The sequence below is a fragment of the Carcharodon carcharias genome, chromosome 22 (genome assembly GCF_017639515.1).
Source record: "Carcharodon carcharias isolate sCarCar2 chromosome 22, sCarCar2.pri, whole genome shotgun sequence".
In the NCBI taxonomy this organism is placed as follows: Eukaryota; Metazoa; Chordata; class Chondrichthyes; order Lamniformes; family Lamnidae; genus Carcharodon; species Carcharodon carcharias.
Window position 1 is genome coordinate 39,672,116 of NC_054488.1, and position 144,179 is coordinate 39,816,294.

Sequence of the window (144,179 nt, forward strand, 5' to 3'; positions counted from 1 at the left end):
GTTAATCAGGACTCGAAGATATCACCAGTCTCCAATTTAAAGTTGGACCCAGCTGACATTGGGTGTGGGCTGTCCAGGAGCCTGTGTAAAAATCTCCGTCAAAGGACTCTTCAGTCAAAAGCATCAGTGCAATATTATATTGCATATAATGTAGTGAGTTACTACTGGACAATAGGACATAGGCGACAGTAATGTTTCAGCACAGAATATCTACATTGGAACAGAAGCACAACTGAGAATGAGTCTCCTTATATAAGAAAGGATATAAATGCATTCGAAGCAGTTCAGAGAAGGTTCACTCGACTGATTTCTGGGATGGGGGCGGTGTTACTTTATGAGGAAATGGTTGGACAGATTCCCAGGCTGGGACTGCATCCATTGGAGTTTAACAGATTGACAGTAACCTGATTGAAACATGTGAGATCCTGCGGGGACTTGACAGGGTGGATGCTGAGAAGATATTTCCCCTTGTTGGAAAGACTAGAACCAGGGCACCCCATTTAAGAATAAGGGGTCTCCCATTTAAGACTGGGATGAGAAGAATTTTTTTCTCAGAGGTTTATGAATCTTTGGAACTCTCTTCCCCTGACAGAATGGAGGCAGGGTCATTGAATAATTTTAAGGCAGGTAAATAGATTGACTAACAAGGGAGTCAAAGGTTATCAGGGATAGGCAGAATGTGGGGTTGAAGTTACATTCAGATCAGCCATGATCTTATTGAATGGTGGAGCAGGCTCAAGGGGCTGAATGGCCTACTCCTGCTCATCATTTGTATGTTCGTATGTAGGTTAAGAGAAGAAACTCCAGGGCCAAATTCCAATGCACACTGAGACAATAAATTTATCACATAGTCTACTGCATCAATAGTATTTCCCACTATTCCTTCCATTCATCACTAATAATGGAGTTGAAGATTTTTCCAGTGCTAATTTGTAATCAAAAGTAGCAAATGACACTTCATAAAAGAAAAAATGAAAATAGTGCAGTCATATCTCACAATCCACTGAAAGTGATTTGTGTATCATTTGCTAGATATCTGTATTGTTGCAGTGTCCACATACTTCATACTACTGCAGATGTAGATCTGCTTTGCTTTATACAAAACCAGTACAGACTCTCTTTCTATTTCAGATCTCAAGAGACAGCTCTAAAGATTCTTATTCAAATAAATATTCAATCTGGTGTCCAGCAGCTAACGGTGTGAAACATGACAATATAGTTAGGAGTCTCTCAGTATTCATTGACTCTTAAGGTATCTTCCTATAACTACTTCAAAAACCCAATACATTTCTCAGTGTATTCATTGCAAAGAGGAGACCCATAAGCTCATGACTGCGGAGAGCTGGGTTGGTATAAAGCAGAAGGCCTGGAGGTGTGCTGTAGGGCCCAGGACATGCCAGTGGCATCAGCTGTATGTGAAGTGGTGTATGACTTAACCCTTTCTTTTTGCAGGTAGGGATGGCTGTGCAGATTGAGTTAGGAAATGCTCAGAGCAGCTGAAAAAGTGTTTTTCTTCCTACTTTATGAAAGTGTAAGTAATCAGGAAACTCATGCAATCAGCTACTACAGATGCAAACAATATTATATAGATGCATGAATTTTCACTTATTTACCAGATATCAGACGATTGCTATAATGTGGCATCTGCAGCAGGAGCAGTTTCCACATCAGCAAGTGTCTCAGCCTCTGCGGTAACACAGCAGGTCCAATCTTATTCTTGTCCAGCACTGCTTGACTTCAATTTGTATTCCTTCAGACCAATGTTCCCTTTAAAACTTAGCTATTGTGTGTGGCCAAATTTTTCAGTACACATCCCTTTAAATTCTTTTGCATGTTTGAACTTGGTGTGGAAATTACCATTAAGTCATTGACTATGTCAAAATGAGCAAAGGCAAACTCCACAACAAGAGAGAGTCTAACCACCTCCCTTTGAAATTAGAAATTCATTGTTGAAGCCCCCACCATCAACATCCTGGGCAGCACCACTGACCAGAAACTGAACTGGACCAGCCATATAAATAAAAGCAAAATACTGTGGATGCTGGAGGTCTGAAATAAAAACAGAAAGTGCTGGAATAACTCAACAGATCTGGCAGCATCTGTGGAGAGATAGACAGGGAGTTAATGTTTCGAGTCTAATATGACTTTTCTTCGGAACTGAAGAGAGGTAGAAATGTGAGAGGTTTTATGCTGTTGAAAAAGTGGGGGGTAGGGGAGGTCAGGTGTGACAACAGAGAAAGCAAGGGGTAGGTTAGAGGGCGGGAGAGATTAAATATCAAAGATTCATGGAACAAAAGGCAAAAGGAGAGGTAATGGCACATGGGGAATGGGCTCAACATTGAGTTCAACAACTTCAGACCGTGAACTCTCTCCTCCATTTTGAATTTTTGTCCCCAAGTGCCAGTTTGCATCTTGTTTTCATGCTTTTGCTTTCAGAGAGCTAACCTTTATTCTGCTATTAACACCTACTCTGGATGAATGCTTTGTTTCTTTACTAATACCATTACCTCCCCCTTTGCCTTTAGTTCCATGACATCTTAGATATTTAATCTCCCCATCTTCTAACCTATCCTTGACCTTCCCTTTTGTTCCACATGGCCCCCGCTCCCCCTTTTTCATCACATCTCTGCCTCTCTTCAGTTCCAAAGAAGAGTCACATTGGACTTAAAACGTTAACTCTGTTTCTCTCTCCACAGATGCTGCCAGACCTGCTGAGTCTATGCATCACTTTGTTTTTTTTTATTTCAGCCATATAGATATTGTGGTTACAAGAGCAGCTCAGAGGCTGGGAATTCTGCGGCAAGTAATTCACCTGACTCCACAGAGGCTTTCCATCATTTAGGCACAAGTCAGGAGTGCGATGGAATACTCTCCACTTGTCTGGATGAATGCAGCTCCAACAGCACTTGAGCAGTCTGCTTGATTGGCACCCCATCCACCACCTTAAACATTCACTCCCTCCACCAGTGACACACAGTGGCAGCAGTGTGTACCATCTACAAGATGCACTGCAGCAACTCACTAAGAATGCTCTGTCACCTCACCCAACCCCATGACTTCTAGAAGAACTAGGACAGCAGATGCATGGAAACACGTGGAACTAAAGGCTCCAAGTTCCCTTCTATGTCACAGACCATTCTGACTTGGAAATATATCACTGTTTTTTTTTATCATTACTGGCTCAAAAGCCTGAAGCTCCCTTCCAAATATCACTATAGCTGTACCTTTACTATTCGGACTGCAGCAGTTCAAGGTGGTAGTTGCCAGGACAATTTAGGAATGGGCACTAAATTCTGAACTTGCCAGTGACACCTACATCCTTTGAGCAAATAAAAAGAAAACAGGTTGCAGCACAGCACTGAAAACCAAACAAAATTAAAATGACTTTTCTCCTTTCTGACTTTATTAGCACTATAGACAGGTAAGTCTAAATTAATATTGCAATTACAGAGTTATCCAGCAGAGGGGGCCATTTCACAGAGGAAAACTACACATTCTGTTCCTGGGGCAGTCATATATTTGCCAGCGTTAACAAAAATAAATGCATAAAGGAAAGACTGGATTCTAAAAGTTTCTAAAATTTTAAATGGATCTTAAGACTGCTACATCTGCAGCCTTATAAAGTTAACTGACCCAGAATAGAATAAAACTACCTCCACAAATCGCATAAATCCTTTTTTAGAAAAACAATCACACTGCAGCTATTTCAAGGCTGTTATTTCACCTTAGGGTTTGTATAACAATTAAAAAGCTGCTCGAGTTTTGCATCGTTATTTATAAGTCATGTGAACAACTCACTGAGATTATTGACTTGTAACCACTGTGGAGTAGTACTTATTTTAAAATAATAAAAAACACTGCACACCACAGGCACTTTTATTAAACCCTTCTGTGAATCATGTGATGTTATTCTTTCTGGAAGTCAGATTCAGTTTCAAGTACTTTTATAATTATTGACAACGCTGCCAATTACCACTCACAGTGTGTTCCCAGTCCGCAGCTTCCTCAGTGGCACAGATACTAAATTTAACATTTGCTCTATTTAAGGGCATTATTAGGATTTATTACTGAACATGCTAGGGTAAACGTTCATCACTCTTGGAGTTCTGCAGAAATTTAAACAATCACATTGTTTAGATCAGAATCCTTTGAACCAGATGTACAAGAAAGGGCCAACAAGTCACAGCCCCGTTGGTTGATTTCAGGACCATACTCCCTCGTATATCTCTACCTTAGTGTTCCCAACCCTCCAGGATTGTCCTGCAACCTTCCCTGGACACAGCTGCAGGGGATATGATATGAAAAAGCATCCTGTGCTTTTGTCCCCCTCCATTTTCTTTGAACCCTCTCATTTACTAATTATAAAAATATAATGTCTAACGTTAGATGTGATTCCGCAATTGGACAACACTTGCTGAACAATCCTGAGTGTGCTAATTGCTACATTAACAACCAATTTAAGATTATCAGTTGGACTCCAAATGTAAAAACTTCTATAAGTATGTCGAAAGAAAAAGATTAGTGAAGCCAAGTGTAGGTCCCTTACAGTCCACATAGGGAGAATTTACAATGGAGAATAAAATGCCAGAGCAATTAAACAACTACTTTAGTTCTGTCTTCACGGAGGAAGACACAAATAACTTCCCAGAAATACTAGGGAACCAAGGGTCTAGTGAGAAGGAGGAATTGAAGGAAATCAGTATTAGTAAAAAAAATAGTGCTGGAGAAATGAATTTGACTGAAAGCCGATAGATTATCAGACCCTGGGGATTTATGTCCCAGGGTTCCAAAGGAGGTGGCCATGGAAATAGTGGATGTGTTAGTTGTCATCTTCCAAAATTCTACAGATTCTGGAATAATCCCGGCAGATTGGAGGGTGGCAAATATAACCCAACTATTTAAAAAAGGAGAGAGAAAACAGGGAATTACAAACTGGTTAGGCTAACATCAGGACAGTCATAGGGAAAATGCTAATGTCTATTATGAAGGATGTGATAACAGGACACTGAGAAAATATCAATGGGATTAGACAAAGTCAACATGGATTTATGAAAGGGAAATCATGTTTGACAAACCTACTGGAGTTTTTTGACGTGACAGGCAGAATAGATAAGGGAGAACCAGTGGATGTGGTGCATTTGGATTTTCAGAAAGTTTTTGGTAAAGTCCCACATAAAAGGTTAATATGCAAATTAAAGCACATGGGATTGGAGGTAATATATCGGCATGGATTGAGAATTGGTTAGCAGACAGGAAATAATGGAGGAATGGCAGGTGGTGACTAGTGGGGTACCGCAGGGATGAGTGTTTGGGCCCCAGCTATTCACGATATATAGCAATGATTTGGATGAGGGAACCAAATGTAATATTTCCAAGTTTGCTGATGGCACAAAACTAGGTGGGAATGTGAGTGGTGAGGAGGATGTAGAGAGGCTTCAAGATAATTTAGATAAGTTGAGTGAGTGGGCAAATACATGGCAGATGCAGTATAATGTCAATATGTATGAAGTTATCCACTTCTGTAGGAGAAAGTGAATGGCAGAGTATTATTTAAATGGTGATAGATTGGGAAATGTTGATATACAAAGGGACCTGGGTGGTCTTGTACACCAGTCACTGAAAGCAAGCATGCGGTTGCAGCAAGCAGTTAGGAAGGCCTTCATTGCAAGAGGATGTGAGTGTAGGAGCAAGGATGTCTTACTGCGGCTGTACAGGGCCTTGGTGAGACCATGGCTGAAGAATTGGGTGCAGTTTTGGTCTCCTTACCTAAGGAAGGATATACTTGGCATAGAGGGAGTGCAGCGAAGGTTCACCAGACTGATTTCTGGGTTGGCAGGATTGTTATATGAGGAGAGATTGGGTTGGCTAGGCCTGTATTCACTGGAGTTTAGAAGAATGAGAGGGGATCTCATTTTAACATATAAAACTCTGACAAGGGCTGGACGGACTGGATGCAGGGAGGATGTTTCCTCTGGCTGGAGGGGCATCTAGAACAAGGGATCACAATCTCAGGATATGGGGTAGGCCATTTAGGACTGAGATGAGGAGAAACTTCTTCACTCAGAGGGTGGTGAACCTGTGGAATTCTCTACCACAGAAGGCCAAGTCACTGAATATATTTAAGAAAGAAACAGTTAGATTTCTAGGCACTAAAGGACTCAAGGGTATGGGGGGAGAGCAGGAGTATGGCATTGAGATAGAGGATCAGCAATGATCATATTGAATAGCAGAGGAGGCTTGAAGCTAATCCTGCTCCTATTTTCTATGTAGCTCACTTACGCTTGCTAAAAGTTACATAAATTCATCTGCAGGGACCTGTCCTCTGCAAAAAAAAGGAACATGTTCAGTTATTGCACCATTTTTTGAACTCAAAAAGGGAATGGGGGACAATAGTTCCCTGGTGCATTCTCCAAGGCAACACTTCAATCAGATATGACTTGCCAACCAGTTGGCACTCTTTTCTCATGCAGTATAAATTGTTGGTCCCTTTGAAATTTGGCATTCTTGGATCTGTCGCAATAAATGCAAGATGAGAAACTTCAACAACATGTTCCTCTTCAGCCATCGTAAAAAAGATTGTGGATGAGGGAAAAAAGCTTTCGACCGACTGGGCAGGGCAATTGGAGGTGAGAGATGTCGTGAAATCCCCAGGAGTTGATCAAGACAACACTGGTGGCCTTGCCCTTTCTCCAGTAGACACCTAATTATTTTCTAAACTAATTCTTTTTAATATGTTCATTCATGGGATGTGGGCTTTGCTGGCTGGGCCAGCATTTATCGCCCATCCCTAATTGCCCTTGAGGTGGTGGTGGTGAGCTGCCTTCTTGAACTGCTGCAGTCCATGTAGTGTAGGTACACCCACAGTGCTGTTGGGGAGGGAGTTCCAGGAATTTGACCCACCAACGGTGGAGGAACGGCGATATATTTCCAAGTCAGGATGGTGAGTGGCTTGGAGGGGAACGTCCAGGTGGTGGTGTTCCCCTGTGTCTGCTGTCCTTGTCCTTCTAGATGGTAGCGGTCATGGGTTTGGAAAGTGCTGCCTAAGGAGGCTTGATGAGTTCCTGCAGTGCTTCAGTTGCTTCAATGTAATAGTTTTTCCACAATATATTCAGGCATCTGTTTTATATTTCTATCCTGAAAGGAAAGTGTTTTACAGTGTTATATTGTTTCCCATGAAGAACTCGGCCAGTGAGTCCACCCGACTGACTGAACAAGACTTGCTGGGTTTACCAGCTGTCTTGCACCAGGCCCATCAGTTGACGACAGCCTATTCAAGCGGAACTGATATAACAGCTTGAAAATTGCAGATTGAATACACATGCATAGCCTCCATTCTTATTTAGAGCAGAACTCAACTGTATAGAATAGGGAAGCCCCAGGCTCAAGCCTTTGTGATGTGCTGAGTCAGCTGACCTCAGCCAATCCCAGAGTCCGAGTGCTACAATTGGTCACTGATGAGGAGGCGAGGAGGTGGCATTTAAATCTGCTGAGGCACTCACTCTGGCTTATGTTGCGGTGACCTCCTGTGCAGCAGATGTGGAATTGGTTTATGTCTGGGACAGTAATGTACTGTCCACTGCTTGGCAATGCACAATATTCAGGTTGACGCAATAGTTAGGCGAAGGAACAGAAGGCTGTCAGTACTCACAGAAACTGGGGAACAAAATAAAAATGCAGCAATGAAATGACGGCCCCAGTAGCCTGAAGAAGCGTGCAACTGTACAAAAAACTCAATCAGCAGCAGCTATTACTGCAAGTGGGCATCAGTGAGGAGGGTCAAATCTCTCATCAATTAACAAACACAGAAAAGGCACTTTCGCTTCCATCCCGTACCTCAACAGGGGTGAATCTCAGGCTGGGTGAAACTTCTGACAATTCCTGAAAGCCCATCTCTATTTCTGCTCATGACGAGTGTGGCACAAGGAGTCATTTCAGCCTCGGCTGGGGTAGAAAATTGCTGTGGTTCTATTTCAGAAAGACAGTTGGTGATGGATAATACTGGAGCCATTCTTTACTCAGTCTTATGTTTATTTACAGAATTAAACTTTACAAGCATACACCTCCTAACTCACCCCCACCACAGTTTCAGTAAGCGTCTCTTCACATGTACTCAAGTGAAATGCCAATAAATGCCCTCTTGTTACAATCCCTAGAGACTGATAACTTTTTTAAAAGGAGATTTGAATCCTAGTGACCAATTTAAAGGAATCTCCCAAGATTTCATGTTTTAACTCTAATTGTGGCAAACTAACAAAGCTAAAATCAAAATTAAGCAACTAATACTCTAAACTACAGAAAAGATAACCCTATTAGATTCTTAATCCGGCCAATAACGTTACACTGTTTATAGGTTACAGCATGCTCTCCACAGAAACATCCAGTGATTGAAGGTCTTCTCCCTCAGTCTTGTGAGAAATCACGAATTGACTACCAGCAGCATTGCCTACTCCAGTAATTCCTTCCACTGATCATGCCAGTACAAATCTTCCATTGGCCTCAAATCTGTACAGGCTCCATCTCCGTGACCAGAGGACAGGTTCCCACCAGTATTCTGCCTTGTATTTAAGAGAGAACAGCCTTTTCTCCTTATGCTTACAGCAGCTGCTGGTTCCCTCAGTCTCCCTCCAATGCACACCCGCTCTCTCTCTGCAAAGTCTCTAAGACAGTAAGTCTGCCACGTCCAGGCAGTAGATGGCCTGACCTTTGTTTTCAGGTGTTAAACCTGATATGTGGATTTCAATAGCACTTAACCTGGGCCCCTGGTCTCCATGGTAACCAAGTCACACAAGCCTGTTATTGGGCAGAACTAGCAACAGGTCACATAATCCTCTTCCGTGCCCATTTTATCTTGAAGTAAAGAAACAGTTTAAAACACAGCCATCTTATAAAACATTACATTCATAACTATTATTAAATACAATTGATATGCAATTAACAACTGTGGCCAGCCTCCAAAGTGGTAGCCAAAGGTAATCGGCATGTGATCTGTTTAAAAACAGCATCTTTTCCTCCTCCTGGAAAATCTGTTGTCTCGTTAATGAACACAATGTCAGCCAGGAAAGTTGCAATGGGTCTGACTAGCCAGTCCTATATAGTTGTGACAGCTTACGCAGCAGGTTAGGAGGCTCTTTAAAGCCTGGGTATCATGTCATTACCTGGGAGAAGCCAACAAAGTCAAAAACTCAAGGCCGATCATGGGGGAGCAATAACCTGGAAAGTTTTTCTCTGATCCCTCAAGGCAGTCAAAACTGGGCCAGGAGACTCCATTGATCACGGAATGTTATTTGTTACCCTCCACTCGTACAACACTGTCTCTGGCCCAAGCATGAAGCAGCCCAGCTCCCTCAAAATATACAGAGTGAATCAGCATTCACTTCACAAACTGCCAACTCCTTCCAAAGAGCTTCTATACTCTGGCAAAGGAATGAAACATTTAGCCTATTTCCTCCCCTGCATTTTTTATAGGTAAACGAGCAAAAGGAGAGAAGGCCATTCAAGTCTGCTCCGCCGTTCAATAAGATCATGGCTGAGCTTCTAAACCAACTGCACTTACCCACCCTATTCTCTGTACCCCCGATTCCCCTATGCCCAACAATCCACCAATCTTAGCCTTGAATATATTCAATCTCTGAGCATCCTTGGCTTTCAGCAGCCAAGAATTCCAGAGGCCCCCCCCCCCCCATCCTCGGAGTGAGGAATTCTTTTCTCATCTCAGTCCTAAACGGCCCTTATCCTGAGGCAATGGTTCGGACCATCCGAGTTGAGACACGCCGGGGGTGGGAGAGGGGGATGCGGTGGCCCAGCTATAAGTCCATTGACTTTCGGCAGGACTGGGCGATCACAGTAAGGGGCAGGGACGCAAAATCCCGCCCTATGCCTCTAGAGGTCTAGAGTCTCCAGCCAGAGAAAAGGGTCTTGCAGCACCCACCCCAACAAGCCAACCCGAAACTTTACATGTTTCAATGAGATCACCTCTCATTCTTCTAATCCCTGAAGAATTGAGGCCCATTCTACGCAATCTCGCTTCATAAGACAACCCTCTCATTCCCAGGCATCAATCTATTGAGTCTTCGGTGCATTTCCTTTAAGGCAAGCATGTCCCTCCTTAGGTATAGAGATAAAAAATTGCATACAATACCCCAGGGGCAGAATTCTTCCCTTGTCAGGGGGGCTCGGTGGGAGCAGCCAGGAAGTTGACTGCCATCCGCGGTCATGGCCGGACCGCAATTTCATGCCAGCGGGTCTTCCAACGTGAAACATGAACGGCAGCGCTGCCTGTGCGGGTGGCGGAGAAGGGCGAGCCCAGAGGGCAGGGGGGTGGGGAGCTTCGTGCACACGCAGGAGCGAGCGCTTGAAAATCTCCGAGGCACAGAGCTGCCTCAGGGAGGTGAAGAGCTTTAAAAATTACAAATAAAGATTCTTAATATGCTATAAAACACGCCCCTGCCTGTGACTCTGTCACACATGAAATTTAAAAGTTTGTGCTTTATTTTTATTTGATGTTGGAAACCTCAGCCCACCCGTGTTTGAGGTTTCCTGGTTGGACAGGCAGCAAAAAATTTAGGTTAATTATCTTTTTAATGGCCTTAACAGGCCTTTTAATTGTTGGCGGACTTGCTGCCAATTCCCATGCGCATCTGCCTATTGAAATATCGCGCAACTGCGCGTTGACATCGGGACATTCGCCAACGTTTACGCTGGAGCGGGTCAGGCGCAAGCCTGCCCGCCAAGGTAAAAATTCTACTCCAGATGGGGTCTCACAGAAGCCCTGTACAATTGCAGCAAGACTGCCTTATACTCCAACCCCATCACACTAAAGACTAATATACCGCCTGCCTTCCTAATTACTTGCTGGACCTGCACTATCACGTTGCTGTTTGTGGGAACTTGCTGTGCACAAATTGGCTGTTGCTTTCCTGCATTAGTGCCTAAACTTTCAGAGTATTTCATTGGCTGGATAGTGAGAGCCCTGAGGTGGGGAAAGGTTCGATATAAATTCACATCTTTCTTAAAATGTTTCTTTTTCCAACTCCCACCCCACCACTTTGCTGAACAGTCAAGGGGCGGGGGAGATGGGGAAGGTGTGGGGAATGGGTGTTGGAAACCTAAGCCAAAGACCTTACTCCAGGGTCTAGTACTCCAGTATTACTGCATAAGAACTCCGTGGCTGTGATGACAATAACTTTCCAAATTCCTCCCCAAGCTTCTTTTTAAAAAAATTCCAGTCTTTCCAATCCAAGGAATTTCATTTTCCGTCGAGGATTAATTTACGAACATTGTTGCTCTTCCAAAAGCTACTTTCTATTAAAACAAATCTCTCACTTGTGTTTCTGTAGGGTCAATTATTGCGCTTGTTGATTGGCTCATAATGTGTTATTTCCCCTTAACCAATGAGATGGGAGATGCCACAAAGGAGTAAGGGGTGGGGGGGATGGAGGGGAGAAAGCTGCCAAGAAAACATTTTCAACACAACCATTTTATAGCCCTGACTCCACTGCAAGAGTCCACGGCACTAGTGGCTAACAGATTTCAGCTGAGATATTAAACTTGAAGGATTTATGGACTCAAAAAACTCTTACTGAAGTCAGTGAGATCTTAAATTACTGCTGGAGTGTAGTTAGGATTGTTTTTCCACATTAATGGTGCTATATAAATGCAAATTGTTGGTGTGGTTTGAGGGGCCTGGTTTTAAAGAAGCCTGGGATTGGATATATAATCAATCCTATGAAGGTGTGTGATGCAGTCAGTTACAGGAATTGTGTGCTTTTCTCTTTAATGTTTTCTGTGGGTGCTGGGATGGAAGGATCAATGGTATTTAGGTTTACTTTAGGAGTTTTGATGTGCTGCTGCTAGGGGCGTTCAAAAAGACTTGCATTCCAAAGCTGCTTTATTTAACATGTCACCCACCTCCCCAGGACAGGATTTGAAAAATAAAAACCTTTAACGGAGGAAAGTGATTCAAAAAGAGGAAGCTGTTGCAAACCAGGAGCTAGTCGCTGAAGTAAGGAATATCTGCAACAACGCACAGGGCCTTTGATTTACAAGGGCAGCAAAAGATTTGGAGGCTTGTGGGATTCAAGGTGGCAAAGTCTCTAGCCTCAGAAAAACAAAGTTACCCAACCCAATGGCAGCTGGTAGCTTCCAGCCATGAACATACAAATACAAACTAACAGAACTCTGAATTTATTATCTTCGCAAACAGCAATACTCCTGTACATTAATGATTCTGTGGAGGGGTGGTGTAATTTAGAGTTAACCTTCCACATACTGACTGGGGTAATGCAAAACCTGCCTGAGTCACCGGCTGAATTAGAAACTCCACTTGATGGGACTTGCCTACTGGAGCACTGTGAAGTACTAAATCCACCACACGGTACAGGTTCGCATTTGTTCTGCCAACATGAATCAACTCAGGGTCTGCGACCTTTTGGTTTTTGTTGTAGTTTAGTTCTCGACAGTATATCTTGAAACAACTTGCTGTGTTTGGAGGATAGGCCCACTGCAATGTAGCGCTCAGGTGCAGCTGGTCTGTTGCTTCAGGGGCCTTTCTCCATGAAATATTGAAGACGGTAAGTTTTTCAACTGGTTTCTGTTCCACACTCAGTCTCGCTATATCCAGAATCTTAAAGAAAGCACATCATTCATTTACCCACTCGGGAATTACTGAATACTTCGTACAACTACAAAATAGGCATTTTTATTATTATAAACAGCTGCTAACAGAGTGTGAATCACCCTCAATCTATTTTTTTTTCTGCCCTTCTCCACTTACAATTTAAACTTTTATAAATCACTGGTCAGGTCCCAGCTGGAGTCGTGTGTACCATTTTGGGCATCACAATTTAAGAAGGATGTTAAGGCCTTGGAGAGGCTGCAGAGGAATGCGAGACTTCGGTTATGTGGGGAGATTTCAGAAGCCAGAATTGGTCTCCTTGAGGCAGATAAGGTTAAGGGACCAAATAGAGGTATTCAAAATTACGAGGGATGTTGACAGAGCAAGTTGAGAGAAACAATTTCCTCTGAAAATGGGTCAGTAACCAGAGGTCACAGACTTAAAATAATTGGCCAAAAAACTAGAGTGAAAATGAGTGAAGGATGTGCCTACTGTTTATTTCTGGTTCTTCTTGTTTAAATTTCAGATTGATAGTACATATGGTTTTCATTTCACCACCGCCCTCTACAAGCAGTGTATTTTTTTTTGAGAAGGATGCAATTGTTTGCACAATTTTAAAAGTTAAGTGCATATTTGAAACCAGTGCACTGATTTTGCAAATTGTATGAGAGTTGTGCAGACAGAGCAGAACAAGTTGGAAATAAATGATTTGCTGGGAGCTGATTCCCACAGAAACCTGTTTAAATGGAGTTAAATTGCCTGGTTGTCATATGATGATGTAATCAAATGATCCGCTCCATATACCTTCCCAAAAGTGTCACATTTGATCAATAGAATGTTTAACATTTTCAATCTTCCTCAGCGTTTGCAAAGTACCTTCCTTCCCTCAAGCACTGCAAGAATCAGACAGTATGAAATTACACTCTGACGCATATGCCTAGTTGTACTGCACGGACGAAAACAAATGAGGACTTAAATCAGACCACTGACAGGACCATAATTTGAAACCTTTTGATTTTGTAGATGGTCTATATAAACAGTCATGAGGAAATGGAACTGTTATTCTATCATATTTATAAGGTGCACTTTAATTGACAATAGCCGCAAAGATCAAACACCCATAGCTGCTGTGTAAACAGGATCTGCAAAGTCAAATGATTCCCATTTAAAAGTATACTTGCGGCGAACTGAACAACATCGTACAGCACCTCGAAATCTATATTCAAAGACATAATCACTGCAATTGTTCACGAGAATTTAATTGTGATTTTCTGGAATTTCTTTTAACCTCCAGCAAAAGTCGGGAGTTTACCTTGATTTCTCCAATTAGGCACTGAAACTGTACATCCTGCTCATCCTTTAGTAGGTGAGTAATGCAGACAGAGATATCCTGAAGAATGCAATCTGTCAGCTCTAAGAGATAGAAGCTGAAAAATACAATAAATTGTTACTAACTGCAACAAAGGATAGCTTCTACTGGTTTGAAGTTATAAGAGCAAAGCGATCAAACAAAAATTAGTGCAGTTAACCAATCTCAGCAAAGACAAGGTTGGCTGTGGGGAGGGACACTCTCTCAACTTGTGAACTCAAACTGGAAGACAAGAGGATCGGGCACAGCTGCAACACACTCTCCACAAATTAAGTACAGCTACTCGGGTACAATGCCTGAAATGACAGAGCTAAGAAAAAGCCCTTGTGTTTATATAGTAAGTGTCAGCAGTGGCTCAGCAGTAGCACTTCCACCTCCGAATGAGAAAACCATTGGGGTTCAAACCCCAAGACTTGAATGCATTATCTCAACTGAGAGTCTAAGGCAGAACTAAGAGAGTGCTGCACTGTCAAGAGCTATACTCATAGACCTTCACAGCATAGAAGGAGGCCATTCAGCCTATCGTGTTTGTGCCAGTCAACAAAGATCTGACGACACTAATCCCATTTTCCAGCACTTGGCCCATAGCCCTGGAGGCTATGGCAATGCAAGTGAATATCTAAATACTTCTCAAATGTTACGAGAGTTTCTGACTCAACCACCATTTAAGGCAGTGAGTTCCGGACTCCCACCACCCTCTGAGTGAGAAAATTTATCCTCCACTCTCCTCTTAGACTCCCACCTCTTACCTTAAATGCCCCCTGGTTATTGACCCCTCTACTAATAGAAAAAGTGCCTTCCTATCCACCCTATCTATGTTCCTCATAATCTTCTACACCTCTATTAGGTCCCCTCTCAACCTTCGCTGCTCCAAGAAAAACAGCCCTTTCAATCTTTCCTCATAGCTCAGACTCTCCAGCCCAGGCAGCATCCTGGTAAATCTCCTCTGCAATCTCTCCAGTGCAATCACATCCTTCCTATAATGTGGTGACCAGAGCTGCAGGCAGTACTCCTGTTGTGGCCTAAGCAGCGTTTTATACAATTCCAGCATAACCTCCCTGCTCTTGTAATCTATGCCTCGGCTAATAAAGGCTTGCTGTTTTAACCTCCCTTCCAATGTCTCGCTGTTTTAACCCCTCTCTCCCGATGTCTCGCTGTTTTAATCTCTCTACCGATGTCTCACTGTTTTAACCTCTTACTCCCGATGTCTCGCTGTTTTAAACTCTCCGGATGTCTCGCTGTTTTAACCCCTCTCTCCCGATGTCTCGCTGTTTTAACCTCTCTCTCCCGATGTCTCGCTGTTTTAACCTCTCCCGATGTCTCGCTGCTTTAAACTCTCTCTCCAGATGTCTCGCTGCTTTAAACTCTCTCTCCCGATGTCTCGCTGTTTTAAACTCTCTCTCCCGATGTCTCGCTGCTTTAAACACTCTCTCCCGATGTCTCACTGCTTTAAACACTCTCTCCATGTGTCTCGCTGTTTTAACCGCTCTCCCGATGCCTCGCTGTTTTAACCTCTCTCTCCCGATGCCTCGCTGTTTTAACCTCTCTCCCGAAGTCTCGCTGTTTTAACCTCTCTCCCGAAGTCTCGCTGTTTTAACCTCTCTCCTGAAGTCTCGCTGTTTTAACCTCTCTCCCGATGCCTCGCTGTTTTAACCTCTCTCTCCCGATGCCTCGCTGTTTTAACCTCTCTCCCAATGTCTCGCTGTTTTAACCTCTCTCCCGATGTCTCGCTGTTTTAACCTCTCTATCCCGATGTCTCGCTGTTTTAACACCTCTCTCCCGATGTCTCGCTGCTTTAAACACTCTCTCCCGATGTCTCGCTGTTTTAACCTCTCTCCCGATGCCTCGCTGTTTTAACCTCTCTCTCCCGATGCCTCGCTGTTTTAACTTCCCTCTCGATGTCTCGCTGCTTTAACCTCCCTCCCAATGCCTCGCTGCTTTAAACTCTCTCTCCCGATGTCTCGCTGCTTTAAACTCTCTCTCCAGATGTCTCGCTGCTTTAAACACACTCTCCCGATGTCTCGCTGCTTTAATCTCTCTCTCCCGATGTCTCGCTGCTTTAAACACTCTCTCCCGATATCTCGCTGTTTTAACATCTCTGCCGATGTCTCACTGTTTTAACCTCTCTCCCGATGTCTCGCTGTTTTAACCTCTCTATCCCGATGTCTCGCTGTTTTAACACCTCTCTCCCGATGTCTCGCTGCTTTAAACACTCTCTCCCGATGTGTCACTGTTTTAACCTCTCTCCCGATGCCTCGCTGTTTTAACCTCTCTCTCCTGATGCCTCGCTGTTTTAACCTCTCTCCCGATGTCTCGCTGTTTTAACCTCTCTATCCTGATGTCTCGCTGTTTTAACACCTCTCTCCCGATGTCTCGCTGTTTTAACACCCCTCTCCCGATGTTTCGCTGTTTTAACCACTCTCCCGATGTCTCGCTGTTTTAACCTCTCTCCCGATGTCTCGCTGTTTTAAACTCTCTCCCGATGTCTTGCAGTTTTAAGCTCTCTCTTCCGATGTCTCGCTGTTTTAACCTCTCTCCCGATGCCTCGCTGTTTTAACCTCTCTCCCGATGTCTCGCTGTTTTAACTTCCCTCTCGATGTCTTGCTGCTTTAACCTCCCTCCCAATGCCTCGCTGCTTTAAACTCTCTCTCCCGATGTCTCGCTGCTTTAAACTCTCTCTCCAGATGTCTCGCTGCTTTAAACACACTCTCCCGATGTCTCGCTGCTTTAATCTCTCTCTCCCGATGTCTCGCTGCTTTAAACACTCTCTCCCGATGTCTCGCTGTTTTAACATCTCTGCCGATGTCTCACTGTTTTAACCTCTCTTCCGATGTCTCGCTGTTTTAACCTCTCTCCCGATTCCTCGCTGTTTTAACCTCTCTCTCCCGATGCCTCGCTGTTTTAACTTCCCTCTCGATGTCTCGCTGCTTTAACCTCCCTCCCAATGCCTCGCTGCTTTAAACTCTCTCTCCCGATGTCTCGCTGCTTTAAACTCTCTCTCCAGATGTCTCGCTGCTTTAAACACACTCTCCTGATGTCTCGCTGCTTTAATCTCTCTCTCCCGATGTCTCGCTGTTTTAAACACTCTCTCCCGATACCTCGCTGTTTTAACATCTCTGCCGATGTCTCACTGTTTTAACCTCTCTCCCGATGTCTCGCTGTTTTAACCTCTCTATCCCGATGTCTCGCTGTTTTAACACCTCTCTCCCGATGCCTCGCTGCTTTAAACACTCTCTCCCGATGTCTCGCTGTTTTAACCTCTCTCCCGATGCCTCGCTGTTTTAACCTCTCTCCCGATGCCTCGCTGTTTTAACCTCTCTCCCGATGTCTCGCTGTTTTAACCTCTCTCCCGATGTCTCGCAGTTTTAAACTCTCTCCCGATGTCTTGCAGTTTTAAGCTCTCTCTTCCGATGTCTCGCTGTTTTAACCTCTCTCCCGATGTCTCGCAGTTTTAAACTCTCTCCCGATGTCTTGCAGTTTTAAGCTCTCTCTTCCGATGTCTCGCTGTTTTAACCTCTCTCCCGATGTCTCACTGTTTTAACCTCTCTCCCGATGTCTCGCTGTTTTAACACCTCTCTCCAGATGTCTCGCTTTTTTAACACCTCTCTCCCGATGACTCACTGTTTTAACACCTCTCTCCCGATGTCTCGCTGTTTTAACCTCTCTCCCGATGTCTCGCAGTTTTGACCTCTCTCTCCCGATGTCTCGCTGTTTTAACCTCTCTCTCCCGATGTTTCGCTGTTTTAACCTCTCTCCCGATGTCTCGCTGTTTTAACCTCTCTCCCGATGTTTCGCTGCTTTAACCTCTCTCCCGATGTCTCGCTGCTTTAACCTCTCTCCCGATGTCTCGCTGTTTTAACCTCTCTCTCCCGATGTCTCACTGTTTTAGCCTCTCTCCCGATGTCTCGCTGTTTTAACCTCTCTCCCGATATCTCGCTGTTTTAGCCTCTCTCCTGATGTCTCGCTGTTTTAACCTCTCTCCCGATGTCTCGCTGTTTTAAACTCTCTCCCGATGCCTCGCTGTTTTAACCTCTCTCCCGATGTCTCGCTGTTTTAACCTCTCCCCCGATGTCTCGCTGATTTAACCTCTCTCTCCCGATGTCTCGCTGTTTTAACCTCTCTCTCGCGATGTATCGCTGTTTTAACCCCCTTCTCCCGACGTCTCGCTGTTTTAACCCCGCTCTCCCGACGTCTCGCTGTTTTTACCTCTCTCCCGACGTCTTGCTGTTTTAACCTCTCTCTCCCGATGTCTCGCTGTTTTAACCTCTCTCTCCCGATGTCTCGCTGTTTTAACCCCTCTCTGCCGATGTCTCGCTGTTTTAACCTCTCTTTCCCGATATCTTGCTGTTTTAACCTCTCTCTCCCGATGCCTCGCTGTTTTAACCTCTCTCCCGATGTCTCGCTGTTTTAACCTCTCTCCCGATGTCTCGCTGTTTTAACCTCTCTATCCCGATGTCTCGCTGTTTTAACACCTCTCTCCCGATGTCACGCTGCTTTCAACACTCTCTCCCGAAGTCTCGCTGCTTTAAACACTCTCTCCAGATGTCTCGCTGCTTTAAACACTCTCTCCCGATGTCTCGCTGTTTTAACCTCTCTCCCGATGCCTCGCTGTTTTAACCTCTCTCTCCCGATGCCTTGCTGTTTTAACCTCTCTGCCGATGTCTCGCTGTTTTAACCTCTCTCCCGATGTCTCGCAGTTTTAAACTCTCTCCCGATGTCTTGCAGTTTTAAGTTCTCTTTTCCGATGTCTCGCTGTTTTAACCTCTCTCCCGATGCCTCGCTGCTTTAACCTCTCTCCCGATGTCTCGCTGTTTTAACCTCTCTCACGATGCCTCGCTGTTTTAACCTCTCTCTCCCAATGCCTCGCTGTTTTAACCTCTCTCCTGATATCTCGCTGCATTAACCTCTCTCCCGATGTCTCGCTGCTTTAAACACTCTCTCCCGATGTCTCGCTGCTTTAAACACTCTCCCCGATGTTTCGCTGTTTTAACCTCTCTCCCGATGTCTCGCTGTTTTAACCTCTCTCTCCCGAAGTCTCGCTGTTTTAACCCGTCTCCCGATGTCTCGCTGTTTTAAACCCTCTCTCCCGATGTCACGCTGCTTTCAACACTCTCTCCCGAAGTCTCGCTGCTTTAAACACTCTCTCCAGATGTCTCGCTGCTTTAAACACTCTCTCCCGATGTCTCGCTGTTTTAACCTCTCTCCCGATGCCTCGCTGTTTTAACCTCTCTCTCCCGATGCCTTGCTGTTTTAACCTCTCTGCCGATGTCTCGCTGTTTTAACCTCTCTCCCGATGTCTCGCAGTTTTAAACTCTCTCCCGATGTCTTGCAGTTTTAAGTTCTCTTTTCCGATGTCTCGCTGTTTTAACCTCTCTCCCGATGCCTCGCTGCTTTAACCTCTCTCCCGATGTCTCGCTGTTTTAACCTCTCTCACGATGCCTCGCTGTTTTAACCTCTCTCTCCCAATGCCTCGCTGTTTTAACCTCTCTCCTGATATCTCGCTGCATTAACCTCTCTCCCGATGTCTCGCTGCTTTAAACACTCTCTCCCGATGTCTCGCTGCTTTAAACACTCTCCCCGATGTTTCGCTGTTTTAACCTCTCTCCCGATGTCTCGCTGTTTTAACCTCTCTCTCCCGAAGTCTCGCTGTTTTAACCCGTCTCCCGATGTCTCGCTGTTTTAAACCCTCTCTCCCGATGTCTCGCTGTTTTCACCTCTCTCCCGATGCCTCACTGTTTTAACCTCTCTCTCCCGATGCCTCGCTGTTTTAACCTCTCTCCCGATGTCTCGCTGTTTTAACCTCTCTCTCGATGTCTTGCTGTTTTAAACTCTCTCCCGATGTCTCGCAGTTTTCAACTCTCTCCCGATGTCTCACAGTTTTAAGCTCTCTCTCCCGATGTCTCGCTGTTTTAACCTCTCTCTCGATGTCTCGCTGTTTGAACCTCCCTCCCAATGCCTCGCTGCTTTAAACTCTCTCTCCAGATGTCTCGCTGTTTTAACCTCTCTCTCGCAATGTCTCACTGTTTTAACCTCTCTCCCGATGTCTCGCTGTTTTAAACTCTCTCCCGATGTCTCGCTGTTTTAAACTCTCTCCCGATGTCTCGCTGTTTTAACCTCTCTCTCCCGATGTCTCGCTGTTTTAACCTCTCTCTCCCGATGTCTCGCTGTTTTAACCTCTCTCTCCCGATGTCTCGCTGTTTTAACCTCTCTCTCCCGATGTCTCGCTGTTTTAACCTCTCTCTCCCGATGTCTCGCTGTTTTAACCTCTCTCTCCCGACGTCTCGCTGTTTTAACCCCGCTCTCCCGACGTCTCGCTGTTTTTACCTCTCTCTCCCGACGTCTTGCTGATTTAACCTCTCTCTCCCGATGTCTCGCTGTTTTAACCTCTCTCTCAATGTCTCGCTGTTTTAACCTCTCTCTCCCGATGTCTCGCTGTTTTAACCTCTCTCTCCCGATGTCTCGCTGTTTTAACCCCTCTCTCCCGATGTCTCGCTGTCTTAACCTCTCTCTCCCGATATCTTGCTGTTTTAACCTCTCTCTCCCGATGCCTCGCTGTTTTAACCTCTCTCCCGATGTCTCGCTGTTTTAACCTCTCTCCCGATGTCTCGCTGTTTTAACCTCTCTATCCCGATGTCTCGCTGTTTTAACACCTCTCTCCCGATGTCACGCTGCTTTCAACACTCTCTCCCGATGTCTCGCTGCTTTAAACACTCTCTCCCGATGTCTCGCTGTTTTAACCTCTCTCCCGATGCCTCGCTGTTTTAACCTCTCTCTCTCGATGCCTCGCTGTTTTAACCTCTCTCCCGATGTCTCGCTGTTTTAACCTCTCTCCTGATGTCTCGCAGTTTTAAACTCTCTCCCGATGTCTTGCAGTTTTAAGCTCTCTTTTCCGATGTCTCGCTGTTTTAACCTCTCTCCCGATGTCTCACTGTTTTAACCTCTCTCCCGATATCTCGCTGTTTTAACCTCTCTCCCAATGCCTCGCTGTTTTAACATCTCTCCCGATGTCTCGCTGTTTTAACCTCTCTCTCCCGATGTCTCGCTGTTTTAAACTCTCCCTCCCGATGCCTCGCTGTTTTAACCTCTTTCTCCCGATGTCTCGCTGCTTCAAACTCTCTCTCCCGATGTCCCACTGCTTTAAACACTCTCTCCCGATGTCTCGCTGTTTTAAACTCTTTCCCAATGTCTCACTGCTTTAAACTCTCTCTCCCGATGTCTTGCTGCTTTAAACACTCTCTCCCGATGTCTCGCTGCTTTAGACACTCTCTCCCGATGCCTCGCTGTTTTAACCCCTCTCTCCCGATGTCTCGCTGTTTTAACCCCTCTCTCCCGATGTCTCGCTGTTTTAACCTCTCTCTCCCGATGTCTCGCTGTTTTAACCTCTCTCTCCTGATGTCTCGCTGTTTTAACCTCTCTCTCCCGATGTCTCGCTGTTTTAACCTCTCTCTCCCGATGTCTCGCTGTTTTAACCCCTCTCTCCCGATGTCTCGCTGTTTTAGCCTCTCTCCCGATGTCTCGCTGTTTTAGCCTCTCTCCCGATGTCTCGCTGTTTTAACCTCTCTCCAGATGTCTCGCTGTTTCAACCTCTCTCTCCCGATGTCTCGCTGTTTTAACCTCTCTCTCGCGATGTCTCGCTGTTTTAACCCCTCTCTCCCGACGTCTCGCTGTTTTAACCCCTCTCTCCCGATGTCTCGCTGTTTTAACCTCTCTCTCCCGATGTCTCGCTGTTTTAACCTCTCTCTCCCGATGTCTCGCTGTTTTAACCTCTCTCTCCCGATGTCTCGCTGTTTTAACCTCTCTCTCCCGATGTCTCGCTGTTTTAACCTCTCTCCCGATGTCTCGCTGTTTTAACCCCTCTCTCCCGATGTCTCGCTGTTTTAACCCCTCTCTCCCGATGTCTCGCTTTTTAACCCCTCTCTCCCGATGTCTCGCTGTTTTAACCTCTCTCTCCCGATGTCTCGCTGTTTTAATCTCTCTCTCCCGATGTCTCGCTGTTTTAACCTCTCTCCCGATGTCTCGCTGCTTTAACCTCTGTCCCGATGTCTCGCTGCTTTAACCTCTCTCCCGATATCTCGCTGTTTTAGCCTCTCTCCTGATGTCTCGCTGTTTTAACCTCTCTCCCGATGTCTCGCTGTTTTAAACTCTCTCCCGATGTCTCGCTGTTTTAACCTCTCTCCCGATGTCTCGCTGTTTTAACCTCTCCCCCGATGTCTCGCTGATTTAACCTCTCTCTCCCGATGTCTCGCTGTTTTAACCTCTCTCTCGCGATGTATCGCTGTTTTAACCCCCTTCTCCCGACGTCTCGCTGTTTTAACCCCGCTCTCCCGACGTCTCGCTGTTTTTACCTCTCTCTCCCGACGTCTTGCTGATTTAACCTCTCTCTCCCGATGTCTCGCTGTTTTAACCTCTCTCTCGATGTCTCGCTGTTTTAACCTCTCTCTCCCGATGTCTCGCTGTTTTAACCTCTCTCTCCCGATGTCTCGCTGTTTTAACCCCTCTCTCCCGATGACTCGCTGTTTTAACCTCTCTCTCCCGATGTCTCGCTGTTTTAAGCCCTCTCTCCCGATGTCTCGCTGTTTTAACCTCTCTCTCCCGATGTCTTGCTGTTTTAACCTCTCTCTCCCGATGCCTCGCTGTTTTAACCTCTCTCCCGATGTCTCGCTGTTTTAACCTCTCTCCCGATGTGTCGCAGTTTTAAACTCTCTCCCGATGTCTTGCAGTTTTAAGCTCTCTCTTCCGATGTCTCGCTGTTTTAACCGCTCTGGCGATGTCTCACTGTTTTAACCTCTCTCCCGATGTCTCGCTGCTTTAACCTCTCTCCCGATGCCTCGCTGTTTTAACCTCTCTCCCGATTTCTCGCTGTTTTAACCTCTCTCACGATGCCTCACTGTTTTAACCTCTCTCTCCCAATGCCTCGCTGTTTTAACCTCTCTCCTGATATCTCGCTGCATTAACCTCTCTCCCGATGTCTCGCTGCTTTAAACACTCTCTCCCGATGTCTCGCTGTTTTAAACACTCTCTCCCGATGTTTCGCTGTTTTAACCTCTCTCCCGATGTCTCGCTGTTTTAACCTCTCTCTCCCGATGTCTCGCTGTTTTAAACCCTCTCTCCCGATGTCTCACTGTTTTCATCACTCTCCCGATGCCTCACTGTTTTAACCTCTCTCTCCCGATGCCTCGCTGTTTTAACCTCTCTCCCGATGTCTCGCTGTTTTAACCTCTCTCTCGATGTCTTGCTGTTTTAAACTCTCTCCCGATGTCTCGCAGTTTTCAACTCTCTCCCGATGTCTCGCAGTTTTAAGCTCTCTCTCCCGATGTCTCGCTGTTTTAACCTCTCTCCCGATGTCTCGCTGTTTTAACCTGTCTCCCGATGTCTCGCTGTTTTAACCTCTCTCCCGATGTCTCGCTGTTTTAACCTCTCTCCCGATGTCTCGCTGTTTTAACTTCTCTCTCGATGTCTCGCTGTTTTAACCTCCCTCCCAATGCCTCACTGTTTTAAACACACTCTCCCGATGTCTCGCTGCTTTAATCTCTCTCTCCCGATATCTCGCTGCTTTAAACACTCTCTCCCGATGTCTCGCTGTTTTAACATCTCTGCCGATGTCTCGCTGTTTTAACATCTCTGCCGATGTCTCACTGTTTTAACCTCTCCCCCGATGTCTCGCTGTTTTAACCTCTCTCCCGATTCCTCGCTGTTTTAACCTCCCTCCCGATGTTTCACTGTTTTAACCTCTCTCCCGATGCCTCGCTGTTTTAACTTCTCTCTCCCGATGTCTCGCTGTTTTAACCTCTCTCCCGATGTCTCGCTGTTTTAACCTCTCTCCCGATGTCTCGCTGTTTTAACCTCTCTATCCTGATGTCTCGCTGTTTTAACACCTCTCTCCCGATGTCTCGCTGTTTTAACACCCCTCTCCCGATGTTTCGCTGTTTTAACCTCTCTCCCGATGTCTCGCTGTTTTAACCCCCTCTCCCGATGTCTCACTGTTTTAAACTCTCTCTCCAGATGTCTCGCTGTTTTAACCTCTCTCCCGATGTCTCGCTGTTTTAAACTCTCTCCAGACGCCTCGCTGTTTTAACCTCTCTCCCAATGTCTCGCTGTTTTAACCGCTCTCTCCCGATGTCTCGCTGTTTTAACCTCTCTCCCGATGTCTCGCTGTTTTAACCTCTCTCCCGATGTCTCGCTGTTTTAACCTCTCTATCCCGATGTCTCGCTGTTTTAACACCTCTCTCCCGATGTCTCGCTGTTTTAACACCTCTCTCCCGATGTTTCGCTGTTTTAACCTCTCTCCCGATGTCTCGCTGTTTTAACCCCCTCTCCCGATGTCTCGCTGTTTTAAACTCTCTCACCAGATGTCTCGCTGTTTTAACCTCTCTCCCGATGTCTCGCTGTTTTAACCTCTCTCTCGATGTCTCGCTGTTTTAACCTCTCTCTCCCGATGTCTCGCTGTTTTAACCTCTCTCTCCCGATGTCTCGCTGTTTTAACCCCTCTCTCCCGATGACTCGCTGTTTTAACCTCTCTCTCCCGATGTCTCGCTGTTTTAAGCCCTCTCTCCCGATGTCTCGCTGTTTTAACCTCTCTCTCCCGATGTCTTGCTGTTTTAACCTCTCTCTCCCGATGCCTCGCTGTTTTAACCTCTCTCCCGATGTCTCGCTGTTTTAACCTCTCTCCCGATGTGTCGCAGTTTTAAACTCTCTCCCGATGTCTTGCAGTTTTAAGCTCTCTCTTCCGATGTCTCGCTGTTTTAACCGCTCTGGCGATGTCTCACTGTTTTAACCTCTCTCCCGATGTCTCGCTGCTTTAACCTCTCTCCCGATGCCTCGCTGTTTTAACCTCTCTCCCGATTTCTCGCTGTTTTAACCTCTCTCACGATGCCTCACTGTTTTAACCTCTCTCTCCCAATGCCTCGCTGTTTTAACCTCTCTCCTGATATCTCGCTGCATTAACCTCTCTCCCGATGTCTCGCTGCTTTAAACACTCTCTCCCGATGTCTCGCTGTTTTAAACAATCTCTCCCGATGTTTCGCTGTTTTAACCTCTCTCCCGATGTCTCGCTGTTTTAACCTCTCTCTCCCGATGTCTCGCTGTTTTAAACCCTCTCTCCCGATGTCTCACTGTTTTCATCACTCTCCCGATGCCTCACTGTTTTAACACCTCTCTCCCGATGTTTCGCTGTTTTAACCTCTCTCCCGATGTCTCGCTGTTTTAACCCCCTCTCCCGATGTCTCGCTGTTTTAAACTCTCTCACCAGATGTCTCGCTGTTTTAACCTCTCTCCCGATGTCTCGCTGTTTTAACCTCTCTCTCGATGTCTCGCTGTTTTAACCTCTCTCTCCCGATGTCTCGCTGTTTTAACCTCTCTCTCCCGATGTCTCGCTGTTTTAACCCCTCTCTCCCGATGACTCGCTGTTTTAACCTCTCTCTCCCGATGTCTCGCTGTTTTAAGCCCTCTCTCCCGATGTCTCGCTGTTTTAACCTCTCTCTCCCGATGTCTTGCTGTTTTAACCTCTCTCTCCCGATGCCTCGCTGTTTTAACCTCTCTCCCGATGTCTCGCTGTTTTAACCTCTCTCCCGATGTGTCGCAGTTTTAAACTCTCTCCCGATGTCTTGCAGTTTTAAGCTCTCTCTTCCGATGTCTCGCTGTTTTAACCGCTCTGGCGATGTCTCACTGTTTTAACCTCTCTCCCGATGTCTCGCTGCTTTAACCTCTCTCCCGATGCCTCGCTGTTTTAACCTCTCTCCCGATTTCTCGCTGTTTTAACCTCTCTCACGATGCCTCACTGTTTTAACCTCTCTCTCCCAATGCCTCGCTGTTTTAACCTCTCTCCTGATATCTCGCTGCATTAACCTCTCTCCCGATGTCTCGCTGCTTTAAACACTCCCTCCCGATGTCTCGCTGTTTTAAACAATCTCTCCCGATGTTTCGCTGTTTTAACCTCTCTCCCGATGTCTCGCTGTTTTAACCTCTCTCTCCCGATGTCTCGCTGTTTTAAACCCTCTCTCCCGATGTCTCACTGTTTTCATCACTCTCCCGATGCCTCACTGTTTTAACCTCTCTCTCCCGATGCCTCGCTGTTTTAACCTCTCTCCCGATGTCTCGCTGTTTTAACCTCTCTCTCGATGTCTTGCTGTTTTAAACTCTCTCCCGATGTCTCGCAGTTTTCAACTCTCTCCCGATGTCTCGCAGTTTTAAGCTCTCTCTCCCGATGTCTCGCTGTTTTAACCTCTCTCCCGATGTCTCGCTGTTTTAACCTGTCTCCCGATGTCTCGCTGTTTTAAACTCTCTCCCGATGTCTCGCTGTTTTAACCTCTCTCCCGATGTCTCGCTGTTTTAACTTCTCTCTCGATGTCTCGCTGTTTTAACCTCCCTCCCAATGCCTCACTGTTTTAAACACACTCTCCCGATGTCTCGCTGCTTTAATCTCTCTCTCCCGATATCTCGCTGCTTTAAACACTCTCTCCCGATGTCTCGCTGTTTTAACATCTCTGCCGATGTCTCGCTGTTTTAACATCTCTGCCGATGTCTCACTGTTTTAACCTCTCCCCCGATGTCTCGCTGTTTTAACCTCTCTCCCGATTCCTCGCTGTTTTAACCTCCCTCCCGATGTTTCACTGTTTTAACCTCTCTCCCGATGCCTCGCTGTTTTAACCTCTCTCTCCCGATGTCTCGCTGTTTTAACCTCTCTCCCGATGTCTCGCTGTTTTAACCTCTCTCCCGATGTCTCGCTGTTTTAACCTCTCTATCCTGATGTCTCGCTGTTTTAACACCTCTCTCCCGATGTCTCGCTGTTTTAACACCCCTCTCCCGATGTTTCGCTGTTTTAACCTCTCTCCCGATGTCTCGCTGTTTTAACCCCCTCTCCCGATGTCTCACTGTTTTAAACTCTCTCTCCAGATGTCTCGCTGTTTTAACCTCTCTCCCGATGTCTCGCTGTTTTAAACTCTCTCCAGACGCCTCGCTGTTTTAACCTCTCTCCCAATGTCTCGCTGTTTTAACCGCTCTCTCCCGATGTCTCGCTGTTTTAACCTCTCTCCCGATGTCTCGCTGTTTTAACCTCTCTCCCGATGTCTCGCTGTTTTAACCTCTCTATCCCGATGTCTCGCTGTTTTAACACCTCTCTCCCGATGTCTCGCTGTTTTAACACCTCTCTCCCGATGTTTCGCTGTTTTAACCTCTCTCCCGATGTCTCGCTGTTTTAACCCCCTCTCCCGATGTCTCGCTGTTTTAAACTCTCTCACCAGATGTCTCGCTGTTTTAACCTCTCTCCCGATGTCTCGCTGTTTTAACCTCTCTCCAGACGCCTCGCTGTTTTAACCTCTCTCCCAATGTCTCGCTGTTTTAACCTCTCTCCCGATGCCTCGCTGTTTTAACCTCTCTTCCGATGTCTCGCTGTTTTAACCTCTCTCTCCCGATGTCTCGCTGTTTTAACCTCTCTCTCCCGATGTCTCTCTGTTTTAACCTCTCTCTCCCGATGTCTCGCTGTTTTAACCTCTCTCTCCCGATGTCTCGCTGTTTTAACCTCTCTCTCCCGATGTCACGCTGTTTTAACCTCTCTCGCGATGTCACGCTGTTTTAACCTCTCTCTCCCGATGTCTCGCTGCTTTAACACCTCTCTCCCGATGTCTCGCTGTTTTAAACTCTCTCTCCCGATGTCTCACTGCTTTAAACACTCTCTCCCGATATCTCACTGTTTTAACCTCTCTCCTGATGCCTCGCTGTTTTAAACTCGCTCTCCCGATGCCTCGCTGTTTCAACCTCTCTCCCGATGTCTCGCTGTTTTAACCTCTCTCCCGATGTCTCGCTGTTTTAACCTCTCTCCCGATGTCTCGCTGTTTTAACCTCCCTCCCGATGTCTCACTGTTTTAACCTCTCTCTCCCGATGTCTCGCTGTTTTAACCTCTCTCCATATGTTTCGATGTTTTAACCTCTCTCCCGATGTCTCACTGTTTTAACCTCTCTTCCTATGTCTCGCTGTTTTAACCTCTCTCTCGATGTCTCGCTGTTTGAACCTCCCTCCCAATGCCTCGCTGCTTTAAACTCTCTCTCCAGATGTCTCGCTGTTTTAACCTCTCTCTCGCAATGTCTCACTGTTTTAACCTCTCTCCCGATGTCTCGTTGTTTTAAACTCTCTCCCGATGTCTCGCTGTTTTAAACTCTCTCCCGATGTCTCGCTGTTTTAACCTCTCTCTCCCAATGTCTCGCTGTTTTAACCTCTCTCTCCCGATGTCTCGCTGTTTTAACCTCTCTCTCCCGATGTCTCGCTGTTTTAACCTCTCTCTCCCGATGTCTCGCTGTTTTAACCTCTCTCTCCCGATGTCTCGCTGTTTTAACCCCTCTCTCCCGATGTCTCGCTGTTTTAACCCCTCTCTCCCGATGTCTCGCTGTTTTAACCTCTCTCTCGCAATGTCTCACTGTTTTAACCCCTCTCTCCCGACGTCTCGCTGTTTTAACCTCTCTCCCGAAGTCTCGCTGTTTTAACCTCTGTCCCGATGTTTCGCTGTTTTAACTTCTCTCCCGATGTCTCGCTGTTTTAACCTCTCTCTCGCGACGTCTCGCTGTTTTAACCCCTCTCTCCCGATGTCTCGCTGTTTTAACCCCTCTCTCCCGATGTCTCGCTGTTTTAACCTCTCTCTCCCGATGTCTCGCTGTTTTAACCGCTCTCTCCCGATGTCTCGCTGTATTAACCTCTCTCTCCCGATGTCTCGCTGTTTTAACCTCTCTCTCTCGATGATCGCTGTTTTAACCTCTCTCTCCCAATGTCTCACTGTTTGGGTCAAGATGTTAAACCGAGGTTCTGTCCCCGCTCTAAGATAGCAGTAAATGATCATACGACACTCTTTTGAAGAAGAGCAAGAGAGTTATTTCAGTGTGCTGGACAAAATTTATCCCTCAACCAACATCACTAAAAACGGTTCAGTCTGTCATTTATCTCATTGTTGTTTGTGGAATCTCGTGTGCAAATTACTGCTGTGTTCCCTGCTCTTCAAAAAGCAATTAACTGTTAAATATATTAGGACATCCCAAGGTTGTGAAAGGTACTGAAACTGCAATTATGGCTTATCTACAAGTAGTTTTCCTTGGTGGATGCTATTTTTAACCCAGGGCTACAATGGAGTCTGAAGACATGATGGCTGAATAGCTGTTTGTGCTGTATGGTGGGGTCATAGAGTATCCTCCAAGTACCTAAAGTGGGAATTAACGTCCAGTTGATTTTAATTGTAAGTATGTTGACATTTGTTCAAGAAAAGAACAATAAGGCATATACGACTAGCAGCTATTAAGAAGGTGTAAAACATACCCAATAAGCTCTGTAGCACTATGATAAATCGCACCAACATAAGTTCATCCAAAGTCTACTGAAACAATCTACCAGCTATGTTTAATCTTCAGTGACTTTGATTGTGTACTGTATTTCTGCAACCTTTAAGGTCTTATTACCGAAGCTTCACTGGCATCAAAAGAGAGCATATAAACAACGAAAGAGGTTTTAATAAGCTACAAAATCAGAAGGTTTAACCAACTCCACACCATGAGCTTTGGGGGAAATGCTTCCAGGCCGATCCAGCTTTATCCCACAAATGCTGACATAGTTCTACTCCAAGGTGGGCCAACAAAAGCAATCTAGGGAAACATTTCAATCTTATGTTGCGTGGAATAATCCAGATTATTTATTAAAAAAGGATCTTTGTAAAGTTGTCTTTATGCTGAAACTGCACTCCTGGAAAAACCTGGCTGCATGGGTTAAATCCCAGGATCATTTTCAATGGTTGCAAAAACGAAATGGCCCAAATGCAGTCAGAAGCTTCCGGACATAATAATGAACAAACTTGCATTTATATAGCATCTTTCATATCCAAGACATCCCAAAGCACTTCGCAGCTAATCAACTACTTTAAAAATGCGATCGCTGTTGGTTTGGACGAAAGCACTGAAGTCAATTTGCAAACAGGAAGATCCCACAAAAGCAATGAGATAAATTCTCATGGGTTTGGTAACAAGGTGGTTTTGTTACTGGACCAGTAATCCAAAAGACTGGACTAGTAATAGGGACATTGAATTCCAAACCCACGATGGAAGTTTGTGAATTTAAATTCAGTTAATTTAATGAAAATCTGGAATTAAATGGTGACTGCGAAGCAATCAGATTGTCATAAATATCGATCAGATTCACAAACCTGCCATCCTTACCCAGCCTTGGCCTAAAGGTGACTCCAAACCCTCTCTAATATGATTGACTCTTAATTGCCCTCTGAGACGGGCCAGCAAGCCACTATTAAACCACTATAAAGAGCAATAAATAATACCAGACAGACAACCCAACATCTAGCCAGGCATGGAATTGGACACTACATCCAGCCCTGTCAACTCTAGAAAGATTTCCTCCTCAGCCGAGGGACTTGTGTAAAAACTGGGAGAGTTATCCCACACACCAGTCCAGCAAAATCCTGACATAGACATATTCGTAAAACCATACCTTTCAGTCAACGTCCCAGACTCCTTCATCACAATCCCTGGACATGTCCTCTCCAACAGGTGGCAGCACAGTGATATAGTCAGGCAGGAATGACCCTGGGAGTCCGCAATACTGACTCCGGACCCCAATAAAGTCTCATGGACAAGGAAACCTCTTACTGATTACCAGCTACCGCCATCCCTTAGCTGATTAATCAGTACTCTTTCATGCTGAACACCACTTGGCAGAAGCACTGAAGGTCCAGAATGTACTCTAGTTGGGGAACCTCAATATCCATCACTAAGAGTGACTTGGTAGCAGCACTATTGATCAAGCTGACCAAGTGCCAAAGACAAGGGAAAAATCTATTTGACTACATCCTCACCTTAATCCATCTGTCCATGACAGTGACCATCTGTCCCGTATTCACAATGAGGACACCCTCCACTGTGTTGTGTGACATTACAACCGTGCTAAATGGGATAGATTCAGAACAGGCCTAGCAGCTAAAAACTGGGCATCCATGAGGCACAGCAGACCATCAGCAGCAGCAGAATTGTATTCCACCACAATCTGTAACCTCACTGCCAAGTATATTCCTCACTCTACTATTACCATCAAGGCAGAGAACCAACTCTGGCTAAATGAGTACAAGAGAGCATGCCAGGGGGCACACCTAAAATCAAGGGGCAAGCCTGCGCCACAACACAGGACTACATGCATGCTAAACAACACAAGTAGCATTCTATAGACAGAGCTAAACTATCCTAAAACCTACAGATTAGATCAAAGATACGCTGTCCTGCCACATGCAGTCATTAATGGTGGTGGATAGTTTAACTAACAGGAGGAGATAGCTCCATGAACATGTTGTTGAATGAAGGGCAGCATGATTACAAAAGACAAAACCACTTGCAACTATCCTCAGCCAGAAGTGCCAAGTGCATGATTCATCTCAGCCTCCTCCAGAGGTCCCCAGTATCACAGATGCCAGTCTTCAGCTAATTCATTTCACTCCCCATGATGTCAAGAATGCTGAGTACTGTGGATACTGCAAAGGCTATGGGCCAAGACAACATCCTGGCAGTACTACTGATGGCTGCTGCTCCAGAACTAGCCAGGTACCTACCCAATCTGATCCAGTAAAGCTACTGCTCCAGAACTAGCACACAGGCACCAAACTGCTTCATTATCTGAAGAATTGTAAATGAAATGGAACACTGTACGATCATCATAAAACACCCCTACCTCTGACCACTAGCCTCTATCCGACAATGTAGAAAATTGCCCCTGCATGTCTATCCAAAAAAAAACAGGACAAATCCAATGTGGTTAATTATCGCCTCTTCGATCTACCCTCAATCAGCATCAAAGGAGTGGAAGATGCCATTGACAGAACTATCAAGTGGCACTTACTCGCCAGTGACCTGCTCAATGATGCTCAGTTTGAGTTCCAAGAGCGCTTGGCTCCAGATCGCATTACAAACTTGGTCTAAAGATGTGAGGCGAGAGCGACTGTCTTTGACATCAAGGCAGCATTTCATCGAGTGTGATCAAGGAGCTCTAGCAAAACTGAAAGTCAACGGGAATCAAGGGATAATTCTCCACTGGCTGGCGTCATACCCTGCACCAAGGAAGATGATTGGGGTTGTTTGAGGCCTGTACAGCTCTGTCTGAGTTCCTTGGAGCAGTTTCCCAGGACCAACCATCTTCAGCTGCTTCACCAATGTCTTTCCCTCTATCAAAAGTTCAGAGGTGGGGATGTTTTCTGATGATTGCATAATGTTCAGTTCCATTAACAATTCTTCAGATAATGAAGCAGTTTGGTGCCCGCAAGAATTAAGACCTGGACAATATCCAGTCTTGGGCTGACAAGTGGCAAGTTACATTCGTGCCACGTAAGTGCCAGGCAACGAACATTTCCAATAAGAGAGAATCTAACCATCTCCCTTTGACATTCAATGGCATTACTATTGCTGAATCCCCCACCAGCAACATCCTGGGGGTTACCACTGACCAGAAGCTGAACTGAACCAGCTACTGTGGCTACAAGAGAGGGTCAGAGGCTTGAAATCCTGCGATGAGTAACTCACCTCCTGACTCCCCAGAGCCTATTCACCATCTACCAGGCACCAGTCAAGCGTGTGATGGAAGACTCTCCACTTCCCTGGATGAGTGCAGCTCCAAAAACACTCAAGAATCTTGGCATCATCCAGAACAGAGCAGTCCACTTGATCTATACCCTGTCCAGCATCTTAACCTTTCACTCCCTCTACCAACTGGTGCAACATGGCTGCAATGTTTACAATGAACCAAATTTACTGTTTATCACATAGGAGTCTTACCAATTCAGAACCAATTGTATGATTCCATTGATTTTTCTGTGTAAATAAAACCAGTTGCCTTGATACAAATAAAATCAACTGCACCAGAACTCAGTTTCTGGAATATCTGAAGCACAGCTCCACCCAAATAATCAAGCTTTGACAACTTTGCATCGGAATAACTGATGCTAAAACTTCTTTTCGCTGACACCATTACTCTTCGGTCAATCAGGATTAATGTTTCACCCCAAGGGGGATGCATATAAGAAATAATGTAATGAATAAATTACAGGGGAAGTCACAGGTTATGGTCATTACAATTAGACATTACTATGCTCCCTCTCAATCCACAAATACATTGCTGGCACTTAGACTCACCAAGCTGTCCATCCCTCAGTGCTCCATGGATCACAGTTCTGAATAAACTTTTGGACAAGGGCATTATCCTCTGGAAGTGGTAGTGGTTTTAGTACTGTATGAGTGCAGAACATGAAAAACAATTGATGAAGCACCCATTGGACAAACCTCTGACTGATAAGACTGTTTAAAGAATAATTTGAAGTAAGTCTGGTCAACCGACTACCATGGACAATCGTCTTACACCACAATATAGGGTCGCCTTATAACAGTGACAGGACAAGCTACCATACCTATACTGTTGTGGAATAGATGGCAGATGGTGCAGGAGTACTCAAGCATATTTATGAAGCACAAGCAATCTGACATTTAAACAACAAAGAATCTTGAATGGCTACAGTCAGCCATTTCATCCGTCATGTTCCTGTTGGCTCTCTGACTGTCAGGACTTTAAACTGTAGACCGGCACAAATTTGCTCTACAGCAATATCAAACATGTACTATAGTTGTAGTGTTTAACCTTATTGCTGTAACAAGATCCAATTTATTCTAAAATCTGGTATCCATTTTGGACATAAAATGACCTGAACCTTTTAGTTCTGAATCACTCTGACTTACCAAAGTCCAACCCTCAGTAGATTTCAATATTTTTAATTTCAGAAACCTTCCAGCCATCTACCCAATATAAGCTTAGCCATGTTAGATCTCAATTACTTGCAAGCAACCTCTTTGGCACTGAAAAAAATACTTTTACAAATGTAGAGTCTCATTCCTTCAAATTTTAATTACTGTTGGATATTTAAAAAAGGTGTTTTTGTCCTGCTTACACAGATTCCCTGTACAGAATGCCGTGCTGGTTTGGCTTTCCACCACAATTACAGTAAAAAGGCCTGCAGAACGTCTGTGGACAATTGGGCATGTAACATATGGTGAGTGGTGCTCATTCATCCCTGACTCCAAAATCTGTGCCAGTATCCTTTTTCTTGGACATCTAATACCCAACCTCAATCAACATCTACCAGAATTATTTTTTTAAATAAGAAGCATTTAGTAATCGATCAGAAAATTTGTCATTTGGGAATTGGACCTTGTCAAGCTGCTGAAGCTAATGGGAATAAGACAAAGTGGAGTCACCTATCCAAGAAACTGTGTGCTGGATCAAGCCTTCTGTACAGGGGATGAATAGAATCACTAAATAAGATCTTTAGGCTTGAATCAAATGTGTGTTTATCCAGATTGCTGCACATTTAAATTATAAAACATTAGAACTGCCAATTGGTGTGGCAACAAAAAAACTGGCCAACAAGTTTGTATGTTTTGGAGCCATCTCTGTAGAGTAAACAGAACAACTCACCATACTGCATATTATATCATGATTATATCTATGGTCTCCACAATATACTAATGAAGCTTAGCCTGATATTTCAAATAGGCCAAATACAGCAGATGTTAATTGGTGATGAATTAAGAAATGATACTGAGGTCATATAGTTGGAAACACATTTTATTGAATTCTGTTTTCTTTCCTCCGATCAAGGATAAATAAATCAATTTAGATGTTGAAAAATAGAGCCAAATGAGCAGCAGTGGCAGCAGCTACAGAGCATTCTGTGTTCAACCAATGGAGGGGTCAGGGGGAAAAAAAAACACATGCACATTGGTGCTGAATTTCCATGCAATGAACTCTGAAACTAGTTTCAATTATGTATATATAAAAGCTGCAGATTTCCAGAAATGAATCCATTGCTAGCATTTAGTACATTTTTTACAGTATAGTGTTTTACACAGACAGACACACTCAGAGCCATTCCCATTTGACTTACCATCAACCATAGAAGCCTTCGCCGAATTGCACTGTGAGAGTGGACAAGTTGTCAGCTCCGGACTCACAACAACTTTGGCACCATCTTCTAACTTATAAACAAAGGCAACAAAAACTTTGGGAGGACTCTGGACCTTCAAACGAAATAACCTGTGGAGATAAAATTGTCTAAATGTAACACATAATTAGAAAGGGCATTTAAACAAAGATGGTGATAGAGATGGGAAGCAGTATCACAAAAACAATTCCTCAAAATATGATTTTTTTTTAACCTTGTGGGCATTACTCTATTAAAATGGATCTCAGTTTGATCATTCAGAGAATGCATTAATCAAACTTACTAATATTATTTCAGGAATTTCTAGCAACCATCTTTTGCACTGATTTAGAATGACAGGGAAAAAAGTGCCTTATGATAAATTAAAGTATTTGCTATAGGGGCTGCTGTCATGGTTTACACATTTCAATCCATATCAGTGTATTCATCAGTAATACCGTACCATTTAACCCAATTAACATCTGCTTGCTTTCAGCATTAAAACAAGCACGTGAATTCTAGGGTGGTATTACAATTTAACATCTCCGCAAGATGTTCTCAACAAGTTCAGCCTCACCAGTTTCTCCTGAAAGCGGACTTCACATACCTTATGATCAGTTTTCCTCCATTGCCCAATAACTTGTCATATGACAGCATGACCCAGAGCTAAGGTTATCAAAAATGAAATTCCAGTGAACGTACGGGAACCAGATACTGTTCCTAATGTGGTTTCTCCTACCTTCCAAAGGTGGATTGATGAACATTTCAGTGAAGCTATTGATAAACCAACGGGCTGATTTTTTTTTTTACAAATAATGTGAATGATCAGAGTAGCATATGGAATAAACTATAACTTATTTCCTAACACCACTTGTGACATAGGGAATGATGAAACATGTCATGCTATCTCTCTTAGCAAGCTAAACACATTTTTTGAACATTAAGCTTAGTCCTGACCAATTTCAGAGAAGTTAAGGAGGAAGCTGAACTCTGGCTAACTTCTTCTCTGGGTCTAACAGGGGTTCTTGTGGCCTGAATTTTCACTAAGACTGGGAGGGTCCCCGGCTTATCCAAAATGGCGCTAGTGGCCCGATTCCAGAAGTCTCACTCCTGAATCCGGCACCCGCCATTTTTGTCAGGGGATAGGGTTCAAAACAGGGGCAGGTTGTACTTTGCACATCACTAGTGGGATGTCCAAAACATGACTTGTGCACTTTAAACCTATCAGGAGAAAGTCTAAAGTTGGCAAAGTTCTTTGAAGAAGTAGGGTACTCTTCTGGATAGGTCCAGGAACACCTTTGGGAGAGGTAAGGTTTCCCCTTGGGATTGCTAAAAGTAGAAATAAGGATCGCGGATTGGCATGGGGCCAGCTGCCGGGTTGTCTTCCTCTCTCCTATCCAGGCCAACCCGTAGCTTGTTGCATGCAGGTGGGAAATTTTCTGCCTTCAATAATTGGTAAGCTGCAGCAGAGTGCCGGTTTAGCACCATAGCTCGCTGGTTACATTTAATTGATGTCTGAACCTGAACATGGTTATCTATGTGAACACATAAATTAGGAGCATGAGTAGGCCACTCGGCCCTTCGAGCCTGCTCTGCCATTTGATAAGTTCATGGCTGATCTGGTTGTGGTCTCAACACCACTTTCCTGACTGCTCCCCATAACCAACTCAGCCTTAAAAATATTCAATGATCCTGCCTCCACTTCTGTCTGGTGAAGAAAATTCCACAGTCAATAACCACTCAAAGAAAAAAATTCTCCTCATCTCAGTCTTAAATGGGAGACCCTTTATTTTTAAAAAGGGGCCCCCCTAGTTCTAGATTCTCTCATGAGAGGAAACATCCTCTCAGCATCTACCCTGTCAAGTACCCTCAGGATCTCATGGGTTTCAATAGATCACCTCTCGTTCTTCTAAACTTCAACGGATACAGTCACAACCTGTCCAACCTTTCCTCATAAAATAACCCCTTCATCCCAGGAATCAGCCAGTGAACCTTCACTGAATTGCCTCTAATGCAATTATATTCTTTCTTAAGTAAGGAGACCGAAGCTCTACACAGTACCGTGGATGTGGTCTCACCAACATATAACTGTTGCAAAACTTCCCTACTTTTATTTCCCATTCCCCTTGCAATAAACGACAACATCCCATTTGCCTTCCTAATCACTTGCTGTTCCTACATACTAACTTCTTGTGATTCATGTACCAGGATACCCAGATCCCTCTGTACCAGAGAGTTTGACAATCTCTCGCGGTCTAAATAATGTGCTGTTTTTCTATTCTTCCTGCCAAAGTGGACAAGTTCACAGTTTCCCACATTATACTCCATCTGCCAAATTTTTTGCCCATTCACTTAACCTATCTTTATCCCTTTGCAGACTCCTTATTTCCTCTTCACAACTTATTCTCTTACTGATTGTTGTGTCATCAGCAAATGTAGCAACCAAATCATCCAAGTCATTGATGTAGATTGTAGATGTTTGAGGCCCCAGCATTCCCTGTGGCACCCCACTAGTTACAGCTTGCCAACCCAAAAATGACCCATTTATCCCAACACTGTGCATCCTGTTAGCTAGCCAATCCTCTATCCATGCTAATATGTTACCTCCTACACTATGAGCCCTTATTTTGTGTAATAACCTTTGATGTGGCATCTTATCAAATACCTTTTGGAAATCCAAGTACACCACATATACAGGTTCCCCCTTATCCACGTTGTTTGGTACTTCCTGAAAGAACTTTAAGAAATTAGTCATATGTGATTTCCCTTTCACAAAACCATGTTGACTCTGCTCGATTCCATTAAGATTTTCGAAGTGCCCAGCTATAACCTCCTTAATTATAAGTTCCAGCATGTTCCCAAGCACATGTTTGTTCAGTTTCCCAACAGCAGCTTTGAGTGGGCAAGGAAAATGTATTCAGGGTGACCAACTCTCGCAGAGAAGATTAAAGGGCACTCTGGCATGGGGTGGGGCTGCCAGGGCTAAGAGATCCAGAATGGAGGGTTCTGACAGGGCTGATTGGTCAGTGTCCTCAGATACGGGACAATCCTATAAAATAAGGGATTAGTTGGTCACGCTGGATGTACCGGTGACTTCATACTATTGTTAAGCTGGATAAAAATGACTCCCATAAAATCTGTTTAGTCTCTGAATTTTTAAAAAAAATTCCAATACATTTTTTCTTAAAAGATAAAAGTACACATATTTACAATTTGCGCAATCCTAATGTTTGCAGAATCACTGACGTTCCTTTCTGTCCCATTGAACAGAGGAAAAGACTGAAGTTTAGCTTCAATTGAATCTTCAACACAGGTTCAGTTGTTGAGAACTCAAGCCATTCTTTTCACTGGAGGAAGGAGCTGCAGGAGCTCCCTAATCCCCTGCAACTCGATAGCACTTTCTTCAAGATGCTATAACCTCAGATGTCTTAACAGCTGGAGATGTTTAAGCATCCACTCTAGATCACTGAGCTCAATCATTTAACTGAAATTCCAGGAAGTTGGCATCCTTACAAATAGCACCACAAAGTCCATAACATTACTTTAGAAGATATGACTGGAATTTTTTTTTTGTTTTGGTAAGTCAGATTGAAATATATCAGTAAAAGTGGTCTGCATTTAATAAAATGACCATGGAGGAGAAGTTAACATATAAAGGCAACTGTAGTCATATAAAGGCCATAAAAACCTGCCTCTGACCATCAGTAACAGATTAGTCTTCCTTACTTGGAAGAAAAGGCTGTGGCCAATGTATATCCAATTTGATGTTATTTCCTTTCAGATATGAAGTCTGAGAAACATCACTTCCTATGGAGTCTGAAGTGAGGGAGATTATATGTCCAATATGAATAGAAACACACAGCACTGCTTAGAGCAATACGATAATTGATGATGTTGACAAGAGCGAATCCAGCTCACAAAATATGAGAAAATGGCGATCTCGTCTACTGAACATGGATTGATACACTGGCAATGGTTTTCTGAGTTACATGATTTGTTGACAAATCACAGCATGACAGCCAGTTTTAAAATTTCACAGCATTGGACGTAAATACAAATTGAAAATATAATGTGTACAATTTGGAATTGGTCAATATATTATGAAGCAAATCGAAGAGAATAACCTACCCTCAGTTACCACACCATTTTATTCACTGAGCAGCTACAATCAAAATAGATGATACCTGTTCTTTCATGATATGTATTGTGGGACAGGCCAGTCTTGTGCAGGCAAGTGGTCATCAGTTCAAAGTAATTTGGAGAAACTTGTTCTAACTTAAGCTTTCTCATACCCGACACAATAGGCTTCTACCACAGCAAGCCCTCATTCCTTATAAACTAAAACATGACTTTACATACAAACTATTCCAGGTTGGCAGGGTGAATACTGAACTCTTTTTACTATTAAGGTATGTGCTAGAAGAGGATCACAATGCACACTCTGGAACCCTCACAACTAAAGGGCAAATAATAGTCACAGGCCCTGCAACTTTGGTTAAGAAGCTACCAATCAAGATTACTAAAAAAATAAGATTATCACAAACCAAGGAAAATAGCAAATACATGTCAAAATGATTATCATCTGAAAACTTCCAGTTTTTAATAATAACCAAATTACTTTGGACTGCAGGCATCCATGAGGACAAATTTTGTGTGAGAACTGAACTTTCATTGAACCCTGAATCCAGTGGTACAGTGAGAAATGGGCAAGTAAATGAACAACATCAAATCATACTCGTACCTGGTTTCAGGTAGCTGCTGGCGACAAAATTGTCAAATCAAAATCAAAATCCAAACCAAAACCCCATCCAGGTGGCCCCTTGTCCTCTCAAAGGCCTGTCTTCAGCCATTCCCTTATTTCCAAGACAAACCAGAGCTGAGAGTCTGGTAAATAAGATCCCATAATGAGACTGATAACACAGCTTCAAAACAACAACTTGTATTTATATATTAATATTTATATATTTAATGTTAATAAAATGTTCCATGGCATTATAAAACAAAGCATGATACTGATCCACAGAATGAGATATTAGAGCAGATGGTCCAAGTTTGGTAAAAGAGGTACGTCTTAAGGGGCTTCTTAAAGGAGGAAAGCAAGGTAGAGAGGTGGAGAGGTTCAGATAGGGAATTCCAGAGCTTAGGCAGCTGAAGATACAGCCACCAATGGTGGTGCGTTTAAAATCGGGGAGGTTCAAAAGGCAGGACTTAGAGGAGCACAGATATCTCAGAGGGTTGCAAGGCTGGTGGAGATTACAGAGGGGCCTGGCCATGGACAGATTTGAAAACTAGAATGAGAATTTTAAAATTGAGGTTTTTATAAAAAATTCATTTACAGGATGTGGGTGTCGCTGGCTAGGCCAGCATTTACTGCCCATCCCTAACTGCCCTTGAGAGGATGGTGGTGAGCTGCCTTCTTGAACCACTCTGGTCCATGTGGTATAGGTACACCCACAGAGCTGTTAGGGAGGGAGTTCCAGGATTTTGACTCAGTGACAGTGAAGCAACAGCGATATATTTCCAAGTCAGGTTGGTGAGTGGCTTGGAGGGTAACTTCCAGGTGGTGGTGTTCCCATGTTTCTGCTGCCATTGCCCCTCTAGATGGTCGTGGTCATGGGTTTGGAAGGTGCTGCCTAAGGAGCCTTGGTGAATTCCTGCAGTGCACCTTGTAGATGGTACACACTGCTGCTCCTGTGCGTCAGTGGTGGAGGGAGTGAAAGTTTATGGATGTGGTGTCAATCAAGTGGGCTGTTTTGTTCTGGATGGTGTGAAGCTTTTTGTGTTGTGGGAGTTGCACTCATCCAGGCAAGCTGAGAATATACCATCACACTCCTGACTTGTGCCTTGTAGATGGTGGACAGGCTTTGGGGAGTCAGGAGGTGAGTTACTTGTCGCACGATTCCTAGCCTCTGATCTGCTCTTGTAGCCACAGTATATGGCTAGTCCAGTTCAGTTTCTGGTCAATGGTAATCCCCAGGATATTGATAGTGAGGGATTCAGCGATGGTAATGCCACTGAACGTCAAGGGGTGATGGTTGGATTCTCTCTTGTTGGAGATGGTCATTGTCTGGCACTCGTGTGACATGAATGTTACTTGCCACTTGCCAGCCCAAACCTGGGTATTTCCCAGGTCTTGCTGCATTTGGACATGGACTGCTTCAGTATCTGAGGAGTTGTGAATGGTGCTGAACATGTGCGATCATCAGCGAACATCCCCACTTCTGACCTTATGATGGGAGGAAGGTCACTGATGATGCAGCTGAAGATGGTTGGGTGTTGTTGAACTTGGAGCCAGTGTGGACAGGTGAATAGGATTTGGCAGCAGAGATTAGGATGACTTCAACTTTAGAGCAGGTAGAATGTGGGTGGCCGGTCAGGAATGTGTGAGAATAGCCAAGCCTGGAGGTAACAAAGTCATAGAAGAGGAATTCAGCAGCAAAGGAGCTGAGTCAGGGCAGTGATGGGCAACGTTAGGGAAGGAGAAATAGGAGGTCTTACTGAAGGAATGGATATGTGATTGAAAACTCATTGTGGGGTCAAATATGACACCGAGGTTATGCAGAGTGTGGTTCAGTCTCAGACAGTTGCCAGGGACAGGGATGGAATCAGTAGCTCCCAAAAAGCAGTTTGACAATTTCGAGAGTGTGGAGGGGTCCAGAGAGGAGGTGGTGAGGTAGTGTGGGTTGTGTACATGTGGAAACCGATGCTGTGTTTTGGATGGTGTTGCTGTGATGCAGCATGTAGATGAGAAATTGGAGATGTCTACGTATAGATCTTTGGGTGACACCAAAGGTAATGGTGCGGGAATGGGAAGAGACACTATTGGTGGCAATCCTCTGGCTATGGTTACATAGATAAGAATGGAACCGGGCGAGTGCAATCCCACCCAGCTGGACAATAACGGAGAGGTGTTGGAGGAGGATGATGTGCTGCAGACAAGTCAAGAAGGACAAGGAGGGGTAGCTTGCCTCTGCCACAGTCACATAGGATGTCATTTGGAGCTTTGATAAAAGCCGTTTTGGTACTGTGGCAGGGGCAGAAACAAGGCAAAAGAGCAAATGAAATCAATTCTAAATAGGAGAAGATCATTCATATTGAATGTGTAGGCAGTAATTCTTCCCTCACACTCTTTCCGTATTTGTCAACAAATTTCCAATTCCATAGCGAACCTTCAAATATAATTAGACATCTAAGGCACTCTACTTACACAGCTATAAGCTATAAATGATTCAGACCTGGTTCAGATAATGTGTGCGTTCATGTTGACAGGCTGCTCCCAAAAAGCAGTAATCATTTTAAGGTAGGGATAATATTGGCAAAGTTAAAAATTGTTCCCCACCAAGGAAAATATGCAGTTAGGTTGAAATTCTTATGGTGATAAACAGAGCTTCAATCTGTTAGAACCATAGAAAAGTCACAGCACACAAAGAGGCCATTCAGCCCATCGTGCCTGTGCCGGCTGGGAAAATTAGCTGCCCATTCTAATCCCACCTTCCAACAGAACCATAGAAAATTACTGTCATTACTGTTATTGTCATTAAGTCCGGTGAAAATCCAATAATTTGCTTCGAGTTATGAGGAAGTTGGTTTTTACAAAAGGAATGCTCAAGGACACCTGGGTGCCTTTTACAAATGGAACTGAAAGGCAATTTCACTCACTGGGTTTGGTTAAAAAAAAGCAGTTGTTGAGGCATTGGTGACAGAGAACCTAGCAACACTGCAACTCCATGTGAATGGTGCCCAGCAACATTATGAAGCCCTGAAAACAATGAGATGACACTAGGGTAAGCCACATTGCACGGAGGGATGTTTCTCAGAGTATACTTAAACTTAGAGTGTGGGATCGGAGAGGCAGGTGGTGTTAGAAAATGAAAAATACAATAAATATTGATACACACACTAACCTCAAAGAAACATTTGATCTGGTAGCAGGGATTAGCCCATTAATCACTAAACAGCAGCCCCCATTCCAGGCAACTTCTGAACACCCACGGATCTTCACACAGCCATTGGCTGGATCCAGCTGCTGGTCTGCAAACAAAGGCTGAATTTCCTGCGCACTCAGGTTAAGCCAGCTTCCAGTAGCCTCTACCTGCAGGAAGCCACATCACAGTGTTGTTCATTAACTGGAGCTAGATTCAAAAACACTGTAGACAATTGGCAGGAAATGTTAGGCAGGGTTCAGTAAATTATGTAGATTTTAATTTCTATTGGTGGTACTCAAGAATATAAACATAATAAATTACCACCTTCTGCATTTTTAAGCTCAGCCTATGTATTCATTCACCAAGGGGTTAGTCAAAAATATCAACAGTTTGGTATCATAATCATGAATTTCCAAGAAGGTATCCATCACACGTGCCGAAAAGAAAAAGAACAAAATTCATTTAGTGCCTTTCACCAGCTCAGGATGCCCCAATGCACTTTACAGACAACTACATGTAGTTAACGTGTAGTCACTGTTGTAACGTAAGGAAAGTGGCAACCAGTATTTTGGGCACAGCAAAGCAACAGCACTTTTATACATGACCAGATAATCTGTTTTAGTGATACTGGTTGAGATAAATATTGACCAGGACACCAGGGAGAGCTCCACTGCTCTTCTCTGGAAAGATGCCACAAGATTGTTAAAGATCCACGAGGGCAGAGGAGGCCTCACTTTAATGTCTCATCTGACCCTGCAGTAAATACTGCACTGGGAATGTCAGCCAGATTACTGTGTTTAAGCCTCTGGGGTGGGTCCTGAATCCACAACCTTCTACCTGAGAGGCGAGAGTGCTACCACTGAGCTGGGGACTGTAGATGCTTAAAAGGTTATTCTTCTAACACGTTGCTGTCTGAAGGTCAAACCAGGCCACGAACTGAGCAGATTCAGTGCATCGAACATCACAGACTTGAAGACGTGGAGAAGTGGTTATGCTTAGACCTCGGGTCTGAACTTTGCCTTTTACAGCTTTTAAATTACCCACAGATACTGTATCGCAGCACTTATGCCACTGCATTTTTGAGAGAGTCTAACAGTGGATGTAGATTTAAAAAATGATAGGGAGCAAGGACTGATGACAAGCCTGTAACCTAATCAAAGGGTTCCAATTCTTTGGATTGACCTTTTATTATGTTATCCAAACTCAAAGATTAGATATGTCTTTTACTTTGCTCCCTATTATCTGTGGCAATATATATGGGAATTCTGGATCGTTACATTAGTAAGTCTTAATGTCCTTGGCTATGGCTTTGTCTGCAGGTTGTGAAGGTTAGTATTAATATGCTCTATGACTTAGTGCTTTTGCATAGTCAATGCCAAACTACAGAGAAAATGAAAATTACAGCAACTGTTGGCAAGATCATTTCTGAATGAAGATGTTTCTTTTAAAAACGGAATGTTTTTAATTAAATATTCTAACAGATACCATTGTTACTGTGACACACATTCAGATGTTGTTTGCAGTTGATTCACGGTGAATCAGTGTGGCCAACTCCACTTCAGTGTCAACAGTTTCCTTCTTGTGGTAAGTATTCAACCTCTCTGATTTGGGAAATGAAAGGTTAAAACGATTACAATGATTTATAAAGTGTGTTATACTTATGAAGGCTGTTTCTCTCGCTGTATTTTTCTACCACAACCTTCGGCCTACACATCTGGCCCGTTTTTCTCTATAGGCAAAATTTTCTGGCTGGCAGACGGGCTGAGCGGGAGCAGGCCCGAACGCCGCCTGCGATTGGGTCCGCAGCGCTGTTTTACGCGGACTGGCCGATTAAGGCCCGCCCAGTGTGAATCGCGGCACCCGAGGGCAGCAGGAGCAGGCGGGCGGCAGTGGGACTGCAATGACCACCGGGTCCAATGGCGACCCAGGCAGACTGTTTTAAAAAGCTGCTGCAGCCTTTCAAAGGGGGGCACCGTGCCCCTCTTTTTTTCAGACAATTGCCTTGCTGCCCTCCTCCAGGAGGTGGCAGCACGGTGGGAGGTCCTCGTACCCCAGGACAGGAGGAGGAGGCCGCCCCCACATGACCAAATGTGCCTGGGAGGAGGTGGCGGAGGTGGTGAGCTCCCACGACGTGGTGTGACGCACCTGGATCCAGTGTCACAAGCGATTCAATGAGCTCTTGCGCTCGAGAAGGGTGAGTACCATGTTGGCTCTGGTCACTTAGTCCAGCAGGGTCTGCTGTCCTCTGTGCTCCACGTGCTTGCACCTCCTGGCTAAGGAAGGTTAGACCATGCGGTGCCAAACGTGATGTAGGCAGCAATTGGCCAAGGGGGGGGGGGTACTGGCCTGGCATCTTTGTGTGAGTGTACAGCAGCTGCAGGGTGAGGAGGCACTGGGGCCCTGCAATGTCCCACTCTGGTTGGGGTGGGCTGTGCGCAAAGAGAATCCAGGTACAAGTAGCACTAATCAATGCTCTTCTCTCCTTTTCAGAAGAATGCACAAAAAACTGCCGAGCGGGTGAGGGCTGGCCCAGGTGGCGATGCTTAGCCGCTTCGAGTAAGGAGTCCTAGATCTCTGGAGAGGCGCCAAGCGCCCAGGTCCACCAGTGTCGGTGAGGCTGGGGTGCCACAGGCAGGTATTTATGCCCAGCAGGGAGATCACCATTGTTCTCCCAACAGCCATGGCAGTGCTGAATATTCAGTGATTGAAGTTTGCAACATGACTTGTCCATTGCTCATGATGATCCGGGGGACAGGGATGCACATTGTCATTATCTCCATGTTAACTAATCAAATGTCCTTGTTCTTCCTTTCAGCATCAGTGGAGCAGGGCCAGGAGGAGGAGGAGCAGAGGTCCCCTCTCACACCTGAGCGCCCTGAAGTCTCATACTCACCAACGTCACACCATCTCTGCCAGGCAGGCATCAGCGCAGATACTAGCACCTCGGTGGGAATCCGATCATTGGCTAGTGTCCCGGGGCACAGTGTTGAGGGCATTTCACAGTCACTGGAGGAGCTGGCAGAGACAGAGAGTGCCCATGGCGCCAGTAGTTAGAGGACTGGAGGGGACCAGGCACATGCTCAGTCGGTGCCTGATGATGTGCCTCTGGAGTCGTCCGCGATGCAGCAAACGCAGGAAATGCGGCCGGGTGTGCGGGTGCGTCTGGGGGAGATACATGAGGCTATGCTTGGCTCAGTGTCCGTAGTGAAGGAGTCTACTCAGATCATTGCCAATGCAATGAACCTCATAGCCGAGCGCTATGCATCCTCCATGGAGAGAGTGGCGACTCTCATGGAGAGGCTTCTCCAGGAGACCAGTAAGGGCTTCCTGGGGATGCGCTCAGACCAGCAAGCCCTCAGGTCGGCATTGACCTCAGCTGGTCAGTACCAATGTGGGTGATAGTCTGGGCATGAAGTTTCTCAGCTCAGTGCCCATCCATCCACGGTGAGCAGGGAGGTCCGAAGCGACCTCACATCAGTGCAGCAGCTGCCTGTCATCTCTGCGGGCACCTCTCAGGGCGGCATATCCTCCACCCCTCTGCCAGTGATCATTGCATCTGATGAGGCTGCAACTACTGGGGAGATGCCAGCTGCGGAACAGGCAGCTCCCTCCCAGGCGGGGCCAGCACAGGCTCCACAGGCCAGAGGACAACCGCCAAGGTATCAAGGCCAACAGGACAGCAGAGTGGGCAGGCTGTCTCAGATGCCACACCCAGCGAGGGATCAGCACCAAGACGTAGCACCCGAAAGCGTAAACATAAGACACCTTAGGCACACCACGGGTTTATCACTGGTGCTTTGTGTTGGCCCGCAATGAGGTCTTTATGAGTTGGTGTGATTCTTTGTCATTTTGTTCTAAGTTCCTTTTAAATTCAGACATGTTACCATGGCTGAGGGTGCCTCTTTTCTTCTGCAGGTGGATGGTTTCCAATAATGTTATGAGTGTTTTGTGGGACATTCAGCTTTATTAACAATGCCCTTAGTTAATGTTCCTCACCAGGCAGATTTTGCACTTAGGTATTGAGTATGGAGCCTACAGCCCAGGCTTGTCCTGGAGGTCCATATGTGGTGAGCTAGCTGAAGGTTCATTGGACTAAAGCGTCCCGGGTGTCCCTGCCTCCCTGGAGTATGCCCGGGTCAGCATCTACCCCCTTAGTATTTCCCCGTGCGTGCTCATCCTTGGACTCACTGCTGGACTCATCGTGTGCAGCTGCAGACATTGCGTCTACGTCTTCATCGTCCACTGCGTCCCCCCTTTCCAGTGCAAGATTGTGGAGAGTGCAGCATGAAACCACTATCACCGAGACACGATCTGGGGGGTACCGGAGTGCGCCCCCTGAGCGGTCCAGGCAATGGAAGGGCATCTTGATAAGACCGATGGCTCTCTCCACCACAGCCCTTGTGGTGCTGTGGCTCCTATTGTAGCGCTGCTCAGCTTCTGTTCTTAGATGGTGGAGAGGCGTCATGAGCCACCTTCTGAGGGGATAGCCCTTGTCACCCACCAGCCATCCATCCAGCCACGTTGGAGCACTGGCACCTGGGAGTGTCTGAGGATGTTGGCATCATGGGAGCTGCCTGGGTACCTTGCACATACTTGCAGAATCAGCATCCTGTGATCTCACACTATCTGCACGTTCGTGGAGTGGAAGCCCTTCCTGTTGATGAAGGCACCGGCCTCACCTGCTGGCGTCTTGATGGCCATATGTATACAGTCTATTGCACCCTGGACACGGGGGAAGCCAGCAATGGCCACGAAGCCTCTGGCTCACTGTGTCTGGCTTGCCTGGTCCCAACAGTAGTGGATGAAGGTCAATGCCTGTCTGAACAGAGGGTCTGTAACTTGCTTGATGCAAGTGTGGACAGCTGGTTGGGAGACACCACAAAGATCATCCACCGAGCCCTGGAAGGAGTCAGATGCATAGAAGTTGAGGGCAGCTGTGATCTTTACAGCCACTGGCATGAGGCGTCCACCCACACAGTTAGCGGAGATCTCAGGCCCAATCATCTGACAGGTATAGCTGATTGTTTCCCTTGAGAGACAGAGCCTCCTTCGGCACTGCACCTCAGTCATATTGAGGTAGCTGCTTCACCACCTGTATACCCTGGCAGCAGGATAGTGGATTCTTTTGCGGCCCCTTCCACCTTGGACAACCTCTTGGCCCTGTGCCCCTTAGGCCTGCGCCTGGCCTCCCAAAGGTGGCTCCCCTGGAGGCTAAATGTGCACTCCCGGCCCCCTCCCCCTTCTAGCCCTCCCTTCCTCCTCAGAGGAGGTGCCTCCAGTAGAAAGTTCAACTCCCATTCCCAGGCTGAGGGAAGGCTTCCTGAAACCTGCAGGCCCAAAAATGATTCTTCACTGTATAATGCTGACCTGAAGGATGAGTCCAGTCCAAACAGCTGGTATGAGTTTTTAAGTGTTGCAGCTCACACAGATAAGTATCAGTAACTTTTCAAATTAAATATTTGACAGTGCACACTCGCGACCCCACTAAGCCCTCTTATCCCACCAGCGGATGAGGTTAATACAAATGTCTCCTACCTGCCCGCCTGTTGCACCCGTGTGATAACCCGACGATTACATGGGCGCCAAAAAATCACCATCAATTGGCATCTCAAGGGCCTTAAGCGGCCCATTAATGAATGGCGGGGCGCATCGGATATCACTGTGCACCTGCCCAACCAAATATCACAATGACGCGCGGTGACATCAGGATCTTGCTCGACGTCACCGCACATTATTTTAGGCATCAGCGTGTGGGTCCCACCCCCGTACGCCAACAGGAAAATCCTGCCCTGTGTGTTTTACTAGAGATGAAGTTACTGTAGTTGATAAGCTCAAGCTGTTCGCTTTTGTCCCCCCCCATGTTTGTACTTTTCCACTAGCTTTCTCGTCTGGCAGAAGGTGACAGGATGTGCTTACCAGGGAAAGATGAAGGCCGTAAGCAGACAAAATAAGATCGGGCATACAACCAGCCAAACATGTACTGTGTATAAATAAATGCTACTGTAACTGTTTTTTCTGAGAGACTTTGATTCGCTAATGCTCCCTCCTGCACGCTTGTAATAAAATTTCCTACTTTCAGCTTACTTCAGACTCAGTGTTTTTTTTGACCTACAACACTCACCATAGGCAGCACAATCTTAAAACTCTGAGCAACAACTTGTATAAATATGCCTTTAATATAAAAAAAGGGTCCCAGGAGAATGAGATCACCTTGAATGCACATGAAAATTTTTTTAAAAAGCTCAAGCGTTTTGCAAATTGCCCCATTTCACTTGGGCTTGCCTCACTTGGACCAGGATATTAATTCATTTGCAACTATTTGTGGCCTGGTCTAATGTGAGGGATGGTGCAGGGGGGAAGACAAGGAGAAGGGAAAGAGATGGTAATTGTTTATACATGAGGCAATAGGAACATTCAGGTAGCTACAATGATGAAGAATCTAATGCTCCAAATGGTCAGAAATTGAGCATGGCTTTGTTGCCGAGCATTGAATAGGTATTTATGCTCACAGAGCATTTATACCCAGTGGTGTCCAAACCCCACTCTATGTTAAATGGAGTTTACAGGAGATTGTCTTTAATGCTGATTTGTAAACAGTCATAAGAAAAGATTCACAAGTAAATAAAAGATGTATGTCCAATATATTTGAGTGTAATATTACATGGAGTCACAGAACATTTATTTTACGCATACTTGAATAAACTGGCAAATTTTAATTTTGGTGCAGAAATGTAGCCTTAGTCCCCAAACAGAACAAGCATCAGTGCAGCATCAAGGATTCTATACAAATGATACAGGAACGACAAGAGCAGTTGTTCTCAATGGAGCATTCAGTCCAATATAGATCAGAAAGGGTCACGGGGAAAGCCTTCCGGAGGCTGCTATCTCACCCAAGACATATGGAGATGGCCACGGTTGTCAGAGGCCAATCATTGCACCCCTAGGACATTGCTGCATGTGTTCCTCAGAGAAACATCCAGAGCCAATCATCTTCAGTTGTTTTATAAAGACATTCCTTCCATGGTGAGATCAGGAGTTAGGCTGTTTACTGACGATTTCACTATGCTCCGCTCCATGTGTCGTTCCTCTAATAATTATGCACTCTGAACTAGCCTGCAACAGGTCCTGAACAAATATAGACCTGGGATAACACACACAAATGCCAGGTAGTGACCATTTCCACATTTCCAACCTTCAACAGTGCAGTTATCAACAAATCTCCCACCACCAACATACAAGGGCAGGATGGTCATCACTGGTTAGAATATTAGCTGGACCAGCCATATCAATACAGTGGCTACAAGAGTAAGACAAAGACTTCACCCTTTGAAAAGTGGTTCACTTCCTGACCCCTCAGAGCTTCTCTACCAACTACAAGGCTCAAGTCGGGAATGTAACGGGGTACTCGTACTACATCTATCCAGGCGAGTCACAACACAGATTAAAGAGGACCATTTTAAGTCTTCAAATCTTGCATTGCACGAAAGAAGCTCATTGACAAGAACAGTGTTAATTGTATAAATTAAGGTTAAGTGTCAACAGTTGGGGAGGCACTCATTGGATAATGACTTGTGCACATAGTTGTTCCAGTAGTGTCATGGTTATCATATTTGCCATACATTCGAAAGGTCCCCGGTTCGAAACTGGGCAGAAACATTACAAAGAGACACATACTGACTGTGGGTTGTAGAGTTGGGAACTCTATATTTGTAATGCCTCAATTTGTGAATAAACCTAAAACTGAATAAAGATCAACTTCTGGTCTCTTCCTTCACCAGCTGCCTATAAGAAATTTTACATGCTATCAGAGGATGGTTGGCTAAAGGTCAAGGATGGAAACTAAGAAAAAAAATGAGGACATAAGATTACAATCAGAATTAGCTTTTGAGAAGAATGGCCGAAAGCAAGTGTAAATCGTCAGGGTATGATAAACCAGATATTCTCAGAGTCTGAACCGTATAGCCAACGGAAGGACAAAGCGGCTATGTGGATATGGTTATATCCCTGCCAAAGAGGAAACAAGATATGGCTTTGGCATTGTTACTTAGTAACAAAAGGAAAATCAGAAGCAAAGTATTTTGTGAGCTGGAAGTCCATCAGTTGGATACTGAGGAAGGTTTGGCTCTACAATTAGCTTTCATGAATGAAATTTACCAGGAAGATGAGGCATGGTCAGACTTGGATAAATTTAGAAAGACTGACAGTCATTTCATGGAGGAATATATCATGGACTTTAACATACAAAAGATTGCAGAAATTCAACTTAAGAGGTTCCTTGCTCAGTGTTCACATTTGAATTACCGAATTATGCTAAGCTGTCACATATGGACAGGATCCTGGACTTAACAGGGTCTGGTTCTCTGGAAGTGGACCCCATTTGGAGCATGTGTTTGCCGCCTTTGAAAAATTCCTGGGGAAGCAGTCATTTGCAGAGCCTTCATGGCACAAATGGGACATTCTTCAATGTCATAAAGGATGGATTGGTTGCCCAATTTTGAGATCGTCCAGATGTTGGATGCAGGCTCCAGTACAAAGGAAAAGTTACAGACAAAAAGGAAGAAGGATGAAAACACTTTTAGCAGATCTAGATACCACAGCAGGGGACAAGACTGGAGCAGCAATAATAGGCGAACAAACCCCAGGAATGCCTGGGGAACAGTTAACAGGTGCTTCAGGTGTGACTCGAAATATTATGCAATGAACTGCACAAAGTACAATAGCAGGCTCTCAAAGTGATGCATGACACAGTGAATTTGGAGGCTGAGGATGACGCTAATGATCAGTCTGGAGGAATTGTACTCGTCACATGAAGCTTTAGTCCAGTGATGAGCATATTAGCCATGGATTCATTTAACTGTGCGGTAATGGATAATGGTTGCACCTCAATAAGAGTGTAGAACAGATTGATTATAATGTTATCTAGATTCATTCAGTCGTGAGGATCAACACAAGGTCAAGGTTGTACGAAAGTGCTGTTTGTTTTAGGTTCAAGGATGAAAACACACTGAGGTCACTAAAACAGTGATGTAAAATAGCAGGAGTAAGCCACTTTATTATAATCGAGATAGTCTCTGGTGAGGTACTTTTGTTGTTAAGTTAGCCTTGTATGAAAAAGGCACAAATTAAACTGGATATGGAGCATAATAAAACAATTGGTTTTGGAAAGTCAGCGGATCTGTAGTTGACCGAATCAGGACAATATTACATCAACTTAATAAAGCCTGATGTTTCTATTCAGAATGTTAGGGAAGTATCACCAGGTGATAAGAATTAGAGAGAAACAGAGCTAATTGTCTTAAAGCTGCACAATTTGCTCAGCCTTCTTAGCAAAGATTAAAAATCCTTCTGAAGGATAAAGGAATGGCTGATGAGGAGTATACAAAACTCAGAGATCACGGCAAAACATGAAGTATGTAAAAGGTATCGCAGGGTACCACCATGTCCTAATGTAAGTCTTCCATTGCCAGATGACTTTAATGAGGTAGTTGCCATGGATCTAAAGGTATGGGATAAAGACATGGCAACTATATTTAGTTGTTCTACAGTAATACATGATAAGGACAAAGGGGTATATTGTGGATAAAGTTATGGAGAAATAGATAAGGACTGGACTGGGAGCACTAGCTAAATTTCTGAGTGACAATGGGGGATGCTTGTTAATGACAAGTTTAGGGATGTGTGTAAAAACATGAACATTGTGCTCACGAGTACTGCAGCTGAAAGTCCTTTCAGCTACAGACTCTGAAAAGAAGCTTGCAGTGATCGATGGAATGCTGCATTAGTTTTTAGCAGATCAACCAAACTGCAAGTTGGCAACCGCACAGGCATGGACAGCTCATGCAAAGAATTTGCTTCAGACGGTTGGAAGGTATAGTCCCTATCATTTGGTCTAGGGGACAAATCCCAAATTACCAGTTGTGGTGAGCAATAATCCCCCTGCCCTACAGGGGATTACAATTAATTCCATTTTTTCTGTACATTTGAATGCTTTACATGCAGGGAGATGAAGGACTTTCATCAAGGCTGAGGTCTCGGAGAAAATTCAGAGAGCTCTCAGGCATCACATAAGACCGTCTGAGATTGACTTTAATTCTGGGGATATGGTGTATTGCAAAAGAGAGGGCCATAAGGAATGGAAAGGTCCTGGCAATAGGGCATGACGATCAGACAGCAGTTATCCAACATGGTAATCAAACTATTAAGGCTCAATCCTCATGGTTAACTCACTGAATCTGAGCAGCTGATAAAAGGCGATGAGGCACCCTGTACCTCACATATTCATGTGTTTTGTGATGATAGTCCTGATCCTCAGAAACGCAGTTAAATAGATCAGGGGCTGGATGGTGGTCAGCTGGGTGTCATGACATACAGTACAGGGCTATCACATTCAAAAGCCAATTGCCTAAAGTGCAATACCTGGGGATTGAGGTGTTGAGAACATGGAGTTAAAGTTGTACCATTAAGCTATTCATTCAAATCCTACCTTTCCATTCCTGTAAAGATTCTTCCCAAAGCCTTGGCAGAAAGAGGTGGTAAAGGGCAATGTGCAGATGCTGTGAATGGGCAAATACTCGGTCAACAAGTTCCAGAACCTAGAGAGAGAGAGAGAGAGAGAGAGAGAGAGAGAGACAGACATCAGATTCCAATATATAACAACTCAGTCACAAAATGTGATCAATAATGTTCCACCCCCAACAACAACGTGTATTTATATAGCTCCTTTAAGGTAGTAAAACATTCTAAATGTGATCAATAATGTTCCACCCCCAACAACAACGTGTATTTATATAGCTCCTTTAAGGTAGTAAAACATTCTAAATGTGATCAATAATGTTCCACCCCCAACAACAACGTGTATTTATATAGCTCCTTTAAGGTAGTAAAACATTCTAAATGTGATCAATAATGTTCCACCCCCAACAACAACGTGTATTTATATAGCTCCTTTAAGGTAGTAAAACATTCTAAATGTGATCAATAATGTTCCACCCCCAACAACAACGTGTATTTATATAGCTCCTTTAAGGTAGTAAAACATTCTAAATGTGATCAATAATGTTCCACCCCCAACAACAACGTGTATTTATATAGCTCCTTTAAGGTAGTAAAACATTCTAAATGTGATCAATAATGTTCCACCCCCAACAACAACGTGTATTTATATAGCTCCTTTAAGGTAGTAAAACATTCTAAATGTGATCAATAATGTTCCACCCCCAACAACAACGTGTATTTATATAGCTCCTTTAAGGTAGTAAAACATTCTAAATGTGATCAATAATGTTCCACCCCCAACAACAACGTGTATTTATATAGCTCCTTTAAGGTAGTAAAACATTCTAAATGTGATCAATAATGTTCCACCCCCAACAACAACGTGTATTTATATAGCTCCTTTAAGGTAGTAAAACATTCTAAATGTGATCAATAATGTTCCACCCCCAACAACAACGTGTATTTATATAGCTCCTTTAAGGTAGTAAAACATTCTAAATGTGATCAATAATGTTCCACCCCCAACAACAACGTGTATTTATATAGCTCCTTTAAGGTAGTAAAACATTCTAAATGTGATCAATAATGTTCCACCCCCAACAACAACGTGTATTTATATAGCTCCTTTAAGGTAGTAAAACATTCTAAATGTGATCAATAATGTTCCACCCCCAACAACAACGTGTATTTATATAGCTCCTTTAAGGTAGTAAAACATTCTAAATGTGATCAATAATGTTCCACCCCCAACAACAACGTGTATTTATATAGCTCCTTTAAGGTAGTAAAACATTCTAAATGTGATCAATAATGTTCCACCCCCAACAACAACGTGTATTTATATAGCTCCTTTAAGGTAGTAAAACATTCTAAATGTGATCAATAATGTTCCACCCCCAACAACAACGTGTATTTATATAGCTCCTTTAAGGTAGTAAAACATTCTAAATGTGATCAATAATGTTCCACCCCCAACAACAACGTGTATTTATATAGCTCCTTTAAGGTAGTAAAACATTCTAAATGTGATCAATAATGTTCCACCCCCAACAACAACGTGTATTTATATAGCTCCTTTAAGGTAGTAAAACATTCTAAATGTGATCAATAATGTTCCACCCCCAACAACAACGTGTATTTATATAGCTCCTTTAAGGTAGTAAAACATTCTAAATGTGATCAATAATGTTCCACCCCCAACAACAACGTGTATTTATATAGCTCCTTTAAGGTAGTAAAACATTCTAAATGTGATCAATAATGTTCCACCCCCAACAACAACGTGTATTTATATAGCTCCTTTAAGGTAGTAAAACATTCTAAATGTGATCAATAATGTTCCACCCCCAACAACAACGTGTATTTATATAGCTCCTTTAAGGTAGTAAAACATTCTAAGGCACTTCATAGAGCTCCAAACAAAACTTGACAAAGAGATATTAGGGCGGGTGAGGTCAGTTTTAAGATGTGTGGATGGAAACCATGAGGAGGGACCTAATTTTGAATTTAATTGCATGAAAAACATATGGAACACATTCAGTTGTGTTACTTGGGCAAAATTGCTGCAATAGAAGGACTGAGCCCCACTCCTGGTTCACCCTCCTCTGTCTTAAAAGCAAGAGAGATAGTTGGAGTTGCAATAAATGTTTAAAATATTTCACAGTAAGCATAGAGTCAAACACACTCTAATATACCACTACAGGACTCTGCATCAAATGGTGCTGCAGAAAGAAATGTACAACTTGTGGAAAGGTCTTTGCAGAAGTATTTGTTAGATGACAACCTAGGCAGTAATTCCCATGTTTCTCTTCGACAGAGGCTAGACAATTTTCTGTTCTCTTACAGAATAACCCCACAGTCTACAACAGTGTTAGGAGTTAGTGTTTAAAACATGCTCCTAGGACAAAATTTAGTTTGTTTATGTCTGACATCGGTAACAAGGTAAGAGAAAAGCAAGACAAAGTGAAGATGAGTCTGATACACCAGGCATGAAACTTAGAGAGTTCAGTGCTGGTCAGAAGGTTGTGGTGAAAAATCACTCAGGAGAAGTATATGATTGGAGTTGTTGTAAAGTGTCTATGTGCATTCACATGTCTAGTGAAGATTGGAGAGAGACACTGTCAGTGTCATTTGCTTGCAAGGGGAAATCTGACAAAGGGGGAGCAGGAGAAACCTCCTATAGTCCAAATTCCTCTTACAGTCCAGAGAAAGTCAGAAAGTGAAAGTCAAAAAGAAACTTAAAATTTCACCGGTAAAGCAAAGTGAGTCAGGGTCTTTGACTGAAACAAATCAATCAATGTAACCGTCCCAACTATTAAGTGGAATTGGTAGTCAAAGTCCAAGTTCAGATTTGACAACAGTCAGAAATGTTGAGATACAGAGTCTAGCAAATGGGAATGGATGGAAATAGCCAGAGAGAAAGAGAAAGAAGCCAGCTAGGTTAATTGAAGGTATGCAAGAAGGATGAAATTGTTCTCTTCATTATTTTTTTGTCAAGTGATGATATTTTTGTTAAACACATACTACTGTTAAGGAAAAAGCATAGTTTTTAAATGTATACATTACTCTAGTATCAGTCATATATGTTTTGTTTGTAATTACAGTAACTGCAAATTTGTAACCCAACCTGTTAAATTTGAACTATTTTTGATATTGGTTTAGCTGTACTCCAGCAAATTATATACATTTACATTTTAATGTGTACTTTTTTTCTAGGTAGGGAGTGTAGTTATACAGCAAGGTTGGAGCATTTTGATATACTGCCCCCTCTGTTGGGGAGGTGTAAATAAAGTTGCTCAATAATGGCTGCCTGCTGGGAGTCCACATGTTAATATTTTCTCAGTGCAATGCATCCACAACACAGGGTAAATGTCACAAATGAGGATGGCTGGATGTTCTGTAGTTGGAATGCTCGGTGACTTACTTGTGTTGGTTCTGATGGAATTTTTCCTTTTCCAAAGTCTCGTAGACCCAGCCTGGAGCAAATATAGCTGCTGAAAAGTTGTACTTCCGGATCAGCTCCAAAGACTGGAAGACAATGCAAGTATTACGCTGAAGTTACAATGTTAGAAGAAAACTGTGTGGTTAGAAGCTTGCAAAAAAGGGACTATAAAATAGCTTTGCAGCTCACTGAGAAATTATCCCTATGTTTCCTCAAAACTGAAACAGTGTAAAGCAGGGGTTTGCAGAACTTGCTAAAATAAATCATACTTAGCAGAAATTTTCATAAACACAGTACATTACCACTTCTCCAGACATTGTGAAGTGCTTTATATGGAAGGAATTGCTTTGAAATATAAATGAATATGACAGCCATTGGCACGCTTCAATGTCCCACATACATCAGTGAGATGGCCAGTTAATCAGCTTTATATTTGTAGTATTGGTAGAAGGAAGAAAGTTGAGCAATCATATGGGAGAACTCCTTGCTTTCCTTCAAATAGTGCCATATAATCTCTAACATCCACATGAACTACATGCAGTAGGCAGATAGGTCCTCTATTTACTGTTGCATTTGAAGAGCTGAAGATTTCGGAGACTTTTACTTTTAAGTTCACCGGACCATTTGAAAGACTAATTTTAGCATTATTCTACTAAAATTAAAGACGTTACAAATGGAAGTTAACAGTAGTAAAACATCTGAATGCATTTCACAAAGACAGTCAATATATGTTCATCATACACACAAGTTAGCTGCAGCTTCCCATAATTTATACTTAGAATGTTTCATTGCCCCCAGTTTGTTTCTTTGCTTTATTATCATTGTATACAAAGGAATGACTACAAATGTTTTCTTCTTAAAAGCAATCTCCGTCCCTGAGCCCCCCGCCAGCCCCTGCAGATATTTATAAATTAATCAAAAGTCAATACAGGAAGTGGCAGAAAATCTGACAAGTCGACCATCAAGCAACATCTGCAGCATCTATACCTGATGAACAATTAGTTGTGCACATACAAGCTGTGCCCCCAATTCATTCTTTCCTTTCTCACTTGGACTTAAGATGAATCATGCTCTATGGTTTACCAAATAAAACATCCACACTATTTCTCTAGCAGAGCCCCTTCCTCACACCAATGTCTGTTCAATATTGGTTTATTCTTTGGCATCACAGTGCCCTATATTTTACATATTTTAGCTATCATGTAACAGCTGCAAAAACAAATTTCTGGCCATTTCCAAATTCTTGCCTCAACCTTCCAACTTGAAGAATTTAAACAATGTTCAACTGCGGTTTGTTATGATCATTAGAGCTGCCTGCTGCGAAACCGAGTTTGATCAAATGCATATTGCAGAGGCCATGAATATAATGAATCAACAGCAGAGGGCAGCAAAGGAACCAACATGAAACTTGCCTTCCTTGCAAAGAACAAAACAGCACCATACCAGCAAGTGAAAGGAGTTCCTTATTCCACTGCGCCACATTTAGCTCCTCCACTTCCTAAAATCTCACAAGTTAGATAGTCTAACAAAGCCTCTGCAACAAAACCATAACAGTCCAGAAGTTCAAAGCTATGAATTTTTCAACAGAAGTTGCCAGTCACTTTACCCACAATAAAACTCTGCTGCTAGGCTGATGACCTGTGCAACAATAGTGGGTGGGATTTTCTGGTCCCGCCCACCCGCCACCTGGATCATCCGGTCCCGCCGAAAGTCAATGGACTTTTGGCTGGGATGCCAAATGACTCACGGCGGGGCTGGAAAATCTCAGCCAATATGTTCATCAACCATAGATCAATATTCCCCTCTGTGATTCGTGCTGAACCAATTTGCAGAATGTCCAATACAAACACCAAAAAATACAAGGTCATTGTCATAGTTTCCTCTGATTTGCATGACAAGTCCATTGCAACAACGTATTCAACTGCACGCAAATAAAACAGATCATTCGTGGGGAGGGGGGAGGCATTAAGTACTACAATTTGTGACAATATTAACTGTTGGAATATAACTCCAAATAAACTTTACCAGATTGGTTGTAAACTCTCCCCCTACAACATCTCCTCGACCAAACACATCAACTCCAACATAGACATCAGCAAGGCGTTCCTCCATCAATGTCACCATTCGTTTAAGGTGTTCCTCCTTCCAGTTATAGTTTAGAAAAATACCATCACAGGAATCAAAGAATACTCTGTAAGAAAGAAATGAAGGTATCAGAAACAACAACAAAAATTAGACACTCGATATACAATCATTGGTTCAAAATAAAGCTGAGTCGCAACAAGATAACATACCAGCAACATTACGTACTGGCCAAATACCCAGTCATTACTATGTGTTTGTTAATAAAATGTACGAGTTTCACAGACACTTATTGGAATGTAATTCCATCTGGAAATACTCCATTCAGTCCCATTCTAGAAGTTAACTGAAAGATATGCAATGATCTATTTTATCAGGTTGGTTTGATAGCACAATCCTTGACTTCATATGAATCTGGTAAATCATTCTTCTAGCCTACTTTAAACATTAATAATTAATTGACCTTTTACAGTATGACCACAACCTCATTTTCCTAAACTGGTAATACTCAGATGGATTATTGTTTATGTTGCAGGCAGTTTACAGAATGTGTTGGAAATTGCACACCAGTGACTGTCGCAATTCTCAGCAAGCACTTGGAGACTCTCAAGAGCACAGCTAAGACTAAAAGATTGCTCTGATAGTTCTCACTGTCTCAAATCATCACACTTGGGCCTCAAAAGGTTCAGAATTTTGTCGCCTGGAAATCACCCCTTACAGAAGGTTAAGAAGTAAAACAAAATATTGTTCTCGTACCACATGGTGTCATAGGGAGCATTTTAAACAGTAGCTTTTTTTTAGTGTAATCTTTCCAAAATGTGGAAAATCCAAAAAGGTACAGAAAAAATAGTTAAGATGCTATTAAAAGAAGATACCTAAGTAAGTAACTTTACCCAGAGAAAGACCCCAAGTGTTTTTCAATACTAATTTACAAAGTATTTGTAGAACTATGTTTACACTCATCTCATCCAAAAGAGCCACACATCCCCACAGACTTACACCACATGGAATAGATACTCTAATGTTCAAATAAATGTTGTGGAAAAGATGTTCTACATTGCCTACTTTAGCATTTGGTGGATGAAATGTAGGAGACCAACAAGCAATTCAGAATAGCTTCAATAAAAAAAATGAACAATTGTGATCAATGGACAAGAGAGTGACCACAGTGCTACTTGCTCATAGTTACCATCTCCTTCAGTGAAGTAGCTGTAAGTGAATGATAAACACATATTTCCTGTTGAAGCAACAGTGTTCCTTAAACTGTAGTATGACGGCTATAGCATAATCAACATAATTCAAGCAGCACATGCACTTTCTGTGAAGCCAAATAGTAGCCATTCTAACAGGGATGTTGTTCTAAAAGACAATTAGCCCCAGTATTACTAAGGTGTAAACAGATTACAGGCAAGATAAAAAAAATTAGGCTGGAGTTCATCATAAAGCAAACACACAAGAAAACGGGTAGCAAAACAGCAAAGAAAAAGACACTGTATCAGCGTAGTAAAGCCTCTTATCCAGATGATATATGTGCAGATGAAATCTAACAGAAGGTATATTCTGCTTTCTGAATTCTTCCCCTCCCCCCTATCCATCCTCCCAACAATTGTGTCCCAAATTCTGAAATTTTATTGGGCTGTATTATTCAAACTGCAGAGACAGCAGCCTTCATCACTACATGTTAATGGGGGCTGATGATATGCTCTGTACAGATTAGAACTCAACCAGCACTTAACTGAACTGATGGCCAGATTCAAAGTTATAGTAAGCAATAAAACACAAGTGATATTTCAGCGGAAGACAATGATTATACAGATGACACCCATTATAGTGTCATCTTGTTGAAATATTTGTCTAATTAATAAGGCTTAAATTATCAAATTGTACCATACATAAGCTTAATGATGAAACGTCTTATTAGGATGATTCATGAATTTTGGAGTATGTTGTTAAGAAGTTTTAAAGTTAGCATCTCTTTAAATGACAAATACTGTGATATAGCTTTAAGAAAAAAACATGTGGAGTGAACTGGAGTTATAGCGAGGACACATTTGCACATTTGGGCTCCAGTGAGTCTAGCTTAGCAGTAAGCAGAAGTCAAAACTACAATGCTGATTATCTAGGAAGGTGGCCTGAAACCTGATGTTCCAGAGTGCCTGGTCAGAAGATACAAGTTATGACTTAGCTGTTAGAAGGGAAGCCAAGGTTGCAAAGCTGATTGGCTAGAAGAATGGTCTTGGGCCTAGAATGTTTCAGGACCTCCAGTTACAAGATACAAATTAAGGTTAGATTGTTGTGGTGAAGCTAGGAGCAGTCTTCCCTTTGGTCAAGAGTTGCAAATATTGGGTTAGAAGTTGTTAGTTGTGTGACACAGTTGCACAAATTTGCGCTAAATCTTTCAAAGATATCTGCAAAAGGGTATAAAAATAGGGGTGCATCACTGAGGTCTTCGTACTTGCCAAAGTTTAGCATTTGTCACAGGATACTTGTTGGGCCTGTTTGTCAGGAAAAAGAGTTAGGAATAGGGCACTTGCTAGGAAGTTAGTTGGGATGTTGCTGGTTGATGGGTTGCGTAAGAACCCAGTATTAAGCTTAGTTAGTGACTAAAGTAAACATCACAGGGCTGAGGATTGCCATAAGAATCCAAAAGTATGAGATCAGTGGATCCAGTACAGACAGGAGTGCCAAAGCTGAAGTCACTGCCTTAAGAGAAAGAGAGAGAGAGTATGTGAGAGAGAAAACACTCAGCAGGTAGCTGTGAAGTATGTAACTTTGGCAGTTAAAGTGGACTGGAAGTTTCAATAGTGATGGCAGAATGGGAAGCTGTGAGTTGGTAAAAGATCCACTAGAGTTTAAGTCTTAAAGCTGCAAAAGGGATTTGTATGTATATTAGAGTAAATTGGCTGCTAAATTCTCAAAAGGATGTCATGAGTCAAGAGAGTTCAAGGAACCAAGAAGAAAAGACCCCAGCAGTCCTGGGATCCATGGGAAGGACAGACTGACATGCATTGAACTCGTGCATCGTGCCGCACCTCGACTAATGAAATGTTAAGTATCAATCTTTATTGTCCAATAAACTTTGTTAGTTTGCATTCTAAATTGGTGATTGTCCTTTTTGTCAATATGGTTATTTCTCAACAAGAGTTTTCTTAGTTTTGGAGTTTAGTACAAAGTCCGAATCGCTACAATAGTCACTTACTTGTTGTGCTTATTAAGTTCGTTCTGCCATTTCAGATATCCAGTCTCCAGAACACTGTCATACCAGATAACCAGACTGTGAGGAACAGCTTCCTGCATCCTGGAACGGAAGTAACTAAGAAATCCAGGCACATTCTTAACTGCATTGGGCTACAAAAAAATAAAACAAAACAAACATTATTCACATGAAAAATGGAATGTAATCTGCCAATGTTACTTACCTAGAAATTACAGTTTCCAGATTCTAAGACGTGTGTCTGGCCCCTGAGACTTTCAAGACCCACGACAGCCCTTCCAGCAGGATGAGACTTTGGGTATTTGTCTGCATCAAGAATGGCTTTAAAAGACTTCTTGCCACAATTATGAACTTCAACAAAGCTTTTCCTGGAGATTTTAAAATGACAAAGGGTTTTCAGACACTGAAAAGGGAAAAGATTTCCTCTCTGGTTGGCAAGTCAATGACAGGAGCCATCATTTTAAAATGGTCATTAAGGGGTTTTATCCTCTTTGCATATGGAAAACTTCTATGGTTCTAAAAAGACAAGGAATTAAGTAAAGGATGCTCACTGTGTGGATAGGGATCCTTTCATGTTGAGCATTAGTTGCTGGTTTCCACAGCACAGTCTGCAACTATGTTAAAATAAGCCTACTAATTGGCCAGGCAGTTTTTTTTTCTACTAAATACACTTGCTGGTTTTCCTGGGGCCAGTAAGCCAGTTGTTCCAACATCAGCAGCAGCCACACTGAAAGCACCATCACATCATTATGCAAGCATGTTGTTATTCTGTCTGTAGCGATCGCATGATCTCATTACTCGTCCTGTGTGCACTGGACAAAACTATAATTGGGAGGCTTTTCAAAAAACAGTGGTAGGTTAAAAGGAAAGTCCAAGGAGAATATTTTCTCTTCGAAGTATTTCTTCAATCTTTACCCAGAAGAAAATTATAACAAGATTGAAGACTCATTTTGTTGGAAATCAAGCTTCCTGTACCACTGGTCCTCTCCACAATGTCCCGCAGAGGTTTCATGCTTTTAATAGGATCACACTTTTGAATGAACCTGCAAGTTAATCTGCACACCAACACACTCAGAAACACTAGCTGTAGGCAGAGTATGAAAGTATGCAGCATGCACAACCAGTAATGACATTTCCTGAGGTTAGGTAGCTTCAGGCATGCTTTTTATTGACCACCCCTCTCCAAGGTTTGCTTTCCTTCTAAATGATAGTTGCTATGGACTCAGACAACAGATTCCTGACTTCTAGCCATTCAGGAGTGTTTCCAATTAGGCAAGAGCACTGTGACTTTTGGAATAAATGAGATACTAGTGAATAATCAATGTTGAGATGACTGTGGCACAGTTGTTAAGAGATAATCTCTGCTTGTTAAATTGTAATTGTGTCTTCTGTACCCCTGTGTATGAAGGTTCTAGTCATAGCTCTTATGACTGTCAATGTGATTGGAGGCTCCATTTGATGTCTATTTAACCAGTGGTTTCACGTTATTCGAGCACATTACAATAATAACCAGTCACTGCTCAGTAAGTGAAAGAATGACAATCATGAACTCCAAGACGTGCATTTCATGCCGACAGAAATCACTAATGTTATAAGACTCAACCAAAGTTCATGATAGCCTGGAGATTATTTGAGATTGGAAAAAGGAAAGTTCCAAATGTAAGATCCTGAGCAACTAACAATTTTATTTAGTTTCACAGTCATTGCAATGAACCAGAGGGGACAACAACTGAAATGAGGATCCTGGATTGTTATTCAAACGATGTAGAAATAAAATATTGATATTAATATTAAAATCACATTTATGCAGTACCAATGTCAAACCTGATTCAGGGTGCCAGTGTTCATAAGCAATAGGAGCAGGAGTAGGCAACACAGCCTGTTGAGCTTGTCCCACCATTAAATTAGATAACGACTGAACATCTACATAAACTCCACTTTCCTCTTATCCCCACTGTATTGAACTTCAGATCATTTCTAGAAATTTGAATTCTTACACAGTGGTGCTGTTAGATAATGAGTCTTTGAACTACAGCAGTTCTTCCAAAATTGTACAGATATTCAAGTGCAGACCATTAAATCCTTCCCTTCTTAACAGCAAACTCAATTGCATCTTAACATCAGAAAGGTAAAACAATTACATTATTCACAACAAAAAACTGTTGCTAAAGTGTTAAAACAAGGCAGTATAGAACATATATATTATATGCTGTAGGGACCATTCCCTCCAGAACACCCTAGTCCACTCCTCCATCACCCCCAACACCTCAAACCCCTCCCACGGCACCTTCCCATGCAATCGCAGAAGGTGCAACACCTGCCCTTTTATTTCCCCCTTCCTCACCATCCAAGAGCCCAAACACTACCACTTGCACTTCCCTCAATTTGGTCTACTGCCTTCGCTGCTCCCAATGCGGTCTCCTCTATATTGGAGAGACCAAACGCAGACAGTGTGACACTTTGCAGAACACCTGCAGTCTGTCTGTAAGCATGACCCAGACCTCCCTGTCACTCACCATTTCAACACTTCACCGTGCTCTCATCCCACATGTCTGTCCTTGGCCTACTGCAATGTTTCAGTGAAGCTCAACGCACACTGGAGGAACAGCACCTCATCTTCCGATTAGGCACTTTACAGCCTTCCAGACTTAACACTGAGTTCAACAACTTCAGATCATGAACTCTCTCCTCCATCCTCATCACTTTTTGATCCGCTTTTTTCAAATATTTATTTTTTAAATTTTTATGTATATATTTTGTCCCACCTATTTCTATTATTATTAATTTTCATTCATTGTTTTATCCTCACCTTTTAGCCTATTTCGATCTTTTCTCCCCCATCATCCCCTCCCTCCACCTCCACTAGGACCATCTGACACTTGCTCATCCTGCTTTCTACTCTTAATGTCACCATTAGCACCTCTTTTAGCCAGTATCACCACCATCAACACCTTTTGTTTATGACATCTTTTGCAATCTCTCCTTTGCCTCCACCTATTACTGGCCTTCTATCCAGCTTCACCTGTCCCACCCCCCTTAAACAGTATATATTTCACCACATTCTTACTTCTCTTTAGTTCTGAAGACTCATATGGACTCAAAACGTTAACTCTGTCCTTCCCTCCACAGATGCTGTCAGACCTGCTGAGTTTTTCCAGCAATTTTTGTTTGTGAGTATAGAACATACATTTATAAAGAACCTTTCACAACCCCAGGGCGTTCAACACCCAATGAAGTACTTTTAACGTGTAATAACTGTTGCACACACCAACATCCCATAAACAGCAACTAAAGTGACTGGACAATCTGTTTTAATTATGTTGGTTGTTTATTGTCCAGGAGACTGGGAGAACTCCCCTACAGCTCTTCAAAACAGTGCCATCTGACCGAGCCTCAGTTTCACACCGCGCCCAAAAGATACCCCCTCCAACAATTCAGCACTGAAATGTCAACCTGGATAACTTGTTCAAACCTCTGGAGTGGGGCTTGAACCCACAAACTCTTGACTCCAAAAATGAGAATGTCATCGCCAAGCCACAACTTACACCTACAACAGGCAGTGTGTTACGTGACACACAACGGTGCATTATTGAGAAGCAATGTTTCTCATTCCACAGCTGCAGTTGTCAGAATTAACATGAAAAGTGAACATCCTTCCTTCACTAATCCTTCTTGTCACATGACTGAATTCTTGGAGCTTCTTATTTGAATTTCCACAGTCAAACATAATGTGTAGACTGGGAAATAAAACAAATAGCAAAATTCAGCAGCTCCAGCAGCAGCAACTGGGACAACTAATTCCACCAGCATATAAAAACAAAAAAACTGCGGATGCTGGAAATCCAAAACAAAAACAGAATTACCTGGAAAAACTCAGCAGGTCTGGCAGCATCGGCAGAGAAGAAAAGAGTTGACGTTTCGAGTCCTCGTGACCCTTCGACAGAACTTTAGCTCTCCCTCCCTCCGGGAGCAGTTTACCTCAGCCCCATTGGCAAGACTGAAATTGTCTACATTCAGCAAGTTTCTGCTCATCAAGAACTCTCCCAATGAACACCAAGATCCAGTTGCCCTGAATTCTTGTCCTTGTGTTTACATTCCACCATTGCCTTGATCCTCAAAGTTCTGTCGAAGGGTCATGAGGACTCGAAACGTCAACTCTTTTCTTCTCCGCCAATGCTGCCAGACCTGCTGAGTTTTTCCAGGTAATTCTGTTTTTGTTTTTAATTCCACCAGCAGTTTGATTTCTCTTAAAATGTACCTCCCATCAAATTCACAATATACACAATATTTGGGAGGATTAGTCTACAAGCTGTATATGAAAGTTATCAATTCTTCCTAAACTAATAACATTATAAACCTCCCTTCAACAAAACTATTGAAACTTTGCTCTATAGTGGAAGGCTTTTAGTTAGCAATCAAGAGAGATTAAAAAATCTAGTAAATAAATCAAAATTTCCTGGAAGAATTTCATCAGAGCAGCAACGCAGACAGGAAGAAGACAGAAACTAAATTAATATCAGAGCATCAACATCAACACCCATTCTACAGATTGCAAACTCCATATGAACAGCAGCTTGAGATGAATTGCAAGCATCATTTGTAGACAATAATGTGATAATTATAGCCAAATAATATTAACAGGAAGATTAATGAGTTTTTTCAAAACCCCACATTTTAACTTCTGCACACAATTCTTCGGCTGTGAAGGTGGGCAGGCAGCCTGCTCTCAATCTGATCAACAGCTACTTCCAGCGGGGTACACAAGGGCAGCCAAGAATGAGTCACCCCTAGCTCTTCCTCCCTCCGGGAGCACTTTACCTCAGCCCCATTGGCAAGACTGAAATTGTCTACATTCAGCAAATTTCTGCTCATCAAGAACTCTCCCATTGAACACCAAGATCCAGTTGCCCTGAATTCTTGTCCTTGTGTTTACATTCCACCATTGCCTTGATCCTCACTATCCCTGTAAACTCTTCCAGCCTTACAACCACCTCTTGTGCCTCCAGTTCTGGTGACTTGCGCATTCCCCACCCCCAGCCTTGCTTCACTCTGCTGTAGGCAGATATGCCTTCAGTCAGACCTCATGCTCTGGAATTCCCTCCCAAAACTTTTCCATTATCTTTTAACCCTTTATAACTACCTTAAAATCAACATCCACTGCAGTTAAGAAGAGTAAGAGGTGACTTGATTGAAACATACAAAATCCTGAGGGGTCTTGACAGGGTGGACGTGGAAAGGATGTTTCCTCTTGTGGGAGAATCTAGAACTAGGGGTCACTGGTTTAAAAATAAGAGGTCGCCCATTTAAGACAGAGATGAGGAGAGATGTTTTTCTCTTAGAGGGTCGAGAGTCTTTGGAACTCTCTTCCTCAAAAGACGGTAGAAGCAAAGCCTTTGAATATTTTAAAGGCAGAGGTAGATAGATTCTGGATAAGCAAAGGGGTGAAAGGTTATCAGGGTTTGTGGGAACGTGAAGTTGAGGTCACAGTCAGATCAGCCATGATCTTATTGAATGGCGGAGCTGGCTCGAGGGGCCTATTCCCCTATTCCTGCTCCTAATTCATATGTTTGTATCTTTGACCCCTCCTAAAAACTCACTCTTTGGCTTGGCATCCACTTTTACTTGATTACACCTTTATGACCTTTGGACATATTTCTATGTTAAAGGCACTACATAAATGTACGTGTAGTTGTGGTTGTTGCAAACTCACACTGTTGAAAGCAGCAGGTAAGAGCCAGTGCCCAATCAATCCTCAAATGCATTTCACCATCTCACCAGCAAAAAGCTTATGCAGATTTTCAAACCTGAAGCCCCTCCAGCAGATCATAACATACTCCCCTTACTCAGAGAGTGATGTCACTGCAGCATCCTTTACTAGGTTAGTAAATGCCGGCATGTTATAGGTCACTTTACTCACACTCAATTCATTTTCAATGTTAACCAACCATCCATCAAACTGAAAGCAGTGGGCAATGAGCACTAGCTTATCGGCCATCGCACGGAACGTCTCCTCATTCTCCAAAAAAGCCTCACAGATTGCAGCCCCAGTTTCCCATTCTGTGATGAAAGTTCCTGAAACCAAAGAACAGCCGAATACAAGAATCAAAATTTTCTACCTATTAATATAATTTTGCCTGTTTGATAGAAATACCCAACAGTGAACATCTCTGCTATTGCGTTAATTTGAGCAGTAACCTAAACAGAAAGGCATTCTTACATGAGAAACAGAATAGCTTCTATAAATACTCTTTATCTGAAGTCAGAAAGCATGAACTGAATACCACACAGGAGGAGGAAAACAGCACAGATATTTGGACCCATACAACAATATTTACAAGACGTTAGAGAAAACAGGAAACTTCTAACCCAGTGATAGCCACTGAAATGATTCAGGGTGATATTCTAATCCTTGGAACATAGCAATTAAAATAGATTAAATTCCCAGAGGGGGAAAGAAATCTTCTGAATCCTTCCAGCTGGAACTTATTGCTTCCATCAACATCTCTACATATTGAAAATACAGAAAACTAACCATACTTTAGGCCAGAGTGAAACCTCAACATTTTTTCTTCCTAAACAGATCGTATTTACCTAGAATAGCAACACCATGCTTATGCGCAGCATTTGTCCAGCAGACTGGTGGGATGGTCACCATGTAATGACTGAAATATACAAAGATGTCTATATATAGCCAGTGGTAAAAGACAAAAGGATTCTCTTCTTGTACACCTTGTATGAACCTGGAGAAACAAAGCAGTAGATTAGTGTTAAATCTCTCAGAAGCTCAGAGAAAAGATCAACTAGGCAGGATATTGAACCTCTTCAAACCAGTACGTTGCATTGCGTTGTTTGGTCAGTATGGGGCAACAGTGTGCCCCAAATAATACTTTAATGATAACTAGCTACGTTGTGTTAAATTAGATTTAGGATCAGCTTTCCTATAAAAGATTTGCATTTATATAGTGCCTTTCACAATCTCAGAATCTCCAAAAGTTAATAAAAGTAACAGAAGTCCTAACATGAGCACACAGTTTAAGGAAGTACTCAGCACCATCTCTCTTCATTTTCTAACCAAACTGAATACAAAAGATCCCATGATGTCTACTTACTGCTTACCAAGAAAGATTCCAACACTATCTTACTTTTAATTCCTGTTCACAGTTCAGAGTTGATGAACCCAACTAGTAACCCTGCTGAAGGTTTCTAATTTTAAGGCATGCACTGGGTGAAGTGCAACATTGAAAAATTTGGATTGGCAACTTGAATTAAACAACTACATACAATCACGTCTGGATTTCAAAAATATTTGACACATGAAGCTCTGATATTGCAAGGCTCTAATGATGAAGCGGGTCTTCAATATTACTGGCAGAATAAGTAAAGGGGAAACCAGTGAATGTGATGTATTTGGATTTTCAGAAGGCTTTCCACAAGGTCCCACACAGGAAGTTAGTAAACAATATCGGAGCACATGGGATAGGGGGTAATATAGTGGCATAGATTGAGAATTGGTTAATGGACAGAAAACAGAGAGTAAGAATAAATGGGTCATTCTCAGGTCGGCAGGCTGTGACTAGTGAGGTACCGCAGGGATCAGTAGTTGGGCCCCAGCTGTTCATAATCTTTATCAATGATTTGGATACGAGGACTAAATTTAATATTTCCACATTTGCGGATGACACAAAACTAGGTGGGAATGTGAGTTGTGAGGAGGATACAAAGAGGCTTCAAGGGGATTTGGACAGGATTAGTGAGCGGGCAAGAACATGGCAGAAGGAATATAATGCGGATAGGTGTGAGGTTATCCACTTTCGTAGGAGAAATGGAGGTGCAGAGTATTTCTTAAATGATGAGAGATTGAGGAATGTTGATGTCCAAAGGAACCTGGGTGTCCTTGTTCATTAGTCACTGAAAGCTAACATACAGGTGCAGCAAACAATACGAACATACAAAATAGGAGCAAAAATAGGCCATTCAGCCCCTTGAGCCTGCTCAACTATTCAGTAAGATCATGACTGATGTGCGTGTGTTTTGAATTCCACATTCCTATCCACCTCCGATAACCTCTGATTTCCTTGCCTAACAAGAATCTATCTACGTCTGTCTTAAAGATATTCAATGACCTTGCCCCCACCGCCTTCGGTGGCAGAGAGTTCCAAAGTTGCACAACCCTCAGAAAAAAAATTGCAGAAAGAATATATCGCCTGGCTGGGGAGTTCAGAACAAGGAGACACAGTCTCAGAATAAAGGGAAAGTCATTTAGAACTAAGCTGGAGGAGGGATTTCTTCACTCAGAGGGCAGTGAATCTTTAGAATTCTCTATCCAAGAGCTGTAGAGGTTTAGTTATTGAGTATGTTCAAGACATAAATCATTAGATTTCTAAATACTAATGACATCAAGGGATATGGTGTGGGGAAAATGGTGTTGAGCTAGACGATCAGCCATGATCTAGTTGAATGATGGAGCAGGCTTGAGGGACTCAGTGGCCTACTCCTGCTCTTATGTTTCTATATGGGTAACAATGTTTTGGGGATTTCAAGTGCTTGCCAAAATTGCAGGTCAAGGCAAGAAGAAGAGTAAGTCAAAGGGAGATAGTATTTCTTGCAAAGGTGGTTATTTTAACGAGGTCCCAAGCTATATATAAGGGCCAATCTGCAAACCAGAAGCTGAACCAGCAATCATTGGATTGTTAAACATACTTTTCAGTCTTCAAAATTTTACTGAAAAATGTGGCTTCTTTCAGTGAAAGCAGAGATGCTCCAATGCATTTTGCTCCCTGCATTACGTTAACTTGATGTAAAAGTCACCATTTTTGTTGATTTCCCCAATTCTTTACCAACCTCTCCATCAGTATTTTTGTTGCTACACAGCAAAGAGAAGATGGGAATTGAACTCCATGAGTTAAACGAAGACGACAGATTCACGGAGGAGCAGCATTATAGGTGTAATGACACCTGAAGCATTATGGCCAAATCTGTCAATGCCCAAAGTCCTGCACTGACAGATCCCAACACTCATACCTGGGCATGTCAGATATGATCTCACTTTACTATCTCCTCTTCTCAAAACAGACTGTCTCTGAACCTTGTCACCTGCTTCAGACTAGAGTCACAGAGGGGTACAGCATAGAAAAAAGCCCTTCGGTCCATCGAGTCTGCACCGGTCAAACAAGTACCTAACTATTCTAATCCCATTTTCCAGCGCTAGGCCCATAGCCTTGTATGCCATGGCATCGCAAGTGCGCATCCAAATACTTCTTAAATGTCATGAGGGTTTCTGCCTCATGAGTATTTCAGGCCGTGAATTCCAGATTCCCACCACCCACTGGGTGAAAAAATTCTTCCTCACATCCCCTCTAAACCTCCTGCCTCTTACCTTAAATCTATGCCCCCTGATTACTGATCCCTCCACCAAGGGGAAAAGTTCCTTCCTGTCTACCCTATCTATGCCCCTCGTAATTTTATACACCTCAATCATGTCCCCCCTCAATCTCCTCTGCTCCAGGCAAAATAACCCCAGTCTATCCAATCTGTCCACATAACTAAAACTCTCCAGCCCAGGCAACATCCTGGTAAATCTCCTCTGCACTCTCTCTCGTGCAATCATATCCTTCCTATAATGCAGATTCCAGAACTGCACGCAATTCTCTAGCTGTGGCCTAACCAGCGTTTTATACAGTTCCAGCATAACCTCCCTGCTCTTATATTTTATGCCTCGGCTAATAAAGACAAGAATCCAACCTTAACCTTCTTAACCACCTTATCTACCTGTCCCGCTACCTAAGAGACCGGTGGACATGCACACCAAGGTCCTTCTGATCCTCACTACTTCTCAGGGTCCCACCATTCATCACGTATTCCCGTGTTTTGTTTGTCCTGCCCAAGTGCATCACCTCACACTTATCTGGATTAAATTCCATCTGCCAATGATCAGCCCATCTAACCAGCCCGTCTATATCCTCCTGTAATCTAAGGCTATCCTCCTCACTATTTACCCACCAAACCGATTTTCATGTCATCCACAAACTTATTGATCAACCCTCCTACATTCAAGTCTAAATCGTTCATATATATCACAAACAGCAAGGGACCCAAAACCGATCCCTGTGGAACCCCACTGGACACAGGCATCCCAATCACAAAAACACCCCTCAACAATCACCCTCTGCTTCCTGCCACTCAGCCAATTCTGGATCCAATTTGCCAAATTGCCTTGGATCCCATGGACTCTTATTTTCATTATCAGTCTCCCATGCGCGACCTTATCAAAAGCCTTGCTGAAGTCCAAGTAGACCACATCAAATGCAATGTCCTCATCTACACACCTGCTCACTTCTTGGAAAAATTCAATCAAATTGGTCAGGCACACCCCCCTTAACAAAACCATGCTGACTGTCCTTGATTAATCCCTGCCTCTTCATGTGTAGATTAATTCTGTCCCTCAGAATTGCTTCCAAGTTTCCCCACCACTGAAGTTAGACTGACTGGCCTGTAGTTCCCTGGTTTATCCCTCCCTCCCTTCTTGAATAACAGTACCACACTGGCTGTCCTCCAGCCCTCAGGCACCTCTGTTGTGGCCAGAGAGGTATTGAAAATTATTGCCAGCGCCCCTGCTATCTCCTCCCTTGCCTCACTCAACAGCCTGGGATACATTTCATCCAGGCCTGGAGATTTATCTGCTTTTAAGCCTGCCAGACCACTTAGAACCTCCTCCCTTTCTATGCTAATTTCTTTAATTATATCACCGTCCTTCTGCCTGATTTCCATACCCATGTCATCCCTCTCATTTGTGAACACTGACACAAAATATTCATTTAGAACCCTACCTATGTCTTCTGGCTCCAAACACAAATTACCATTATGGTCCTTAATGGGCCCTACTCTTTCCCTACTTATCCTCTTAATGTGCTTAAAATAACTTTGGATTTTCCTTTATTTTACCTGCCAATGTTTTTTCATGTCCCCTTTTTGCTTTCCTAATTTCCTTTTTAAGTTTCCCCCTACACATTCTACACTCCTCTAGGGCTTCCGCTATTTTGAGCCCTCGGTATCTGCCATAAGCCTCCCTTTTTCTCTTTACCCAATCCTGTATATTTCTCGACACCCAGGCTTCCCTGGATATGTTGGTCCCACCCTTTGTCTTTACTGGAATATGTTGGCCCTGTACGCTCCCTATTTCTTCCTTGAATGAATCACACTGCTCTGACTCAGATTTACTAAGTAGCTGCTCCCAATCCACTCTGGCCAAATCATATCTGATCTTATTAAGATCGGCCTTCCCCCCCAATTTAGAACTCTGATTTCTCGCCCATCCTTGTCCTTTTCCTAACAACCTTGAATCTAACGGAGTTATGATCACTATCTGAGAAATGCTCCCCCATTGATACCTCTTCCACTTGCCCAGCTTCATTGCCTAAAATTAAGTCCAGGACCACCCCTGCTCTTGTAGGACCTCCTATGTTCTGGCTTAAAAAGCTCTCTTTAAGAATTCCGCTTCCTATAAACCTATCACACTACGACTAACTCAGTTAATGTTGGGGAAGTTGAAATCCCGCACTATTACTACCCTATTATTTTTACACTTTTCTGAAATTTACCTACATATCTGGTCTATTTCACTGTCTGGGGGCCTATAGTACACTCCGAGCAATGTGATTGCTCCTATTTTGTTTTTCAGTTCTACCCATATGGCTTCATTTGAGGAGCCAAGATGTCATCCCTCCTTACTGCTGTAATTGATTCCTTGATCAATATTGCAAAACCCCCCTCTTCTTTTACCTCCTTCCCTGTCTCACCTAAAGACGCTATATCCTGGAATATTGAGCTGCCAATCCTGCCCCTCTCTCAAACATGTCTCATACTTCCATGTGTTAATTTGTGCCCTCAACTCATCTGTCTTATTCGTTAGACTCCTTGCATTAAAATAAATACCATCCAACCTTGCCAAACTCTCTTGTCCCTTAACTGGCCCATAATTTCTATGCCTTCCAGACTCACTTGCTCTCTCTTCTAATTCTGGTTGTGCATCTCCCCCTGCTGAAACTCCTCTCAGGATCCCATCCCATCCTCTTCTTAAGAAATCCACCCCCACCAGAAACTTTCGTGGTAAAATTTCCATGCTACCCATTAGCATATTTCCATGTCCACAACTGACAACATTGAAGAATAAAATGAATTTAAAGTCGTCTACTTATAGATCTGGCCATTTCTGCTGTCAGAGCTTATGGCAAATGGTTGACTTGCTGCAATGCACCCTGCTAGAGAAGTTCAAAAATATTTAGACAGAGCTTTTTAGGATTTGAAACCTAACAAATCACCAATCCCCCCCACTGTGCAATTTTTTCATCTAATGAGATGGCAGAACTATAAACATAGACTCCATTACATCTCAATGCTTGGCACATTTTAAAGCATCAGGTAGGAGAACCTGCAGCACAGGTGATCTCGCTGGCTTTATCAGCAGTGCCATTCCACCTCAGTAACATCACTCATTCATGGCACATAAGGATCAACAAATTTCATCATATTTCACAATGCTATGCTGGGCACTATATGTCTTAATTCAATGTACCTATCAAAATATGAATATAAATACATATAACTAACATTGTATATTTGCAATTACATAAAAGGAAATGCCATGCATTGTGCTTTAAATAACTATATAAAAATTAATGTTAAAGCATTAACGATTAGATCAACACCATCATATCAAAGTTCCCAAGTCTACCAACTTGGGTCAAAGGGCAGAAGGTCCTTGCCAAGTTTCACATGATAAATGATGGAAACGTGAATTGCTCATGTCTTTTTTCTTTCCCATTGAAAGTCACATCATTACATTTTAAGTAATACTGTCAGGATATCGATCAATCATCATGTTATCCTGAGAAAACACACCTGTCATTCAGGTAGCCGCCAGCCATATCATGACAGACCAGTGTCCTTGGCCGATTACACTGCAAAGGCGGCTGTCGTGGAGCCAAGGGGATAGCAGCTTTGTTGAAATGCTCATCTTGATTAGAAGGCTGCCATGATTTCAGTTCTGCGAGTGATGGGATGTAAAAGCTGACGGGTGCACTTGTGTCAGGGTCGTAGCATCGGCCTGCATTTAACAAAGGACCAAAAACAATAAACAGACTTATCTGCCATTTACACATGACACTCAACCTTCGCAAACACAATAACGATTTCTCAAAATTTACAACAAAACATCAAGGTCTGGATGAGGCAGCTGGATGGTATGCTGTCCTTGAATCAGGGTTCAGACCTAAACTAGACAAGCTGATAGTCTGTTCTCTCAATTGGACGTAATGTCACTTTATGAAGAGTTGAACAGTTTCAACTTTAAAACAAATGTACGGACACACCAACCTTCCATAATGTTTAACTACAGATAAAAAATTCTGAAACAATAATAATTCAAATGTGAGAAGTTCAGCAATCCACAATACAGGAAGACTTATTCGCATCACTGTGCCACTTAAATTCCTTCTGATCATTCCAATCTCTGGCCTTCTGTTCAGAGAATGCCGCCCTCAATTACTTGGGCCATAAGGGCTATTGTAACGTTTGCATTCAAGTGAAATTTATAAGCAAACAAATATTTTACATGGTCAACCACGCCATAATGCCTTTCTCCCACTGTTGTTCTCAGTGGGACTGACCTTGTTTGGTTCCAATCTTACTTATCCAACAACAGGCAGATGACCTGCAGTGTGCCTTCTCTTCCCACCACTGCATTGTTATCTCTCAATTTCCCCAAAGATCATTTCTTGGCACCCTCCTCTTCCTCATCCTAATCTAAATTGGTGAAAAGATCCACAGATATGGAGTCAGCTTCCCCAAGTATGCTATTGACCCAGCTAACCACTGCCCTCAGTCCCTCCACTGTCTCTGTACTGCCAGACATCCAGTCCTAGATGAGCTGCAATTTCTTCCAGTTAAACACTGGGAAGGCCAAAGCCATCATCTTTAGCCCCACTATAAATTTCACATCCTTGCTACAAATACCATCCACCTTCCCAGCCACTGTCTCAAGCTGAATTAGGCTGTTTGAAACCTGGGAGTCCTATTCAACCCCGAGCTGAGCTCTGACCTCTTATTCTCTCAATTACAAAGTCTCGACATTACGTCAACCACTTTCATTTCTATCTTAATCCATCTACCACTTTGCCTTCCTCCATAAGTCATCTGAATTATTCCAGGAATCTCCTGGCCAGCTTCCCAGCTTCCACGAACTTCAGCTCATGCAAAACTCCGTTGTCCATATCCTGTCCTGCGCCAAACCCTGGTCACCTGTCACCCTTGTTGTTGCTGACTTAACCAGAGCCAGTGCAAGGTACTGTTGAATTAGGTGAACCTTCAGCCTTGTGCTCTCCCAACACCCCTTCTACAATTAACATTCAAAAATGAATATTCTGCATCAGAATGAATAAAAATTGTGCATTTATAATTAAATTTATTTCACACTACAAAAGGAGAATATTATGGTACTGATTGTACATTCTCATTGTTCTACACTTTTCACAATATATGTACCATAGAAATGCACATTATAATATTATAACATAATGTGGCTCACATGATGTAATATTGTGTTCTTGAAACAGTTACTAGATGATTTTATGTGCAATTTACACAATCAATAATCATTACAATAGATGGGCTAGATTAAATTACGTTCTTTGATATAATTTACTGGTTCGCACTTTTAGAATAACCATCTAAATGTAAAGATTTGGCAAGGGAGGGGGTCAGACAGGAGGTATTGGAGAAACCCCTTGCAATACCCTTGAGGGGTAGAGGGGGGAGTTCCATGAGAGGGGGGGTCAGAAGGGGTGGTAGTTGGGGGGGGAAGGGAGTATTGTGGGGATCAGTGAAGTCCCATGTGGATCGGGGAGGGGGTTTGGGGGGAGTCCCATGGGGGGTGGGGGTCGGAGTTGGAGGTGGCAGGAGGAATGGGGGAAGTCACATTAGGGGTCAGGGTGGGCCAGTACAATAGTTACCCAGAAGCTAGAAGTGATTGCAATTCTTCTAACTTTTTCTGGATAACTATTGCTGTAACCCAGTTGGAACCTTCTGAAGTCTGTGATTTAATTTGCATTTTCGGATAGTTCCCAGTGCAGAACAATTGCCCAAAGGAAGTTCAAGCTTCTCAAGCAATTGCCGTGTAATCCTTACCTGGGAACGTCTAGTAGGGGTCCAGTGCATCTTTGGGGGAACCCCCACCCCCAAATATACTGCCTTGGAACTCAGAAGTTATGGCCAAATGTGAAATTTTGGGAAAGACTGCAATGTAAATACTGCAATGTAAATACATGGAAATTGGCATTTATGTTAATATATGTGGATGTATGTCAGGAGATCTAGACCTTTTGTTTCCACCACTGAAGCCTGTTGGTGTACTTACGTAGTTACATGAATAGTTCATTCAGTGTTTGCCACCCCACAAGTCTTGTCCCTCTTGGGGACCGCCTAGTTTGTCTGATAGTTGCACCAGCCCTGGACTTGCATTGCCTTCGCATCCCCCAATGTTTCCAAGCTTTCTATCCTCATGTTTAAATCATTTGATGACTTTTCCTCTCTCCATCATGTAATCTTCTCCAGCTCTACAAACCTCATCACTAAACTCCCCATTCCTCAAAATCTGTGCTTATGTGCCTTTATCCCTTAAGCTTCAAGCACTGGAATTCCCTGCCTACACCACTCTACCTCTCCACTTCCCTCCGCTCCTCAAAGTTCTTCCTTAGGACCCACCTCTTTGACCAAGCTTTTAGTCACCTTGGTATCTACTTCTCTAGCTCAACGTACATTTATTTCTGATTAAACCTCCATGCAGTTGCTTGGGTAAATTTTCTACGTTAAAGGCAGTGTGTGTGTATTATATTTAAATTTATAGTCGAATTAGTTGTTATAATGTCCTTGCTTACAAAATATTAGATTAGAAAGAACATCACGCTCCTTGGAATATAAACAGAAAATGCTGCAAATATTCAGTAGGTCATAAGAACGTAAGAAATAAGAGCAGGAGTAGGCCATACAGCACCTTGAGCCTGCTCAGCCATTCAATGGCTTATTTGATTTTGGTCTCAACTCCAATTTCCTGCCTTTTCCCCATAACGCCTGACTCCCCTATATTTCAAAAAGCTGAATATATTTAAGGCTGAGAGAAACAGGGACTCGGCCTCCACAGTTCTCTGGGGTAGAGAATTTGAAAGATTCACGGCCCACTCTGGGAGAAATTCCACCTCACAAACAGGAGACCCCTTATTTTGAAACTGTGCCCCCTAGTTCTAGATTCACCACGAGGGGAGGCATCCACCCTACCAAGCCCCCTCATAATTGAACACATCTCAAATAAGATCAAAGTCAGGCAGTGTCAGTGGAGAGAGAAAAAGCGTCACCATTTCAAGTTGATGACCTTTCAGCAGAAAAAGATTTAGATATTTCACAGATATCCTTTAAGCGGGGAAAGGGATGTCTGTGATTAGGTAGAGGGTAGGAGTGATTCATTGACAGGAAGGGGTGAGGCTGCAAGGCAAGAAGGGTGATCATTGGATACGTAAAGCAACAAAAGATGGGTCTTGAAGAGCTGCAAGTGGCCACAGCTGGATCTTAACCAGTGCCTGCTCTCTTAACAAAAGAGACCTATTTTTATGATCTGAAATTACTGAACGCTATGTTGAGTCCAGGAGGTTGTAAAGGACTTAACTGTAAGATGAGGTGCTGTTCCTCAAGCATGTACCAAGATTCACTGGAACAATATAGGAGGCAGAGGACAGAGTTCAGAGTGGGAAAGAAAATTAAAATGGCAAGTGGCCAGAAGCTTAGGTCATGCATATAGTCCTGGAGATGTTCAAGAAGGCAATCACCCAACCTATGCAAGTGCTCTCTCTTTCTCTACTCCATCCCCGCCCGCACCCCACTCCACCCTCCACCCTACTCCCAAGTGGAGGAGAATACAGTTTCTAGATGGAAATAAATTTAGAGTATTTAGGGCCTTGGAGAAGGGAGGAGGTAATAGGGCATGTGTTGCATCTCCTGTACTTGCACAGGAATGTGTCTTTGAGGATGATTCACGAGTGGATTTGGGTGTCGTGGAGGGAACGATCCCTTCAGAATTCTGAAAGGCAAGAAGATACTTCTGGTGTTGGCCAACACGGGAAGTAGTGGGAACAGCAGAGGATGGCCTGTTAAACATGGAGGCTGGTGGGGCAGAAGATCAGCACAAGAGGAATCCTATTGTGGTTCTGGAAAGACGAGTTCTATTTCTCACCACCCACCCCATCTCCCCACCCCAGAGAACATTCAATTATGCACTTATATCACCCATGCAGTCAGGTTTTGGCCTACCACATATTCATATCATAACTGAAAATGTGCCCTCAGAAGGTTCCCAGCTTAAAAGAGTCTCATTTCTTTCAAATGACAATGAGCAATTAGCTGAAATAAGCATTTATCCATCAGGTATTTGGTAATTGGACAGAACATGAACAGGTCAGGAAGGAATATGTAATAATCGAGTACTTAAAAAAAAGAATGTCAGGATGCTATTCACTACCAACATGGACCTATCACAAAATCAAATTCATCAGCTAAATTCTTCACATTATTTTCACCTGCCATTTTCCTTCTTTACTTGGTATTGTGTAGTTAGAAATATCTTTTAGAAAACACATAATTCTAAATAAGGTCACTAAACTTCCCCAGAAGATTGGTTACTTAATAGTGGAATTTCCTGCAAGCAGTTTCCTTCATATAGGCTGGTCTTTTTGTTTGACGCCTGGGGCCTGAGTTAGAAATTTCATTTGGGCCTACGGAAAGGGAAAGTCAGAAAAAGGACCAAAAGAGAGAGAAAAAATAAATTAAGTTGTTTCTACTAGAGATCTTTTTTTTTTCCAGCAATCATTTAAACACTTCTGTTTCCAGTCCAGTCACACCACTGAATAAAACAGATAAAATACTCAAAGCATTAAAGGGTAAGGTACATTGACATGAAAGATGTAATGTTCTCGCAGAGTCCTGTTAATATAAATTCCAATGAAAAGCCTTCATGTTCTGGGGGCATGTCAATTCAAACAACACATTCTCTATAGCTTGTATCCTCAAGTATCTCATTCATGTACATCAGGTAATTGCTTTATATGCTGCACATAAAAGAATTAATGCAATAGATTGGAAAGTAGCAGAGAGAGGTTCCTTCACTCCAGCGCTCAAAAATAAGATGCACCATTGGTTCTGGATGATAAAAACACGACAAATACAAAACTCTGGAATATATTTCAGTACTAACATTTGATGCATGAATAATTATTGGGTTTTCCACTTGCATCCTCACCAAGTCTACCACTAAGTTTGCGGAAGTTAAGAGATACTCACCAGGGAGTTGAGGTGCATCATACTGGATCATGTGATCAACTTGACCCTCCACTAAGCACCCTTGAGCAAGATCGAGGCTGTAAAATAGGCATTCATGCATGACGAGATTTAACCATATAATCCTAAACAATATACTGAAAACAGCAGAGAATCAAATGTGGCATTTGAATAAAAAGCAAATTACTAGCTGTTTTCATGGCATAATTAACCCTTGTTACATTACTGAATGCATTTGTTGAGGCAAGAAAGTTATTATGAAACCACCTCTCTGAGGGAGTTCAAATTATAAGTTTGAGCAGTGTTTCTTGAACCCAAGAGCAGATTTTTTACCTCACTTATCACCCCTTTTTAAAATTGACATGATAGCACGGTAGCAAACAATAATTTATAAGATAAGCACTAAACATGCAGAATTAATTAGTCGTGCAAAACTGCAGTACATCTGTATCTGCTACAATAACATGTACACTAACATATAACAAGGTATTTTATTAATGCAAGGTGACAAGGAAGGTTCAATTTCCATTCTACACTGCGTTAAATGACCTTAGGTTGGTTTTAGGGGGAACTACGATTACTCGGGAAGGAAATAAATATATCGACTCCCTACTGCAGAGTTTATGTATGTTGATGTCAAGCAAAGGCAAGGCCGGGCTTGGACATGTTGCTTATATGCTTGCTGTCCAGGTTCACAAATGAAGAGTGGTCATTTGGATGAGACACCAGAGGGCAGCCTTTCCCATGGAACTTTACACTTGCATTTCCTATGAGAAGGGGATAGCAAGATTCCAAACTGAAAGGTGCAGTCTAGGCCGACAATGCGATAATAGTGTGATTAAAAGCGATTAATTGCTGGTTTCCACGGTGCATATGGAGTTTCGAACGGAAACAGTCTGTGGTAATTATAGAAGACAGGCTATGAGGCATGCAAAGTAAATCTTGACTACTCGCTACCTGGAATTTCTATTATTGCTGACTTTCCTGTGACTAAACTGCTGGAGATGATGAGTTGCAGGTAATGCAAGTTTTAGAATAATCGAACCATTATAACCGTGTAATGCAAAATGCATTATCCAGCTCTAGATTACTAACTATCCTGTTTCGCAATTTTTGATTGCGTTTTTCTGTTAACAATTGTGAATTGCTGCAACAACACTTCAACAAGTTTAATCGTGACGGGGAGTGTGACAACAGGCATGGTGGAAATAGGGACAGCGGGAAAGTGGGACGAGAAATAAGTGTTAACTTGAGAGGAAATGCTGACAAAAGGCAAGACTTTTGAACCTGGCAGAGCCTCAATCCACAGCTGGGCTGCTCACATCTGCTGGGCACTGCCTGCAACATCTGGGCGTTTGTCCATGTCCGTTTACTCACTCCTTCCCGTTGTCACCTATCAATGTGTTGTTCTCTACCGCTCTCTTAGTCCTACGCTCAGGCTGAGACCTCTTCCTCTTCCTTTGCTCCATCTTTTGCAACACAAAACCGCTGTGTTGCCATTTCTAACGGCAGCTCTTTGAGGTCAAGCTACACCGAACTACCTCGAAACGCGTTGCTAACAACAAATTGTGGATCAGCCTGAGTGAAATCTGTTACGAGTTGCGGGGTTTGGGCTGATTTTAATGGCTTGAAATTTAGTGCTGTGGTGCTCTTTATAAAATTGCCAAAGACAAACAAAGAAACGACGTGAAGGAACGTGAAAGAAGTTTATTTTTTCTTTAAAAGTACTCTGTTTTGTTTTTGCAAATAGCATTTCCTGGAAATGCAGTGGGAATTTGAGGCTACATCTTATAGCCTTTTGCACTGGTTGGTTTTGGGTCGTGGTTTAGCAGCAGGCGCTATCTGTTCCCTTGTTTTAAGCTTTGCAACTTTCTGCTGTTGCGCAGTGTACTGACCTGAACTCTGCAAATGCCCCTAATGTGCATACAGCGAAGTTACAATCCCAGTTGATCAAAGTGCTGACCATCACTTGTTTCTTTGCTGTTATTTACGCCCTGAACAAGGAAATTAAGTAAAAATGTGAATTTGGAGAGATGCATATTTAGGGTTGGAACACTCCAGATTGTCCTGGAATCTGCAGAAATTAGGACTAATCTCCAGGACACTGCTGTCAGCAACCAAATGATAGGAGCAATACAAACATTGTTTTTGTGTATTGTTGTTTCTGAATTATAAAAGTATTGACGTAAACAAATAAGGCTTTGGATTGATAGCGAAGAATCGACCAATCGTCTAATGAAAACTCTTTTCACTTTCTGATCGGCATAGGATAGAGATTTGGGATGGTCAGTGGTTGGTGTTTGGGGGCCAGAGTGGGTGAAGGCAAGAGGCCACGTGAATGAAACCTCCAGATATAAGTTAAGAGTTGTATGTTGCAAATTTGTGAAATCCCCTTAGTCTGGTGTCTATGTAGATAATTATTCTGCATTCAGTTGTTTTTTTTTCCCAGCAGTTAAAGCATCAATTTAACTACAAGTACATAGTCAACCCTTGAAGAAAGGATAAACATTTTGAAGGACATAGAGTTTGTTTTGTGAATATGGTAACATATTAGTTATGGTACTGGGCTAGGCATCCTGAGGTTATAAATTCACAATAAGGAGCAGATAGTGACATAGTGGTATTGTCACTGGACTGGTAACCCAGAGGCCCAGGTTGTAGGAACTCACTCAACCATTCGGCCAATTCATGTTATGCAGAACCGGTCATAGATAACCAGTTTTGTACAAATTTTTCACATACAAGGTGAAGGATTCCTTCACATTTGCAAAGACCATACAGGACTTGCATATTGATAGCATTGCCGTGCCCATGTGCTCATTTGACGTTGCTAGCATATTCACCATGTACCGCTCAAAGAAGCCATAGACATTTGCACTGCAGTACTATATCATGGCGATCTGGACCCACCGCCATTGTTTGAAGCAGTATTTATTGAATTTATGAACTCAGCAACTCGCACAGTTGAGTTCAGTTTTAACAACGCCGTGTACGCCCTAGTCCCAGCTCTCGCAAGCATCTTTGTGGGGTTCCACGAGAAACACATTTCAATGGAATGACACCTAACCTCTTACCTCTTGCATATTTCTGATACATAGACAATACATTTGCTATATTTGAGTCCACAGCTGCATGCAAAAATTTCCTTACCCACCTTAATGGGCTCCATCTTGTGCTTAAATTCAACTTTGAAATTGAGCAGTCAAATGAGCTCCCTTTCCTTAACGTGCTAGCTGAGATATCTGCCAGAGGGTTCTCTATACCGTCTAACACAAACCTACCTTCACTGGTCAATATTTGTGTTGGGATTCCCACAGTTCCGTGTGCTACAAGATTGGCCTAATCAACAACCTCGTAAATTGGGCCGGAGCCATTTGCTCACTGTGCAGGTTTGATGCTGAAATAGGGCACATCAAAGCCATCCTGCGAGATAATGCCTACCCTGATAAGATCACTTTGCACTGTATATCAAGCAAACTCATGAACGGACCTAATGGCCACTTTCTGTCCTGAAAAGCGCCCAGCCTACCTCCGATTACCCTGAAAGGGAAAAGTATCTCAAAAAACTAAGCAACAGGTGAAGCTAGATGTTTCACGTTGCTACTATGCGGTAGCAACACAAGTGGCGTTTGCCATTAATGGAATGCTGCCATCAAGCCAAAAAGACAATCACACAAATGAGTAATGTGTTGTGTGAATTTCAGTGCTGGTGTGATGCTAGGTATGTAAGCCATACGTCCTAAAGACTGTCTGATCATATCAAGCAGCAAGCCCTTTCAGCTGTTCGCAACAGGCAATAATGACCATACCCGACCACCCGTGCTTGCAAAACTCAAAACAGTGTCCAACATTAGATGTGATTTTGCAATTGGACAACATTTGCTAAACAATCCTGAGTGTGCTATGAATTACACTGACAACCAATGCAAGGTTATCAGACAGGCTCGCAGTGTGGTTCACTTATGCGTGCTAGAAGCTACAAAAAGGGTCCTGTCCTTTGCAGACAGAAAGAACATGTACACACATTGTGCCTTCTTCAACTAAACAAAGTAGGTGACAGCCATTCTCTGGTTCATCCCCCAGGGCAATGCCTTGACCAATCAGAATCAACCTGCCTGCTTTGACTCTAAACACATCTTGTCAATCATCAGTTAACTGGTGCATTCACTGTAAGAATGTCTCTACCAATCAAAGACCACTTGCCAACCAATCTGCACTCTCTTATCATGTAGTATGAATTGTTCCGTTTACATTTGGTATTCTTGTGAATTGCCCTGATGAGTGCAAGACAAGAAGCTTTGACAATGTGTGTCTTTTTTCAGGAATAAAGAAAAAAGAAATCCCATCACAATTGTGCTCTGGCCCACATTATTGTAGTCAAATCTTAATGCCATTAGGGTAATAAATACTGTATCACCACTCCTACCCATACCAAAAAATATTTTTAAATTTCTAATTCCCAATACTGTGTTCTTAGGTAAAGTAGCTGTTGATCTTGACACATTCCTTCAGAATCAAAGCCAGACACCTCTATTTCAGCACTTTTTTGACAGTCTGTAAGTTTGGGCAGATTGTAGGTATGAGATTTTTAGTCTTCAGCTGCAAAACTGAACCATTGATTTGCATATTTGGTTTGCTAATTTTAAAGAAAGAAAGAATGAATTTGCATTGAGATAGTGCCTTTCATGCCCTCGGATATCCCAAACAGTTCACAGGAAATCAAGTCGTTTTAAAAAGTAGTAAATACAGTAATACAGGTAAATGCTGCAGCAATGTGCACATAAGTTCCCACTAACAGTAATGAGATAAAAGAACTGATAACTTGGTGTTAGTAGAGATAAATACTGACCAGGACATGAGGAGAACTCCCCTGCTGCCCCTCAGTGGTCCTTTTTTTATTCTTTCGCAGGATGTGGGCATCACTGGCTAGGCCAGCATTTGTTGCCCATCACTAATTGCCCTTAAGATGGTGGTGAGCCACCTTCTTGAACCTCAGCAGTCTATATGGTATAGGTACACCCATAGCACTGTTAGTAAGAAAGTTCCAGAATTTTTACCCAGCAACAGTGAAGGAACGGCGATATAATTCCAAGTCAGGATGGTGTGTGGCTTGGGCGGGAGCTTGCAGGTTGTGATGTTTCCATGCATCTGTTGCCTTTGTCCTTCTTGATGGTAGAGCTGATGGGTTTGGAAGGTGCTGTCGAAGGAGCCTTGGTGAGTTGTTGCAGTGCACCTTGTAGATAGTACACCCTGCTGCCACTCTATGTTGATGATGGAGGGAGTGAATGTTTAAAGTGGTGGATGGGGTGCCAATTAAGCGGGCTGCTTTGTCCTGGATGGTGTCGAGCTTCTGGAGTGTTGTTGGAGTTTCAATTATCCAGGCAAATGGAGAGTATTTCATGCTTTTCAGATGATGGACAGGTTTTCGGGAGTCGGGAGGTGAGTTACTTCTACAGAATTCCCAGCCCCTGACCTGCTCTTGTAAGTAAAATATTTATACGGCTGGTCCAGTTAACTTTCTGGACAATGGTAACCCCCAGGATATTGAGAGTGGGGATTCGACAGTGGTAATGCCATTAAATGTCAAGTGGAGATGGTTAGATTCCCTCTTGCTGGAGATAGCCATTGCCTGGCATTTGTGTGGCACGAATGTTAAATGCCACTTATTAGCCCAAGCCTAGATGTTGTCCAGGTTTTGCAGCACAGGGACACGAATTGCTTCAGTACCTGAGGAGTCGCGAATGGTGCTGAACATTGTGCAATCATCAGTGAACATCCCCACCTCTGACCTTTTGATGGAGGGAAGGTCATCGATGAAGCCACTGAAGATGGTTGGGCCTAGGACACTACCCTGAAGAACTCTGGCAGCGACTTCTTGGGACTGAGATGACTGACCTGCAACAACCATAACCATTTTCCTTTGTGCTAGGCATGACTCCAACCAGCGGAGAGTTTTCCCCCGATTGCCATTTGACTTCAGATTTGCTGGAGCACCTTGATGTCACACTCGGTCAAACGCTGTCTTGATGTTAAGGGTAATCACACTCATCTCACCTCTTGAGTTCAGCTCTTTTGGCCATGCTTGGACCAAGGCTGTGATGAGGTCAGGGACTGAGTGGCCCTGGCAGAACCCAAACTGAGCATCTATGAGCAGGTTATTGCTGAGTAAGTATCTCTTGATCATCAGTAAATTGATGGAAGGTGTTATCAAGTGTAGACTGATGGGGTGGTAATTGGCCGGGTTGGATTGGTCCTGCTTTTTATGGACAGGACATAGCTGAGCAATTTTCCAGATAGCCAGGTAGATGCCAGTGCTGTACCTGTACTGGAACAGCTTGGTTAGGGGTGCGGCATTTCCTGGAACACAGGTCTTCAGTACAATTACCAGAATATTGTCAGGACACATAGCCTTTACAGTATCCATTACCTTCAGCTGTTTCTTGATATCACGTGGAGTGAATCAAATTGGCTGAAGACTGGCATCTGTGATGCTGGGGACCTCCAGAGGAGCCAAGACGGATCATCCAATTGGTAATTCTGGCTGAAGATTGTTACAAATGTTTCAGCCTTATCTTTTGCACTGATGTGCTGGGCTCCCCCATGATTCAGGATGGGGATGTTCGTGGAGCCTTCTCCTCTGGTCAGTTGTCTAATTTTCCACCATCATTCACGACTGGATATGGCAGGACTGCAAAACTTTGAGATATGATCCGTTGACTGTGGGATCGCTTAGCTTTGTCTGTCAAATGCTGCTTATGCTGTTTGGAATACAAGTAGTCCTGTGTTTAGTTTCACCAGGTTGACACCTCATTTTTAGGTATGCCTGGTATTGCTCCTGGCATGCCCTCCTGCACTCTTCGTTGAACCAGGGTTGATCCCCTGGCTTGGTGGTGATGGTAGAGTGTGAGATATGCTGGGCCATGAGGTTACAGATTGACGTTGAGTACAATTCTGCTGCTGCTGATGGCCCACAGTGCCTTATGGTTGCCCAGTCTTGAGTTGCTAGATCTGTTCAAAATCCACCCCATTTAGCACAGTGGTGGTGCCACACAACAGGATGGAGGGGATCCTCATAGTGAAGAGGGGACTTTGTCTCCACAAAGACTGTGCGGCGGTCACTCCTACCAATACTATCATCGATGGATGTATATGCGGCAGGCAGGTTGGTGAGTATGTTTTTCCTTCTTGTTGTTTCCCTCACCATCTGCCGCAGACCCAGCCTAGCAGCCAGGACTCAGCTAACTCAGTCAGTAGTGGTACTACTGAGTCTCTCTTTGTGATGGACGTTGAAGCCCCCCACTCAGAGTACATTTTGTGCCCTTGCCCCTCTCAGGTGCTTCCTCCAAGTGGTGTTCAACATGGAGGAGCACTGATTCATCAGCTGTGGGGGGGAGGGGGCAGAGTGTACATGGTAATCAGCAGGAAGTTTCCTTGCTCATGTTTGACCTGATGCCATGAGACTTCATGGGGTCTGGAGTCGATGTTGAGGACTCCTAGGGCAAACCTCTCCCAACTATATACCACTGTGCTGACACTTCTGCTGTGTCTGTCCTGCTGGTGGGACAGGACATACCCAAGGATGGTGACAGTGGTGTGTGGGACATGATCTGTAAGGTATGATTATGTCAAGTTGTTGCTTGACTAGTCTGTGCGACAACTCTTTCAATTTTGTCACAAGCCACCAGATGTTAGTAAGGAGGACTTAGCAGGGTCAACAGGGCTGGGTTTGCCATTGTCATTTCCAGCCTAGCTCGATGTGTACGTGTGCATGTGCGCGTGTGTAAATGATTTAATTAAGCTGGGGGAAGGTTACCAGAAAACAGATTGTCTGGGAGGTTTAAAACATGAAAGGATAGAGGCATTCATTTATGCATTTTTAGTAAGATATTATAAGTGGTTAGAGTTACAAGTGAATAGGTTGGATCTAACATTTGCATTTTTATTTAAGTTGAGAGTTCGTCTGAATATAAAGGGATGTCAGGGGTAACAAGAAACATGTTTGCATCTTACAGGACTTCCATAGGTAAATAAAAGGGTATATTATATTTTATTGACCAAAAGCAGAGACAAAATAGAAACATGAAAGATTTTATATTTGGAAAGATTTGAATTTCAAAGACATGTGAGAACAATGGAACCTGAGATGACAGGGGAGAGAGAGTATTCTAGAGTTACTGTGGAAAGCTTAAGGCAGATAGAGCTGGTAGCGGTTAGCTGTAGCTTTGAGCTATTAGCTCAGTGAGGAAGATCTCATGAAAACAATTCCAGGAAGAGAGGAGATGCAGCTTGAATCAGCCATTAAGTCAAGCTAGTAAAGTCCTGGGCTGCAAAAAACACTCCTGTTCTAGAGTCTTGGATTTCTACAGCAGAGTGGGAGAGAGATTAAGAATGCATGTGGTATGCCTTTATTAAAGCTACAGAAGTTTGCTTTGGGTAATATTACTGGATTTTTATAGTTAAACATCTATAAGGGAGTGTTGCCTATTCACTTGTGGGTCTGTCCAAGTAGGGAACTTTTTGGGGGAAGGTTTTGTAAGATTAACTTTAACCATGCAACTGTAATCTTGTTTTATTTTATCCTTGTAATAAAAATTTACTTTTAAGTTTTAAAATTCCAAAAGTGTTACTGGACTTCTTGCTGCTGAGATCAGTACATTTTCTTCTTGCTTTCAGAATACAAAAAAGGGTATGGCCCATAAGCCAAGTTTCCCTCCGGGATTTGGTTTGTGCAGCAATTAACATCTGCTATGGTCATAACACTTCATACTCAAATTGTCTGTGTTATTTGCCTTTGGCAAATCATGTTTGTTTTCACCAAGCAATGTACTGGTTTTCAACACATTGTGTTGACCGCTTCTATGGTAATGCATATAAAACTATATAATTATCTGTACATACAAAGGTGCCCTTGTTATATCCCATCGGAAATGTCAAACTGTAATTGCTAGAAACACAATGGGTCAGTCAGTTTCTGTAGAGAGGACAGACAAACCAATGTTTAAGGTGCAGAGTTCTGGCGCCTTGTAATGGGATTTACAGTGTCATAATAGCCACATTGAAACTTTACTGTACCACAGTCACTTTGATGTGCAATAGTAAAGATAATGTTTTTTTACTTCCTTCAATTTAACATCAGAATTATATGTCATAACCAGATTACAACCTTGATAACCTAATGTCTTTGTTTAAAGTTCAATTCCAGAAAGCCAATTTTCTTTTAATTTATCCTTGTACTTTGTAGTGATAATTTATTGATTTATGCCACCAGTCTACAAGTCTCTTTAGCAATCTGACCATTGGATTGTTTTATAATGTAACAGATTTACATTGTGATGCAGTGATCTAGATCTATTGTAAATAGAGTACAAGAAGAATTGCTTCATTTGAAAAATTGGCAAGATTCCAAACTCAATACAAAGTGCTCGGGTTTAATTCTTATTTGTTTAATGCAATGAAAAACGGTCATTTTATAAATGTAAGTTTTAAATATGGCTCTTGCCATGTGCAAGTCAGATTTCATGGGGGAAAGATTCATGCACATGGTACCACTTTAATTGGTGCAATGCAGACTTACATCAATTCCCCAAGGGCAGATAGTGCCATGGGCCACTAACTGCTCAGCCTATCTGAGTTTCTTCATTGATATCATTGAAGAACGCTGCTTGGGCCACATATGTAACAGCCTGTGGCACTCTGTTCCCAGGGAATCATACGAACATAAGAAATTGAAGATCATATAATAGACCATTTGGCCTCTGCAGTCTGCTTAACCATTTACTATGTTCAAGGTTGATCTTCTACCTCAATCCTACTTTCTTAGCTGCTCCCCATTTCCCTTGATTCCTTGAGAGATCAAAAATTAATGAATTTCAATCTCAATATACTCAGCGATCAAGCATCCACAACTCTCTGGGGTAGACAATTCCAAAGATTCATAACCCTCTGGGTGAAGAAATTTCTCCTCATCTCAGCACTAAATGATCAACCTCTTATCCCAAGACTCCAGTGTTCTAGGTTTCCCAATGTCTACCCTATCAAGCCCCTTCAGAAACTTGTATTTTTCAATGAGATCACCTCTCATTCTTCTAAACCACAGCCAGTATAGGCCAAATTTATTTAGTCTCTCATCACAGGGCAACCCATTTATCCCTGAAGCCAATTCAATCCAAGAATCTTTGCTGTACCACCTTTAAGGCAAGTATATCCTTCCTTAGATGTGGTTTCACCAAAGCCCTATACAATTGTAACAAGGCTTCCTTATTCTTGTACTTCTATCCCAAGCAACGAAGATCAGAAAGCCAGTTGCCTCCTTAATTGCTTGTTGTACCTATTATTGTATCATAAAATGATTGCAACATAGGAGGAGGCCATTCAGCCTGTCATATCCATGATGGCTCTCTACAAGAGCAACTTCGCTAGTCCCACTCCCCTGCCTTTTCCCTATATTTCTGCAAATGTTTTCTCTGCTGATAATTATCGATTCCTTTTTTGAACCTGCCTCCACCACTTTCTCAGGAACTTCATTCCCGATTCTAACCACTCTCTATGTAATCAAGGTTTTCCTCGTCTGGTTCTTTTTGCTAATCACCTTAACTCGGTGCCCTCTGTTTCTCAGCCCTTCTGCCAACGGGAACAGTTTCTCACTATCTACTCGGTCTAAAACCCTCACGATTTTTGAACACATCTATCAAATGTCCTCTCAATCTCCTCTTCTCCAACAAGCAAAACCCCAGCTTCACCAATCTATGCACATAACTGAAGTCTCTCATCCCTGGAACCATTCTGGTAAATCTTTTCTGCACCCTCTCTGATGGCTTCACATTCTTCCTAGTGCCCAGAATAAGACAGAATACTCCAGTTAAGGCTAAGCCAGAGTTTTAGAAAGATTCACCATAACATCCTTGCTTTTGTACTCTATAACTTTTACTTATAAAGCCCAGTACCCTGTTATGCCTTATTAGCCGCTTTGTCTATCTGTCTGGCATCTTCAACGATTTGCGCACATATACCCCCATGTCCCTGTGCTCCTGCACCCCTCTTAAAAGTGTACCTTTATTTTCTAATCCCCTCCATGTTTTCCTACCAAAATGAATCAATTCACACTTCTCTGCATTAATATTCATCTGCCAGATGTCCGTCCATTCCACCAACCTAGTCTATATCTTTTTGAAGGTGAGAGGAGAAAACTATAGAGGAGATGTGCGGGGTGTCTGGAATTTGCTGCCAGAGGAGGTGGTGGAAGCAGGTACGATAGTGGTGTTTAAGAGGCAACTTGACAAATACATGAATAGGATGGGAATAGAGGGATACGGACCCTGGAAGTGCAAAATGTTTTAGTTGACGGGCAATATGATCGGCGCAGGCTTGGAGGGCCGAAGGGCCTGTTCCTGGGCTGTACTTTCCTTTGTTCTTTAACACTATCCTCACAATTCGCATTATTTCCAAGTGTTATGTCATCTGCAAATTTTGAAATTGTGATCTGAACACCCAATTCTAGGTCATTAATATATATCAAGAAAAGCATTGGTCCCAATCCCGATCCCTGGGAAATCCTACTATATACCTTCCTCCGGTCCATTCACTAAAACAGCCATTTACCACTATTCTCTGTTTCCATCAGTCAGCCAACTTCACCTCCATGCTGTATCCTTTTTATTCCATGAGTTTCAACTTTGCTGACAATATGTAGCACTTTATCACACACCTTTTGGAAGTCCATATACACCACATCAGCCACGTTACCCTCATCAACCCTCTCTGTTACCTTATCTAAAAAATTCAATCAAATGAGTTAAACATGATTGGCCTTTAACAATCTGTGCAAGCTTTCCATAATCAGTCCGCATGTGTCTAAACAATCATTAATTTGTCCCAGATTATTGTTTTAAAAGCTCCCCCACCACTGAGATTAACCTGAATGGCTTGCAATTGCTGGGGTTATCCTTACACCTTTTTTTGAACAAGGATATTTGCAATTTTCCAGTCCTCTGGCAGCACCCCTGTGTCTGAGGAGAATTGGAAAATTGCAGCCAGTGCCTCTCTAATTTCCACCCTTATATCCCTCAGTATCCTGAGATGAATCTGACCGAGTCCTGGTGACTTATCAACTTTAAGGACAGCCAGCCTTTCTAATACCTCTTTTTTGTAAGTTTTAGTCAATCCAGTGTCTCAATTACCTCTTTCACTATAACTTTGCAGCATTCTTCTTTCTTGATAAAGGCTGGTGCAAAGCATTCAGATAGTACCTCAGCCATGCCCCCAGCCTCAATGTGTAAATCCCCTGTTCAGTCCCTTATTGGCCCCACTCCTCCATTTATCATCCTTTTACTAATTGCATGACTATAGAAAACTTTAAGATTCCCTTTTATGTTGGCTGCCAGTCTCTTCTCATACTCTCTCGTTGTTGCTCATATTTCTTCCTTCACTTCCCCTCTGAACTTTTCATATTCAGCCTGTTTCTCAATTATATTATCAACCTGACATCCACACTACACACCCTTTTTCTGCTTCATCTTACTCTCCAGATCTTTCATCATTCAGGGAGCTCTGGATTGGTTTGTCCTATTTTTTCTCCTTTGTGAGAATGCACTTGACTGTACCCAAACTATCTCTTTAAAGGCAGGCCAATGTTCAATTACAGTTTTTCCTGCCAATCTTTGATCACAATTTATCTGGGCCAATGCCATTCTCACCCCTTTGAAATTGGTCCCTCCTCCAGTTAATTATTTTTACCCTGGATTGCTCTTTGTCCTTTTCCATAGCTAACCTAAATCTAATGATACTGTGATCACTGTTCCCTAAATTTTCTCACCCCACTTCTCCTATCTCATGCCCCAGAAGCAGGTCCAGCAATGCCTCCTTCTTCATCGGACTGAAAACATACCACTGTAGAAAATTCCCCTGAACAGACTTCCCGTTCTCTGCCCTGTACACTATTATGATCCCAGTCTACGTTAGGTTAGTAAAAGATTTCCAGTATAACTCTGTTATCACCATTGTGGGTCTTAGATGAGGTTCAGGATTGATAAAGACTGCTCGAGGCAAAGCTATCGGTAAACTTTACCTTTTATTGAACATTCTACTATGTTCAGTACCGGCTTAGCATGAGACTCTAATGGAATTCTATCTCAGCATACTCTGCTGTCATGTGATCTTACACTATTGATGATGTAAACTGTCTATCTACATGTTTAATGTTAACCCTTTACGCAACAATAACTGCTCAATATTTTTTGTACCTCACTCTAATTACCTTGCAAATTTGTTGGTGTATATCTTTCTGATTAGTTTGGTGGCTAATAAAATATACCCAATAGTTTAATGGTATCTCTATTGTTTCTCAGTTCTAACTAAACAAATTCTGTCCTTGATCCCCCTAGGACACCCCCCTTTCTCCAGCACTAAAATATTAGCTTTAATCAATGCTGCCACCCCTCCTCCTTTCCTTCCTTGCGTATCTTTCTTGAACTCCTTGTAACCGGGAATATTTGGTACCCATTTTTGAGCCACTTCTTTGTTCTCCCCATTACATCATATTCTCATGTGTCTGTCTGCTCCTGCAGCTCACTAACTTGATTTACCATATTCCATGCATTCAAATACACATACAGTAAACCCAATGTATGGCTTATTGGATTCCCTTCGACTCTGAGCCCACCTAATACCTTACTATTTCTAACTTTAGTGCTATCCCAGTTCTCCCAGTTCTTTTTCCACATTGTTTTTCCTCTTTAATATTACCTCCTGGTTCCCACCCCCTACCAAATTAGTTTAAACCCTCTCAATAACGTTAGCAACCCGACACGCAAGGACTTTCAGCTTGGCTCTGTTGAGGTGCAACCCATCCGGCCTATTAGGGCCTATCTCCCCCAGAAACAGCCTCTGTGTACTCCAGGAAATTAAACCCCCCCTCCTGCACCACATTCCAGCCACACGTTCATCTTCTCTATCCTCCTTTGCCTGTATGCACTAGCGTGTGGCAAGAGATTAACACTTTTCATTTCCTGCTTGCTAGTTTCTTTCCTAGCTCAGTAAAATTGACCTGCAGGACCTCATCCCTCTTTTTACCTATGTCATTGGTATCAATATTGACTGTTGACTTTTTACCCTATCCCCTCAGAGTACTCTGAAGCTGCTCAATGATGTCCTTGACCCTGGCACCATACCATCCTGAATTCACGCCTATGGCCACAGAAATGCCTGCCTGTTCCCCTAACTATAGAAGCCACTATCACTATTGTTTTCCCAAGCTTCCACATGGTCCTGTACAGTTGAGCCACTTGCAATGCTGTGGACTTGACTCTGGCTGCATTTCCCGAGGAACCATCACCCCACCAGTATTCAGAATGCTGATTGGAGAACAATATATTCAGGGGACCCCTGTCCTGCCTGCTTGCTCCTCCTTGGCTGCCTCATGTTCACCCATTTGCTCTCTGCCTGCACACACTTAAGCTGCAGGGTGACCACCTTCAGAAACATGCTATCCAGATGGCTCTTAGCTGCGCAGATGCACCCCAGTGAAGTCAGCTGCTGCTCAAACGGAGCTCAAGCTGCTCCAGAGAACACTTCTTGCACATGTAGTTATCCAGGCTACAAGAAGTATCTTGGAATTCTCACATATTACAGGATATGCATTCCATGTTGACGGAGGATTCCCGCCATGCTCCTATTTTGAGACTAACGAAACTTAACAGAAATTAACTTGGTCTTATGAAAGACTTGTAAATATAAAAAAAAACACACACAACTCAGCAGTTTCCCTTGGGCCGACAATAGTTTTCATTTTTTTACCTCGCTTTCTGATCTCCATGCTCATTCTGCTCTATTGCTCTGACCCTGGACTCCTTCAATGACACACGCCTCATCTCCAGGCTCCCTGAACAACCAATCACATACCTGCTCCTATGACATCACCTTGTTTGTTTTCTCTCCCAGTCCTCTCCCTCTGTTCCCTGCAGGCTCATTCACTCTGTCTCCCACTGACTCACCCTCTCGCTGACTCCCTGTGACTCATTCTCTCTCGGCCTCCCAAGGGCTCTCTGTTTCTCCCTGTCTCTAAAGGCTCATCTCTATCTCATACTGACTCCCACAGACTCATTCTCTCTCATTCTCCTACAGGTTTGCTCACTCTCTGACTCCCATTGACTCTTATCTGGCTCGTCCTGAGGGCTACATCGGTTTGTAATTAGCTGTCGTCTTCTGCGGATGCTGCCTCTGATCTGAAGGATAGTAGACAAAACAGCAAACGTCTTTCAATCCCCAACCAGTTGTGCGATCTAGTTAATGACCTGAGCTTCAATCTACTCCTTGATGTCACCCAGTCAAGTGTCTCAGCAGCTTGCATTTGGATGTGCTCTTGCGATGCCATGGCATACAAGGCTATGGGTTTAGTGCTGGAAAATGGGATTAGAATAGTTAGGTACTTGTTTGACCGGTGCAGACTCGATGGGCTGAAGGGCCTCTTTCTGTGCTGTAGACCTCTGTGACTCTGAGCTCCATTTTTGTTACCCCCAATTTCAGTGCCTGATTATTCTTCATTTAGTTGATCGTGGAGTATTACTTGTTTGCATTTCAAATGTCTCCAGCCTTCTACATTTTATTGCACTGAAAGGCCAGCTCTCACATCTGTATAAAGCCATTAACTGACACTTCCATTATCTTGATATCTGTCCGGCTGCCAGTAAATGGTGCATGTCGTTAGATACTCATTCAGCTGTCACAATTACTATCCTGACTGATTTTGCATGAATTAGCCAACAGTTCCAGAGTACCATCAACTGTTATGATAGTCTTTTGCATTTCAACTCTACTTTTGTTGGTGATCAATGTTTTCACTTATTTAGCATTGATTTTAGCCCATGTTTGGTCCTCTGATTGTTTATCGATCATATGGTCTATCATGCTGATTCTATGGGTGGTAATATGTGGCTTTGTGGAGCTTTGTTCTTCTGTTTAGCTGAAAAATAATTTCCTTAACTGAACGCTTTTTACCTCAGCTTAGTTTTTACTGTTTTGTTTTGCGAATGCCTTTTTATCAAATTGCCTGTGCAGAGGAGAAATACAGCTATTAGTTTAAAACAATGGATCTCCCACGCATCCGCCCTCACGCCTTCTCCTCCCTTCCAGAAACATGATAGAGTCCCCCTTGTCCTCACTTATCACCCCACCAGCCTCCGCATTCAAAGGATCATCCTCCGCCATTTCCGCCAACTCCAGCATGATGCCACCACTAAACGCATCTTCCCTTCACCCCCCCTGTCAGCATTCCGTAGGGATCGTTCCCTCTGGGACACCCTAGTCCACTCCTCCATCACCCCCTACTCCTCAACCCCCACCTATGGCACCTCCCCATGCCCACGCAAAAGATGTAACACCTGCCCCTTCACTTCCTCTCTCCTCACCGTCCAAGGGCCCAAACACTCCTTTCAAGTGAAGCAGCATTTCACTTGCATTTCCCCCAACTTAGTCTGCTGCATTTGTTGCTCCCAATGTGGTCTCCTCTATACAAAACATAAACTGGGCGACTGCTTTGCAGAACACCTGCGGTCTGTCCGCAAGAATGACCCAAACCTTCCTGGCACTTGCCATTTTAACACTCCACCCTGCTCTCTTGCCCACATGTCTGTCCTTGGCTTGCTGCATCGTTCCAGTGAAGCCCAACGCAAACTGGAGGAACAACACCTCATCTTCCAACTAGGCACTTTACAGCCTTCCGGACTGAATATTGAATTCAACAACTTTAGGTCTTGAGCTCCCTCCTCCATCCCCACCCTCTTTCTGTTTCTTCCCCCTTCCTTTTGTTTTTTCCACCCCCACTAGAGCTATACCTTGAGTGCCCTACTATCCATTCTTAATTAGCACATTCGCTTAGATTTATCACCAACTTCAACACCTATGTGTTCTTTTGTTCTGTTGTCTGTGACATCTTTTGATGATTTGCTTCTATCACTGCTTGCTTGTCCCTACAACCACACCACCCCCCTCTCCACTTCTCTCCCCCAACATCCCCCCCACCGCCCACCCACCGCCCCCCCCCCCCACACACCTTAAACCAGCTTATATTTCACCCCTTCCTTGGATTCACCTAGTTCTGTTGAAGGGTCATGAGGACTCAAAACGTCAACTCTTTTCTTCTCCGCCGATGCTGCCAGACCTGCTGGGTTTTTCCAGGTAATTATGTTTTTGTAATGGATCTTCCTCCTGTTACTCTAGCATTATGTGTTAATGGCATCTTAGTGTTAACCTGGTGCAGTTGATAGTATTATTACATCTGAAGCAAAAGGCTGTGGGTTTGAGCCCTGCACTTGGATTGAATGCATAAACTAAGCTGATGCCTCATTATTGCACATGTCATTCTTGGTATGAAACATTTAACTCAGATATTGTCTGCCTGTTCAGCACCAGTAGATCCAGTGGTACTTTACAAAGAGCAGGTGTTTCTTCTGATGCTCCACCAACGTTCCTCACTCAGCCACTACCACCAAAAAATACTCACGACATTGCAAACCCCGGATAATTAAATTTTCTACACTTCCACCCATGTCCCAACTAATGAAGAGTCTCTCCTCCCGCTACACCCCTCCCTGCACACCCCTACATGCTTAATGGGCTGGGAAGGTGCTTCTCATGAATCCCTCCAACAATCACATCACAATGTCCATTCAAATTGGGATATAAATCTCAGTATTTTTACACTTTCAGTGTTGGCAGTTCTAGAATATTGGAATTAGGTCTGAACCACTGAATTCATTTTAGTGTTAATTACTTATAGTCATATATATCTATGTGAAAGAAGACATTAGTGACCTGAAAGTCTTCATCATTGTTGGTTCCTTGTCCTCCATTAACTGCAGGATAAATGCCTGTTCAAAATATCATTTATTCACTATTAACCTGAAGACATGATTACATTACTCTGCTTTCTTAAGGTGTGGCTCTAAACCTAATGCTGTTAGGTTTGCAGTTCTTTTAGACAAAGATTATCATTAATCTTTGATCATCTTGTATAATAGTATTACATTATTGCATTAGCAAAATGAACTTTGAGTTATTAGTTTATCAGCGTCTTGCCACAACCTCTTGATAAGGTGCAATTTTTTCTGCCAAATCAAATTATAGATAGAAGTTAGTACATGTTTTACATGAATAGACTGAGGTATAAGTTGATCAACACTGTTTTCAAACAAATAGTCAGTCGCTTTCTCTCACTGTGATGGACTATACCACAGTTTACACATATATTGTATAAAGTAAAAAAAAAGATGCTGCAAATAGAAACATAGAAACATAGAAATGAGGAGCAGGAGTAGGCCTGCTCCCCCATTCATTATGATCATGGCTGATCATCCAACTCAATAGTCTCCTCCCGCTTTCTCCCCATATCCTTTGATCTCTTTCGCCCCAAGGGCTATATCTAACTCCTTCTTGAAAACATACAACGTTTTGGCCTCAACTATTTTCTGTGATAGCAAATTCCACAGGCTCACCACTCTCTGGGTGAAGAAATTTCTCATCTCAGTCCTAAATTGTCTACTCCGTGTCCTCAGACTGACCCCTGGTTTTGGATTCCCCCACCATCAGGGACATCCTTCCTGCATCTACCCTGTCTAGTCCTGTTAGAATTTTATAGGTTTCTATATACACTGTAAACATCAACAAAGGAGTTCAGTTTGGATATGGTGCATCGGGGTGCCTGCTCTGACTGCCTGTCTCTGTTCCACAGCCACTATCAGACCTGTTGTGTATTCCAACATTTTTAGGTGCGTATTTTTTAAAATCTATATTAATATAACCAGAGTTGCACTTTGACTCATCATGAGTATATGCTTCCTGTCTGTCATGGTGAAGGCTTAAGCACCATTCCCTCCCCCTCTCCAAAAAACACAATACCATCAAATTTCCAGGTTACTAGTCTCATTCTTGACTAGTTCTGATTTTTAGCAAAATATATTTCTCCTGAAGTCTATTGGTCTCCACAGTTGCTCTACCTCTTTGTCAACATCTTTTCCACTTTACCTTCTCTAGCTCCAGTCTCATTTGATAATGGTTGTTTTTATTCACAGTAATCACTTTGTTCTTTATACTATCTATAGCTTTCTCAATCATTAGCTTAAAGCTTATTATATTGTGATGAACACTCCCTAATGTGCTCCCACACTTATTTCTTTTATCTAATGCAATTCATTTCCCATTACAGCGATAGATCCAGCATTGCTTCCTCATTTGTTGGACTTCTGACTTATGTGGTTAGAAATTGGGTCTCAGCATGGGATGAGTCTGGGGGAACATTTTCTCAGCATCTACCCTTAATTATTATATATGGGCTGAATTTTATGTTATGTAGGCATGCGTCTGACCCGATTGGGCATGAAATCGCGTGAGAAGAAATCGGGCAAGCGTCCCGATGTCATATTTCGTTCATAAGTCAGAAGTGCGCCCACCAACAATTAAGAGGGCAATTAAGCCCATTAAAGACGCCATTGTCTGCTATTTTTCGTTGCCTGTCTTACAGTTGGTGGATAGGCTAATCGGCCAGGCGGCCTTTACATTTTCAGGAAACCTCGTCCAGGGGCGGGATGAGATTTCTGTAATAAAATAAAATAAAAATAAAAACAGTGGACAGCATTTTTATCATCTATATTGTCAGGTGCCTGATTGTGATGCTCGGACATTTTTTTTCTGCTTTTTAAAGTTTATTGGAACATTTTCAGGCCTGCAGCTCCCTGGCGCAGCTATCTGCCTTCAGGGAACTTTCTCTCAGTGCTTGCCAATGCCCACCCTCCTCCCGCCCCCACCCCAGCAGCGCTGAGCCTTTCAGCGCTTGCTTCACGCTGGCTGGCCGTTAATTGGCCAGCCAGCATGAAATTGCGGTTGGGGGGCTGATCACGGTCAGCGGTCTGTTTCCTGACCGATCCCGGGCCCTCTGATCGCGCCCGCCCACCAAGCTAAAAGTTCAGGCCTATGTTTCAGCGAGATCACCTCTTATTCTTAACTCCAGCGAATATACGCCTAGTCTACTCAATTTCTCCTCATAGAACAATCCCCTCATCCCAAGGATCAGTCTAGAGAACCTTTGTTGAACTTCCTTTAGGGCAAGTATATCCTTTCTTAGGTAAGGAGACCAAAACTGAGCACAGTACTCCAGCAGTGACCTCACCAATGCCCTGTATAATGGTCATAAGACTTAAACTCCAATCCATATTTAATAAAACTTACATATCTGTTATCTTCCACATTGCTTGCTGTACCTGCATGTTAACTTTTTGAGATTCACATAAAAGTACACCCAGGTCTTTCTGAACACTAACATTTTTTCCAATCTCTCACCACTGAAAAAATATTCTGCTTTTTTATTTTCCCTATCAAAATGGGTAACTTCACACTTCACCGCATTGTATACCATTTGTCATATTCTTGCTCATTCTCTCTGCAACTTGCCATATCCCTCTGCACCCTCTTTGCATATTGCTCACCATTTACTTTTCCACTTAATATCAATAAACTGGGACACATAATGCTCAGTCCCCTCATCTAAGTCATTTATATAGATTGTAAGGAGCTGAGACCCAAGTACTGATCCTTGTGGTGTCCCCGCTAGCTGTAGCCTGACAATCTATCCTCTAGTTACATCCTCAAACAACTCGAATAGATTTGTCAAACTCAATTTCCTTTTCATAAATCCTTGTTGAGTCTGCTTAGACAAGCTGGCCTCTATCTCCTGGTGTCCAGATCATCGGAGGTTGGACGTAAGTTAGAAGATGCGCATGAGGACCCCACGGAAGTCCTGACGTACACATGTGTTGAAATTGCCTAGGTAGTTTAAACTTCTGATGGGCTGATTTCCACTGCCCAGAACCCTCCTGGAGTATCTCTGACACTGAGCTCAGTATCAGAAACCTGAGCCAGATACATAGGACTTACCTGCATACATACCCTAGAAATTTAATACTGTTTATTACCTGGTCTAACTCAGTGATCAGTCAGCGTAACTCAACTGAGCACCACAACCAACACACCACGATCACACCCCCACCCTGACTACAGCCAAGCCAACTACCCTCCCAACCGGATCCAAGTACGCCCCTGACCTGGCCTGACTAGCCTCCCGGCACAACCAAACAACAGCCCCACCCAACTACCCCAATGAACCAACCTGACTACCCCACCTGGCGATCACCACCACCTCCCACCCCCCACCACCAACCAGACGCAACTACCCCCCACCCCGACATGACCACTGCTCCCCACCCAACCAAACCCCTCGGCCTGACCAGACTACCACACCCAAGCCAATCATCCCCTCAGTGGACTATCTCCCACCCAACTACCGCCCCCCCCCCCTCCACCCTGCCTGAGACCTGGCTACCCCAGGCGACTCAACCTGATCCCCCCATCCTAATTTTTAAAAATTCATTCATGGGATGTGGGCATTGCTGGATGGGCCAGCAGTTATTGCCCCTCCCTAATTGCCCTTGAAAAGGTGATGGTGAGCCGCCTTCTTGAACCACTGCAGTTCACGAGGCATAGGTACACCCACAGCGCTGTTAGGAAGAGAGTTCCAGGATTTTGACCCAGTGACAGTGAAGGAACAGCGAAATATTTCCAAGTCAGGCTTGGAGGGCAATGTCCAAATGGTGGTGTTCCCACCTATCTGCTGTCCTTCTAGATGGTTGTGGTTGTGGGTTTGGAAGACACCGTCTAAGGATCCTTGGTGAGTTCCTGCAGTGCATCTTGTAGATGGTACACACTGTTGCCACTGTGCGTCGGTAGCGGAGGGAGTGAACATTTGTGGATATGGTGCCAATTAAGAGGGGCTGCTTTGTCCTGGATGGTGTCGAGCTCCTTGAGCGCTGCTGGAGCTGCACTCATCCAGGCAAGTGGGGAGTATTCCATCACACTCCTGACTTGTGCCTTGTAGATGGTGCACAAGCTTTAGGGAGTCAGGAGGTGAGTTACTCGCTACAGGATTCCTAGCCTCTGAGCTGCTCTTTTAGCCACAGTATTTATATGGCTGGTCCAGTTCAGTTTCTGGTCAATAGTAACCCCCAGGATATTGATAGTGGGGGTTCAACGATGGTAACATCAAGGGGTGATGGTTAGATTCTTGGAGATGGTCATTGCCCAACACTTGCGTGGCATGAATGTTACTTGTCACTTGTCAGCCCAAGCCTGGATGTTGTCCAGGTCTTTCTGCATTTGGACATGGGCTGCTTCAGTATCTGAGGTGTCGTGAATGGTGCTGAACATTGTGGAATCATCAGCGAACATCCCCACTTATCAATGACCTTATCATGGAAGGAAGGTCATTGATGAAGCAGCTGAAGATGGTTGGGCCTAGGACACTACCCTGAGGAATTCCTGCAGTGATATCCTGGAACTGAGATGGTTGACCTCCAACAACCACAACCATCTTCAAACATCTTCACTCACTCACCCATTCATTCACTCACTAATCCACTGAAAGACTTGAGAGCTTTAAAAAGTTACCTGAATACGGCAACTAATGGCGTGAAAAGTGGGTGTGCCCTCTCTTCATCCATCTTTTCTTGCCCTTGGTCAGTCTCCCCCTTGGATGCTTACACTGACTCATTGATGCTTCAACCAGGTTCTGAAGTTCTTGCCAAAAAATCGCTAAAGGGTTTGGGTCGCTGTAAACTTCAAGGGTAGCGAATGCCAATGCATTCAGCGTCGACACTGACCAGGAGATCTGGGCTACAATGACTTTCCAAATGCCCTGTTACCATGGACTGGATTTTACAGGTGCTGTGGTCCCTGCGTCCCTGACTGAAAAGGCAGGGGTTGGGGGTGGGATTGAGGGTGGGATTGAGTGTGGGGTGCCCACCCATGATCCCAACAGCTGCCCCTTTAAACAGCATTAATTACTGTAAACTGAGAATCCCACTCCTTTCCCAGAGCAAATCCCACCTTCGAGATTTGCCGGCTAATCGGATGGATTGCAGCTCTGTAATCGCAGCAGTGCCAGCTGGGAGTAGTGGCCAAGTTTGGGACTACAGGCAGTCCTCACTGAGGAGCCCAGGTAAGTCTAGAATTGGGGGTTTCAGCGGGGAGTGAGGGGGGTGGGAATTGGTTCCACAAGGCCACAAGGAGGGTTAAAGGGGGAGGGTGACCTTGGGGGGGTGGGGTTGACCTTGCGGTGGTGGGGAGCTGGGGTGGTGGGATTGACCTTGTGGAGGTGGGGGGTGAACTTGTGGTGGGGGGTGCCTCTGTTGGGCCTAGCAATGAAGGTCCTCTTCCCCCTTACCAAACACCAATCCATGCAGCTTAAGCTGCCAAGCCTTCCGCATGGCGTGGGCTCCCCCCAACCCCTCACCCCGCCCACTGTGGGTAAAATACTGGTAGTGGCAGAATTAGGCCATTAATTGACCACTTAAAGACTTCAATAGGCCTAAGGATAGCGGGGCTGCCCAACTCCTTCCATAACCCACATAAAATTTCAGACGAGTCGTGTGTGAGCAGGTAGGCAGTGGGAAGGCCACCAGCTGGATTTTACAAAGCCCCACCTTCAAACCCACTGGCACACAAGTGTAAAATCCAGCTCCGTATCCGTAACAATAGATTCCAATATTTTGCCTACTGCTGATGCTAGGCTAACTGGCCTATGGTTCCCTATTTCCTCTCTTCCTTCTTTGTTTAAAGCAGTGAGATATTTCTTACCTTCTAATCCTTAAGAATTGTTCTGGAATCTAAGTAATTCTGAAAGATCAAAACCAATGTGCTCACTATCTCTGTAGCTACCTCTTTAAAACCCTATGATGCAGGCTATCAGGCCCAGGGAATTTTTTTGCCACTTCGTTCCATTAATTTCTCTCATATAATTTCTGTACATTTCTACAAATTCCTTTATATCTGCAATATTTAATTTCTGATCCTGGCATCTCTGCAGTCATGTTTCTGTTGCTGATTTTCTTACCTTTAATTATTGCCTCCAATTGCCTTGTTTTGGTTCTTAAACTGAGTGGATTGAAGTTTAATATGCTCTCATTTTTCATTACTCCTCCTTAACAGATATTGTATTGTTTTCTGTAACATTTTCTGTTCAGTGAGAATTTGTGTGATCGTTGGGCGGAATCTTCCCAGCTTTGCAGTAAAACGATGTTTTACCCACCGACCACAAGAGTGGGTTTTCACGCCGTATTGCCTCCTGCCTGGCGTGTCCCATCTCATTAATAACGCATTAACGGGAAACACGCTGGATCACTAGTGGGCGGGGTCGGATTTGCCCGCCACACCATGACCTTGCTTCGGGCGCCATATTTAAAGTGCACCAGAGCGCAACCTACTGCATGGTCTTCAGACCTGGATTGCTTCAGATGACAGATGGTCCTGAAAGCAAAGAAGACGGCAGCCCCCAAATTTAGTGACCCCTCTCTAGGGCACATGTTAGTCACAGCGGAAGGCCACGGTGATGTTCTCTACCCCCACCCTGGCCGCAGGAGGTCCACCAGGAGGTTACCAATCCGGCCTGGGAGGCGGTGGCAGCGGTGGTCAGCGCCACTGGAGCACAGAGGAGGTCAGCCATCCAGTGCAGGAAGAGGATGAATGGTCTCATCTGTCCATCAGGTCATCCACCTCATCACTCTCACACTCGCAAACCTATCACACATCCACAGGGATCTCACACCTCAAGGAACAACACCACTAACTCTCACACAAACCCTCACATCTCCATCAGGCTCATATCCTCTCGAGCTCACATCCTCATCCTGTCCATGGCTCCGCTCACCACACAAACATTCCACGCAGTGCCATGTGTCCTGCTCACACTCTCTCCACCTGTTCTCCACCAGGAGAAGCCTGCTCACATTAGAAGGGAGAGGTCCCAGACTGGGAGGGAGTGGGGTGGAGTGGCCCATATTAGGTCCTTTGCTCACTTTGAGGAGCGTGCCATCGCGCTGACTGGTGAGGATGTGGATCATGCCTATAGCAACAGTGAGGTCGGGGGCGAATACCCACCTGAGGATCCTGCACCACATCATCCTTCCCTCAACGCAGCTGTGAGTGCTCTATCTCCTGCTTTTGATTCTGCTGCCATGTACTACTTATCTCTACTTCACTTCACAGGGAGCTCTGCTACGTCACTGATGACCACAGCCAGCCAGTCCCTCAGCTCCATCCACATCCTCACCTCCAGCCAAAAGGACACCTCCTCAATTGAAGAGCTGGAAATAAGCAGCCTGGAAGACCCATCACAGTGCTTACCCACACCCTCCACCAGCGCAGAGACACACACCTCGGTGGGACCTAGATCTAGGACAGGCTCAGGTTCACAATCTGGTGGTCACCGCAATGACACGCTTCCGCAGCAGGAGGAGGCAGGTTCCCGGCACAGAGGACTGCTGGGGAACAAGCATCTGAGGTCAGAGTCAGATGACGAGTTTCTGGATTCGGCCTTCCAACTCATCGTGGAGAATCAGCAGAAGGCTGTGGAATGTCACACCGAGCAGTTGGAAGCCCTCAACAGAGTGACCCGTGAGTCGGAGGAGTGCGCCCGCCTGCTCTGTGTGGTGTGCACATGTACACGTATAAAGGTTTCCGTGGGAAGGAGGGCAGACGCCATGGAGATCCTAGTCCAGCAGAACGCAGAGGTGCATATGGACCTGCACTCCATCGCAGCAGCCATGGGTGAGTCCCTGCAATGGAATCGCAAGAGAGAAACAAGGTACCTCGACGTCCGTCCAAGTGCTCCTCCCCCTCAAGGAGTCAGGCCGGGGCCCTCGGGCACCTGAAGGAAGGAGGAACAGCAACTGGACACCTCAGGGCCATCCACTCAGTAATCTCAGAGGCTGCCCACTCCTTCCAAGTCGCCTTTGTCTGTGCAAATCTGGGACTCGCCCTCTGTCACTGCAGAGAAAACAGCTGGCCCACAGGAGGACAGCCAAAGCAAGGCCTTGGCTCTCCAGAGCACACACTCGGAAGTCATCAGAGGCAATAGGGCCAACCATTGCACCCACTGTCTCCACCCTGATGTCAGGTTAGCGCCTAGAAGAAAAGTGGCTGGCCTAAGAAATTCTGATCACCAAGTGGTTGCAGGATTGAACGCATTTTGTTGCTCTGAAATCTGAAAATATATTAACTTGCACTGAACAATGTGTAACGTTGTCTTTGAGCTTCATTTACGGGCTTAATGAGTCCTCCCACTGCACCACCACTTCCCCAACCCACCCCACCGCCCTGTACTGGCAGTTTTGTTGCAACCATGACTGATGCTGGAGGGAGAAGTGTGTGTGTGTGTGGCAGGGCCTTTCGGAGCCTCGTGCAAGCACTCTCCCACGCACACAGAGCCTTCATCCATCACACTCATCTCACTGTCCCGAGCATTTCCAAAGCTGTCTGCTGGGGTTCTCTCCCTGTTGTCTATCTGAGCTGACCCACATCCCCGCCCACCCACTGATCCTGCTCCAATGCAGCACCTGTGCCCGTCCAACACAAGGCTCCATTCACTTTTGATTTTCAATATCCATAGTCATGGTCAAGAATCTTGTCAGCTCCCCCTGTATTTCCCCTCCCTTCATTACTTATGACCTTTCCCCCATCACTGTCGACCTCCCCACAGTCACCTTCCCACCTGAACCCTTGTTGTTCCAGGATGTTCAGGTGAATGTGCACGTTCCCGATCTTCCTGAGAATCCCACCCCCATCCACGTTGACTTCCTTGGCTTCCTCCTTCCGAACCCCAGGGTCCGTGTCAGCCTCCGAATCCCCACCAACCACACTCACCATCCCTTCTGCCACTACCGACGCACTCTCACCTTTCCACCCTACCAGTCCCCTCGCACAGTCACCGTTCCCTTCTCCCCCTCCCAATCTCACCCCTATGTCGCCTTTGTTCCACCCACTCCCAACCTCACCCCCCAACCTTCATCCCCCTCCTCCCAACCTCACCCCACCCGGTACACCTACCTCTCCCAGCCACACCTAGACCTTCTTCCCCCAATCCCTGCTGTCACCGATCATCCCTAGTGGTCCATGGCCAAGACTATAATGTTCTGAAGCAGACCCGAAGCATCAGTGGAGACCTCCCATCTTCCGTGAGCTGCTTCGTGGTGGAGCCATGTCCATGAGAATCCACCCAGCACACGATGCACGTGTTTCTCCAGGGTCCGGTAGCTGTATGGCTCCAGCATCATCTTCTCCTCGGATGTCTGCAATCTGAGCAAGGCCCTAATAGTGAGTCCCGACTTCTGCACATCACCCTTGTCCAGATGTGTCCTGTTTTCCCGCCGGTGTAACGGTAAATCGGGCATGGGGGAACGATTCCAACCGGGCTTTACTTTGCACCCCATTACCGGGATACACCCTAGCCTCCAGCGGGATTCTCATTCCGCCATGGTGGACACCATCGGATGATCCCGCTGTGCTTTCACACTGATGTGGAACTGATTTCTGCCCGTCACTCTAAAATGTCTCCACAGCTCCCCCCTCCCCCACTCACTATGACACCCACCACTAACAGGACCAGACAGTTCCACCCTTTACCTCTTTGAGTAATCTGACCTTACCTCCCAACCCTTTTTCTTATCTTTATGCCACTATTACTGCCACCTATCCCTGTTACTAATTTCAAGAAAGCACAATTCAGTGCTTTCGACTGTCCTTTTTATCCCTTCTGCTGTTACCTTGCTCTCAGCCTTGTTCAGGCGCAGCCTCCCGGCGTTAGAACTCCATCCCTATGGCTCAAGTACTCACTGTCTTAAGCAGCCAATCTATCGGGGGCGGGGCTCTATCTGCTGCGTCCAGTTATGTTGACAGCCTGGCACAGCCATGCTCCCTCACAGTCTCCAAGCCAATGTTCTCATATTTCCTGCTACATGATAGAAACTCCTTTGAAAACGCTAACTGCCAAATTAGAGGAGCTAATGGAACCAAAAATAGTTTAATTTATCCTCTCATGTTTATTTGAACAAATTGTGCTAGATGTTAACATTTCTGCACTGGAAATAGGTAGAAATACAATCCAACTTTAAACTTACTTCAGTATTACATTTGGAAGAGTGTTATTTTCAGTTGTGCTGATACCAAAAGCACAATTGTAGCACCAGAAGTATTTTCATGTGATCACTCCATACCACTGTGAAGCCAAACCAGTAATCTGCTGCAGACATCAGCTGTTTATTTATGCAAACCAGCTTGGAACACCATCAGATGGACAGCTTAAAGTGCATGGGAAACAGTGACCGAAGATTAGGTCTTCAGCTGGGGGGTGCTAGTGGGGAGGTTTTGAATGAGATGATCAATAATTTCAAACAACAGAATCAACTGTGAACCAACTGCATGCAAAGGGGAGTGCAATGCATTTGGAACGCCCTGCTGCTGGGATCAAATGTGTGAGCCAAATGTCTGTAGCTTGTTTGTGACTTTTGCCCAGGCTCTAGCAGCAGCTGCTGGAAAGAACAGTGACATAATACAGAAGGAAGCTGTATACTGATTTCCCAAAAGATGTCCAATGTTGGAAAGGAATCTCAAAACATCAGCAATCACTGGAAAGCTGGAAATCAAGCAGACTAAATTTGGAGAAAATAGCTCATAACAACAGATCTCTTAGTTCAAATTGAGATAAGTTAACCACATTCATTAAGATTCATGGTTTCTATGCTGGGTATATGTCAGCACATTATAAAAAATACACAATGTTTTTCAAATAAGCCCAAGGATACCAAATAGTGTAGGATCAAATTTGTCGGCTTGGCTCGTATATAGCACTCTTGCTTCTGAGTCAGAAGATTGTGGGTCTAACTCTTAAATTTAAGAATAGAATCTAAACTCATAATTCAGAGAGGTACTGAGGGAGTACTGTACTGTTGGAGATGCCATCCTTCAAATTGGAGTTGAGGCCGAAATGAGATCAGCCATGATCATAATGAATGGCGGGGCAGGCTCTAGGAACTGAATTACCTACTCTTGCTCCTAGTTCTTATGTTCTTATGTTCAGCTGAAATATTAAACTGACATTTCATCTGCCTGTTCAGGTGAATGTTAAAGATCTTTTCGCACTGTTTGAGAAAGAGCAGAGAATTCCCCCAATATCCCAGCCAACATTGCTTTCTTAAGTAAAAAATATTATCTTGTTCCTCAGCAGTTCTACCGATCTTCATATCTTTGGCAGATCAAATTGTGGAAAACCAGTCACATCTGATGTCCATTGCTTCATGGGATTTTCTGATTGTCTTGTAAGGATTAGAACTTCTGTCCACCCTTGCAAGGCAAACTACAGGTCCGAATTGGAGCACCCTTGCCTAGGCTTCAGTTGAAGCCCAGCACAGTAGTGATGGTTGGTATACCCACAAAAATTGGACACGCTGGTCGCTACAAGGTTACATATGGGCTACACCAGAGGGGTTCAGACCTGACAAGCAGACCGTATCAGAGCCAAGAGCAGGAAGTTTGTGCTGGTGGGGAAGTGGGGGAGCTAGGGCAACCATTCTCCTAACAGGAGTGTATTATTGGAAAGAAAGGACTTGCATTTCTGCAAAGCAACTCACCACCTGAAGGGACCTTTGGATGAGAGGTGTTGTAGGGTGCTGGATACCGTTCAGTAGGTCTTAATGAATTCTTCATAGCCTTAAGTAGGTTAAGTGTATGTATTTCTTAACTATGAGAACAGTGTGCAAAAATACAGTAAAGGGTTCAAGCTAGGAGCTGTCTCCATGCTTGCCTGTACACACAGCTCTGTCCAACACTAGACCAACCGCCAGGTGTGGGTCATGTGTTCTCTTACATCACTACACGGGCAGTATTGTACTCAGCCCCATGTTAACCCTATATGTGGGCCAGACCCTTATACTACACCTCCCCCCATGTCTTTATCCAATGCGTTTCAAGTTACTGTAGTTTACCCCATGTATCTACTTCGTTATTACTATCTCATCTCCCTCTTTCAAGTCTCTGAGTTCATAGATTCAGGTGGTCTGGAGGCCATATTATCCTACCTTATCCTATTCTCACTACTGTTGGAGGAGTGGTAGACTCTGTCGGTGCAAGTTAATTCTATTGGTTTGGAGGTTGTTCTGGCATCTGGGTATCTTTGTATCCCCTTTTTCCATTCCTTGGTCTTGAACCGCTCTTTGTCGATTTGGTAATTGTGGTGATAGGTGGTTGTTGTTCCATCCTGTTTCTTACAGGGTGGACAAATGTGCTCATCTCCATGTTGTTTTTCCGTCTTTTTTCATCGTGTGGATTGTCGTGATGTCCTCTGAGGTGGAAGACGACCAATTCTGTTATGGGGATATAGTTTTTTAGTAAGCTCACCTTTGGGTTTGGCTGTGTGATGTACGGTCAGCAATGGACAGCTGCTACTTGGTTCCAGCATCATCTGTGGCCCTGTCAGGCTGGCCAGGAGTTACAGCATTTGCTCTGCGGTCACAGTGTTGACCTCATCGGACCAATGGTCATCGGAGCGAAAGGTTGAGGCTCTTATTGATGTTGATTGCTGTCTTGATTATTCTCCAATGGAGGTGTTGTGGTAACCATCTGAGTGGTTGGCTAGTCTGACCAATGAGGGCTTTCCAGCACCTGTAACAAAAATGGACAGACCTGCTCTGCAAAGAGAGAAGACAGTTCAGAGCTGAAGTCCCAGTCAGGATACCCGTTCTTGTTTGAGCTCTCGGAAACTTGCAGGTCTGTACAATTTACGACAGTGGTTGTCTTGACATCATCTGCCATTTTGGGGAGATTCAGGGCTGCACTGGCATCTCTGCTCAAGGGGGATAAAGACTGGTTACTGATGACATTCATCAGCTCGAAGATTTGTTTGTCACCATACCATCATGGTTCCAGAATCATGCCTATTACTGGAAGCCGGATTCCTCCAGCCCCACAGAGTTGAGTGTCTGACGTTTGAAACCAAAGATCCCTCAGCCATGGCTTTCTGTCCGATAGGACCATAACACTGGCTCCCGAGTCCAATTTAAACTTTGTGAGGTGACCGTTAACTGAAATGTCCACGTTCCAATATGAAAATCTGGGATCTTTGACCTCACCCAAGAAGCAAGGCTGTGTGTCCTCTTGGTGTGCAGTCTCGACCTCATAAATCATCTCTGGGACTTCTGTGCATTCAGATCTTTTGGCCTTGCACAGTTTGCCGAAGGGCGGAATCATCTGTGCCCGCTGGCGTCAGGTGTGTTTGGTGGCGTGAAGGGACAATATGGCAAGAAGGCCAAAAATCAGTTTCACGACGTAGTGAAACCAGTTTCCGATCATCCACTCAGCCCATCGATTGTGGGCCACGTTCCCCGCCATTGGACGTCAGGAACCTCATGGAAATACAATCATTGTAAGGCCTGCCCGCCGGACTGCAACCCCACCCCCCCCCCCCCCAAAACCCAGTGCTAGGCCGTTTGTGGGAAAACACTCCGGTGCAGAACACGTCTTGACAAGAGTGATGTGCAGAAGTCTGGATTTACCACAAGGGCCTTGCTCACGTCCGAGGAGCAGAGAATACTGGAGCCCAACAGCAATAGCACACTGAAGGAATGTCCATGACATGCTGGGTGGATTCTCATGGACTTGGCTCTGGTTGGTGGGGGTGGGAATGAAGGTGTTGGGGGGGAAGGGAGGTCTTGCGGAGGGTTGAGGTGGGGGGGGGAATGGAGGTATTGGGGGAGTGAGGTTGGAAGAGGGGAATGAAGGTGTTGGGGGGAAGAAGGGGGTAATGGGGGAGAAGGCGGCAACTAGGCAGGTAGGAGTAAGGGGAGGTGGAAGGTGTAAGGGAAGGAGTTCGGAGGGAAGAAGGAGTGTGGAAAGGGGAAGGAGTTCAGAGGGAAGAAGGAGTGTGGAAAGGGGAAGGAGTTCAGAGGGAAGAAGGAGTGTGGAAAGGGGAAGGAGTTCAGAGGGAAGAAGGAGGGTGGAAAGGGGAAGGAGTTCAGAGGGAAGAAGGAGTGTGGAAAGGGGAAGGAATTCAGAGGGAAGAAGGAGTGTGGAAAGGGGAAGGAGTGTGGAGAGGAGAGGGGAGGGAGTTGGGGCGGAAACAAAGGAGAGGGGAGGGGTTCTGGGGGGAGGAAGGAGTGCGGACAGGGGGGAAGTCGCGGGGGAGGAAGGATTGCGGACAGGGGAGAGAGTAAGGATGGAGGAAGAAGTGAGGCTGGAGGGGGAAGGACTGAAGGTGGCAGAAGAAGTAAGGGTGTCTCAGAGAGGTCAGGAAGGGGGAGGGACTAAGCGGGTGGAGTCCGGAGGGGGCAGGTGGGAGGACCAAAGTGGGGGACGGGGTTTGGGTGTGGGGGGGTGGAATAGGGGTTCTGGGGGGGGAAGTGGTCTGGAGCAGGGAAGAGGTCTGGAGGGGGGAAAGGGGTTGCTGGGGCGAAAGATGGTGTGGAGGGTGGAAGATGGTGTGGAGGGGGTAAGGGGTTCCAGGGTGGGAGGGAAGGTGTCTGGAGGGATATATCCAGGTGAACATGCAAGGGAGGTGTCTGATGGATCCATGACTGCCTTCTAAGGAGCGAACTGAGGATTGGCGTGGTATGAGGGAAGGGTGAGAATGACCAAGGGCAGAGTGAGACAGTAGGATGGAAGGGTGAGGGTTTGACAGTAGCGGTAGAAAGGACAGTGAGGGTGGTTAGTGGGGACTGTGAGTTAGACACAGACCCTGGAAATGGGAAGGAGGAGGTCAGGGAGGTGAATGTGGATGGGGGTGAGATTTGCGGGAAGGAAGGGAACGTGCACATTCACCAGGACATCCCCAAAGGGGAAAGGTTGTGGCTGGTAGGTCACAGAGGAGAGGTGGAAGGTGATGCCGGGGAATCAGCCGTGATGGAGGAAAAGAAATGGGTGACTGGGAGAGGGTAAAGGACAGGGGATCGAAAGTAAAACTGAATTAGCACCATGCAGTCCAAACCAAAAGTGAAACAACAGTCGTGGTGGGCGAGATCAGGTGCTGCATGGGAGTGTGATCAGTGGGTGGGCGGAGATGCAGGTCAGCTCAGATGGTCAACTGAAAGCGAACCCCAGCAGGCAGCATTGAAAATGCTCAGGACATTGAGGTGAGTGTGATACAGGAAGGATCCGTGTGTGTGGGAGAGCGCTTGCACGAGGCTCTGAAAGGCCCTGCCACACACTTCTCCCTCCAGAATCACTGGTTGGCCTGCTGCTCCCTCTGCAGTGACAGAGGACAAGGTTGAGGGGGTCACAGGCAAAGGGGACTCGGAGGGAGAGGACAGTCTCTGAGATTCCTGAGTAGATGATCCAGGGGTGTCCAGCTGCTGTTCCTTTCCCTTCGGCTGCCCGGGGCCGGGACCTGACTCCTTGAGGGGAAGAAGCACCTGGGAGGGTGTCGAGGTGCCTCGTTTCCCTCTCACATCACCACTGTAGGAAATCACCCATGGCTCCCACGATGGAGTGCAGGTCTGCACACATCTCTGTGTTCTGCTGGACCAGGGTCTCCATGGCATCCTCCATCCTCCCCATAAGACCTCCATGTGCACACGTGGGCAACACTTCATCAGAGAGCAGGCGGATACACTCCTCTGACTCGCGATTCCCCTCACCAAGGGTGGCCAACTGACTTAGTTCCCACTGGCTGATGGTAGGTGGGCACCATAGATGCCCCCAATCTACTTGCCCCAAGCAAAGGAAGCACCAGCCTACCAACTTCCAGCACTGTCGGATGCCATTGGGTAACTTCCCAGTGCAACTGCCAGAGTGGCTGCTCATGGAAATACATGGTCAGTGCCCAAAAAAAAATCATAGAAGAGAAATGGAATGGACACCAAGCTTTTGTTGGGTAGATGATAGTTTTAAGGAGGCTTTTAATAGTAGAGCACGAAACAATGAGAGAAGGTTTTAGGAAAGAGGGATTCAAAGGATAAGAGCAATGTGGCTGACAGCTCTGCCGTGGATGATCGGGCAGGGAGAGCTGGGAAGTGCATAAAAAGAAACAGCTTGCATTTATATATTGCCTCTCTTGTCTGTGGTCCATCCCACTAATGGATTACTTTTGAAGTGCAGTCATTGTTGCTATGCAGACAAGCATTAGCAAATTTGTGCACAGAAATGTGCCACAAACATCCGATGGATGAATAAATCATCAGAAGGTTGGAGCTGGACGGCACAGGGCGGGACAAGGCCTGGGAGAGATTTCTATATGAAAACAAAAATTTAAAGTTGATGTATTGAGAGACAGAGCAGAAGGCGCTTGGAAGAGATTAGAAGCAGGATTTCTGGGCTAGGTGAGCACATGAAGTTGGGAAATTACAAGGCGTTGATGGACCTTAGAGAGGTTAGATATCAGTGATAGTCGAAGAAGATGAGCAAGTGTAAGGTGGGCTTGTTAAGAAGGTATGAAGATGGCAGCTTTGAAAAGGAAAGAAACTGTATCAGAGCAAAGGGAAACGTTGGTAGCACCGTGACCAGGAAAGATGACTAGGAATTGGGTCAAGAGAGGATTGAGGGAACATATTGGAAGCTTAGTATAGGGTGGAAGATGGATGGGGAGCTGTAAAGTGATAGGAGTCAATGCCAGGACTTATGTCTTTTCTGTTCATTTTTAGCTTATGTGATGTTGTGTTGGAAATAAGCCAGTGCTTTGTGGAAGGAGAAGAAAAGAATCTCTCAGATCTGTTTGTTTCAAAACAAATAATCTTCTGAGTGTTAAATGCACCATCCACAAAGTTTTGCAGTGTTTTTTTTTTCATTTACTCTGGCAAACTGTTTTATGGTGTGTCTGTATTGTTGGGGAAAGAGATCAAAGAGTTCTGTGCAAACTTTCCCAGACAGCTGTTTCTTAAAAAAAACAGCTCCCCAGAATTTGAAAAAAATTTTATTTTGTTTTGGGGAAGACAAGTGTGAGAATTTTTCATCAGATAGCATGTGATACTGTTAGCTGCCTGAGTTAGATTAAACTGAATTTTAAAAATATTAATACACATAGCCCCAATTTTAACATCCCAAGCCTGTGGAAAATTAGATTAAAGTATAGGTAGAGCACTTCTCTCCCCATTCAGGCTGCAGTGCTGGCCTCTATCTTAACTTGCAAGTTTTGGGAGGCGAGTGAAGCCCTCACCCCGGGCAGGTGAGGGTCTCGTAAATAGTCAGCAGTCAGGGTTGAATGACATCCTGCAAACCCTGACAGGAATTTAACCCCAGGCCAGGTGAGTTGTGCAGAGAAGGCCCACACCAGTTAAGCACAGCTCAGAATGGATTCAAGGACAGACAAAACACTGGTGAGTAATTTTTTAAACTATTTTTATGATACCTTAGTGGGCCGGGAGAAATGATCTCATACACATTTGTCCCACATATAGGCTTCGGGCCTCCACTGCCCAGAGCTTTTCTACTCTCCCTTACCCATGATTGACTCCTAATTCATGGCATCTGGCCACTGACCAATCTGTTTGGGTTTAAACTCTCGAATCAGCAGCAGCAGAACTCAAAGGCCTGAAATTCCCATCTTGCCCTTTGACCTTCTCATCATTTCCATTGGATGCACGTGCGATCCATCTTAGAATATACTGATGAAGCCTAGGAGTTAAAATGGGTCAGGTCTTAAGAGCCGCATTATCCTTGGAGGCAAAGACAGTTCATAGCTATACTGTGTAATTGAAAAGGTTTTTTTCCTTTGAACAATGACTATTTATAGTTGCATGGTGCATTTAATGTAGAAAAATATTCCAAGGTGCTTTGCAGAGGTTAAGTTGAACAAAAATGGACACTGGGCCAGATTTAGAGATTCTAGTAGGGATGACAAAAGGGATTGAAGAGGTGAGTTTTAGGAAGGATCTGAAAGAAGACAAAGGAGGTGAAACAATGGAAGAGTTTAAGGAGGAAATTCCAGAGATTAGGGCCTACACTGCTGAACACACAGCCACCATTGGCAAGAGGTGGATGCACCCGAGGCCAATGTTGAGTGAACAGTGTGTTCTTGAGAGGGTTGTAGGCTGGAGGAAATTACAGAGCTCAGCTGGGGCAGGCCATGAATGAACTTAAGCACAAGGATGAGAACCTTAAGTTGGAAGTATTGGGGAAATTGAAATGCATTGCTCTGGCTTCCACAAGAATACTAGGGCTCACTGCTGCCCCAAGCTCGCTCCCACTCTCTGCAAAAAGTTCCCTCCCTCCGGCAGACCTACCTCCATGCAGGCTGCCTTTGATATTCAGCCAGATGGAATTCCTCCATTGGCCAACAGGCAAGCTGCAATGGGAATTTTATTGTGGTTGCCAGGGTCATGCTGATGAGGCTGAAGCCTCGAAATGCCTCCATTTTTCCATGAATCGTCCATAGAACTTTCCTACTCTTTTAGGTTTATGATGTCTAGCAAAGGCCTGAGTTGTTTAACTATATTATAATACAATTTGTTTTTGATCTTTCAAATTTGGCCTAGCATTGAAGGTAACTATCAATGACTAATAAAACTGTCCTTTGATCCCAGTCATGGATCAGAGATAGAAGCAATGTGACACTTCCCTGATTTAACTGATGCTAATAGGCCATTGGTGTTACAATGCACTGTGTCACAGAATACAGAATAACTTCTTGTGTCAGTTGGGTTAACACACTTTTGTTTTGGAAAAATATACTTTATTCATAACATATCTGGAAGAACATTCCAAACCATTTCAAAATCACTATCACAAAAGTACGATCAGGTTCAACTTTTACAACCTGTATCACGAGGTGCATCAATACAATCAATGAATATTACAATCATTTGCAGACATTCATTTTGAACTGTACGGCCCGAGGGGCTCTAAACAATTCCCAGCCCCTCAGTGCACTATGGCAGAAAGGTCTTAGACAGCGACCCTTCCCCATTGCACCTTTGCGGCAGCTGCCCCAAGCTTTAGTGCGTCCCTCAGTAGGTAGTCTTGGACCTTGGAATGTGCCAGTCTGCAACATTCGGTCGGGGACAACTCTTTGCGCTGGAAGACCAACAAGTAACGGGCAGACCAAAGAGCGTCTTTCACCGAGTTGATGATCCTTCAGCTGCAGTTGATGTTTGTCTCAGTGTGTGTCCCTGGAAACAGCCCGTAGAACACAGAGTCCTGTGTCACAGAACTGCTCGGGATGAACCTCGACAGAAACCACTGCATCTCTCTCCAGACCTTCTTTACAAAGGCACAATCTACAAGGAGATGAACAATGGTCTCATCCCCACCACAGCCACTTCAAAGGCAATGTGCAGAGGGGATGAGACTCCTGGCGTGTAAGAAGGATCTGACAGGGAAGGCCTTTCTCACCACCAGCCAAGCTACGTCTTGGTGCTTGTTGGAAAGTTCTGGCGATGAGGCATTCTGCCAAAAGACCTTGACAGTCTGCTCGTTTGGTTTAATACTAATTGGCTTTCTGATCTCATCTGTGCCTTAGATTCTGAACACCTTGAAGAACTGGGGGGTGTGGAGGGGCCATTCATTTCTCAGTTACTCTTGTACAATTAATGGTGAATAGATCAACGGTGGCAAAGCTTTAGAGTTAACTCCCATCCTGTCCTTTCAACCAGCCACAGTACATGGCATAAACTCAAAGAAAAAGAATAGAGTTAATTGAGGACATTGCATAATGTCTCTGTTAAACATTAAATAGATGCACTTATTATTAACATGCACATGTGAAATTTCCAAATGCTTATTATCAGATGTCCAGTTAGGGGTAGGCCTATAAAGCAAAGCAGAAAATCAACAAGTTCACATTCATCCCATCTCAGATCCATGACAAAAAGATCTTGCAAAATGTCCTTCTCTGGAAAATATGAGCTCGAGAGTCAGGAGAATTTTGAGCCATTTATGAAAGCCATTGGTGAGTATAATCTATTTGTCCTGAGGCAAGTAGGATTTCAGCAAAACAAACTTGCTGTCCTTAATCAAAATCACTTTTTGGCAGATTACTGCTTGTTGCTATTTGCCTAGAAACTCACAACAAAGGTTATTACTAAGACAATGTCATTTCTGAGCATCTTGCGTGAAATAACCTTCACATATTGGAGTTCACAAAACTCTTTTTACTAGCTCTATTTAAATTGTTAATAAATAACTTATCTGTGTTCTAGTATTAACCACAAATTTTGCCTTCTTAGGTTTCAATGCTCATAATCTGAAAATTCTGTTATTTGTGAATTGGAAACCAATCTGAATTGGATAAGAATCCAATTGGCATTCATATAATGATAGGGAGGAACTTTGTGAAGATATTGGTAAAAGCAGCATTTTAAAACCCAATGCTAGCATAACAAATACTGCTTGATTCTCCTCAAGTATTGAATTAAACACTATGTTGGCTTTTCAAATGCAGCCTCTTTACTTAAGAATATTCACATGTAACAAAATAAACTGCGTTTTCTGACTCCCTGTTAGAGGACAGTTACACACCATATTGTTAAAGGGTCTCTGACAAAAAATGATGTCACCTTAAACTGCAGCTGTTTTTTTGTTTATTCAGCTCCACCTATCAACTTCTGGGGAATTATGAACCTTTACAGTTCTTGAGAAACAAATATGCTTTACATCACAGGTTTTTTTCTAATATTTTGCATCAATGTTAAATATTTTCACCTAATTTTAAAGTGAAAGTGTTAACTGGTACTGGCAGTGAAAATACACAAGGCATTTATATTGTGTTTGGCCTGGGTACAATGTACCATATTAAGGGAAATTCTGCCAAAGGACAGGAGTAGGCCATTCAGCCTATCGCGCCTGTTCCCCATTCAATTAGATTATGGCCAATATTCATCTAAATCCATTCCCCCCGCACCCCCTGCCCTTTGGTTTCATTTCCCTTTATACACTTAGCTAACAAAAATCAATCAATCTCAGATTTGAAATGTTCAATTGACCTAGTCTCAACTGCCTTTTGGGGTCAAAAAGAGGTCAGTAACTTTAAAGGATAATAGTATGTTCAATTTCAAATTGTGTATGTACATTTTTGCAGCTATGATGCATTTTAGAAATATGTTTCTGACAGGACAGTAATTTATACTAGAATTTGAAGTTAAGGGAGATCAATCATTAGAAAATCACCAGCATCCTCCTTAAGTGCAACAGTCACAGTTTGTTTTTGACTTGATTAACGCTGAATTTAATTATGTTTAACTCAATAAAGACACAGTAATTGTATATTAATTATATTGTTAAGATACACAGGTGAAGGGAATTGTTTAATTAAGTACTTTGAGCACATATAAATAGGAGACAATGATATTTTGATTTGATTTTGTAAGTTTCCTGTGACATTTTATTTTAGTTACAGTGCTGCACCAGGGGCTGTTTTTCCTCTTCTGATTTATTGATTTCTGTTTAATTTATTGATTTTATTCTCTAAAAAGCATCTATAAATAAGGACAGCTGGGACACTAGGGAAGGGAGTGGAGCGTTGAGATTGAACAGTCAACAAACTCTGTAAAGGAAAGCTCTGTGCCTTGGCTTCACTTTCACCAAATGGCTTGGATCCTGTTAACACAGGACAGTGGAGATCAATTCTCAGGCTTCTGTCCCTTTTTTAATTCTAGAGGTCCCAGATGAGCTGATTGAAAAAGGCAAAGACTTGAAAAGCATCACTGAAATAGTTCAGAATGGAAATGACTTTAAAATCACAATAACAACCGGAAGTAATGTGATTCACAATGAATTTACCATCGGACAGGAAACTGATTTTGCAATGATCACCGGGAGCAAGATCAAGGTACCAAGTAGACTCCTCATTCGCCAAGATTATAATTACACAGAGGGAAGATTTCCTCCATGTTCAACAGATCAAAATAATGTACCTGTTTACAAAAGGGTTTACAATCTCATAAACAAATGCCGCACCACAGTTTACACAATCACCACACATCTTTTAACAACATCCTGCATCCCCCAAAGGGCAAACATTAATATGCTTTTAATTCCAATACTAAATTTGGCTGTTATGTGCTTTGTGATGACCTGAGGTTATGAAAGGTGCTATGTAAATGCAGGTCTTTATTTTTATTCTCCACCTATGTCAATTTTCTGTTGATCTTCAACTGCTAATTTATACCACAGTACAGCCTCAAACTAGTGCCTTTCCCTCATACTCATTCTGCAAATTGTTATATGATTATATAAAACACAAAAGAAAACTATAAATAAATATACAGAAGCATGTTTGCTGGGACGGGGAAGGACAGTGAAAGATAATCAACAAATATCTACGTTTTTTCCATTTCATGCATTGTTGTCTGGTTTCTCAGTTGTTTGAGTGCAGATCTTTTTGTGCTACGTTTTCTATATTTAAAGTTTCTTGCTTCCTGACATCTTTAATAACTTCCCTTCCCTATCAGTAGAACATAAGCCTTTCAAGTCTGCAAGCACTCTGCACTAATTAATCTTACCAATAGATTGGAAAGACTCAGGTCCTCATAACACAAGAGATCAGTGGCCTCTGTGTTGACAACCGTAGCATCCAGAAGCGAATGAGCTTCATCAGAAGTAATTGGAGTCAGTGAGCTAGAGACCTGATGTTTGGTTCAAGCCTCTACAGTTCAGGCAGTGTCAAACCAATATTTCAAACCCACCAATTATTTGAATTATAAATATAATTTTGATGTCCCAAAAGACGTAAGTGTAGATAAACAATTATGTTCTCTTCAATCTTCAAAATAGTTTTGAGGTTTCATAAATGCTCAGCCAGACAGAATATATTTAAATTCTCAGACATACTGGCATATTTTATGACTTAGAAATTATTTTGAAAATCACGTGGCCTTGTAGCAGTGTACGTAGAAATCCCTGATCGAGGAGTGTAGGAACATAAAAGAAGGCCGGTCAGTCCCTCAAGCCTGTTCCATCATATCATGATTTTAATCTCTCCTCTGCCTCCCCTGTTCCAAAGAAAACAACCCCGTCCTATCTGTTATGTATTTGCTGGTTTGCTAGATATCTTAGATAACTGATTTATCTCAGAGCAATGCAGAGATTAACACTATTCTAATCTACAACAGGTTTATTATAGTAGTTTAAAATGTCCCAGTAATCACAGAGGATTTCTACACACACATGGGCCTGAATTTTCAGCTTGGTGGATGGGCGCGTTCGGTGGGCCCTGGATTTGCCAGGAAACGGACCATCGATGGCTATCAGCCCCTGGCTGCGATTTCACGTTGGCTGGCCAATTGACAACCAGCCAGCGTGAAACGCGCATGCAAAAGCTCAGCGCTGGGGGGGGGGGGGGGAGCAAAAAAACGAAGGTTTCAAAAGCTGAAAAAAAGAAGTGCCATGCATCATAATGAATCACCTGAAAATTTAGCTAATGGAAATGCCGTCCACATAAATTTATTTATATTTTATTTCATCACGGAAATTTCATCCCACCCATGGATGAGGTTTGATGAAAAATGCAAAAGCCGCCTGACCGATTCGCGTGTCTGCCGCTAACTGTAAGGCAGACAGGCAACAAAAAAATCAGAGTCAATTGCGACATTAATGGGATTAATCACCCTCTTAATTGTTGGCGGGTGCACTTCCAACTTTTGCGTGTGGCTGCCGACTGAAATATGGCACCAGCACGGATGGTGTCAGGACATCATCTTGCGCTATCTTACGCCGGACTGGGTCGGGCACGCGCCCGCCCGTGAAAAGTAAAATTCAGCCCATGGTCTCAGCTCAGATTCTGGAGCCTTCTGAATGATGTCAGTTACTTAGTTCTCTAGCTCCACCTGTAGTTTTAAGTAATTAAGCACAGTGAACATGGATCAGTGAACAGACTAATACATTCAAACACAGATCAATTAAACCATTGAACATGACATCTTTTCTCCCTTTTAACTAAAGACATTATTTTACATTAAATCATTCTAAACAACAAACATAAATACATCAAGTCATTTCTTAGAGTCCAACTTGTCTGTTTTCTCTAAGTACATAAATAGTCCTTGAGATATCAAGGTCTCTTAGGTCTGTGGTTAGATGTATTAATTTGAGGTTTTGGTTCTGTGTAAGCAGAATGATGAGGCGGATGATCAATATTACTGATAGGGAAAAGAAATGTATCCTCATATCACTATCCTCATATATTCATCTAGGCCCAACTTCTGACTAAAGCCTTGTTACATTCTTACCATTGGTAAGGCTTTACCCATGTGTTATGTTCTAATGTAGATCTTTAATCCGTCATTCTTGCTGGAAGCTTTGTCACAGTAGGGGCACCAGTAGGGGCGCTCATCAGTGTACGTATAATGGGCCACAACTTCCAACTAGCATCGGAAAGAGATGGCCTGCAGGAATTAGAAGAAATAAATACACAATTATCTACCCTTGAAAATTACGCTGACACTTCCGTTCGCCAGAGCTGCATGGAGTCTGCATTAAAAGACTCTTTGCAGGCTCCAGAGAAGTGCAGCTCTGGCGGATTCAAGGAAGCCACACACCCTTTTTTAGTCAGCTGCCCTTTAGCAGGTAAGTTCAAAAGGCCCAGTGAAATTGACAGGCCAGGGAGAAGGTAAGTGTCTAAGGTAAGTTGTTAGGAATTGGGGGATGGGGGGGCATCGGAGGGCAGGGGTGTTTGGGCAGGGGGATCGTGGGGGTCAGAGGTCAGGGGTGGGGAGTGTCAGAGATCGGGTGTGGGGCGTCGGAGGTTCAGAGAATCAGAGGTCGGGGCGGTCGGATGTTGGGAGTGCTGGTTGGGGGAATGTGGGAAGTCAGAGGTTCAAGGGGATGGGGGTGGTGGGGAGGTCGGGGTTGGGAGTGTCAATGGTTGGGGGTGTGGGGGGGGTGTCCCGTGTGGTCAGTCTGGATGTTTATAATAGTTACCCAGAATTTAGAAGAGGTTTTAATTCTTGTAACTTTTTCTGAGTAACTATTGGTGTACCCTGGTGGAACCATCCAAAGTTAGTGATTTAAATGGCTATTTTGGATGTTTCCCAAAGCAGAGCAATTGTCCAGAGGAACTGTGCACTTCCAGGCAATTGCTGTGCAAAACCTTACCTGGGATCTTCTGAGAGGGATTCCCCAGCGCATCTTTGGGGTATCCCCCTCAAATCCGATGCTGGGGTGGTTCCGGCCCAATGTTTCATTGCTGGCAAATTTTAGGCCACAATATGGACAAATCTTCTCCATCCCTTGAAGCTTCAGTCAGGTTGCAGTTGAAGAACACTTCTTATTGCACACATAGCACACGTCAGTCCCCTCTAAGAGTTTCCTTTTGCGATGGTATATACAAATTGTACCTCACTCTCAGGAAGAGACTCTTCCACTGGTTGACCTGATAAGGTCTTAGTCAATAACCTGCACGTCTCTGCAAAATGGTTCCACTTCAAGCATGAGTTGCATTTTTCCCTTAAACTGGAATGGTGTCGTGACTCGATGAGCATTTCCATAATTTGGGCATAGTTTCGAAGGTACCTGATTGTGATGGGACACATGTTGATGAGATAGCTGACATCTCCTTGTCTATAACCCTTGCACTTGAGCTGATTGAGCAAGCTGTGTCCGAGACCCTGAATGTAAAGGTGCATTGCTGTGTAACCTCCTCAAATCTAACGTGGCAGGTTCGATTTGAACTGCCAAGGTCGTGGCTTTTTCCAAGATTAAATCATTATTCTCCACGAGCAGACATTCCCTAATTGAATTCTTGGAATTGAAGTCTTTTCAATTAATTAGTGACAAATTAGTTCATCGAGTAAATTTGGCACAATAACCATAGAAGCCAATTGATGAAACACTGCCATGTATTGTTTAATGGGCTCACCATTTCCCTGGGATCTCTGACAGAATATATCATCACATTTTGCTTTGGCCCACAGTGTTTTTTGAGAGCACTTACTGCCCTATCAAATGTAGCCATATCTTCTGCTCGAATTTTTGCTGGTCTTCTGCTCCAACACAATGTGCAAGTATTGCTCCTACATCTGGATGTCCATCCCTGTAGCAAGCAAGGAGGTCCTTGTAGAGTAAAGGGTTAATATCAGAAGCACATGATGCAGATGTAATGATGCAACACCAAATGATTGAGGAACAGAGATCTAGAGGAAGCAGAAGTTCCAACCTCATACAAAGGTCCCAATATGTATAGAATAGCTGTAAATAAAGAGGAACGGTTTTAACAAACTACAGTTTCAAGCAACTTACTTTGGGAGACTAGACAAGCCCCAGGACTCCACCTAGACCCTGAAAATATGACAAAACATGGTGGCAGCAGACAGCAAGCACAGGACTAAGAAAAAAACTCCAAGAAGCAGCTACAGGCCTGGAAAGTCAAAAGGTCGTTAAAAGAAGGACGAAAAGAAAGTTGGAACATCGCGGGTGCAGCAGATGCAAGCCGACACACAGACCCGGAGTCCAGACAGCAGTGAGCAGAGACCAGAATCAACAAGCAACACCAGTGAAGCAGCAACAAGTCCAGAGCTTGGTACAAGCACACTACCACTCCCAGAACCATTGCAGAGAGCTGAAGGCTCACAACAGGCTCAGCACTGAGACTATGGGGAAGCAGTGGCATAGTGATATTGTCACTGGACTCATATTCCAGAAACCCAGAGTAAAGTTCTGGGGACCTGGGTTCGGATCCCACCACGGCAAATGGTGAAATTTGAATTCAATAAAAATCTGGAATTAAAAGTCAAATGATGACTTTGAAACCATTGCCGTTTGTTGTAAAAACCCATCTGGTTCACCTTTAGGGAAGGAAATCTGCCGTCCTTACCTAGCCTGGTCTACATGTGACTCCAGACCCACAGCAATGTGGTTGACTCTTAAAAATGCCCTCTGAGTGAGGGCAATTAGGGATGGGCAATAAATGCTGGCCTAGCCAGCAATGCCCATATCCCATGAATGAATATAGAATATTGGAGAAAAAGGTTTTCCAGATATGGAAAAGAACTAAAGGTCAGTACGTTACACTAAGCAGTTGGAGTTATTGCCGATGATGTAATCACAAAGCAGGGAGTTGATGAGACTTCAACTCCTTATGAAGAAGTCCTGCAAGCATTTGATTCATATTTTAACATTCACAAAAATGTAATTATAGAAAGGGCAACATTTAACAAGCAAAAACAAAGACCAATTGACAGCATGGATTCATTCATCAATGATCTCTACAGGCTGGTAGAAAATTGGAATATTCACTCACTCACTTTTCCAGAACCACTTCATCCAATTCAGGGTCGTGGGGAGTCGGAGCCTATCCCAACAGGCAATAGGTGCTAGGCAAGGTACACCCAAGACAGGATGCCAATCCAAAACAGGGCACACACTCGCACACTGGGGGATAATTTACCATAGCCAATCCACCTAACCTTTGGATAGTGGGAGGAAGCTGGAGCATCCAGTGGAAACCCACGCAGAGACGGAGAAAATGTGCAAACTCCACACAGACAGACACCCGAGGTAAGGATCGAGCCCAGGTCTCTGGTTGTGAGGCAGCAGCGCTAACCACTGCACCACCATTCCACCCACTGTGGAATATTAAGGGAAGAATTGATTTGTGATTGCATAGCAGTTGGGGGTCTTAGTTGAAGCTCTATCAGAAGATTTAACTCTAATCAAGGCAGTACACATTGTGAGGCAGACTGAGCTCAAAGCAAAATATAGCATTTGTTTGCAGGAGAAGGCAAGGTCCCATAGAAACAAATGAGTGAGGCCATTCAGTATGTAGGCCATAGGGGGAATGCACACAAAAGCAGAAGCAAGTGAAAATGGGGAAAGGTGCGCCAATCGCCATCTTGAAATGCTCTGAGTGTGGCAGGAAAATTCTGCACAAACAGGAAGAGAGAGCAGAGTGTCACAATTGTGGAAAAATTGGACATTTTAAAATCACCTGCTGACCTTAAACACAACCTGCAAAAAGAAGGAAAAAATATTAAAGCCAAGCCCTTATACGATATTTCCAAGTCAGGATGGTGAGTCACTTGGAGGGGAACTTCCAGGTGGTGGTGTTCCCATCTATCTGCTGCCCTTGTCCTTCGAGGCGACAGTGGTTGTGGGTTTGGAAGGTGCTGTCTAAGGAGCCTTGGTGAATTTCTGCAGTGCATCTTGTAGATGGTACACACAGCTGCTACTGTGTGTCAGTGGTGGAGGGAGTGAATGTTTGTGGTTGGGGTGCCAATCAACTGGGCTGCTCTATCCTGGATGGTGTCAAGCTTCTCAAGTGTTGTGGGAGCTGCATTCATCCAGGCAAGTGGAGAGTATTCCATCACACTCCTGACTTGTGCCTTGTAGATGGTAGACAGTCTTTGGGGAGTCAGGAAGTGAGCTACTTGTCACACGATTCCTAACCTTTGACCTGCTCTTGTAGTCACAGTCTTTACATGGCTAGTCCAGTTCAGTTTCTGGTCAATGGTAACCCCCAGGATGTTGATAGTGGGGGATTCAGCGATGGTAATGCCATTGAATGTCAAGGGTGATGGTTAGATTCTCTCTTCTTGGAGATGGCCATTGTCTGGCACTTATGTGGTGCAAATGTTACTTACCACTTGCCAGCCCAAGCCTGGATATTGTCCAGGCCTTGCTGCATTTGGACATGGACTGCTTCAGTATCTGAGGAGTCACAAATGGTGCTGAACATTGCGCAATCATCAGCGAACATCCCTACTTCTGACCTTATGATGGAAGGAAGGTCACTGATGACTCAGCTGAAGATGGTTGGGCCTAGGACACTACGCTGAGCAACGTTTACAGTAATGTCCTGGAACTAAGATGGTTGACCTCCAACAACCACAACCATCTTCCTTTGTGCTAGGTATGACTCCAACCAGCAGAAAGTTTCCCCCCGATTGATTCCCATTGACTCCAGTGTTGCTAGGGCTCCTTGATGCCACAGTCGGTCAAATATTGCCTTGATGTCAAGGGCAGTCACTCTCACCTCGCCTCTGGAGTTCAGCTCTTTTGTCCGTGTTTGAACCAAGGCTATAATAAGGTCAGAAGCTTAGTGACCCTGGTGGAACCCAAACTGAGCATCAGTGAGCAGGTTATTGCTAAGCAAATGCCGTTTGACAGCACAGTTGATGATCCCTTCCATCTCTTTACAGATGATGGAAAGTAGACTGATGGGGCGGTAATTGGCTGGGTTGGATTTGTCCAGCTTTTTGTTTACAGGACATACCTGGGCAATTTTCCACATTGTCGGGTGGATGCCAGTATTGTAGCTGTACTGGAGCAGCTTGGCTAAGAGGCAGCAAGTTCTGGAGCACAAGTCTTCATTACAATTGCCAGAATATTGTCAGTATCCAGTACCTGCAGCCATTTCTTAATATCACGTGGAGTGAATTGAATTGGCTGAAGACTGGCATCTGTGATGCTGAAGACCCCTAGAGGAGACCGAAATGGATCATCCACTCGGCACTTTTGGCTGAAGATTGTCGTGAATCCTTCAGCCTTATCTTTTGCACTGATGTGCTGGGCTTCTCCATCATCGAGGATGGGGATTTTTGTGGAGCCTCCTCCTCCTTCAGTGAGTTGTTTAATTGTCCACCACCATTCACGGCTGTATGTGGCAGGATTGCAGAGCTTGGATCTGATCCATTGGTTGTGGAATTGCTTAGCTCGGTCTGTCATTTTCTGCTTATGCTATTTGGCATCAGGTAGTCCTGTGTTATAGCTTCACCAGGTTGACACCTCATTTTTAGGTGTGCCTGGTACTGCTCCTGGCATGCCGTCCTCCACTCTTCATTGAACCAGGGTTGATACCCAGGCTTGATGGTAATGGTAGAATAGGGGATATGCCAGGCCATGAGGTTACAGATTGTGTTCGAGTACATTTCTGCTGCTGCTGATGGCCCACAACGCCTCATGTTTGCCCAGTTTTGGGCTGCTAGATCTGTTCAAAATCTATTCCATTTAGTACAGTGGTAGTGCCACACAACATGATGGACGGTATCATCAATGTGAAGACGGGACATCGTTTCCACAATGACTGTGGTTGCTCCTACCGATACTGTCATCAACAGATGCAACTGCGGCAGGCAGGTTAGTGAAAATGAGGTGAAGTATGTTTTTGCCTCTTGTTGGTTCCCTCACCACCTGCCGCAGACCCAGTCTAGCAGCAATGTCATTTAGGACTCGGCCAGCTTGGTCTGTAGTGGGGCTACCGAGCTAGTCTTGGTAATGGACATTGAAGTCCCCAGCCCAGAGTACATTCTGTGCCTTTGCCACCCTCAGTGCTTCCTCCAAGTGGTGTTCAACATTGGAGGAGTACTGATTCATCAGCTGAGGGGGACAGCTGTGGTAATCGGTACAAGGTTTCCTTGCCCATGTTTGACCTGATGCCATGAGGCTTCATGGGGTCCAGAGTTGATGTTGAGGATTCCCAGGGCAACTCTCTCCCGACTGTATACCACTGTGCCGCCACCTCTGCTGTCGATGGGACAGGACATACCCAAGGATGGTGATGGTGGTGTTGGGCAATGATTTGTAAGGTATTCCGTGAGTATGACTATATCAGGCTGTTGCTTGACTAGTCTGTGGGTCAGTTCTCCCAATTTTGGCACAAGATGTTAGTAAGGAGCACCCAGATGTTACTAAGGAGAACTTTGGAGGTTCGACAGGGCTGGATTTGCTGTTGTTGTTTCCAGTGCCTAGGTAGATGCCAGGTGGTCCGCCGGTTTCATTCCTTTTTATTGACTTTGTAGCAGATGGGTTTTTACATCTATCGTGAATGGGTTCATGGTCATCATTAGACTTTTAATTCCAGATATTTAGTGAATCAAATTCCACTATCTGCCATGGTGGGATCCGAACCTGAGTCCCCAGAGCATTACCATGGGTCTCTGGATTACTATTCCAGTGACAATACCAGTATGCCACCACCTCTCCCTAACCCTGTGAAGTCTGAGACTTTGGGAGGAGATGTAGGAGGATGCATACAACTGGGATGAAAACTTGTGGGGAGATGTAGAGCAAAGGGTTAACATCAGACACACATGATGCTGATGTAATGATGTAACATCACATGATTGAGTAATAGTGATCTGGAGGGAGCAGAAGTTCCAACTTCATACTGGGGTCTTAATATGTATATAGTACCTGTAATAAAGAGTAATGGTTTTGACAGATTACAGTCTCATGCAGCTTACTTTGGAAGTATAGGCACGTTCCAAAGAACCTCATCTAGACCTCAAGCACACAACCAAACAGTCCTGAACCCCAAAACCTATCACTCCTAGGACATGGGAGAATCCCCCAACGATGGAGCTGGTAGTTAAACTTTTCTCAAACATTCTCATTGTCACTTTCTTATGTATTTGCTGGTTTGCTGTATATCTTATATATCTGATCTATTTCAGAGCAATGCAGAGATGATACTAGTTCTAAATATACAGCAGGTTTATTTACAGTACATTTAAATATCTTAGTAATCACACACACGTGGTCTCAGCTCAGATTCCGGAACCTTCTGAATAATGTCAGTTACTTAGCTTCCTAGCTCCATGCGCAGGCACAAGCAATTAAGTACAGTGAACAGAGATCAATGAACAGACTAACAAAATCAAACACAGATCAATTAAACTATTGAACACTATCCAGCCTTTCCTCAAAGCGAAAATTCTCCATTGCTGGCAACTTTTAAATCTCCTCAGAAGTGGATGACCTCACACATCCCCACACTGAACTGTATCTGCCAGTTTTGTCCACTTAATTAATCTATCAATGTCTCTTTGCAACTTCCTGCTCCCATCTGCCCTACTTACTCCACCTCCTAACTTAGCGTCATCAGTAAATTTGGATATTTGGCATTCTATTCCTTTGTCTAAATTGTTAATAAAGTGGCATTAATGTGCCAGTTTAGGTCTAAGAATGCTTAGTAGTAGCCATCTGGCACCATTATCTCAGTCAATCAGCTCACTGCAACTTGCACAGGGGAACACTGGGCAGCTGAAGGACCTGCCTGAAACAAGTGGTTTAGCACGTTCTCATGTAAATAAAGGTCGTAATAATGTAGTTAAGACCCCGGTTGCAAATGTAAGGGACATATGCAAAGGACTTCTGACATGAATGGTCCCCCATGTGTACTGATTATGAAATGACAAGAAACATTTTTTTGGAGAACAACTTAAGTACTGCTGCCAGCCTGACACAGTTTGGCCTAGCCATTCCTCAATAATGCGTCTTCCACTCCACCCTCAGCCCCACCTATCAGCTACTTATGGGCCTCTACCAACCCCACAGCTGGCCAACATCCCTGAACCCAAACAGCATCAGATGCCCGCTTGGCATCTGCAGATCACCTGCCAGATTCAAATGAGGTTGCGGCCTCCAAATCACAGCCACCTCTTTGTCTGTGGAATGGGCAGACAGTTGCTTGTCCAAAAGTCAAAATTGAACCAAAGTGAGTTATATGTAGATTAAGATTTGTCACAATTATGAGGTTTTTAAGATTGTTATGTTTTGGGACTGTGTCTTTCAGTTAAGGTAGAATGAAGGGGTCATGTGACCTGTTCTGAAGTCTGCCTGACAGCAAGTCTGGCAGCTTTGATTGTTGGAGATTAAAGGTTGTTTTACTGGGAAGAAGGTGCAAGATGTTTAACACTTGGAGGTGATGGCAGCAGCCTGTGTGTTAATAGTGGATAGATTGTGAATTCCAAAGTCCCAGAAAAATATTGAGAATGTCAAGTTGTAAACAGTTGTTGTTTAAACTGTCCCATTTTCTTCCAAGATAAACGAGAGTTGTGGTTTCAAGGAGAGCTGATCAACATTTCTACCTGGATACAAGCCCATGTGAGTCAGGTTGCCATGGAGATGGGCTTTAAGAGGGGGCGGGTCTAGGATATCCCTGAAAACTCACAGACAGGGTAAGTCTGCCAGGATCCAGGAGAGGGAGAACAGCTATAGGCAGCAAGACACTGCGGCTTACCAGACAGGATTGCAGTTGGGAGCTCATGCTCGGATTTAAAAGACCAAATTCATGAGGAGTTAAAATGAGGCTGGAAGATTTGCACCAGAGGAAGAATCGCCAAGGGGAAAAAAAAATGCACTGTGAAAGATAATCCTGAATTTAGAAGTAGTCAGGTTGAGAAAGGAAAAGAACAGAAGTAAACCCTCCAGAGCTAAGAATCACCTTGGACTGGTTCCAAGAGAATTGAATGTCTACTTTAAGGACAGTGTAGAATATATCTGTGAAGTGTGTTTTCAGTTATGTTAAAGCAAAAAGGGGAATTTTTTTTTTGGTTTAAAGAATAAGTTGCCTTCAAAGATAGTGGATTGGTGGGGGCAGGGGGGCGGGATTTTATGGATCCCGCAAGAGCAGGAAACATGGCGCGTGGGGTGACTTAATTAGGCAAGATGGAGAATTTCAATTTCCCAAAGGTATGTTGCGATGCACAAATAAAGTCAGTGACATGCTTGTGGCATGTCGAGCCTCACACAGGCCTGTGGTGGGTTCATACCAGTAATACATTTGTACGCCATCAATACACATTGTGTAAAACTTTTTAAGATTACTTAAAACCTTCTAAAGAAAGTCAACAAAATGCGAGAATCTGATGGCACCCGGTTCATTCTGTTTAAACATCGCGTGCACCAGTTGGTTCCGTGCAGTTGTATGTAAGGTCAGCAGTTTTCCTGACTTAACTCTACGGCACAAGGCAGGGGAGCAGGAGAATGGCAACTTGCATGGAAGCATAGGTGAGTCAGTGGTGAGGGGAGATGTGGGGTGGGTTCTGAGGCATGGAGGAGTGGAAGAGGGATTCAGGGAAAGACAGAGTTGGGTCGGGGGCATGGAGAAGTGAAGTGGGAAGGGCCTGGCATCCTGGATGCGGTGAGGGGAGGGGTGGTGGGAACAGTCAGTCTAAGTAAGAAAATGAAGGGCCTATAGGGCAGTGTTAATACTGTCGAAATATGCGCTCATCAGAGTGTTGGCTGGCAGAGTCCTTACAGTGCTTTGAATTTACCTATAACATTTTAATTATCCCCAATGAGAGCACTCTCGGACAAGGTCCTTTATAATGCATAGAAGGGAAGGCCAGCTAAGCTTGAAAGTTCAGCCATGTCCCACAGAATGGTGAGTACAACACTAACAGGAACGTTCAATAAATAGTGAACAAAAAAACACAGCATTATTTCTTCCAAAATAAAGGAAATGTCCGTAACTCTCCTGTAAATATCAATGCATGCCAACCATGAACTGTGTCAGTATATTTAGCTCTCTGACTAAGCTAGCCTCAATAAATAATGATCATGAGTAAAGTGAAACCAATGTAATGTGAAATATTTACAAGTGAAATTTAATTTTGATAAACACACTTTGTGCTCCTAAGTCTTAAGTTAATGGTAATAAAGCTGGACAGGAAAGTTTTAGCCGTGATGTAGAACATTCCTACTTGACCAGGAGGCTCTTTTATAGCCGACCCATAGCTGCAGCATTGTCAGCTGATGGCGGGTTTCATCACTGAAAACATCCCCCACCCCCACCGTGCAATGGCACATGTTTCCCTTGCATGCTGCCAGCACTCTAAATTTTAATTGTAAATTCGTGAGGAATGGCAAAAAGCAAGAGAGCAGAAGTGGCATACACTCCCGGTTACACCATCGGGAACAGCACACTATTGGGCAAATTCCCTCTCCAGAGTTCAGTGAAGAGTGCTTTTAGGCTTTTGTTACAGTAAAAGTCTTAAAATGTACAATCTTGTGTCATCCTTCCACCTAGTAACTGGAAGTTTGAGTTTCTTTTTTAAAATTATCGGATTTTACAGAGGTCATAGCAAGTTCCACCTGTATATTAAAGACTAAATATGAAACTCTACTGGTGTTCTGCTTTATTTCAGTCTGTGGTGACCTTGGACGGTGCAAACAAGTTAATTGTCAAGCTAAATTCCGTAACATCAGCCACTGAGCTGAGCGAAAACAAATTGCTTGATGTAAGTGCTTCTTTATTCATTTCACTAAGAAAATTAACTTCCATTGTGTCAGCTCCTGCATCTAATGATTGCGCAGAGTAGAAACTTAAAATGTTGGCAAGTTATTAGTTCAAACCCAGTTTTAAATTCCATACCCCTAAATATTGCCCTCTAGCAAATTTAAGGCAGCACTTGACTTCAGGCACTTTGTATGAAACATTAAAGCAAGGTGCTCTCTCAATCTGGCGATGGATGAAGAAATGGTCTTTACTAACTGCTTTCTCATAGTGCCTAATGACATTGTTTCAAAAGTAACCACATAATACTGAAAAACTCCCAGCACAGGCTGATAAAATATTTCGCTGGACACTCTGATAAACATCTTCAAATGAAGAAATACTGAAATCCTAGAATATGTCTACTAATCTGACAATTTTATATGGGGAACAGATAATGTCAGCAAAGGAAATATGTGCTACACTACAACAATGGTCTTAAAGATTACCCTGAAAGAGAAACTACCTCTTTGTAGTTTGTAGTTGCCACCTAATGTGACATAGAATGTATTCATTATTTCGACTTGAATCTGTACTGTTAAAGACTAGATATTCATAGAGAGTACTTGAAAATAATCCAAAAGCTCCTCTATTCAGAAATTTCACTGCAATTGCCACATGTAAATGCGAGTAGGCTCTTTCCACTTAGATTAGGAGAGATAAACATGAGAGGACATGGCTTTAGGGTGAAAGGGGAAAGGTTTAGGGGGAACTTCTTCACTCAAGAGTGGTGAGAGTGTGGAATGAGCTACCGTCTGACGTGGTAAATGCGGGCTCACTCTTAAGTTTTAAGAATAAATTGGATAGATACATCAATGGGAGAGGTCTGGAGGGTTATGGACTGGGTGCAGGTCAATGGGATTAGCGGAATAATATTTCAGCACAGACAAGAAGGGCCGAATGGCCTGTTTTTCTGTGCTGTAGTGTTCTATGAGTTCTATTTAGGAAATCCTCAGTAATAATATGATTTTGTTCTTTCAGACACTCACTATTGGTGATCTCACCTACAAGAGAATCAGTAAAAGAATTTAAAAAGGCTGGTCCATCACTGAGACTGTGTCTCGCCTGAGTTGTTTCAAATAAAACATACATATAACAATGAAGTTGTTGCATTTGGTCAATTTTGTAAGAGCGCAAGTCTATGAGTTACATTGCAGTGATCACTTTCATTACCCTTGACCATAACAGTTCAAAATTACACTTAATTGCGATTGTAATGGTGTGAACTGATGGTCACAGATATCAGTTTTCATCCCCGGAGTTCAAAGTTCTGAGAAAAGAGAGGGGAAGGAAAGGGTCGTTGGTAAGGAAAAGAGTAAAAAAGGGAGAATGGTGAGAAGGAGAAAGGTGGATTGAAAAGCAGGAATGGGACAGTTAGAGTCAAAAGAACAGAAAGATAGAAAGTCCTTTTATTCTGATTATTCACAAACATACAAAATAGGGTCAGAAGTAGGCCACTTGACCCCTTGAGCCTGCTCTGCTATTCAATAAGATCATGGCTGATCTATTTGTATTTCTAATTCCACATTTCCATCTACGCCAATAACCTTCGATCCCCTTGCCTAGCAAAAATCTGATTTCCTCTGTCTTAAAGATATTCAATGATCCTGCCTCCACCACCTTCTGAGGCAGAGAGTTCTAAAGTCGCATAACCCTCTGAGAGAAAATATTTCTCCTGATCTTTGTCCTAAAAGGTGCCCTCTATTTTTAAAACAATGTTCTCTAGTTCTGGACTCACCCACAAGAGGAAACATAATTTCCATGCCCACCTTGTCAAGACCATTCAGGATCTTATATACTTCAATCAAGTCACCCCTCACTCTTCTAAACTCCAGTGGAAACAAGCCGAGTCTATCCAACCTTTCCTCATAAGACAACCCACTCATTCCAGGTATCAATCTAGGAAACCTCATCTGAACCGCCTCTAACACATTCACATCCTTCGTTAAATAAGGAGACCAAAACAGCACGCAGTATTCAAGATGTGGTCTCACCAATGCCCTGGATAACTGAAGTGTAACATCCTTACTTTTATGTTCAATTCCTCTCGTAATAAAGGATAGCATTCCATTAGCCTTCTTAATTACTTCTTGTACCTGCATACTAACTTTTTGTGACTCATGCACTAGAACACACCTAGGGGAAAATTTTCCTCATGTCAGGCGGGCTGTGCGGGAGCAGACACAGGCGGGCACGGACCCGGTCACTGCCCGTGATCGGGTCTGCGCTGCCATTTTATGCAGGTGGGCCAATTAAGGCCCGCCCAGTGTAGTTCATGACTCCCGTGGATAGACTCCCAATGGTGACCCGGCCGCCTGTTTAAATGAAGGCCTGGCAGCCTTTGCAAGGCTGCTCACAATGGCTGGAAGAAGAGCACATCAGAGGGGCAATGTGCTTGATGCAAGTCTGGAGGGTAGGCTTCCGGAGCATGCCAGGCCGGAGGGTAGGCCAGCAGGGCAGTGTGCCCCTTGTTTGCCGATGAATGCCTAGCTGCCCTCCTGGAGGAGGTGGCAGTGTGGCGGGACGTCCTTCTTCCAAGGGATGGGCGGCAGAGGCCTCCCCACCTCACCAAACGTGCTTGGGAGGAGATGGCCAAGTATGTTAGCTCCCCTGATATGGTGCAGCACACATGGGTCCAGTGCCGCAAAAGATTCAACGATCTCCTGCGCTCAGGAAGGGTAAGTACCATGTTGCCTCAAGTCACTTAATGCAGCCGTCACCCTTTCCCCCAGCCCATCCCCCTCCACGCCCCCGGCAACTCTGAGTGCAGTAACGACATTGAATCCCTCATGGCATGGATCCCTCGCTGGGTGTGACAGCAGAGATTGCCCATGCCCAGTTCATCCTGAGAGGGTTGAGTTGGGATGTGTTCTGCATCCGCAGTATGTGTGACACCCAGAGTATAGAATGGGGTTGAAAGTCAAGGGTCTGCACCTAGGCAGAGTGCTGGAACTGGGAAGCATGTCAAAGTCAGGGTGCTAACATGCTGGGAGGGGAGCTTCCAGTTGGGGCACCAACCCATCTGCTGGTCTTTGCGCTCCACGTGCTTGTGCCTCCTTGCTTAGTAAAGTGACAACTTGTGGTGCCACATGTGAAGGAGGCAGCATTTGGGCGATGGGGGTGGAGGGGGGCGGTGGGGTCAGTCCTGGCTTGTTTGGGTGAGTGTGCGGTAGCTGCAGGGTGATGAAAAACTGGAGTCCTGCAATGTCCCACTCTGGCTGGGTTGGCAGGGATGCGATGGGAATTGAAGTGCTGGCTGGACTAATCAATGCTCCTCCTTTTCAGGAAAAGACTGTGCACAATGCCTCTGAACACATGCAGAGGGCAGGCCCAGTTGGCCATTCTTACGGCTTTCGAGCAGCAGGCCATGGATCTGGAGAGGCGCCATGCCCCCAGTTCCACCGGTGACAGTGAGGCTGGGGTGCCATGGGGAGGTATGTTTGGCTAGTACTCAGGTCACCATGTGTGTCACAGAAGCCATGGCACTGCTGAATGCTCCGTGATTGAAGTTAGCAACATGGGTTTACCCTTGATTATGAAAGGATGAGCTCATAATGATCCAGGGGAGCAGCATGCAAGTTGACATTGCCTGCACTTTAACCAATCAAATGTCCTTTATCTTCCTTTCTGCATCACTAGAGCAGGGCCGGGAGGAGGAGGCAGAGGGCTCACCTCACACCCCTGAAGCCCCCGAGCAAATCCACTCAGCAGCGTCACACCATTTCAGCCAGGGAAGCACCAGCGCAGATACTAGCACCTCGGTGGGAATTAGATATTCGGCTAGTGTCCTGGGGCACAGCAGGGAGGGCACTTCACACTTGCTTGAGGTGTGAGCAAAGACAGCCCAGGGTGCCGGCAGTCGGAGGACTGCTGGGGACCAGGTACTTGCTCAGTCGGTGACTGATGATGTGCCTCTGGAGTTGTCCGTGAGGCAGCAGACATGGAAGTGCAGCAGAATATGTGGGACGATCTGGTGGAGATACATAAGGCCATGCGTGGCATGGTGCCCATGCTTGAGGAGTCCACACAGAGCATCACCAATGCAATGAGCCTCAAGGCTGAGTGCCATGCTTCCTCCATGGAGAGAGTGGCAACTCTTGTGGAGAGGTTCCTCCAGGAGAACAATCAGGGCCTCCTGTGGTTGCGCTCAGACCTGTAAGCCCTCACAGCGGCATTGACCTCAGCTGGTCAGTGCCAGTGTGTGTGATGGTTTGGGCACCAAGTATCCCAGCTCATTGCCCATCCATCTATGGTGAGCAGGGAGGTCCGAAGCAACATTACGTCAGCGCAGCAGCTGCCTGTTGTCTCTGTGGGCTCCTCTCAGGGCATTCCAGATGAGGGCAGCAGGTCCTCCGCTCCTCTCCCAGTGACAGTGGAATCTGATGAGGCTGCGACTGGGAAGAAGCCAACTGTGACCTGTCCGCTCCCTCCCAGGCGGGGCCAGCACAGGCTCCACAGGCCAGAGGACGTCCGCCAAGGTCATCGAGGCCAACAGGACAGCAGAGTGAGCAGGCTGTCTCAGATGCCAGTGCCAGCGAGGGGGCAGCACCAATATGTAACACCCTTGAGTGTAAATTGAAGGCACCTTAGGCACACCACAGGTTTCTCACTGGTGCGTTTATGTTGGCCCATAGTGGTTTATTGAAGACTTGGTGTGATGTCCAACACCATTCGTTTTTTTGCTTTATGAAGTTACATTTGTTCACTCAATAAATCTTGACATGTTGCCACGCCTCAGGGGGATTCCTTACTTCTGCAAGTGGACGGGAAGCCATGATGTTATGAGTGAGTTGTTTGACATCGAGCTTTATTGACAAGGTCCTTAGTTAATGTTAGTATCCAGGCTGATTTAGCACTCAGGTATCGAGTGTGGAGCCTGCAGCCCTGGCGTGTGTTGATGGTCCATCTGCAGTGCGCTAGCTGAAGGTTCTTTGGATTAAAGCCTCCCAAGTATCCCTGACTCCCTGGAATATGCCTGGGTCAGAGTCTACCTCCTCAGCATTCTCCTGTGTGTGCTCATCCTCGGACTCACTGCTGGACTCATCGTGTGCAGCTGCAGACACTGCGTCAACATCTTCATCAGCCACAGCGTCCCCCCTTTCCAGCGCCAGATTGTGGAGAGCGCAGCATACAACCACTATCACCGAGACACGATCTGGGGGGTACTGGAGTGCGCCCCCTGAACGGTCCAGGCATCAGAAGCGCATCTTGAGAAGACCGATGGTTCTCTCCGCCACAGCCCTTGTGGAGGTGTGGTTCCTATTGTAGCGCTGCTCAGCCTCTATTCTTGGATGGCGGAGAGGCGTCATGAGCCACCTTCTGAGGGGATAGCCCTTGTCACCCAGCAGCCGTCCATCCAGCTGAGCTGGAGCACTGAAGAGCCCCGGCACCTGGGAGTGTCTGAGGATGTAGGCATCGTGGGAGCTGCCTGGGTACCTTGTACAGATTTGCAGAATCTGCATCCTGTGATCACACACTATCTGCACGTTCATGGAGTGGAAGCCCTTCCTGTTGATGAAGGCACCGGGCTCACCAGCTGCCACCTTGATGGCCACATGTGTACAGTCTATTGCACCCTGGATGCGGGGGAAGCCAGCAATGGCTGCGAAGCCTCTGGCTCACTCTGTCTGGCTGGCATCATCCCAGTGGTAGTGAATGAAAGTCAATGCACACCTGAATAGAGTGTCTGTCACCTGCTTGACACAAGTATGGACAGCTGATTGGGAGACTCCACAGAGATCACCTACCGAGCCCTGGTAAGAGTCAGAGGCGTAGAAGTTGAGGGGAGCTGTGACCTTTAGAGCCACTGACATGGGGGTGCCCACTCACACAGTTTGCAGAGATCTCAGGGCCTATCATCTAACAAATGTAGGTGATTGTCTCCCTTGAGAGACAGAGCCTCCTTCGGCACTGGACATCAGACACGTTGAGGTAGCTGCATTACCGCCTATAAACCCTGGCGGTAGGATAATAACATCTTCTGCGGCCCCTTCCACCTTGCACTTCCTATTGGCCCTGTGTCCCTTGTGCCTGTGCCTCTCCTCCCAAAGGTGGCTCCCCCGGAGGCTGAATGTGGACTCCTGGCCTCCTCCCCCTTCTGGCCTGACATTCCTCCTCAGAAGAGGTGTCTCCAGTGGAGAGTACAACTTCCATTCCCAGGCTAAGGGAAGGCTTCCTGAAAGCTGCAGGCCGCAAAAATGATTTTTTTATTTTGCAAAAATATACTTTATTCATAAATCTTCAAAAACATTTCGAACCATTTCAAATCACCATTACAAAAATACAAACAGGTTCAACTTTTACAACATGAATCACAAGGTGTATCAGAACAAACAATGAATATTTCAATCATTGGCAGACATACATTTTAATCTGTACAGCCTGAGGGGCTCTTTACAGTTCCCAGCCCCCCAGTGCACTGTGGCAGAAAGGTCTTAGGCAACGACACTTCCCCATTGTGCCTTTGTGGCGGCTGCCCCAAGCTTAACTGTGTCCCTCAGCATGTAGTCCTGGACCTTGGAATGTGCCAGTCTGCAACACTCGGTCGGGGACAACTCTTTGCGCTGGAAAACCAACAAGTTTCGGGCAGACCAAAGAGCGTCTTTCACCGAGTTGATGATCCTCCAGCTGCAGTTGATGTTTGTCTCGGTGTGTGTCCCTGGGAACAACCCGTAGAACACAGGGTCCTCTGTCACAGAACTGCTCGGGATGAACCTCGACAGCAACCACTGCATCTCTCTCCAGACCTTCTTCGCAAAGACACAATCTACAAGGAGGTGAACAACGGTCTCTTCCCCACCACAGCCACCTCGAGGGCAACATGCAGAGGGGTTGAGACTCCTGGCGTGTAGGAAGGATCTTACAGGGAGGGCCTTTCTCACCACCAGCCAAGCTACATCTTGGTGTTTGTTAGAAAGTTCTGGTGATGAGGCATTCTGCCAAATGACTTTGTCAGTCTGCTCAGGGAACCATCCCACAGGATCCACCCTCTCCTTTTCCCTCAGGGCCTTTAAGACGTTACGTGCCAACCACTGCCTGACGGACTTGTGGTCGAAGGTGTTTCTCTGCATAAATTTTCCCACGAGGGACAGGTGGTACAGCACGGTCCAACTACTTGGAGCGTTCCACGTAATCGTGGCCAGACCCATCCTTCGCAACACCAGGGACAGGTAGAACCTCAGCATGTAGTGACACTTGGTGTTTGCATACTGAGGGTCTACGCACCGCTTGATGCAGCCGCACACAAAGGTGGCCATCAGTATGAGGGCGATGTTGGGCACGTTTTTTCCCCCTTTCTCTAGAGGCTTGTACATCGTGTCCCTGCAGACACGATCCATTTTCGACCTCCAGATAAAGCGGAAGATGGCTCGGGTGATCGCCACCACACAGGAGTGTGGAATGGGCCAGACCTGCAACAGCGAGAGTGCCTCACACCTGATGACCAGGTTCTTACCCGCAATGGTGAGGGAGCGTCGCTCCCACATGCCCAGTTTCCTTTTCACCATAGACACTCGCTCCTTCCAGTTTCTAACACATGCCCTGGTCCCTCCGAACCATATCCCCAGCACCTTCAGGCCATCAGCCCTGACAGTGAAGGGGACAAAGGATCGGTCAGCCCATTTCCCAAAGAACATGGCCTCGCTCTTCCCACGATTTACCTTGGCTCTCAAGGCCAGTTCAAACTGGTCACAGATGTGGATAAGTCTGTGCACCGACAGCAGATCCGAGCAGAAGACGGCGACATCGTCCATGTACAGGGAGACTTTGATCTGAGTGCCTCCACTACCTGGGATCGTCACTCCTCTTATGCCCGGATCCTTCCTGATGGACTCAGCAAAGGGTTCTATGCAACACACGAAAAGAACAGGCGAAAGAGGGCAGCCCTGCCTGACTCCAGATTTAATAGGAAAGCTATCTGATTCCCACCCATTGATTGAGACTGCACTACTGACGTTAGTGTAGAGCAGTTGGATCCAATTGCGAATTCCGTCCCCAAACCCCATTTTGGAGAGCACATCCACCATATAGGTGTGCGATATTCTGTCAAAGGCCTTCTCCTGATCCAGGCTGATGAGGCAGGTGTCCACACCCCTGTCCTGCACATAGGCAATTGTATCCCTGAGCAGCACGAGGCTGTCAGAGATCTTCCTGCCCGGCACAGTGCAGGTCTGGTCAGGGTGGATCACCAATTCCAGAGCGGATTTGACCCGATTGGCGATGACCTTGGACAGAATTTTATAGTCCACATTCAACAGTGAAATGGGTCGCCAATTTCTAATTTCCTCCCTTTCCCCCTTGTGCTTGTGGATGAGGGTGATAATGCCTTTCCTCATGGATTCTGACATACTGCTGGCCAGGAGCATACTCTCATACACTTCTAGCAGGTCTGGGCCGATCCAGTCCCACAGAGCCGAATACAACTCCGCCGGCAAGCCGTCGCTTCCGGGAGTTTTACTCTTCTTGAAGTACTCAAGGGCCTCAGTCAGTTCATCAGGAGTTAGCGCTTTGTCCAGACTCTTCCATGTACTGTCGTCTAAGACCTCCGTGATAGAGGACAGGAAGGACTGGGAGGCCGTGCTGTCTGTGGGCTTCACGTCATATAATCCGGCATAAAAGGATTTGCTAATCCTCAAAATGTCAGATTGCAATGACTTAACTGAGCCATCGTCTTCCTTCAGGCTGCTGATCACAGAGCTCTCTCTGTGTACCTTTTGGAAGAAGAAATGTGAGCACGTCTCATCCTGCTCCATGGAGTGAACTCTGGAACGGAAGATGATCTTGGAAGCCTCCGAGGCAAAGAGCGAGGCTTGCTGGCTCTTCACCTCTTGGAGTTCCTCCTTGATATCGACCCCCATCGACCGCAGCCAGAGCAGGTTCTGCATGTTTTTCTGGAGTCGGGACATTTCCCTCTGTTCCTTTCTACCTTTCAGGGTGCCTTTGAGGACGAAAAACCTCTTGATGTTTCCCTCGATCGCTTCCCACCAGTGTGTCAGTGATTCAAAGAGGGGTTTCATGATTCTCCAACCTTTGTAATCCCTCTTGAGCTCCTCAATGTTCTCTGGGGTCAGCAGTTTCATGTTTAGCTTCCATGCTCCCCTGCCAACCCTCTGGTCCTTCTCTAAGTGACAGTCAGCCAGTTGGAGGCAGTGGTCAGAGAAGAACACCGGCTTGACGTCGGTGGATCTGACTGTGAATGCACGGGACACAAATAGGAAATCTATCCTGGAACAGATGGACCCGTCAGGCCGCGACCAGGTGTATCTACGCTGTGCTCCGTCTGCAGGGTTGCTGAAGACGTCGTGCAGCTTGGCATCCTTTACTGTTTCCATCAGGGATCTGGATGTGGCGTCCAATCTGCTGTCGGCCCTGCCGGATCGTCCAGCCGCATCGATGATGCAATTGAAGTCACCGCCCAGAATGACCGGCCTGGAGGTTGCCAGCAGCAGTGGGAGCTGCTGAAAAACCTCCAGCCGCTCAGCCCCTTGTGACGGGGCGTAGACGTTCATTAACCGGAGTGGAGCATTCTTATACATTACGTCTGCTACAAGGAGGCGCCCGCCCACCACCTCCTTAACCTGGGAGACAGTGAAGCTGCCTCCCCGCAGCAGAATCCCCAGGCCGGAGGAACGAAAGTCGTTTCCTCCCGACCAGATCGATGGCCCATGGGACCACCATCGTGACCATTGCCTGTAGGAGCTGAGGTGCGGTATCGCACACTCCTGCAGAAACAACAGGTCAGCTTTGACCTTGGCAAGGTAATCCAAGGTCGCAACACATCGCATAGTAGATTTAATGCTACGCACATTTATGGATACAATCTTTACATACATTTTAAAGCAGTTAGTCACTTACCAAACCTGTTGTCTCTGAGAGTTCCAGACCATTGGTCTGCTCCTTCATGCCCGTGGTGTGCTCACATTGCTTCACTTGGGATGGGCTGAGGAAAGCGTCCTGAACCTCCCCATTGGAGATGTTCTGCTCGGGTGGCATCTGGGGGTCCGTGCAGAGACCGGGGTTTGAAATGTCCTCTGTTGGAGAAGCTTCTCCAATCCTCTCCCCCTCTGGGGCGTTGCTGCTCCCGGCTTCCCGGAGCTGGGGTGTGCTGAGCGCCTCACTGTTCCCAGATTCTTGGGGTTGTGGTGCACTGGCCTCTTCAGGTTGTGGGCCAAGTTGGGGTGTGCTGGTCTCCTCATTGTCTCCAATGTTCTGGAGCTTGGGTGTCTTGTCCTCCAACTCCCTGGCGTTTTGCCGCTTCTTCTGTTGGCGCCGCCCTGGCACTTCTTCGTCCGAAGAGCTGCTGCTCTTGTTATCTGTGTCGGATAGGAGACGCCTCTTGACTCTTGTCTGGGAAGTGGCTTGGTTTCTTTTTAGCCCCTTCTTCCTTTTGGCTCTCTTCACCAGCTGCCACTCCCCCTGCTGCTTTCCCACTGCTGCCTCCTCCTCCTCCATTGATTCGCATTGACTCCAGCATTAGTAGGTCTCCTTGATGCCACACTCGGTCAAATTGGGCCTTGATGTCAAAGGAAATCACCCTCACCTCACTTCGAGTGATCAGCTCTTTACTTTACTGATGATGGAGAGTAGACTGATGGGGCGTTAGTTGGGAAAATTCTGTCCCTAGATCCCTCTGCAACTCGGAATTCTGCAGTTGTTCTACGTTTAAGTAACACGTTGCTTTTTTATTCATCCTGCCAAAGTGAACATCTTCACATTTTCCAACATTATACCCCATCTGCCAGATCTGTGCTCACTCACTCAACCTATCTATGTCTGTCTGCAACCTTCTCATGTCCACTTCACAACATATTTTCCTACCTATCTTTGGGTTATCTGCAAATATAGCTACCATGCCTTCGCTCACTTCATCTAAGTTATTGATATAAATTGTAAAAAGTTGA

General features: G+C 44.4%; 2 protein-coding genes across 4 annotated transcripts; one reads left to right on the forward strand and one right to left on the reverse strand.

The window, feature by feature from the left end:
• Positions 1-8,010: 8,010 nt before the first annotated feature.
• engase (endo-beta-N-acetylglucosaminidase) lies at positions 8,011-82,012 on the reverse strand. Of its 3 annotated transcripts, none has more exons than XM_041217456.1 (14): positions 81,827-82,012; positions 80,508-80,584; positions 75,027-75,231; positions 68,721-68,869; positions 68,047-68,201; positions 62,115-62,263; positions 58,859-59,024; positions 56,816-56,919; positions 53,381-53,489; positions 42,877-43,064; positions 34,937-35,085; positions 33,135-33,228; positions 13,926-14,040; positions 8,011-12,622 (listed from the first exon to the last, which is right to left on the reverse strand). In XM_041217456.1, exons 1-14 carry the CDS (start codon positions 81,865-81,867, stop codon positions 12,218-12,220), a joined length of 2,106 nt encoding a protein of 701 aa, XP_041073390.1. In that variant the 5' UTR covers positions 81,868-82,012; the 3' UTR covers positions 8,011-12,217. The 3 variants fall into 3 exon arrangements, with proteins under 3 accessions (XP_041073390.1, XP_041073391.1, XP_041073389.1); XM_041217457.1 differs by having other exon boundaries at positions 81,792-82,012; XM_041217455.1 differs by having other exon boundaries at positions 81,882-82,010.
• Positions 82,013-118,145: 36,133 nt separating this feature from the next.
• LOC121293970 (fatty acid-binding protein 1, liver-like) lies at positions 118,146-134,373 on the forward strand. Its single transcript, XM_041217462.1, has 4 exons — positions 118,146-118,242; positions 119,948-120,120; positions 133,154-133,246; positions 134,263-134,373. Exons 1-4 carry the CDS (start codon positions 118,155-118,157, stop codon positions 134,311-134,313), a joined length of 405 nt encoding a protein of 134 aa, XP_041073396.1. The 5' UTR covers positions 118,146-118,154; the 3' UTR covers positions 134,314-134,373.
• Positions 134,374-144,179: the final 9,806 nt, after the last annotated feature.

Coding starts and splice junctions, on each gene's coding strand:
- LOC121293970 (XM_041217462.1), top strand. CDS start 118,155: ATGACAAAAAGATCTTGCAAAATGTCCTTCTCTGGAAAATATGAGCTC. Junction 118,243..119,947: donor GCCATTTATGAAAGCCATTG/GTGAGTATAATC, acceptor TTTTAATTCTAG/AGGTCCCAGATGAGCTGATT. Junction 133,247..134,262: donor GCGAAAACAAATTGCTTGAT/GTAAGTGCTTCT, acceptor TTGTTCTTTCAG/ACACTCACTATTGGTGATCT.
- engase (XM_041217455.1), bottom strand. CDS start 81,973: ATGGAGCAAAGGAAGAGGAAGAGGTCTCAGCCTGAGCGTAGGACTAAG. Junction 75,232..80,507: donor TGATGCACCTCAACTCCCTG/GTGAGTATCTCT, acceptor TGTTAAATGCAG/GCCGATGCTACGACCCTGAC. Junction 35,086..42,876: donor AGATCAAATGTTTCTTTGAG/GTTAGTGTGTGT, acceptor TTATCTCCACAG/GTTATTTCGTTTGAAGGTCC.